This window comes from Paramisgurnus dabryanus, chromosome 8 (genome assembly GCF_030506205.2).
Source record: "Paramisgurnus dabryanus chromosome 8, PD_genome_1.1, whole genome shotgun sequence".
In the NCBI taxonomy this organism is placed as follows: domain Eukaryota; kingdom Metazoa; phylum Chordata; class Actinopteri; order Cypriniformes; family Cobitidae; genus Paramisgurnus; species Paramisgurnus dabryanus.
The window spans coordinates 42675343-42819521 of NC_133344.1; the positions used below are offsets into that span (position 1 = coordinate 42675343).

At 37.6% G+C, this 144179-nt stretch overlaps 4 protein-coding genes across 6 annotated transcripts in view; 1 reads left to right on the plus strand and 3 right to left on the minus strand.

The window, feature by feature from the left end:
* dmac2 (distal membrane arm assembly component 2) overlaps positions 1 to 4093 on the minus strand; it is a 4548-nt gene extending 455 nt beyond the window's left edge. Inside the window, exons 1-6 of the mRNA XM_065280230.2 lie at positions 3971 to 4093; positions 3337 to 3527; positions 2629 to 2709; positions 2388 to 2527; positions 1442 to 1604; positions 1 to 1031 (exon numbers count right to left, since the gene is read on the minus strand). The exon at positions 1 to 1031 is cut by the window's left edge and continues 455 nt beyond it. Coding sequence (XP_065136302.1) covers positions 827 to 1031; positions 1442 to 1604; positions 2388 to 2527; positions 2629 to 2709; positions 3337 to 3527; positions 3971 to 3988 — 798 coding nt within the window. The 5' untranslated portion in view covers positions 3989 to 4093 and the 3' untranslated portion in view covers positions 1 to 826. The remainder of the gene's footprint in view (positions 1032 to 1441; positions 1605 to 2387; positions 2528 to 2628; positions 2710 to 3336; positions 3528 to 3970) is intronic.
* A 12903-nt stretch (positions 4094 to 16996) lies between these two features.
* gjd1b (gap junction protein delta 1b) lies at positions 16997 to 35776 on the minus strand. Its single transcript, XM_065281871.2, has 2 exons — positions 34839 to 35776; positions 16997 to 18125 (listed from the first exon to the last, which is right to left on the minus strand). Exons 1-2 carry the CDS (start codon positions 34907 to 34909, stop codon positions 17282 to 17284), a joined length of 915 nt encoding a protein of 304 aa, XP_065137943.1. The 5' UTR covers positions 34910 to 35776; the 3' UTR covers positions 16997 to 17281.
* A 6804-nt stretch (positions 35777 to 42580) lies between these two features.
* nop53 (NOP53 ribosome biogenesis factor) lies at positions 42581 to 47393 on the minus strand. 2 transcript variants are annotated; one of them, XM_065281873.2, is made up of 12 exons: positions 47179 to 47393; positions 46714 to 46790; positions 46533 to 46620; positions 45829 to 46037; positions 45644 to 45699; positions 45434 to 45529; positions 45238 to 45336; positions 44765 to 44932; positions 43660 to 43835; positions 43063 to 43129; positions 42898 to 42974; positions 42581 to 42747 (listed from the first exon to the last, which is right to left on the minus strand). In XM_065281873.2, the coding sequence occupies exons 1-12, from the start codon at positions 47382 to 47384 to the stop codon at positions 42687 to 42689; spliced, it is 1380 nt and encodes a 459-aa protein (XP_065137945.1). In that variant the 5' UTR covers positions 47385 to 47393; the 3' UTR covers positions 42581 to 42686. The 2 variants fall into 2 exon arrangements, with proteins under 2 accessions (XP_065137945.1, XP_065137944.1); XM_065281872.2 differs by having other exon boundaries at positions 46533 to 46623.
* A 548-nt stretch (positions 47394 to 47941) lies between these two features.
* atm (ATM serine/threonine kinase) lies at positions 47942 to 108204 on the plus strand. 2 transcript variants are annotated; one of them, XM_065281874.2, is made up of 63 exons: positions 47942 to 48036; positions 48233 to 48337; positions 56635 to 56756; positions 56850 to 56995; positions 57113 to 57277; positions 58227 to 58392; positions 58465 to 58703; positions 59034 to 59203; positions 59772 to 59944; positions 60878 to 61252; positions 63086 to 63289; positions 64440 to 64541; positions 65569 to 65803; positions 66943 to 67074; positions 67172 to 67297; positions 67514 to 67606; positions 67759 to 67945; positions 68057 to 68250; positions 70043 to 70125; positions 70231 to 70395; positions 71339 to 71414; positions 75516 to 75646; positions 78271 to 78385; positions 78523 to 78693; positions 78786 to 78961; positions 79881 to 80124; positions 80521 to 80639; positions 81129 to 81255; positions 81340 to 81539; positions 82116 to 82290; positions 82572 to 82736; positions 82994 to 83141; positions 83496 to 83591; positions 83669 to 83840; positions 84415 to 84556; positions 84915 to 85091; positions 85221 to 85398; positions 87194 to 87302; positions 87416 to 87574; positions 88033 to 88141; positions 89506 to 89594; positions 89884 to 89986; positions 90065 to 90213; positions 90807 to 90911; positions 90988 to 91107; positions 91598 to 91832; positions 94281 to 94448; positions 94569 to 94688; positions 94930 to 95147; positions 95685 to 95892; positions 96033 to 96152; positions 96234 to 96374; positions 98672 to 98810; positions 98989 to 99071; positions 99575 to 99715; positions 101142 to 101258; positions 101877 to 102026; positions 102123 to 102288; positions 106191 to 106277; positions 106359 to 106473; positions 107254 to 107317; positions 107398 to 107543; positions 107685 to 108204. In XM_065281874.2, the coding sequence occupies exons 2-63, from the start codon at positions 48266 to 48268 to the stop codon at positions 107866 to 107868; spliced, it is 9306 nt and encodes a 3101-aa protein (XP_065137946.1). In that variant the 5' UTR covers positions 47942 to 48036; positions 48233 to 48265; the 3' UTR covers positions 107869 to 108204. The 2 variants fall into 2 exon arrangements, with proteins under 2 accessions (XP_065137946.1, XP_073671734.1); XM_073815633.1 differs by having other exon boundaries at positions 47946 to 48036; positions 48263 to 48337.
* The last annotated feature ends 35975 nt before the right edge of the window (positions 108205 to 144179 follow it).

The window sequence follows — 144179 nt, forward strand, 5'->3', positions numbered from 1 at the left end:
TACCACAGTACTTTCTGTACCAGATCAGTTGTTTCACAGAAGCTGGAGTAGAACCTACTTCTTACTCTTCTCTTGAAACAACTTATTCACAACCTTGTTCAAGCATGCAACCTAAACAATATAGTAAGAAACGATAATGTATTTATACATTTACAGTATTTACTGTTGTAAATTGAAACAAATATAAAAGATGTAATGGAAATTAAATTTATTTGTAAGTTTTATATTGTTATTTATATATATAAAAAAACTTAATCCATAATAATAATAATGGGGGTTAAAGCAGCATAGCAAAAAAACCCAAAAATGGTTATTTCATAACACAACTGATTGGGTAAAGCGGCATTGAGTTAAAATAAACCAACAAAGGGTCGGTGCTATAGTAACCCAAGATTGGGTTATCTATTGGGTCATTTATAACCCAGCGTTCCCACTCTTACATCATAATTTAACAAACAAAACAATTTTGATAAATGGAAACAAAAATTTAAAGCAAGAAACAAAAATCCCTGATACTTAATGACTTGGACAAAAAATTGAAAATACCCTGACTTTCAATGTCTGGAAAAGACCTTTAAAAATTCCATGATATTCCAGAAATTCCATGATAACCCAACTGTTTTAAGTGAGCAATGTTTGTTGCATCATATTTGCCTTTGAAAATAATAACATCCACTTTTGCAATGGGTGTAAATATTATTTTGTTCACCTCTTGTATATGTCATGATGACCAATTTTATAATGACAGCAGAGTTATGGGTACAGTAATCTACTGTATGTTTCAACTATCAGCAGTCCCACCATCGTACAGTATCTGTGTGCAAGTTCATGTATGTTTGAGTCCAGTATTAGTGTGTAAAGACGCTTCATTCTGGTCTTCTGGTGGCTCTTGGCTGTCTGTCTGGATTAGGCCCTGCTCATATTCGGCTCCAGTGATCTGGCAGCGCGGCAGCATTTCTTCTAGCAAAATCTGCACCAGGCCTGGACTTTGCAGCTGAGGAAGTCCTGAAATATCCAGATGCTGTAACTTTCTGGTGTTAAAGAAAGGAAAGAGAATCAAATAATATAGCCAAGAGGGTTTCAAAACCATACAATACATTTGCACAAAAAAGTACAAATGTCAAATGGTATTGGATGACAAAACATCAAAACAAGCAGCATTTACTTTTAATAAAGATTTCATTCAAACATGAAATTTACAGTAAAGAGAAAGCATCTGGACACAGAAAATGTGGAAAAACAACAAATGAAATCTCTGCTTGGACAGCACGTTAACTTCATACATCCAATCTAGTCTAAAAGATTAAAAGTTAAGTAATTACAAAAAAAACGGCTGAAGTGACGTGAAAAAAAGGTTTTATAGTTTGGTTGTAGGTACTCTTGCAAATTCATGGCAATTTCTGAGATCAACATGTGGTGTGTCGTGGGTGAAAGTGGTCACCTGAGATTTTGTAAAGCAGCGAGTCCTCCCACTGTGATACGGGAACAATGAGACAGGTCTAACTCCAATAGAGTCTCACCAAACACATGCAAACGGGCGAGAAACCAGTCATCCACTTCAGGACATCCACGAAGGCAAAGAGTTTGAAGTTTATTTTGCCTTACTTAGAACAAAAAGAAATGTGTGTGTTAGTAAAATAACAATTAAAGGGTTCAGATGCATAAGTCCCTCTAAGTGTGTCTGACATGCTTTCTTGTAAATGAGCATTTTTATTAGGCTTTTATGTTTAGGTTCAGTTATTTCACTTTAGTAGCAATAAAAAGGTATTAGTTAGTAGATGAAATGCCTTATTTAAGTGTAAGCAAGCTTTTTGTCAAAAATCCACTTCTTTGGACAAGACATGGTTGCAAAATCACTATGGAATTGCATTCGTGTCATACAGTGTTTGAGACCAAAACAATTATATTGTAATTTAAAAAATTAAAATCGCACCTAAAAGTTATCTTAAAATTATTTTAATTATCCACAGTCATTTTGCCCGCTGAAAAATCGATGTGGGGTTTAACAGATTCTGCCAACAAAGTGGCATTTCTTCATTATCTCATTTGACAGAGGTGGCATTTAGCGGCTTTAGCATCTGAGCTCTTCAATAACAATACAATACACTGTTACTCCTCAGTTCATAGTTATTTTTACTACAGTTGCATTACGGGAGAGTATATTACAGTATATGAGCCACCACTTTAAAAAAAAAAAAAAAATGCAGAAAACAGGTCTTGAAATATTAGACTGTAAAACAGAGTAAGAAGATTCAGAAGACTTTTAAATCCCACAATATTCAGGAAACTTCTGTTCCAAATATCCAAGTAAAATCACACAAATAACAACTAGTTGACTGTGTTAGAGAACAAGCAAGCATGGATATAATAAAACACCTGTTGATTACCAAGGTTATCAAGTCCTTCATGGTTTATCAGGGTGCCACTCAGATCCACTTGCTCGATATGCGAGTCCGGTGTGTTTAAAAACTCGTAGCTGAATTTTCCTCGAGAGTCTGGACGAAACCACTCAGACTCACCAGCAAATCTATAGATGTATAACAAAGAGATAATAGTGCATTTTTGCTTTGACTGTTAAAGCAACCAGTAGATTGTAAAAAACTGGATGTATTTGTATAGGACAATTACCTGAAGCTTCCTCTGAGACTAAGAATGTAATAGGCCGCTGCTATATTATCACCAAACTTCTGCTGTGTGTAACCGAAGAACCTTCATGAGAGACCAAAAATAATCAGTTTTTTTCAAATACTAATAAAGATGCACATTCCCAAGCCAATCCAAAATAATACATTGGCTTAGGTTTGTCTTTCAATGTAAATCTATGGAATTACTATCTAATTTATTTTTTTTAAAAACATTAATGGACAGACAATTCCTCAGATAAAAGTCTGTATAAAGTGATATTATGATATTAAAATCAAATAAGTTATTAAGCAGCATTCCCTGCTCTCAAACACTGAAACCACACCCACTCACGGGAAAGTCGCTGTCTATTTTAACTTTAAAATACCTCTACAACCTAAATGGATGCTCTTGATTGTGGCTTCCATGCTTGGTGGCTTCAGTGTGTTTCAAAAATGTGGAAAATGTGAAATGTGGCAAAACGGTGTAACTCCACAATTCAGGACTACATAGTTCACAGTCTTTTTAATGTGTTTCAACATAAACATGTCTAACATTTACATTTTACAATGTGTCCAGAAATAATTCTCTGAATTGACTTTACACTGACTTTATCACCAGAAATAAAATTTTTCTGTTGCATGAACTGTGAAAGATTAGTTGCTTGCCCTAACAACAAACTCCATGCACACTCACTCATACACTAACACTTACCTATTCTTACGTCTGACCACTCGTGATCTCATCCAGCTGCTCCAGCCGACAATGTTTTCAACATCATAAAACGTGTGATTGAGTTTTAAGAGAAACCTGGTGAAGACAGAGGATGGAGCAGCACCTGAACTCAAACCCCTCCTGAAAGCAGCAGTGCAGGTGTGTGCTGAGCATCTCCTTATGGCCTGAGACTATAGAAAAAAAGAGAACATATTACTGTAGAAATACTAGTTATATCATTCCCATCCGACCTACAGTTCACAAGACACAATCTACAATACTACCACCAACTTCATAACATATGTGAGTGTAGTTTTAGGGTATTGAATTATTAATATTTATATACAATGATGCTTGCATACTGTGGTATTTGCATTAAGCCACGTGTAAAAACAAGATAACATCATGACACACGTCATAAAACTACAGTACCAGTGCACCATGTAAAAACCATTTCACCATGGTATTTTTTGAATAATTCATTTTACTTTAGTGCGCTTACAAAACTAGCGTTAATCCCGATCATATAATACACCAGATTTACGCATTACACTGGTCGTTATCATAAAAAAATGTCAAGTGTCATAGATTCATTAATAATCAGAAGTCATATAAGTAATAAGGTTGAGCTCACCAGTAAGGACGCAGCCATGCTTGTTGTTCTTTTACGGCGACTGTGGAGGGACAAAACGCGCTGTACAACTTTCGCGTAAAAATAATGGCCAAGAAATGACGTTTCACGGCTTTTAACTATAACGTTATCTCTATTTTTATTTCTGACTGAAAATGAAATTAGATGATAAAAGGTTTATTCAATGAAAGCAAGGAGTCCATATAATACAATCTACAGAACAAAATAATTAAACAAGTAGAGTTGATTTAAAAATAACACGAATGAAAACAAATGTGCTTTTGGTTATTTATTTTAAGTGGGAGTAAATTCATTTGATCTTTATGAGATCAGTAGCAAACATGAGATCATTTGGCAGACGAGGTTACTTAACACAATTTATTGAATTTTACAGTAGGCTACATTTATAAATTGAAATTCAAGAGTGTAGTATAAGAGGTATTTTTGTATTGGTTGTATATTGTTTTTTTCATTTAATTTTTAATAAAATATAATAATTCTAATTTTAAGCATAAACACCTACAGGGCTGACATGACAGTGAAATATCCTGTGCAAAATAATAATAATAATAATAACAGTACACATGTAGGCCTATTACAAACATTTCAGTAACGATGACTTTATAGACATAGTATGTAAAGATTTTTTTTTCAATTGATACTCAAACATGGTGTACATAAAGTGGCCTTTATTGTTATTCATCAATTCAAACAGCAGGGGGTGTACATTACAAGAATGAAATGAACTGTTATGGTTTTAAGAAAATGTCATGTAGCCTAACATTAATATCAAGTTCAGGGTCACCCTTACGCCTCAGAACCTCAAAATGACAAATGAGATCATGATTTTTCTTTAAGCAAAAGTACGGCCTTTGACAAATGATTGAGAGATGTTAAGATAACCTGCCAAGATAACAAAATGACTCGTATGATAGGGAAGATTATTATTTTTCCATTGTACAGTGCTTAAGATACCAAGTTGTGCATTTCACCTTACTGCAGAGTAGATTTCCATTAAGGTATTATTTCAATTTATAATAAAAATCACCTTTAATGAGCTTTGATGTGCGGTGATAAAGGCACATTATGGTTTACACTGACAGAGAAAATGGTCCAAAAATGTTCCTTAGCTGTCACTGGGGCAGTACCCTTTGCATTTAAATTAGTACATCAGAGGTGATCCTGGACCACAAAACCAGTCATAAGGGTCAATTTTACATCAAAATATACATCAAATATACATCAAGCTGAATAAATTAGCTTTCCAATGATTTATGGTTTGTTAGGACAGAACATTATTTGAAAAAAATGTGGAATCTGAGGGCAAAAAAGCTTATCAAAATACTGACAAAATCTTTTTTAAAGTTGTCCAAATGAAGTCATTAGCATCTGCATCCACTCACAAAATAAAGTTTTGATTTACTGTATGACATTTACAAAATATTTTTATGGAACATGATCTTTAAGTAATATCCTATTGTTGGCATAAAACAAAAAACTATTATTTTGCACTATACAGTGTATTATTGTGCTACTTAAGATAACATACATAATGGTACCAAATGTATACATATCTATACATGAATAAAATGGTTTAATTTACACAAAAATAATTTAGCAGTTTTTGTGACTAATGCACATGAACAACAGACTTTTTGATGGCTTATGTTAAAATGACATTTAAAATATAAGCAACAAAAAGTTCAGAAATTATGTAAAATGTTTGTTTAATGTGCATAATGTACTAAATATTTATATGTTTTTATTGACTTAATACACTGATGTCCTTTAATCTTTTGCCTGGAAAGTATTAATAAATAAAGCATTCTGCCTAATTAAGAAATGAATGCTTCTGTATTAAGAAAATTCTGCCAAAATTAAAGCATTTGTATAAAATCTACATGTGCTTATTCAGAGTCATAATTAATTTATGCACTAATTTGAATATGCATGCAGACGTCCATATCTCTGTGTTATATGCCAGAGATTATTCTACTTTTTGATTTTTACAATGCTGCAGATGTTTTGCCTCAAACTATTTTCAATCTAGCATCACACACATGCACGCATACATTTATAAATGTATATCAGTGCATCACTAATATAGATATATTAGAATGACATCCACTGATACCAATAAATACTGATTTTCTATTAGGTATGTATTAATGTTTTATTTGCATGTATTTGCAAAAACTGAAATCAAACAAACTTATAAATTTTTTTTAAATGCCTAGAAATGCCCATCTATCCCCTCTTTAACTGGGATACAGTAGATGAAACTAGCTGAGATTAAGGTGATGGAGTGGAGGGATGCTGCAAAAAAGGACAGAGGTAAAGGATGGCTATTTAGGCACCTCTTCACGCTGATTGGTTGGATCACAGCCCATGCTCCTCCCAAACTTAGTTAAATTAACTTCATTTCAAAAAATATGAAATATGAAATAATAACATTGTAAAACTTTGACTAGTATCCAGTGTGCAAATTTTTGCCTAACATAGTTCGCCAAATGTTATATCATTATATCTACAGTAAAAATAAACCTGTGATAAACCTGATATGCAAATCTACAAAAACAGTATTTAATTTTTTATCTTTATTACACACCAAAAAATGTCTTAGCTTTGACAATGTACTACCCATTAGGGATCCTCAAAAGGATGCACAGCATAGTTTTTTTCTCAATAATGAAAATGTGACAAAAACCTAAAACGTATCAGTAAAGACTAACATGCAATCTAGCATTACATAATGAACAGAAAATAAATAGAGTGTCTTTTAATACGTGTGTGTGTGTGTGTGTGGGGGGGGGGTTATATGTGGTTTATTGGGTGTATGTTTATAATGTACATAAATAGTGTATGTTTATAATGCAATAAACATGGTTTACGAGGAAACTTCACGTTTTTGTGATGGTTGGGGTTAGGGACTGGGGTAAAGGAATACAATATACAGTTTGTACAATATAAAAAACCATTGCATATAGTCCCCATAAATCACATATGCCTGACTGTGTGTGTGTGTGTGTGTGTGTGTGTGCACAGACAACATTCACCCATGAAGTTTTTGGTTTATTGTTAAAGACAATTTTAACTTTTGTTATGATTATCTGATTGCACTGTTGAAAAATTCCAGTGTTATCTATTCAGTGATTTATTGGTAAACCCACCTGAAGACAAGCTTATGGTTTGCCTTTAGAGAAAGTCCATGCAAACTTTCCATGACGACAGCTAGCTTTAATAGTGTTGAGTTTCAGAGTCATTTAATATCATATTTAAACATTTGAAGATTGCAAATCATATTCAGGCTGCAAAAGAGAAGCAACATCTGCTAATAAGCTAACAACAGAGCAAACGTTTCCTGGCAGTATGGACAGTAGATCTATAATGTAAATACACTTCATTCAATGCTAGTGAAAAACAAAACAATCTGATGCAGTCGGATCTATCTTACACAGACCTGCACTCAGTTCATGTAAGGTCAAGGAAAAACTCGACAAACTCCAGTGAAAAATTGCACTGTGTGGAAGTATTTCATGTATTTGTTAAGTAAACAGTCGTGTTTCTTCTATGGATTTATGTACAGGAAATCTTCTGCGGTTTAGTTTAAAATCATTTTGATCCAGGGCAGATGGACTTATGGAATAATTACAATGGGCGGAAATGTAAAGAGGCCAAAAATAGTTTAATGTCACAAACACAGCTTGAATCTGTCAACAACTGGGAGGTTCGATTGTGTCTTACTTTGTATTTATTCATGTTTACCGCTTGAACATCTCGTCTTTGCTGTATGTTGCTCACTGAATTCATTTTATCTCGGGTAAACCATTTCTTTGTTGGACGATTTAAGTAAATAGTGTCATAGGAATGCAAAATAACAAACCAAGCCAGGATGAAGATCAGTTTAAAAAGTGCAGGCTGCATGTTGAGTAATAACCTAATGCATGTTTGTGTGCAAGGCTGCGAGGAATACTCTTGTCAGGAAAGCCTGTGTTTCCTCTCTGCTGTCACTGTAACTCTGTTGTGGGCTCGGGGACTTTGGAGAGATGGTGACGTGGAAGTGACCCGAGTCTTGGCACTGCTGCCGCACGCTGCGGTTCTGCTCTGCACGCGTGGGTCGAGTTGTGGTCCAAACACGGCCATAGTGCAGTGTCGCGTGACTGTGTGGCTGCCAGGCTGCCAACATGGAGGAGTGCGTGTGTCACGCTAGACTTGTGTTTGATTGCCGTGTGCCGTACCAGTCTGTGCAACTATTACCACATAGCTCACTTACTCAATATGTTGCAAAACCAAGTGGGTCGTCTCTATAGGCAGCATTTTTAGGGATAATTTGAGCGCTCCTGACGCAAATGCTGTTTTCTATGGTAGGCAGTATATAAGATTTCTTATTTTTGGCCAAATAACATCAGAAAACAGCTGATGTGTCCTCAGTAGTAAATGGATCCCAGAATGCATTGCGATGAACCCAATGAACTCATACAAGAAAGATGGAACATGATTCCATAAAAGTATTTCTATAACTTAAGTCTTTCTTTTACTCCCTGCAACTTTCTGTTTTACATCCATTTCTTTGTCTTTCTCAGGCTCTGTCCATCTCAATCTCTTGATCTCTCTCATTCTCCCTGTTTTTATTAATGCCTGCCTGCCACCTATTTACTGCTGCTTCGTGCAGCAATAGTGATGTTCTTAATCCTCCCATAAATACAATTTTAACTAAATTTAACCCTCTGAATACTCTTTTGCATGGGATGCATGTGAGAAGATCAACTTTAAAGACAGTATCAAATTTTTCCTTTGTGGAGAAGACAATCACATCATTATTGTTATTGGAACTTTATCTGGTAAATTTCTTGGAACATAAAACATAATTGTCCATTTTGCATGAGTTTTCAGTTTTCTGATATAGTGTATTGTACAACCCATTCTCACCAAATTTGTTTTATTTATTGTTTTCTGTTTTTTAAACCATTTTCGCTTGGGTTTAGAGTTGGGGAGGGATTGGCGTATCATATGCACCCAAAAGCGGAATTTGGCGTATCTATTGCACGATAATCACACTGCGTGTCATTTGTACACATTTTGGTCACAAGACATTCAGATAAATACAGCCTTAACAACAAATAAATATAACCTTGTAAGTAATTGTTTTTATTTAGATTTTTTTGTTTTACAATTATACATTTTTTGTACATTTTGGGACATGGATTAGACTAATCCTAGACTAAAATCAATGAAAGAGCTGTCCAAACTGAAAACAACTTGCACTGACATATCTTAAAATACATTGTTTTGCCTTAAAATTCACACAAGTAATGTATTTTTAAGGCATGATTGTTAAAACTAGTTATAATACCCAATTAAACTAAGGCCTACTGGCTTAAGATAGTCCCTGTCTGGGAAACCACCCCTTTATGTTTAATTGTAATTCATTAATTGTTTATCATTTTCTCATGAACCCCAGTTGGGGAAATCCTGTTATAAACTAATTCAAATGTGACAAATAGTTAATCATTATTTTTTATTTTTCAAAATAATTGTACGTTCTTTTATGATTTGCTTTCACACCTGTGATATTGGGGCTAGGAGCAGGGTCGGAGTGGGGAGGTTCTTTATTGTTTTTTATAATAATCCTACATTTTTGTACAAACTGTTGAACTCATAAAATGCTTACGAATTTTCACGAAATCAGATTAATCTTAACCCTTTGAAACAATTGATATAGACTTTCAGTCTAAATGCACTCTTATCTGCAAGTTAAAGGATGACTTAACGTCCTTGTTTAATGAGTTAATGTTGTCCATACAGCCTAAACATTTCAGTGCAATTTCCAAGCGATACATAACTCCTTCTTACTCTTTTCGTGTGGTGCTAAACCCTTTTCTCTTTATATGTAACTGAAGACGTTCACAGCCGGTGCGTGCATCCTCGACCCCAGCATGAGAGCCATTCTGCAGACAGGGGTTGTTTTTCTCACTCACAGGTTTTTCAAATAGAGGCCATTAATATCTGAAGGCAGAGTGCATGTGTGCATCATTATGAATATCTCTGCTCCTCATGCATTCTCTATTGACACCCTTGACACAATATTAATCTTTAGGAGGAGAATGCTGGAAATAGTACGCCAGTGAAAAATATGTCATCTAAAGCTATTAGTCTGAGTATGCACTGAAATTTTTCAGTATTTCAGACGTATATAATTATGTACATTTGCGACAATGTGCTGTAATAATGCTAATGTAAGGTGACTATGGTGACATTTACTGCGACTGTTGGAGTTCAGATGACGTATGTGGCTGCAGGTGGGAATGCAAACGTTTATGACACGGATTGTGGGTGGAGCCTGTTGTGGTCTCTTAGGAAGTGACGCTATGCCTCTCTCTCCCATCTGTCGGCACTATAATCCCCATAGCGCTTAGTGATATTACCGCCTGGCTTATCGCCGTGGCAACAGGCCCTCAATCCTAACTCGGCACTGCAGTGAAAAAAGTGGTCACGCACACGGTCACAGTACAAATACTACTCTACAAATCTGACTCATAGGATACACAATGAATCAAATAAGAGACCTGATTTTGGAGAAAAGCCCCTAAAGTGAAGCTTATTCAGCTTATATCGATGCCTTTTAGTTTTCATCATTAATTCATAATAGTTCATTAGCTTTTCAACTCATTTCCAGCATAAATGACCCATTTACAAATTCACAACTGTTATTAGGTATGGCACATTTGAATCACATCATATTTTAAATGTGGTCTCAAGCATTTAGACACAGTATAAATGCATTAATCTGACCTGATCATAGGGGAGACAGGGAATGAAAAGATTCTGTATCATTTCATTTGTTAGTATTACTAAATCCATTGTAATATAAAATATAAGTGCATGGCTAAAAATAACCAAAAATGAATAAGTGTACATTTCATTTTATGCATCAGTTTTTTTAAAGAAATGGAATTTTATTCATTTAAAAATGACTTTCACTGTCTTCACATAATTGATCTTAATTTACATAATAGGCCAAGTTTCTCACCGTACCCCCATGATAGACAAATTACATTAAAGATTTACTCTGGTGTAGACCTTTTTTAAAGCACTAACTTCATTGCATGCCTCTTAACGTTGTGTCTCTCCTCTCTGTAATCTTTTGTTTTCACTGACACCTAAACACAGGGAATCTTTACTAAACATGTCAAAGTGCTTATCAAAGATCCAAACATCTTTTGCATAAACTCACACATTAATTCACAGTATCGCATTACATTTTCCCCATATGTGGTAAGGCAGCTCAAAAAAGTTGAGTTATTGTAACCCATGGGTGGGCACAGTATGGGTATTTTCCAAGTTTATTCAAATCAACATGGTCCTTGTCTGTGTGCGGGTCAACTAAAACGTATGCATTGTACTTAATTGATATGGCCTTTGTGGACAAGTAAAATAAATGTATTTTTGTATCACAGAAATTTTCTGTAATTTTACATTTTTTTTTGTGTTTGTAAGTTAAGTTTCTATGTTTGTTTTATGCTAACTTTCTTTTAACAAAGACACACAAACTAAAAGACACACACAAGTCATTATAAATTCATTCAAAGTGTTTAATTCAGTCATCATACACAGTCCACAAGTCAGAAACATGAAGAAAGCAAAACCTTTAAATAAGGTGAACTGGATACAAAATAGAAATCTGTTTCCCAAACAGCAGATTTAGTTTTGGACATTAGAAACAAGTAAGAATTGTTCATTTTGGGATGAATTCAGCAAATACTATGAAAGAGACTACAGGGCTAAGAGAAATAGTAGTAGATTTCACCATTTTTATACAAGTGTCAGCAAAGTCTACACACCCATGGCCCATTTTAGCAGCACCCTTTTTTTATTTCAGAAGTGTAACATTTTTCACCCTTCGTTTGAACGCATTTGTGCATTGACCTTAGTGCATCATTTTCACACAAAAATAAAAACATATTAAAGAAAATCTGATTAAAAAAGGAACAAAAATCCTAATCAGTGCACACAATCAAGCACATTTTAATTAGATTAAGTATTCAGACTGTTGATATGATGGTGGATTAAAGGGTTGCAGATTGCATAATCTCTAAAGGACGTGACTGCCGCATTCGACCGCAGGTAATGCTGTTACCCTGAACCGCATGTGTGGTAGTTTCATTAAAGATAGTAGCTATAATTGAATGTCTGACATCTTTATGTATAAAAAGGCATTTTTGCCCCTCTTCCATATCTTCCAAATAAATCTGGAGAAGATTAAATCTTATATTTAATAGCATCAGCGTCATTTCCAAAAGGTTAACAAAAGATACATTTCTGTTCATTATTCTTTTAAATAATTCAGGAAATTGTAGTGACAATAGTATTTTATAGAAATATTTTAACTTTTGCTAAAAATAGCAGTTGTAACTGATATCAAATGAGGCTTTTATCCTTTAAACTGATATTATTCTGATTTATAATCTTCAGAGTTTTTAATGCATATTTGAACTATTTCTTTAAAAAACAGCATATATATGTATATGCTTGGCAATGTTGCAGCTCACGTAAGAATAACTACCCATTTTTACATGGCTTTTGAAGTACATTACTCTGATTGGTCAATCGCAACATTGTGCGGTCACAACTATTTTGATCAAGAAATGTAACCCATCAATATTTGATTTAAATAAGCTAACAGTTGCTACAATGTGACTCATCACAGTAACTAAAACTACTGACTGTAGTAAAAATGGCATTGGAGAACAGTAATAACGCCGTAAGCTAAAACATACAAATAGCGTATAGACGGAATGTAAAATAGAAGAAGTCATGTTACCTTGTAGCTAAATAGGCTATGATCCAAAGAAAAAGCGACTTGCAGATTGTACAGATTATTACAGATTGATAGTAATATAAATCAATGTTGTATTATTGTCATAATGTCCATCTTGCTGCTAACTGTGTAATGTAACTTTAAACAAATGTACAGTACATGCAAAAAAAACTCAAGTCAAATATTTTATGCCTATTTGCGAGTCTTGGTTACTAATGTTAATTTTGGTACATCAAACCACTTCACTAGCCAATTTTTACTGAAAATAATGTCATTCCCATATTCCTGTATATAATCATGTAGGTATCACACAGTGTAATGAACTGAAAAATTGTCTGGTTAACAGAATGCTCTCTCCCTCTCCCTCTGTGTATAAACGTTGCTTTTTAGGATTGTTGCCTTTGCACAGATCCTGAGTTATAGCTGCATGTGTTGATGTTATTTGTCCTTTGATGGTGCAGGTACGAAGGATGATTCGCCTGCCCTTTTGCCTTTGCCAAATGCTAATCGAGTGTTTATACGGCCGTCTAAGCAGCTGGGAGTGATTAGAAGCGGCGACTCGTCTTATTCCTGAGAGATTAGTACGGCTTATGCGGCGAGTGTCAAACTCCCTTGGCGGCACACGTGGAGCTGTAATTGGTGATCCCTTTACTCTGATCCCAGACCAGTTTTCCCTGTATGAAGGTGAAGATTAGGATTTGAAAAGCTAAATCTGGCCCTAGATTAAAGTTAGAGGATGGCTTCTTTGCACACGACTTAAAAGACAAGGTTTAACTGTTCATGCCGAACCAAAGGATTGGTCACAGGCCAGGGCTTTGGAAGAAAACGTTGGTTGCCATCAGAGTGTGTGCTTGGCACACAGACTCCTGCGATTGTGAACGCAGTGATTTTTTTTTTTTGGCAGACAGTCAGAGAGCATTCTAGGACATGTGACTAGCATTCAAAAGGGATTAGCATGAGATTACAATGATTTTATTTGAGCTAACAGGACACAAACTTCACCTGGTAATGAGTAGTTAGTATCATGTTTGGTGTCCTTTTGGCAACGCTGAGACAGATATTTGTTTCGATTTTCTTTTGTGTATATATCCTGAATTCCACGAAACACGAGTACCATTATAGTTTAGAAAATGTGGGCAAACCTTGAAATGGCTTTGCAGATACATTGTTCACAGAATAGAAACACTAAAAAGTCAGTTGAAAAGTCATCTTAAAAACAACATCACCTGAGACCATTTTTGCTCATGCATTTGGGTGATTAATTGACATTATTAATGACTTTTTACAATATCAGCAGTAAATATCATCATCTCATATCTGAGACGTTGACCAGTGGCAGTAGATGAACATCATATTGTCAATTATACACACAGGTTTGTTTACCTAAAAACCAATTATGTCCCGAAATATCAAGAAAATTATATATTTAAAAAGACACATTTTATAAGAAAGTTAAAAAAAATCATCTGGCAGTGATAGGGATAATTTGCCTGTAACGTGCATAAAGTCAAATAGGCTATTTGTGCTACCTGTTGCATTGCAGTTTGCCTACATTTGTATTAATATAGTTTTGGCCATTAAAGGCTAAAGGTTTGCTACATTACCCAGTCTTACAATAATAAAAAAAAAACATTTACTTACTTGTCCCTGTCCCTGTCTGTTTCATAACAAAATATAAAATCATAATAAAGCAACAAACATGCTTTTCTAAACCATTAATCCATGCATTTACCATCATTTAACAGCTCATTCACTAAAACCCCAGTTATCAAGTTGCATATTACAGTACTTTGGCGACAAAAGCCACGTTTTTGGCCTCCCAGGCGATTTCGATTAAAATACCCTAATTTTACTCTTTAAATACCCATTTACCCTCATATTACAGCACATTATGAAAGAGTAACACACAAAATACACAAATGGTAATAAATATAAAAGAAGAAAAAAGCTTTGCATAAATCCCATATTGTTCTTTTTTGTCTACTATTCAAACTTTGATATAGATTTGATCAAAAATAGACAGAGGAGGGTGGATTAATGCAAGCACAAGAAGAAGAGCTCACGAGGGAAAGCATCCATCAATCATCTCTGAACTGCACTTGAAAAGCATCTGCATGTACAAGACTTTACACTGATGTTATTTTACCCTACAGATGTTATATGGTTTACTGGTTAAACTGGCTTTTTTCCTATATCGGCATAACAGCACTGGAAATTTCAAAGTGATATAATTTTGTTGTTGTCTTACTTTTGTACACGACTGTGTAAAATCTCTAAACTGTAAAAAGGCCTATTTTTACTGTAGATAAAGGAGACACATTGTGATTTTGTTGCTGTAATTTTCATTACGGTGGAAATATTTTACGACTTCCCAGATGATTTTTCAAAAAAAAAAAAAATCTAAATTGCTCAAGGATGTTAAAATGAAGTGCCAATTTTCTTTATTTATTGAGTTTAACTTCGCTTTACCATCAAGCAACTTGTGCAGCATGTCTGTAGTTTAATCGTAGTATTATTGTACTGTATCATACTATATACTGTTATAAATATTTATTTTGAGTGTAAATGTAGTCATAGAAATCCTAGATGACATCCCAAAAGTATAACAGGGGTGACCAGCAAATACTGCAGTCATTTTACAGTATAGCAAATGTGACACACGGGTCTCATTTGGCCTTATAATCCTGACCTATTTCCATCTCTAATAACGGCCAGCCATTTTAATTTAGTTATTTACGACATCATCTGTGTCTTCACATTGACTTCACTTCTGATTTATAAATGCTACTAAACTACAGTTTATGTCAAAGTGAATGCAAACAGCCGCTGTCCTGCGAAAGTCTTTGTGTACAAGACGTGCCTAAGCCAGGAAACATTGTGCTGCTGATAAAGGACCTCTGAATTTTCCTTCTCACGTCAGGTCTCTCTGTATCTCCGTATCTTGTCTGACAGTGGTTTGTGTTTCTGCAGTATGTCAGCGTAAGCACTGTCCACACTGTTTAATGCACACATGTGCAAAATGCTGTCAGGGCACAGCCAGGTACTTTTGTTTGTGCTTATGTTGTCTATACGAACAATTCTTTCTGTGTGCATTTGTAAGAGATGCTACAACTCACACTGTTTAAACAAAGGCACACAGCTACATCGACTCATCATGGATCTTATTCAACCACCAATGTTCCTCCAGAGTGAGTCTCTTCTTCTGTCCACTCTCCCAATCTCACAAAGTGCAACACGTACTGTAGGTATATATTTTTCTACTGTTTTATCACGAAGGCATGCCGATAAACACGTGACGAGAAGAAAAAGCTAAGTAAATCATCAAAAATGATTCGGTTTCGTACAAACATACACTGAACATCCCGTTTCATTCATTCAACAGGTAGTCTTTGTAAACATGCCTTAATATATACCTTTTTCATAATAAAAGTCTTCTGATAGAAACCTCTGGATTAATCTGAATAAAAGATAAATTGCTGTAACCTTTGACAAACCCTTTCTCTTTACTGTTGGACAGATCTACACTTCCTGATCTACACTTTATAGGATGCTGGCTTGCTCATGTTAACATTATAGTATCTTAACCAAAAGAGTTTTCCTAGTCAACAAAGCTTCACTCAAAGAAGCTTTAGCCATTCACTAGACCAGTATTAAATCAACAACTAGCCATGATCTGCATCGACCAGCAGGTCTTTTCAGCAGAGTTGGCTTGATTTCTCAAAATCTGTAATGATCTTTTAACTAAGTTTTAAATTATATACAATAATCTGAAACAAAACTGTAATGGCACCAACCTTTGCAAAAAAAAAAAAAGAGTAATCGTTAAATGAACAAGAAGGAAATATACACAAACTCACATATAAACCCACATTCATGCACCACATGAGGAAGGGATGCTCAGCACTAAACAGTAGAGGACTTTGTGGAAGGGCACGCGTTGTGTGGAGGTAACAGTCTTTTGTAATCGTTCAAGCGTCTATGATAACAATTTGAAAAAAAGTTGTGTCAATGTGAAGGTGCCATTGCTGTTAAAATGTTTATCCCCCCTCTGTTTGTTTTAGGCCGATTGATGGCCAACAGAGCAAACCTAAACAGTAACCTGGCACCCATTCAACAAGGTTTAGGATAGTAAGAGATCTTTGTGATAATAAGAGATCTCCTGCTTACTACATCCCCCCAGATTGGGTCACTTCCAAAAATGTTTGGGCATCTATCACCTCCCATCTCTGCTCCTCACCCTTCTACTATTCATTGTTTCCAGTTTGACAATTCAGAATAAAAAAAATCCTTCTCTCTGTCCCGTCTCCACTTGATTCTGCACCCATCCAACTTGCAAACTTCCTCAAACACTGTCGTATGGCATAAATTGGGGAGTGGTTTGTTGGAAAGAGGCGTGGCTATGTGAGGGTACTCCCCTTCCAACGAAAACATGGTACTCTAACAGCCTTGTGAACCTCCACTCCCCTCCTGTAACACTTTATTTAGATAAAGGGAGATCAGACGTAGGCAGACTCGCTGGACTGGGTCCGGCCCAGGTTTGGCGGCTGTGACAGGTGAGCCATGTCCTTTTTGCGGATCTCACAGATGGACTTCCTGCGGGCCTGCACGCCTCGAATGGCGGCTTTGATTTTCCTCCAGCCCAGGTGGTTGAGCTCGGCAAGGTTCAACACAACGCAAATGCCACTCACAGCAAACATGAACACCAGGAAGACCGTCTTCTCGGTAGGGCGCGACACGTAGCACTCCACCTCCTTCAGGCAAGGATAGCGGTCACACTCGAAGATGCCGGGAACGCTGAAGCCGTAGAGAAAGTACTGGCCTGCCAAGAAGCCTATCTCAAGTGCGTTGCGAAACACGACCTGGATTATGTAGAAACGAGAGATGCCCTCTTGACGGCGTACCTTGGAGCTCTTGCCGTGGAGGAGACCTCTCGGTGCGTTCGGGATCTCCTTCACTTCCAAGCAGTCGGGTTCATCCTTTCCGCCGCCGCTGTCAGGGTGCTGCACCAGGATACCGTTGATGTTGCGCAGTTTGCGGGCACCTTCGCGACTGTACTCCTTCTCCATTATCGGGTAGAGGAAGGAGTAGCGACGGTCTCGCTGTTTGGCCGACTGGTGCACTGAATAGGTTATAAAGCACAGACTGGGTGTGCAAACAAGAATGATCTGGAAGACCCAGTATCGGATGTGGGAAATGGGAAAGGCCTTGTCATAGCAGGCCTGGTTGCATCCTGGTTGGAGGGTGTTGCAGATAAACATGGTCTGCTCGTCTTCGTACACCGTCTCGCCTACGATGGCCACGATGAGGATACGAAATATAACCACCACCGTCAGTAGAATCCTGAGAAAGAGACGAGAATTATAAAGTATGAAGCAACATGGCGGGTGCACAAAAATAACCTTCCTCTTTTTCCATTGACGTAATTACTCCCTTATTTAGTCAAATGCTAATTAGCAATGCAGATGTTGTTTGCTATTCAAATCAAGATGAGCTTTGCTAATTTAACAGATCTCTGTTTTTACAACTAAGAGCTGTTAATTCTGCTCTCTGGTGCAATATTTATAGCTCATTCTGTGTCATAAACTCATGGTAACCGTTGATACAGTAACCTGTTTCGAGGCGCCTACTCATTCATTTAATGTGTGATCGCCGTTAACCCATTCTCTTCTTTTTCCCTATAGCAAGCGTTCACATTTTACACCTCACTTACTCAGTGCTGCTAGGGCTATTTCTGTACCAGTGCTCGAATGAGAGAGACAAAGAGAGAGACTGCATATGTTTGTGAGAGATTGCAGGAATGAAACAGAAGGAATTTGTGCATCAATGGGTTTTTATACTCGCACTACATATAAGCTTGAGGGCTTTGTAAAATAGTTTTTTTACATATAGTATTTTCTTTGGATAGTTCATAATGTTTTTTATTTTTAAAGAGCTTGTTGTCCATCATTTAAAACCCTGAATGAGAAATAGCCGTCAATAGCAAATGATATAGTGTGGCTATGAGTAACCCACTTCTAGACTAATTGAATTTGGTAAAATTTTGCCAAAATAACTTGTAAGATGTGTGATATTCCATCATGTAAGCAAAGTCAACAGTGATTACAAGGTGTTTGGTTTCATTTATTTATTAAATTTATATTTGGACTATGGTTAGATGTCTATTCAATTTTCACTGACAGACCACATTGTGCCTTGTATATAAGCATCAATAAAAACACAATAATAGCCATATGAATCACTGTTAACTAATGTCGAATGAAAAATATTGTTTTTGACATTCAGCAAATATTCCAAATTAAAAATGCAACATAAATTTAAAACAACTGATTTTAAATGACCATTTAAAAAAATGAAGGGTTTCTACAGAATCTCTTTTATTAGAAAATCTCCCCCTGTCCTAATACAGAAATTAACCCTCCGAGGCAGGCAGTGGCTTTTCCAATCTCATTCAGTTTTAAATCAAAGACAAAGACAGCACTTGAACACGCTAGACAACCCAGACCTCAGAAGACACACAAATACAATCCACAGCCTAAAATATACAGAAGTTTATGAAGTGTTTGGTGGTATGAAACAGATCCATTAACCATCTGCACTCTACAGTTGCTAATCATATATCAGTGATTTATTACAAGACTTTAAACTTGATTGTAATTGATCAAGTGCATCATGCTGCTGTCAGATGTTTAAGTGAAGTGACTGTTGCCCTAGGCAACCAATTTCTTACATAGCTGTGCTAGATCCATCACTCTCATAATGATCTGCAGTCCCTTTATCTTACATATTAAAACAAATTTCAATTAATATATGGAGAGTTCAGATGCAAAGCCCCTCAGGTGCGTCTGACATCTTTTCTTGTAAATTAGCATTTTTTTATCAGGCTCATATGTGTTTAGATTCAGTATTTTTACTAGTGCTGGGAAAAGATGAATCGCAATTAATCGCATACAAAATAAAAGTGCAGTTTTGCCTAATATATTTGTCTGTACTGTATGTAATTCTTATATATATTTAAACACACATGCACGCACGCACGTACACACACGCACACACACACACACACACACACACACACACACACACATATATATACATTTCAGAACATTTTTATTTATATATCCATTTTTATTGTTAATATATAATATAGAATATATAGAAATATAAATAAATATATATACACATGTAAATGCTTCTTAAATACATACATGAATGTGTGTGTATTTATATATATATAATAATTACACACAGCGCACACTCATATATTATGCAAAAAATCACTTTTATTTTGTATGCGATTCATCGCGATTCATCGCGATTAATCTTTTCCCAGCACAAATTTTTACTTTAATGGCAATGAAAAGGTTTTTAGTCAATAAAGAATCCCTTATTTTCCACAAATGGGACTTCAGTCATTTTATAACGAATTTGACTGTCTGTCGCTGCAAAAACCTTTAAGTGCATTAAAAAATTTCCACTTCTGAAAAAGGCTCCAGTCACTCTACACTGTCCTTTATACATAAAGATTAAAAAAATAAAAAATAAAGCTTAAAGGAACAAAAATTCTGTCGATATCCTAACATATTTAGTAAACCTCATTTTAACATTTTCAAGCCTCCTTGCACCTTGACGTACGCGTGCCATCATTTATTCAATTCTTCTTCTGTGCACTTAGAGGACTTTGCAGAAAAAGATGTGTGGTATTTAATGGATTCTGCCAAGAAGCGGTATTTCTGAATGGCCTGAGGCTGGGATTAAGTAGCCTGGTCCAACCAGACTCTCGTACATTAATTTCATTTGTACAGAGAGTCTGGCCACGCTCCATTGCAAAGCGTTACTTCCGTTAAGGAGGGTCCATTGTTGAAGTTTAAAACTATTGGATCTGCCCAGAGTCACTCAGGATCTGCCAAAGCCAATCGCTAACATGTGGTCGTGACGTATATCATGCAACGAAACCAGACGGAAACAACAAGTCAGAATAATCAGACAAACAAAACTTAGCAAACCTGGTTCTTGCTCCGGCTTTAACTTCTGTATATTCGGCAGTTTTGCAACAACAAGCTTTTCTCACGTCTTTCTCCGCTGGCATTACTGAACTAAAACTTAAACTGACGCACGACCTCAACGTCATCATTCTTAGCCACCCCCATCTGTTCGCTGATTGGTCCTGCAGATTTTTGCAGGAGAAAACGAAACTCTATAGAGCAATCCCAGACGTACTGCTGAAGCGAAATGAAAATTAAGCGGAAGCATGTAGGAGGGCGGAGCCAGGCTAGGGATTAAGTGGATTTGAAGCAAAATTGATGAACGTATAATGTGTGCTGAGTATTCGGTTAATATATTTTTTTGCATATGAGCATATTATTTGTTTTTGTGGTATTCATAAGAGTCAGACGGACATTATTGAAACATGATAAGGACCCTAAAGTGATGCAGAGGTGTCTTGTATCACCCTGTAAATGTGTAGCATCTATGCAATGTTGTGTAGCTTGTTTTCTAGATGTTGTATGTTTTGTGGTAAGGTGTCACGTCAACTAACAGTTTGATGCGATTGAAGCTTTCAGTTCTGATGATTAAATCTAAATGGAATTATGTGTTATGTTCCTGCAGCTGTGAGGTCACCTTTAATCTGTGCCCATTCAAAAGCTGTATTCTGTATGTCCAGCTCCATTATGAGCAAACAGCTGGACAGTAAAAAAAACATGCACCCTTGAATCAAGACAGAATTACTGAACATAAAGAATTACTGTAATTAATGTTGGATGGATCAATAAATAATATTGATACATTTTGGTATCAGGCTTTTAAGGATTGAATCTTACATAATATCTAATTGACATATTAATAGATAACATTATACATTTATAAAACATGAAAATATTAAACATGAAAACACATATTGTAAGCTTCACAAAAATAAAAAACTAATACTTTTTTTTCCTGTGGTGACTTAAGCATGATATAATACAAGCATCAGTTACAGCATTCATTCAAACAGAGATTGTTGTAATTGCTAGAGATCAGAAGAGAGAGAGAGAGAGAGAGAGAAAAAAACTTTATCTGGAGTTATTTCACTTCACTAAATAATAACAACATTTATGAAAGTAAAAAAAAAAACTTTTGTGGTGTTTCATAGCATACAGCACTTTACAATAGGGATTTTCTATTAGTTAAGAGGACTTAATGCACAATGAACTAACATAAACAATACATGATTATATTCATATTGCACTAATGATTAATAAATGCCATAAAGTGTATTGTTTATTGTTAATGTTACAAAATGCATTTACCAATGTTCACGAATGAGACCATATTGTTATTGATAAATGGAAATCTGATTATTTACTATTATGTAATGTTAATAATGCCTTTTTAATGTCAGATAATGTCTATAATTACTCTTTTATCCCCAGAAACCAAATTTCTTGAGGGAGTTAACATTAACAACATTAACATTAACATTAGTCAAGCTGTGAACGGTTTATTTCGTTGTCTTTGCACAATATAAAACTATGAAAGCGTATTAAAAGTATATTAACTAAAAAGATATATTTAAAAAAGTTTAAAATCAAGAGTAATGAGAGAGAAAAGGCTTTAAATGATTAGATGATGTAATCCTTACAGTTAGCCGCTATGTGAGTTTTCTCTGCCTGGACATGAAATCCAAGCCCGCCCAAGATGAAAATGTTTTTTATCTCTAAGGTGACTTTGGTGATGTATGTAATGAGGATGGATGTTTAGTGCTTTTGAAAGCACAGTGTAGTTAAGAGCACATTATCTCAATACGCTTATCATCGTAGGCAGCAAGACTAAAGAAAGCCAATGGGAAAAGAAGAAAAGGAAAAACAGTGCAGGGAATTGCACATTGCATTCTGTAAGCATGCACACAATGCTTACAGATAATAGAAGATTTTCTTGAATAAAAACCTGCCAATGTAGAAAAACCCATCAGAGGATGAATTATGTAATAGCTTGCACACACGAAACCCACAACCTTTAATCTGTACTAGAGCCAATGGTTGGATTCTTGCATTAAGAGTTCTTTAGCTTCAGATTATCTATTCCCAAACCTCAACCTACTCCTTCCCCATCATCTCATTCTTCACAGTTTTCATTTCTTTAACATCTGGTTTAACCATATCTGCACAATCCCTCTGCTTAAGATTTTGTTTTACATATTTCTAAAAGGGTGCTTGTAAGTATCACAATACTGAGGTGTTATATGCCTGTGTGGCTTTGGTGCCCATCCTCAAGTCTATGCACTGTCAGTAAAAATGAACAAACTAATGGCCACAACCTGTCACTGGGGCAGTACCCTTTCTAAAATAAACCTTTGCACCTAAAATGTTCATATTAGTACACTAAAAAAAGAACTTTTGTCAAATGTACTTAATTCTTTCATGTTGTGCTAACTTAAAAAAAAAATCTTTTTAACAATGTGAACTTAATTTAATCTAGTTCATTCAACAAGAAAATGTGTCTTTTCAGCTTTACCTAAAACTTACTTGTTCAGCCAACATAACAAAGTAACAGATTAATAAAACCAATACAGACTTGCATCTCATTGGCTGAGAATTTTGCAGTGTATTATGGGTAATTATTGTTCTGGCACCCTCTTGCAGAAATGTAGCACCATTAAGGTTTGTTGAGATTACTTAAACTTCTTTTGTAAAATGAACTAAATTATTGTTTGTTGAGATTACTTGTGCATATTTGGCAGAGAGTGCATACCTCAAAAGTACACATTGGTACCAAATGTATCTGTATACCTAAATGGTACATATTTACAAGGTACTGCCCAGTGACAGCTTGGAGCCATTTTTTACCATTTGAGCGAGTGTCATACAAAAGTGTCAATATAAAATCCTCCTTTTATAATGTTGTGACTATGAAAGATAATAGCACACCCTACCACTATAGTGTGAAGTGGATCTGTAACACTTTTCTTGTGGTACAATACTGTTAACACAGCTTGTCGCTTCTATAAAGACAAAATGCATATCTCTTGTGCCTTATTGCTTAAATGTTCCCTTGACTCAGAGCTGTGAATATGGCATAGAAAGCACTTTAACACAGGCTAGGCTTATGTAAAGACATGATAGTTGACATATTACAGGTATAACTCGAGCTTTAAATGACACTGACTGCAAGTGTGTGTGTGTGTGTGTGTGTGTGCGTGCGTGCGTGCGTGCGTGCGTGCGTGCGTGTGTGTGTACCTGGTAACCAATTGTCCCCACAAAGATAGGAATACCAGTGTTTTTGTGACCTTGTGGGGACATTTTGATGTCCCCATGAGGAAACAAGCTTATAAATCTAACAAGATGATGTTTATTGAAAATCTAAGGTACAAGAAAGGTTTTTGTGATGGTTGGGGTTAGGGAATGGGGCAGGTAAGGGGAATAGAATATACAGTTTGTACGGTATAAAATGCATTACGTCTATGGAATGTTCCCACAAAACATGGAAACCAGAATGTGTGTGTGTGTGTGTGTGTGTGTGTGTGTTGTAGTAGAATAAAGATTTGATGATACTCAGCCCATTTTGAGAAAAGATACAGGCTCCACAAGTCCAACCCCAAACCTCCCCCTACCAATGGTACCCGCAGCATCACCTCTCTCTGCCTGTTACTATGGCAACTAACACAGGGCAGACAGCTCAAATGAACAAGGCAAAGGAGAGATAGTGAGAGAGAGAGAGAGTGATTTTGGGTTTTGTATTCAGTTATGAGATAAGAATCTGCTATATTGAGCAGCAGTTCTCTCTATTTAGTGTCTATTTCAATGCAAGCAGTGTGACATTTGACTGCCTCTGATAGCGGCAATTACACGACTGCGTTGATGAAGAGAACACAAAGCAGCAGGAAATGAAGAATAAACAGTTTTTATAAAGCACTCTCCACACGACATGCGGCTCTGATGGTTTTTTAAACTATTTTAGGAAATATGGAGACAGAGATCAGAAATAAAGAAAATAAAGAACTAAAAAAATATATTTTAGATTTTTGTGTCATTTTAGTGTCACTGAAACGGTTTACAACTTTAGCACGTGGCATTTACAAGGCACGCTCACATTATTTCAACCGAACCGCTCATAAGCGTGTTTGACCCCTAAAGCCTGGTTTGTTTGACCTGTTTGATTGCTATACCATGCTCGGGCACAGTTTGTTTAAAGCGTAACTAAACCCCTGGTCAGAGCCTGACTCCGCCCACTGGCAATATTTGAAAAACGCAAGAAAAGTGGGCAGATCCCAACGGAGATAGAGGGGATGAACTAAGCTTGTACCAAGTGTGTGGTGAGATCGTAACAAGGGCGTGGTGAGCTTGAACCTGCTTACGTCACGAGTCATTTTTTGGACCCAACATCCAATAGGAAAATTAAACTGCAGTAGCCACCGTTCAGACATCAGTTGCGCAATCATTCACCTTCATCCGCCTTCGTAAAAACCTTCTGATGCGCGCAGCAGGGTTACGTGAATGTCTGAGCTGCACAAGCGAGAAATCAACTAAGCAATTTGAGCAATTTGAGGCATGTGAGAGGGCTGTGTGTCATCACACCCCAAACGACTCAGAAGAAAAAAGACAAACTTAACATTACCAGTGTTAAGAGAGCACTTCACTTCTCACTTTCTTTAAAACAACCGCATCCTAATGGCTCTGATTGCTCAAAGTACAGACTGCATGCTTCTGGGGGACTTGGGAAAGGAACAATTGCTCTCGGGCATGGTTTGGTTGGGTTATAAGTGTGCACTTAATTCCTGCATTCATTAATTACCTCACCCTTATTAATATTCCATCTCTCTTTCGCTCTCTCTCTCTCTCTCTCTCTCTCTCTCTCTCTCTCTCTACACACACACACGCACGAAAACACACACACACACACACACACACACACACACACACACACACACACACACACACACACACACACACACACACCTTTGTGTATGCATAATGTATTCATGTAAATTACTACCATTAAACTCTGACTGGTGAAATATTTTACAGGTAGCATGCTATTTGTTTTAATAAAGACATTATATACATATCCTGTACATACAGTATGTGATACATTACCACATGTTAACCATAGTAGCAAAATAATTGATGACAGAGCATTGAATAATTGAATATGAAATTAATGAGCGTCTCCTTTACTGTCTCATTAACACCTCGGGTGTAAATTAATTTGAAATCTTTCAAAGGTCAGTCAAATTAATCTTTACTATAATACATGATCTGTAGCTAACATAACAATACTATATTTATTCACCAAAGGCTTTAAACATGGAATTATTTGAAATACTTTGAATTGAATACCACAAGTGGTTTTTCAATAGCTTTCAAACCTTTGTACCTTATAATGCCATTACTGTTTAATGGTTCTGGCAATGTTCTGTAGGGGTTGTCTTAATATGTAACCAAAAATGTCCTGTGCAGTCACGGCAATGTCTAATTTGTGAGACCAATAATATCAAAGTTATTACTATCTGATGCTATCAATGGACTACACTGCCAGAGGCTTCGCATTTCTTTCCACAAACCCAGCAGAGACGCACATATCCTTACATAGAGAGAGATAGAGTGGCTGAGCTCCATATCTTACTTCTCTTAGCAGAAGGACAGAGGGGAAGAGGAGAGAGGAAGGTCCCCACGCATGGTTTTGTGCCAGAACGACCATCCGTTTAGCCAAACTGACATCCAGAACTGTGCCTTATGTACACGAGTCAGCAACAGTAAGATGCCGTGGTGTTTGTATCTGTTTTAGTCTTTGTTTCAGCTTTTACTTTACTTGTGTTCCCAGATAAAGCTTTTAGTGATCTTTTTGATATAGGTGTATCTGGATGTTGTATTAGTGGCACTTTTAGTGTAACCATGCATCTTCTTTCCAGTGTTAGTAGTGCATTGCATAACCTGGATTCTGCTATTAAAGTCCCCATGAAATCATAATTGATTTTTTTTTTTGCTTTTAGTACAGTATAAATATATCTTAGATGTAAATTACAAAGGACCTGAAGACATTTTACAAATTGATGATGTCACTTCCTGCATTGAATGTTGTTGTAAAAATCATGTTTTTTTCAAAACAAATATATACCAAGATGCAAGCGATAACAATTCATATGGAAAGGTCACGACTTAATCAGTTTCATGTTTAATTTAAGCCTAAAGCACCAATCAGTGATTTTAGATTTTACCCTAAAAATAATTGCAAAGATCATTATCTTTTTGTGCATGTACAAATAAAGAAAGGGATCCTGACATGTGCTCCTTTGAACTCATAGTATACTAGAAACCATTAAGCATTATCACTGAAATAATTAAAATGGCCACAACATTGATTTACTGTTAAACTTAATTGAAAAGCAGTGCTAGGAAAACTGATTTCTAAATGAAAGGAGAAGAGTTATTAGCAGGTTTTCTATGATAGAATTTATCATAATTAAGTGTTGGCCCCCGTTCTGATTTTTATTTTTTGCATATTTGTCACACTTTAATGTTTCAGATCATCAAACAAATTAAAATATTAATCAAAGATAACACAAGTGAACACAACATGCAGTTTTTAAATAAAAAAAGTGTTTGCCCCCTAAACCTAATAACTGGTTGGGCCACTCTAAACAGCATCAACTGCAATCAAGTGTTTGTGATAACTTGTAATGAGTCTGTTATAGCGCTGTGAAGGAATTTTGGTTCCGCCTTTTTAAGATTTTGACTAGGCCACTCTTGTGTCTTCATTTTGTTTATCTTCAGCCATTCAGAGGTGGACTTACTGGTGTGTTTTTGATCATTGACCTGCTGCAGAACCCAAGTTTGCTTTAGCTTAAGGTAAAGAACCGATGGCCGGACATTGTCCTTCAGGATTTTTTGGTAGATGGTAGAATTCATGGTTAAATTTATCACAGCAAGTCTTCCAGGTCCTGAAGCAGCAAAACAGCCCCCAGACAATCACACTACCACAAATCACAAATGTTACTGTTGCTATGATGATCTTTTTCTGAAATGCTGTGTTGCTTTAACACCAGACATAATGGGACACACACCTTCCAAAACATTCAACTTTTGTTGTGTCAGTCCAAAGAGTATTTTCCCAGAAGTCTTGGGGATCAAGAAGATGTTTTCTGGCAAGCAGAGATGAGTCTTTATTTTATTTTTGATCAGCAGGGGTTTTTGTCTTGAAACTCTGCCATGCAGGCAACTTTTGTCCAGTCTTTGTCTTATGGTGGAGTCATGAACACTGACCTTAACTGAGGCAAGCGAGGCCTGCAGTTCTTTGCGTGTTGTTGTGGGGTCTTTTGTGACCTCTTGGATGAGTCATGACTACGCTCTTGGGGTAATTTTGGTCAGGCCTGGGCGTGGCTAGAAAAACTGAACTCATCTTTGATAAACGTTTTTTTTTTGGGGGGGGGGGGGGGGGGGGGTGTAAGCACCTTTTTACACAGGGCCGTGTGTTTGGATTTTGTTTTTAAAAACCTTTATTTAAAAAAGACAATACATTTCATTGAAAGTCGTTCTTATTTAGAATTTTTGTCTTGTTTTCAGTACAAATATCTAAAAATTCTTAAACAAGATGCATTTTTGTGAAGAGTAAAATAACCTAAGAAAATAATTTTTGTTTTTAGACAAAAATTTAAGTGAATTTGTTCTTAAAACAAGCTAAATAATCTGCCAATGGGGTGAGACAAAAATTGTAATATAAACACTTAATTCAAGAAAAATTCAGTTTTTGCAGATTTTTTTGTTTTGTTTTAAGCACAATTTCACTTACATTTTATTTATATATTTTTTGTCTAAAAACTTGACACATTTTTATAGGTCATTTTGCCTATCAAGAAAATACATCTTGATTTAAGAATTTTTAGAAATGTGTACTGTTAACAAGTGCATGTTGTGTTCACTTGTGTTATCTTTGGTTAATATTTAACTTGTTTGATTATCTGAAATATTAAAGTGTGACAAACATACAAAAAAACAACACTTTTTCACACCACAAGCAAATCAAACCTTATTATATATTATATATACCTTTGCACATACCCAGTTATTGTCAAAAGAAGCAATAACATCTAAGCAATAACATTTTCCTTTCATTGTGAATAGTGTGTGAAAGCAGTGGGACAAAATTTGGATGCCATAATCCAGATTTAATCTGAAGATCTGGTCAATCCTGTTCCACAACCCAGCCAAAATTACAGGCACCAGCACATGCCAACAAACAGAGATCAGATGCTGTCAGATGACCAGCAATGTCTATAATCTCAATCAATATCCTGTTATACAGAGAATAATGATGGTGTGTCATAACTATCTGGTATATGATCGGTTTTATATGAATATATCAGAATGTTTTATATAAAGGAATAAATGAAAACAAGATGTATTGTGAATTATTCCTTAATGATTCCTTTGCTCCAGTGTACCATTACACTGTAAGCCCGGATAAGTTTAATATACTTAAAAAAATGAAGCAAACTTGTTGCCCTAAAAACTTTAAGTAATGGTTACTTAAACATATAAACTGTTCTAACAACAATTTTAAGTTGAATAGACTTCTTCCAATATTCCTGCACTCTTAACCCAGATTAGTTGACAAAATTTGTGAGGAAACCCTTGCATATAACTTTAGTTTTTATCACTTTATATTACTTTTGATGTTATAAATGGTATTATAACACAGAATTGATGACTGATCTTAAGTCAGTCATTGAATAAACGTGATTCTCCACAGAAAAACACAAAAATTTGTTTTTTGACATGCTTTGTCAGTACTGTGGAGAGAAATAGAATAAAGTGTTCTGAACAGGATTCATGTACGGAAACACTGATCACCTGAACGGTGACTTTACAAAATTATAATTTACAACAAAACAACATCAATAATATAAGAGCTTAAACCTATATGACATTTTATTAACAAATATTTAAGTAGTGAAAGTTCTTATCAGTTTTTATTCTGTGAAAAAGCAGAAAATAATCAAAGTATTCAGGCGCAGAGGATTATGGGTATTCCTCACAACATGAACTAATAATTTTAAGTTCATTCTATTTGAATTTTTTAGTTTAATGGATTTTGTAAGCTTAAAAGTTAAATCAACTAAACTTTTTTAAGCTTTGGCTTCAAAACAGAAAATATTAAGTTATGTTTATTTGATTGTATAAGTAAAGACAATATCAGGGTTAACAGTGTAGCAATTTATGTTTAAATGAATTATAATTAAGACATTAAATTGGGCTTAACTTTTTGTTCTTCTTTTCTTTTTGATATCCATGATTTGAATATGTTATATTTAGTAATAGTATTTGCTGTACCATCATGCCCCGGTAAAACAAAAGAACATTTAGAAAACAGTGATGTTTCACTAAATGTTTCAACAAAATTTTTTCCAGCTTTATTAAGTTTTTGCTTATGTGTGTGTTTATACAGTAACACATAGCACAACAGAAGGCTGACTAGCCACAAAAACATTGCTGGCATGCATCTCTGTGTATCAGTATGTTTGTTTGTTTTGTGTATGTATGTATCTATGTATGATCTCTCTGTGTGGAGAAAGAATCTTATGTTTTAAATCTTATGGCTCGCCATGACCTAATCTATAGATGTGAGCACTGGTTGCACACTTTAGTATTTCAGCAGATGAAGTACGCTGTCAGTATGCAGTATGCCTAATGTCTTGATTTCTCTGTGGTTATGAGTCTCCTGAATATATTTAGACTCAGGGCATGTTTCGTTTTCTATTTGTCATGCACAATGATTTCTAGAGAGTTATGTCTTTGTTTACCTCGTATGTCTTTTTTTGGTTTGTATTTTATACCACATGTAGCAATAGCCAACAATACAGTATCAAACTGAAACACCAAAAATAATTAGGATTTTAAGAAAAGATGATGTTCCATGAAGATATTTATTTCATTCTCTACCATATATATATATATATATATATATATATATATATATATATATATATATATATATATATATATATATATATATATATATATATATATATATATATATATGGTAGATCTTTTCTTCAAAAATTTCTTGGGATTGGAATCCAAAATCTGAACATTGTTTGTACTGCAAGCTCTACCAGCAATAGAAACATGTTTTGCTTTTGTGAGATTATTGTATTCATACTGACTGTTGACTGCCATAAATAAAATCTACATAATCTACAATAAAAAATACAAGCATACTATATGGGCATGTAACTCATGAGGGTGCATAATTGTTTTTTCTTATGTTTGTTATTCCTTTAAAAGCATTAGATTTGAGAAAGAGGAATCTGAATTTTGGATAATGTGATAAATGTATCTCGCTCTTCATCCGAGTCATTACTTGAACTATAGCCTGTCATATCTTTTTTTTGCCGTTTTTCTGTACAAGCGGCGTATATTCTTGCTGTAAACAAAAATAAAAAGTATTGTGTCTATTTTTTGTTTTTAATCTGGATGAAATCTGTATTGATGTTGAGTGACAAACGGATTGATGATTTTGAAATGCATGTCGAAGCACATCAGCTCTGAGGTTTATGCACCAAATCTAATGCATAGCCAAATATCATTCAAGCTAAGATGCCACACGCGCAAGTACAGTAGGAAAGAAAAAAAATGGATGAATAGCAGAGAGAGAAAGGACTGGAAAAAGAAAAACAACCACCGCCAAGAGTATGTGGTTCAGGAAGTCATGGTGTGAGTCACATACAAGTGTGTGTGTGTGTGTGTGTGTTTGAGCGAATAAAGCTGTACTGAATCTGTAAATGATTTTTTACATGTGGAGAAATTATGGAAGAGAATATATTTCTTCAAAGTGTGGGGTTGCTAAGAAGATCTGAATGGTTGCTAGGTGGTCAGTATAATGTCATCGCTTAAATAAACTTTTTGTTTACAACACAATACATGACATCAAAAGGTTGCAATCAAAACTAGTTCTATTAACACTATAACGAGGTTAACATGGTAAACCAGTTTTCAATCGGTAGATTTAGAAAATGGTGTTAAACAGAGGATAAGAGTTATAAATGCACACAGACAGTAGGTGGAAAATTCTGTCACATTTTCTCTCCCACAAAAAAAGAAGATATTTTGACAAATAATGGTAAGCACACAGTTGAGGGTACCATTGATCTCCATAGTGTGATAAACAAATACTATGGAAGTCATTGGGTACCGTCAACTGTGTGCTTACCATTACTTATTCAAAAATCGTACAGAATAAAGAAACTCATGCAGGTTTAGTACATCATGAGGATGAGTGAAAGATGACAGAATTTGTCATTTACGGTTGAAGTATCCATTTAATGGCGTGCAATGTCATGCATTAAAATTCATAAAATCCAATATAGAAAATCAGGAGTTTAAGAAAAGAAATGGTTAAAAACTGTAAATACTATTTGGATTTTTTCCATAACAAACACTAGTAATCATGGAAGCGTTTATTAGATGAGGTATCATTTACATTCATGTGAAACGGCTCACATGAAAATAAACAAACAAACTACCCACACCACCTCGGTAATGCCAAACATAATGAATGAGACAGTCTCTTGAGACCCTGTCAAGCGTATAGTAATTCAACATGGGCTGCCAAACAGCCTGCGTTCGGTGAAGTGTGAACGTGGAGGCAGCGGCTGAATGAGATCCGATCGAGGCAATCATTCATATTCAGCCCAGCGGCACCTTCATTAAAGTCTTGCTTTGTTGCTGGCCAGCCAGATCAGTACCGGGTTTCACAAAACAGAATCACACTGTAAACACCAGACTGCTGCGACTGGAAAATGTAAAGGAGAAAGACAAATTCAAGCATCTGTTGCCATGGAATCTATGCACAATTTGCGTGCTGGCACAGCAATGAAACGCAGGTACTGCAGAAGAAGTCATTTCAGTCTATTAATAGATTTCAAACACTGCTGGATGAAGATAGGATACAGCCATCGTTTACAGTACATATTTGCTTGTGAGCTATATTGCTTGGTGAGTAACCATAAACCTGGATAGCTTTTTGAATGCCTCCATTGCAAACTTAACATCTACTGGCTGACTGCCTTAATTTGCCCTGCTTGACAGTGATTGGCTCCGATATACATTCAGATGACAGGCTGAGATTAATGTATCGTGTTTCTGAGAAAACTGCATCAGAGGCACAGCATTGCTGTATGTTCAAAGAGCGAGCCAGATTCTTCGATGTGTAGCAAAAACAAAACTAAAAACCACACAGCACTTGAAGCTTTAAGACAAATGTGTGTTTTATAAAGATGCTGAGCAAAATCCGAAAGGACATTGTGTCCAAATTAAGAGGGCAAAAGAGAATTGATGGGCTAAACTGGTTGAGAAAATATCATCACGCGAGCATGCCATTTGAGGTCTCACAGGCTTCAGTGGTTCAAAAACTGGATCTGCTAAAGCTTGAGATTGACCAATAGGAGCTCACCCTGCTTGCGGGATTAATTCAAAGCTCGGCCGTAAGGTCACTCTGTCTCTCCACCATAAGCCACCGTTATGAGCAGATAACACTGTGCAGTAATACTGAGGTATGAATATTTATCATTCTCGTGTAGGTTTTTGGAATCCAGTTCCAGCTTTTACATTTGAAACAAGATCTGGTTTCTGTTTCTGGAAGATGCAGTGACAAAAGCATGTTTAACATTTTACCAATGCTAATAACGAGAATTAAAATTGTTTAAGGTTTAATCCACCGCAGACACATTTTCATGTATGTAAGCATAAAAGCACCGTTATACTGGTCAAAGGCCAATTTCTGCTTTCATCAAAAATTATTAACAGCGAAAACAACAGAATTAAGAAAAAATAAATAAATGTAAACATTGTTTCATTTACATCGCTATGAATTTACTAAAGAGTGTTTTTTTGTTGAAAAGCTTCATACAAGTATGTTTAGGTGGTTGCTTTGTTATTGCTATGCCTTTACAAAGCTATTCTGATTCAAGGTTCAAGTAAAAAGAGCAAACCCATCTCTAATATAAATCTTTTACAATATTACTTAAAGCTTTACAAGCTATACATTTCTTTTTTCTGTGCTGCTAACACAATGCTCTTCCACTGAGCTATACAGAAGCACCTGAGCTGTATAGTTAAGTTTAATACTGGGTCAAGACCAAGACCATAGATTGAGTGTCAAGACTAGGTTCACATCCAGCTTTACTTGGGGTTTGGGCATTGTTGTAGTCGAGTCCGAGTCAAGATCAAGACCATAGATTCAGTGTCAAGACCAAGTTCACATCCAGTTTTATCTGGATTCGGTCTTGACTTGGACTCGACACTCAATCTCTGGTCTTGTTCTGGACTACAACACTGGGTTTGGATATTAAAACAGGTGTTTTTAAACCAGACTCATTTTGTTAAAGTCAGAAGATGACATGTTGGGTTGCTAATACAATATTTCAAAAGTGCCACAGAGCCAGAGTGTTAATAACTCTTTGTAAGTCCACTTAGTTTTTCTCTGCACATTGGAAGTCAACCACATTTTCTATGCACTGGATTGAACTGGTATATGAAACACACATACTGCTAAAATAACCTGTAATGCATTTGCCAAATTCCAACATGTATCTAATAGTGTTTGAGTGCACGCACTTTAAAATGCTGGGTTGTTTTAACCCATGGTTGGGTAAACATGGGCAAACATCTGCATGTTTAAATTAACCTTAACTTAAGTATTATGGTGCAAACATAAAAAAACAATAACCAAATATGCATTGAATTATTTCTACCCAAATGCTGGTTTGTTTCAACGCATAGTTGGGTTAACAACAACAACATCCCAGCATAGCGTTATTAATAACCTAACATTTAGGTTTTTCCATATTTGACCCAACAATGGGTTGAAGCAATCCAGCATACTGTAGTATCATTTAAACCAACAGTTCGGCTTGTCTATATTTACCCAACTGTGGGTAACATTTTTAGATTTTTACACACTTCACCTTAAAAACACAGTTAAGACCAACTGTACAAATTTCAAACTAAGCAAAGGTTCATGGTTAGTGATCATTACTTTGAGAGAACCAAAACACTGCATTGATTTTGCATTACGTACCTTCCTATCATCGTGGAGTGCTGCTGCACAGCGGCCTCCAGGAGGCGCTCTAGTATGGTCCACTCTCCCATGATTGGATGCTGAATGCATTCACGGGTCACTGGACACCGTCTTGGTTGCTCACGATCCTTCGCGTTAACCTTAGCAGAAACTATACAGTTTCCGTGGCTTTGGAGGAAATCAGAAGAAACATAGATGCTCTGGTCCTACAAATCTTTCCGCTGATGGCTCAAGAGTTCACGTGAACCCATGGTTCCTCCTCAGCTCTTTTACTGTCTGTATAGGTTTGTGTTCTTTACCTCCTTTGGTCTGAAATTCAGATAGCAGATTCTAGGCAGGAGTGCTTGTCCCCAAATGCCCTGGTATCCTCAGATGCTTCAACTACCTGGACTATCTCTCCTCGTTTATGGCACTGTTTTCTGGCTGCACGGTTTTCTAAAAAAACATCCCGTGACAAATAGCACCTAGTCCTTTTGCTTACCATTAAACACACACACTCACATACGCACACACACAGCGGTCGTCCTCTGATCTCTCGTAATCCACCAGGCACGTTTTCTAGGCAATACTGGTTGCACAGCCTCACTCACTCACACAAACGCTCTCCACAAACTGATTTAACCGAGCACCGCCAGTTGCACATCACAAACACGCACACATCTGGACAGATCTGCACACTTTCTACCTGATTTCCACACTGTTGCTTCCTTACGTTTCTTTCTAGCCTAGGTAAGCAGACATCAGCCCCTGCAGCCCTGACTCTCCTCCATCATCTCAGCCTGCATTATCTCCCCCTTTCTGCTTTCTCTTTCCCAGCTCTCGCTCTGCCTTCTCCTGACCCGGCTGTCACTATGAGCTTACGTCTTGTCACACTCTCGTTTTTGCGTTCCTCTCTCTCTCTCCCTCCCTCACCTCCCCTCCCGCTTTCTCTGTGAAGTCACTCTCTCTCTCTCCCTCTCTCAATGTGCTTCAATCACTGCACACATCTCTGCTTTAATTTCTGAATTAACCCTCTTCATTCACCTCTCTTTTTCTCTCTGTCTCTCTCTCTCTCGGGAACCTGGTCTGTGCGTGTGTCCAGAGGATTAGTGGGAGAAATCATCACACTACCCCTCCTCCATGAAAACACCACACATGTAAGAAAAGACCTCCTTTCATTTGCAATCCCATTTCAATTTTTCATCCAATTTTGATACAATTCTTATGGATGAGGAAACAGAGGTGTTCAACAAAACAGCTCTATTCAACAGAACACATTTACACCACCTGTACACAACAGCAGCAGCTTTACACAGCAGATCACCTTTACAAAATAGACATAGCAGTTTTTCATCAGCTTTACACAACAGCAGCTTTACACCATTCTTACACAACAAGGTAGCCTTAAACAACAGAGCAACTTTACACAAAAGAGCAATTTTAAACAAGAGAGCAGCTTTAAACAAGAGAGCAGCTTTCCATCAGCTTTACACAACAGAGCAGCTTTATACAAAATAGGAGCTTTTTCTTATACAACAATGTAGCCTTAAACAATGGAGCATCTTTACACAAAAGAGCAGCTTTCCATTAGCTTTAAACAACAGCAGCTTAGCACCAATCTTACACAACAAGGTAACCTTAAACAAGAGAGCAGCTTTACAAAATAGAACATCTTTACAAAACAGAGAAGCCTTAAACAAGATAACAGCTTTACACAACAGAGCAACTTTAAAGAAGAGAGCAGCTTTCCGTCAGCTTTACACAAAAGAGCAGCGTACACCATCCTTACACAACAAGGTAGGCTTAAACAAGAGAGCAGCTTTAAACAAAAACAGCTTTACAAAACAGAGAAGCCTTAAACAATATAGCAGCTTTACACAACAGAGCAACTTTACACAACAGAGCAGCCTTAAACAAGAGAGCAGCTTTACACAAGAGAGCAGCTTTACACAACAGAGCAGCTTTACACAACAGAGCAGCTTTAAACAAAAGAGCAGCTTTCCGCTCAGTTTTACACAACAGAGCAGCTTTACACAACAGAGCAACTTTAAACAAGAGAGCAGCTTTACAAAATAGAACTGCTTTACAAAACAGAGAAGCCTTAAACAAGAAAACAGCTTTACACAACAAAGCAGCTTTAAACAAGAAAGCAGCTCTCCGTCAGCTTTACACAAAAGAGCAGCTTACACCATCCTTACACAAGGTAGCCTTAAACAAGAGAGCAGCTTTAAACAACAGAACAACTTTACAAAACAGAGAAGCCTTAAACAAGATAGCAGCTTTACACTACAGAGCAACTTTACACAACAGAGCAGCCTTAAACAAGAGAGCAGCTTTACACAACAGAGCAACTTTAAACAAAAGAGCAGTTTTCCGTTCAGTTTACCCAACAGAGCAGCTTCACACAAAAGAGCAGCTTTTTCTTATACAACAATGTAGCCTTAAACAATGGAGCATCTTTACACAAAAGAGCTGCTTTCCATCATCTTTACACAACACAAGCATTACACCATTCTTTCACAACAAAGTAGCCTTAAATAAGAGAGCAGCTCTTCAAAATAGAGAAGCCTTAAACAAGATAGCCGCTTTACACAACAGAGCAGCTTTAAACAAGAAAGCAGCTTTACACAACATAGCAGCTTTAAACAAGAGAGCAGCTTTCCATCAGCTTTACACAACAGCAGCTTTACAGCATTATTCCACAACAAGGTAACCTTAAACAAGAGAACCGCTTTACACAACAGAGCAGCTTTAAACAAGAGAGCAGCTTTACACAACAGAGCAGCTTTAAACAAGAGAGGAGCTTTCCATCAGCTTTACACAACAGCAGCTTTATACCATTCTTTCACAACACGGTAGCCTTAAACAAGAGAGCAACTTTACACAACAGAACAGATTTACACCATCCTACACAACAGGGCACCCTTAAAAAATAGAGCAGCTTTTTACACAACCAAACTGTTAAATAACAGAGAAACTAGTTAACAGAGAAATGGAGCCCATTTACACTACACTATATTTACACAACATAACATGTTTACACCACAAAATTGTATTTTTATAGCAGAGCATGCTTTAAACAACAGGACACCATCTTTACACAATAGAATTGACACTAAATTTAAATTAAAGCATATAATACATCTTTATATTAACGTACACCACCATCCTTACAAGAGAGGGTAGACTAAAAAAAGTAAATTTATACCTTTAAATGTATACTTCTACACAAAATCAGCTTTGCAATACTTACAATATGATTTTAATAAAACTTTGGAACTTTACAACATGATTTTAGGAAAAAATGCACCACACAACGGAGCAGCTGTAAATTACAGAGTATACTTAAGTTTTACACCACTTTTACATAACAGAGCAGCTTTACACAATATACAGTGAAGTGAACATCAAGCATTTCCATACTCACAATGTGACCTCTGCATTTAACCCGTCCCAGTGAGTAGTGAACATACACAACTGGAGCAATGAGCAGCTATCACTGCAGTGCCCGGGAGCAATGGGGGACAGGTGCCTTGCTTAAGGGCACCACAGTCACAACCTGCCGACCGTGAGACTGAAACCAGCACAATAACTCTTCCATATACTAGTTTTGGGTGTATGTATTTGATAGTGGGTTCTTTGTGTTATTCATTTGCTTCAGCACATTCAGAGCAGATGATATGGGGGCAGTGATTGTCCAGATGTATAACAGTTGCACAGATGTTAGGATTTAAAGTTCTCTCAGACACAACCTTCATTTGTAGCTTTTCATTCAATTATTTCAACATTTATTTTTGGTTCTTTGTATACTCTGTAGACGTATCATTTTGGTTGCAAAATGCATTCAAGCGCAACAGCGACCACTCACTGTTTCAGTGGCCTCGGGTCTGGAAGCATTTTTCCCATTCATTTTCTCCATAGGCATTTTACAATGAGTTCTTAACCCTGAACAAAACCTAACCTGCTCACAACATTACAACTGTCCATTCAAAGCAAAGCAGAGTTGATTTCACTCATTCTACAAAAAAAAAAAAAACGCATGCTAATATACCTTTACATGTTCACACAGTCGTATTTTTCAATTGTTCAATGTAATTAAAATGGCCCTTGTCAATACCTATTAAAATGCATTTATAAATGTATTATTACAGCCTCACAACACAAGATTCATTTACAGCATGTGGTCCATTATTTACAGAGGTTAAAAGCTTAGTATAAACTCATTGAACTGAGGTGAGTTCATAATAAAAACAGGATTACTGGAGGGACGTTACAGCAGGCGGGCGAGATCAGAGATGATAACCAGGGTGGGCGTCTCTTTAGGTAAGATTACATTACCACCCGTGATTGCAGGATAATCTGCTTTGCCTGCACACTGTTACCAGTGCAAAAGTAAGGAGAAAATAGTCCTTATCCGTGGCCGGGGGTTACATCAAAACAGCAGTTTTTCATCTTTATTTCAATTAGTTTTTATCTCACAAATTAGTATGGTATTGCATTTTTAATTAAGTTACATTTCTTCGCATTTTACAGTGCATTCATAAAAAATAAACAATAAATTGCATCTAATATTGCTTGCAATACATTCATCACATTTGAAAAGGAAAGTCAACCCACTTACATTTGAATTGTGGGATACAGTACTTCAAAATGATGTAGCAAACTACAGTTTAAAATGTTTATCACCATTTACTCTTTCACATTATTTTATAGTATAGGTAATAAACCGCACGGTACTGTGCAGTTGGTAAAATATTGAATTGCCAGACATCATAGCCAGAGCTTTTATGTGGAAATAAATATTTACCTTGAAATGACATGGAATGTTATTAGGCTTCTGCGAATGTATCTTAATCATTGATGAATAATTGAATATTGATCACTGGGTAATCAGAAGGCATTTTTCTTTTACAGGAGACTGCTGACAATTGGCTTAGCTTAGCTAAGGGTTTTGTCAATTCTGTTAATATAGCAATCAAACAATTCCAGTGTGACATTTGCTGTCAAACTTGAAATATAATTTCTCAGAGAATGTATTTTTTACCAATAGACTAAACCATCCGTTTATATTATCCTACACGACACAGTCCAGACAGACATCAGTAAAATATCAGTCTATATGCTTAAATGAAGGAAACATATGTTATGGATGTAACAAAAAAAGGACACATATTTTTGGGAGAACATATTTTGTTAGGAATTCTCTGAATTAAAATGCACCAGAAGCAATAATAGAATGGAGAAGAGACGGCTCTTCAAAGATGATTTAATATTTATTTATATTTCATTTTGTATCTGCACTTATGAAGAAAAATCATTGTTATGGCTGTGACATTTCTCCGTTATAGATGTGACATTCTGAAATTTGAAATGAACTATGAAAAAAAATCCTTTAAAACTTTAAAAACTGAGACTTAAGTATTGATCTGAGCCTGTAAATCATGACTTCAAAACCACGACTCACCACTCTGAAGTGTCTGGGAGTACGGGTTCCAGGCAACTTATAAGAGAGGGTGGAAAGTTGGAAAAACACGGGTTACATGTCTCTCTTATTTAACACACCTGATTAAAATCATCAGCTCATTAGTAGAGATCTCCATTAACTGAACTGAGTCTGTCAGATAAGACAGACATACAAAATGTGCAGAGCAGTGAGCCTCCAGAAACAGAGTTGAGAACCACACCACTGGTATGTATAGACGGGTTGCACGGCGACGTCACTAACTGGTTGCGCGCGCAACCGAGGGGCAGAAAGAAGAGAAGTGCATTGTGTTGTATGCTCGTAGCGGTGTCTGTAAGTCAAAATGCCAAGGAATTGTTGCGTGGAAAATAGTACCAACAGAGTCAGTGCTGGGTGCCTGATGTTAACATACCAGTAGATGCGACTATTACGTTACTAGCATTATAATTATAAAATTATAATTTATACATGTATCACAGTAAAACTGCAAAAATAAAGACAGAAAAACAGATCCAACTAAAATCAAGTCTTATTTATATACAAACAATAAAGAACGCTTCAATAATTAAGGTTGTTGCAGTAGCAGATCAGCTCACCAATCGGGCTTTCTGCCCCCTGGATGCGCGCGCACCCTGCAATGTTTGTAAACTTGCAACCCCTCTATACGCCGACCCAGAGCAACCAAACATGCCTAATGGGTGAGTATGCTAGCTGCCCTTACGAAAATTAACTATGGTTTTATTGTATGGGTAAAAGTGTAGTAACCATGGTTTTTTGGTGTATTGATTACTATCAGCAAAACCATGGTTTTACTAACTAAACTATTTTGTGGTTACCATGGTTTTACTACAGTGACCATGTTTTTTGGTTTGAACTGTAGTAAAATCATGGTTAATTTTCGTAAGTGCAAGCACAATCCCCAGACAACAATCAACAACCGGATCAACTCTATGCGAACGCGATGTGTTGCACTGCGTGAGGCATTGGTTTCAGACCCCCCCCCAATACAGTAAACTGCACATTTTAGAGTTGCCTTTTATTGTGGCTAGCCTAAGGACCAGCTGTGCAATAATCATGCTGCCTAAACAGCATTTTGGTATGCCACATGTGTGAGGTGCATGGACTATCTCGACAAATAAGTGCTCACTAACACAGATTTACACATACACATATTTAAGAGAAATAGGCCTTTTGTGTATCTTTGAGGTCAGTTAATGAAAAATGGGGGTAAATGCAAAAGTGTTGAGTTTATAATTTTGTTCAGTGTGTATATTTAATAATTTTCCACTTTCCTGATGTTTTCATTTTTTCCTGTCTTTCTTGTACAGCTGCTTTGAAGCAGTGAAAAAAAGTAATAAAAATAAATGTGAGCCATTAGTGAGCCATTTGACACAATTACTGTCAAAACAATATCATCATGGGATTAATGAAACATCATAGATAGGCAAATTATACATGCAGTGTCATTTGAAGGAAGAAAATATTTATTTCCACATAAAAGCTCTGGCTATGTTGTCTGGCAATAGATAAAAGTGTACTGCGCAGTACAGTGCGGTTTATTACCTATACTATAAAACAATTTGAGAGTAAACCGTGATAAACATTTCAAACTGTAGTTTGCTACATCATATTTCATACCCACATTTACTGTACTGTGACAATAAACTTAATTAAAACACATTACATACATTTTGTAAAATCTGATTAAATTTAAGTGTGATAATCACAACTTGCTTTTGATTTGTTTTATTGACAATTTAATGCCAAGATGAGCATGTAGCATTGTAGAAATTTGAATTCCCATGCTTTACATTGCCACTTCTGTTGTGAAAGCAGACATTCATACTGGGGCACCACATAAGGATCAGCATCACATAAGGACTAATGAAAAGTTTATATAAATAAACAGCAAAGACAATGATTTCCATATCACAATGTTTTATTTTCTTAAAATCAACTCATAAAAAAGAATTTCAATAGTTGATGTTTTTACATTTAAATATTAGGCATTAATCGACTTCTACAATTTTAGCAAGACTGTTTGGCTGGCAGAGACCTGGAATCCAAACCAAAACCAACTCTGCCGCTTTTGAGTAACAGCAATAAATCAGAATACACAAGAGTTGATGTCTAATGCTATTGTGTGTTTTGGTTCTCCTGGTTCAAACTTTCTGTCTCCTATTCCAATAGTGATATATTGCATAATGAATCGGCAAGACAAATAAAAGTCCCATGAGAAAGTCAATAAAAGACTGCATCTGGATTTTTACAAACACACAATAAAGGCAAGAGGTTATTCAAATGGTTTGGAATCAGTTTTTTTATTATTTTGATGTGATCAAAATATAATTTAACCCATAGTTTGTTCCACTGTAGGATGCTTCCACGAGTATTGCAACCATGTCCGTTCACTCGACCGCCTTGAAGGCTCTTTTTTCTGTGTACTTCACCTTGAGCCTCCTATGAAACCTGAAATGAAAATATTAGAGAAATATAAAAGACTGACAGAACTTAAGAATAAACAAACCATTAAACAGTTTACAACAAAACATGCAGAAAGCATTACATAATGGAAGGCCCAAGAAATCGTAGATCAAGAGTATAAAATATTTTACGTACTTGACCCTCTCTCTGGGTTCAATCAGGTTTCTCTTCTGAAGGCTCTTAAATCTGTCTTTGAGGATGCTGCCCTCTGGCTGCAACAGAAAGACACGCACATATATATATATAAACAAACTACAACTCTATAGCAGCATAACACAAACATAACTTAAACAAACAAACCTTTAGACTGCGGAGAGAGCTGGCAAGCTCATCACTCAACTGCACATCCAGATCAGGAACCTGGAACCTACAAAAATAAAACACAATTTCAATTATGCCACACAACATTAGGTTACAGGATTAGTATTTGGTGTTTTTGGAACTAGTAATATAAGGACACCCTTATTACTTATACTATAAAAAATAAATGCATTTTATTTGATAGATTTTGATGCACTCTTTTGGTGCAGGTGATTTTATTTAGGCTATTTGAGTATCCAACAAACCCATAATAAACAATCATTGTATTGTTGGTCATATAGCATACATGCATGTATTTTAAAAATTAAGAAATGTATCAAATATTCCAATCATTTGTAAAAAAATATTTTTTGTAACAGACAAGATTGTAACTATTGTTTGAAATCTTGTGTTAGGCAGGTTCAACATAGGAAGCCACTTTGTTAGTAACCTGTTATGCAGTAAGCTACACTATACAGCTACATAAAAATGGGTAGCTTGCTTCAGCATAACATTTCTGAAGTGCTTGGCAAAGTTTAACAATAACTTTGCTAACATTTAGGTTTTTGAGCAAGTAAAAGATTGACAGAAACTGACTTGAGTCTGCCCAGTCGGCGTGGCATGCTTTTCTGCGCCTCCTGCCGGGCCTTGCGTTGAACCTGTCTCATCTTTGTCTTCTGTTCCTGTTTTTTCAGGTTGGCATGGATAGATCGGAGCTGGAACAGCTGCTGTTGCCTGTCAATCGCCTGGCGCTCTGCCTTTTTCTTTAACTCCTGTTAAAATGAATTAAAAGACTAAATGTGAATCAAGACTCTTATGCTGGTGGTTTGTTGGAATTTAATTATTTTCAATCCAGATTTTTTCTTATCGATTCAGTTTTTTATGACCAGCTGTTCTTGAAGCGGAGGCTTCAGAAATCTGACAAACTTCCTCAGCCCAAATACACAATAGGTATTTTTCGGACGTCGTGTTGATTCATCCCATGTCTTATCACACACGCAGGCAGTTACAAGCAGATCACAAGGCAGCAATCAGTTTCACAACTAATATTTGCATATCTAACATAATGTCAGTGAGACTGAAGGAACACTTATTTTGAGATCTGTTTAAAATAGGGTGACCCTTAGTGACCAAAACGGCCTTTTAAACCGTTGTCCCACATATTCGGGAAATGTACCACATTTTTAGCAGTGTTGGTTTTTAATTGTCATGTAAAGAAAACAAACACATGGGTTCTTTAAATTTCTTGAAAATGTGGCGTAGTTCTCTGTGAGAGCGATTCAAAAGCAGATTCCTTTGTATGATTTCTCACATTGCTTTCAAAGTACTTTGATGGTTCTTGCAGTGACGCATGAAGACAAACACACCCAAATATAACAACCATTTTTTAGGCCTGGCTATTATCCAATGGTTGAGAAACAAGCAGAGAGCACTACTGTTAAGAGGCTGCTACAGCCGTCAATTAAACTGTGGAGCGCATGTCTCTCTCTCCATTCCTGCAAGAAACGCACAAACCTTTCTCTATTAGTCTGCAGTCGGCTACCTTGTCAGAAAACTTATCACAAAAAATACTGCAAATCGGAACTTTGCAGGCATCTGTAAATGGGCGATGTGAATACATATTACATATACTGATAAAGTCAGTAATAAACAAGAATCAATAACATCGGATCTTTATGAATTAAGTTTTTGAGATTTGGACCTTGATCCTTTCTGCTTTCTGTCTTTTCCTTTGTCTTTCGGTTTTCTTTTCCTGAGTTGCAGATGGCCCAAGCGCTGCATCTTCAGTAACCTCCTCCGACTGCTCCTGTCCCGTCTCATCCTCTTCCTCTTCGATCAATCCCTCCACCTGCTCCTTAAAGGTGCTCTCCTACACAAACACAAACCCTCAGTTGTAACAAGGCTGTACCACAAGTTTTTACCCAGGTAGTACACATTTCCTTCAAGGTAAAATCAACATTAAGGTTTAAATTTCTTAACGTCAGGTAACAACATTTAAATATAATAAGTTTCATGCAATAACATTAATGCACAATTAAATATTATAAACAGACAACGAACACTTGCATTTGTATTGTCTAACATTAATATAGAAGATTAATACATGCTTTAACCAAGGTTAACGAACTAGGTATCACTGCATCTATAGGACTAGTATTAGTGTTGGGATTGTACCTCAGTTGCAGTTTCTTCATTCACAGCCAACTGTCGCTGCAACCTTTCCTCCGCCTTTACCTTCTTGACCTCCACCTCATGGGCTTCACGGAGCAGATCCTACACACACATACATGCCCATTTAGTAATAGCGCTTACTTTTAACATGATGTTCATAGAAATGTATACGCCAATGTTTACATGTAATGCATTTTACCTGATGAGAAAAGAAATCTGGATTGTATGAACCTCCGGGAGCGATAACCTCAATCGCCGGAAGAATTGAAGGCTTCTCATTCAGTTTACTTGGTCTCTGAAAGAGAAATAAAACAATGACAATTAATGAATACATCCACTTTCTAAATGATTTGGTAAAGAAACAAAAACAATCACAGTTGACGACATCCTAAAATTTCAGCGTTCTTACCTTTACAAGCTTCTTTTTAGTCTGTTCGAGGTAGAAGGGATCAGCGGTCTCTGGTGCTGTTGGACATAAACACACACATATCAAAATCATCACTCGCATGAGAAATACAGCTTTGGGTTGAGCAAATAGGATGTGTAGATTTACAGATTTGAATACATATCACTATTAAAATGAGCTCTACTTACGGCCAGCGCTCCAAAGGTCATAGAAATCTCTTTCTGGATTGTTATTGGCCACAGGTTTTTCTTTAACAGGCCCTCCAGCGGCCGCCGCAGCCCTTCGAAGTTGAAGAAGTTTTTCCCGGCGTGACACGATGCCAATGGCTGCCAATTTAGCTGCTTTCTCTGCTGTGCGTCGCTGCTTTTTAGCATTGGGCTGCTGGAAGGCTAATATGCTGATAACAAAAAAATACAAGGAAAGTGTGTTGACAATTTCACTTGTGTACAGTTAAACTAATAACACAAAAAAGTTGCCTATTCAGACAAATTTTGTATACAGACTGAAATAAAGTTAATTAAATTTCTATTATCAGGTCAGGTGGGTTGTATCTGGAATGAAAGCACTGTGAATCAGTGATATTTTGATCCTGGTATCCTCATTTTGTATGCTTTTTCATGTGCAACACGATCTTACACTCAGATATTGACATAAATAGGACGGTGAGTAATAATGCCAACAAATGAGATAATATACATAAAAAAAAACAAATGCCCTCAGATCCTGGAGTGCCGTTCACACAACAGCCATCCAAGTCCCATTAAGATATCTTCACATTCCCAAAGAAATACTGGGAGCGCAAGGATGAGATCATCAACGGGCAGGAGAAATATAACATTATGTAGGCTAGGAGATGCAGGATATAGAAAAGACAGGTAACTTATGCACTTACTTTTTTGGTGCAGGTATGCGAGTGTCAGGCTGAAGAATCAAATCTATCCGCAGTGGCTTTGATTTTCTAGATGTTGGAACTGTTGTCTCTACTGACAAAGAAGTTGATAGTTAAAGATAATAATGTAAAAGAGACAAAAAGAGAATATTCAGAGAAGATTAATCGTGTTTTTTCAACTCACCTGGTTGAGCACTTTTCTCATTTTCACCAGTGTCTACAAAGAAGAGGCTTTCGTCTGTTTTTTCCGATATCAATCCCCTATGGATAAATGTTAAGAAGTTAAGCACCCAATGTTTGCTTTGAAACAAACTTTCATATAACTTAAATGGTGGAGACGACTGTGGTCTTGTTTCAAGACTTGTGGTAAGGTTGTTAAGGCAAGTAAAAATTGTGTTAACTATTACCATTGTAAAGACACATCAGCACTGTAGTAAGTGTACTAATGTCATAGTTAGCAAGCACAAAGTTAACTTAGTTACAGTAACATGGACTATTTACCACCACGTGATCATCAACGACTCTTTAACCCCATAAAGTGAATACACACCAAGTCTACTTTAATAGACAACGAATTGACTGACTGTTTTGTATTATTCATAAATAAAACTAAATAATACATTGTTAGAGTGCACATCTGAGAACTCACCCTGTGGCTCTCTCCTGAAGCCGAACATCATCCAGAAACTCCTCCACATCGTGAATATCACTGAATTTGTTCCAGCTCTTTTTCTTGTTTTTATTCACGCGTTTTCTCCGTTTGATATCCGCGTTGTTTCCATCTTGATCCGATTTAAAGGACAAAAAACCTGGCTGAGAAGCTGCCACGCGCTTATTTCTCCTGGCGGCCGCCATGATGAAATGAAAGAGGTGGAGCCTAAGTGAGGAGACGCCGTGTTTGTAAATTGTGAGTCATGAATATTAATTAGGCCGTGTTACTTTTCTCTTTAAAAGTAGTTGTAAAATCACTGCCACAAATTTAGATTAGATACATACATTTGTATAAATATGAATCGATTCACACAAAAGTTTCGTACATACAAGTGGACATTTTTGCGGAGCACTATTTATAAAAGGTTTTGGCTAGAAGGAATACAGCAAACGACAAAATCTCGCGAGATGTGTGTTTTAGGGGAACGGAATAGGATTAATTCAGCGCTTATTCGACGAGATTTCATGAGATGTCTGCGTTTGCTGTATCCCTTCTTGCCACAACCCTAAAATTAGGTACGAAAATTCCTCACAAATTAGTCTGACCTGTCCTTTGCTACAAAAAATGAATAACGTTAACTAGTCTCGGTGTTATTTACTGTCTTACTGAAATAGACAGTAAAGTCTTGAAATATGATAATTATTCTTCAGTTCGCCGTCCGTTAGATGGCAGTACTGGATTTTGACCTGAGCCGCGCGAGTGATGAAGAGCAGAAGGCGGGTCTGTGAATGGGTCGGTGTGACACGCGTGAACACAGGGAGAATTGAAAGTGAAGAGGATAAAAAATAAACTACTGTAAGCAAACAAACAACCAACAGTGCTGCAGCTTCATAAACAAACCTTCTAAAATTATATCGGCATAATTTACATTATGTGTGACGATTATGAGTTGTACGTTTTATATTGTTTCTTTGGTAAACAGAACTTCAGGATGGGCAATAGCATGTCAAGCAGATAACTGTACATAACCGTACATGTTTCCAATATACAGCTTATGGATTTTATTGATTCCCTCTGAAAGACAATGAGTCTGGTGCTGCATGAACTGTTAGTGTGCTGTCGTGGACTAGAAAATGAGAAAGCCACAGAGAGAAAGGTGTGTGAGACATCTTATACTTAATCATACTGTATATTCTTTTTTTATACATTTCTCACATGTCATTGACATAAACAAATATTATTATAAACCTATAAATGGTCAATGATTAATAGTAATTTAAAGAATGTGGGTGACAGATGGGTCAGATTTCCAACATGAATTTGAATGAATTGCTTTAAAATTTCATTTTAATATTTGGAATTTAATTGAGGTAGCAAACATGATGCAGAGTTGTGTTTCCATATACATTTAATGCCTAGAATTAAAAGTAATATTAAACCCACAAAGAAATCTGATTTTAAATACATTTATTTATGGCAACATATCAGTTTTTCTGTGTGGGTTAACATTACATTTTAATAAGACATAACTGTAGGTTACTTGCGTAACCCCGGTTCTCTGATAGCATTAAGTGAGGTGTCTCACTATGGGATACGCCCCTTCCGCGTATTCTCAGAAGCCCTTATTACATTACGCCAGCCCCTATTGGCTGGCAGGCATGACGCTTGTGCCCTGGGAGTGGCTCCTACCTCAGTATAAGATGAGCCGCACAACGTCATTTCCTTATTCAAACAAGCACACCTCTTCCTCGCTTCGCACAGCAAGGAGGGTGATCTGGTGAGACACCTCACTTAATGCTATCAGAGAACCGGGGTTACGCAAGTAACCTATAGTTCTCTTTCAAGCATACGTTTCGGTGTCTCACTATGGGATATCCTAACTCCCGTATTGCCAGATAGCCTGTTCGAACTCTCCTGCCAACCAAATCAATAATAAACATATTTAGGCTGGGCGAGTGAGAATTCATGATCCTACACTCAAAACAGCATGCGCTAGTGTCTGCGCTGTGACATCTAGCTTATAAAATCTTGCAAAAGTGTGGGGTGAGGACCAACTCGCCGCATCACAAATGTCCTGTATTGTGACACCATTAAAAAGAGCCCACGAAGTCGACATTCCTCTGGTCGAGTGTGCACGTAAACCAGACGGAGCTGTAAGCCCCTTACTGGAATATGCCAGTGAAATGGCATCCACAATCCAGTGCGATAACCGCTGTTTCGTTATTGGTTGTCCCGAACGCGGTTTAGCCCAAGAAACAAACAGCTGATCACTCTGTCTGAACCCTTTGGTCCTGCTCACGTACATACGCAGCGCGCGCACCGGGCATAAGGAATTTAATTTCTGCTGTTCTACTGAAGCAAATGGCGGGGGATAAAATGCTCTTAACTCAAGAGGAGCAATAGCATTAATAACTTTAGGCATTAATGCAGGGTTTGGTTTCAACGCAACCCCCACATCCCCCTGCATAAATTGCATACATGCAGAATGCACAGAAAGTGCATGAATCTCACTCACACGCTTCGCTGAGGCCAGAGCCAACAGCAGCGCTGTTTTAAACGATAATACCTTAAGATCAGCTTTGTCTAGCGGTTCGAAAGGGGCTGCCGAAAGGGCATCCAGTACCAGTTCTAAATCCCATGAGGGAGAAAGCGGTCTTGAAACAGGCAAAGCGCGGCGCGCGCCCTTTGTAAAACGGCATACTAGAGGATGCTGTCCAACAGTCTTGCCATCAAATCCTATGTGACATGCTGATATGGCAGCTAAGAACACTTTTATCGTAGAGAATGCCTTCCTCTGATCTATCAAATTCTGGAGAAATGATAGTATTACTGCCACTGAGCACTGAAAGGGAATTTCGTGCTTATCTTCGCACCATCGCTCAAACACACCCCATTTACAGTCATACAAAGATCTAGTAGAGGATGCTCTAGCATTTTGTATGGTCCTGATAACGCTGTCGGGCAAACCTGTTGCATTCAAGTTGAACCACTCACTGGCCAAGCCCATAGTGCCAGGCGTTCTGGGTGTGGATGAAAAATCTCTCCCCCTGCCTGTGACAGCAGATCTCTTCGTATCGGAAGAGACAACGGCTCTTCGTATAGCATATGTATGATCTCCGCCAGCCAACACTTCCCCGGCCAGCGCGGAGCTATTAATATCAGTCTCAACCCTTCCATCCTCACTCTGTCGAGAACAGGGGGCATTAATGCTATCGGAGGAAACGCATAAAGGAGAGTGCGGGGCCATTCGTGCGCTAACGCATCTATCCCCAGAGGTGCGTTCTGATCTTTTATGGAGAAAAACCGAGGGCACTGCGCATTGTCCCAGGATGCGAACAGGTCCACTGTCGCTGTGCCATATCTGTGCCAGATCTGTTCGACCACTTCCCTGTTCAGTTTCCAATCCCCGTACAGAGGATTGCCCCTGGAAAGCAGATCTGCACCCCGGTTCGTTACCCCCGGTACATGCGTCGCTCTCAGAGATAAGAGGTTGGCACTGGCCCATAAAATCAGTCTGCGTGCCAACATGTGTAAGGGGAGTGATCTGAGACCTCCCTGACGGTTTATGTATGCCACCACTGTGGTATTGTCCGTCCTCACGAGGACATGATGCCCCTTTAAAAATGGGAGAAAATGTCTCAGTGACAGAAAGACGGCCAGCATTTCCAGATAATTTGTGTGGAGATTTGATAGATGTCGGCCCCATCTCCCACTCACTGATCTGCCCTCGTGAATGCCCCCCCAACCGGACAGCGACGCGTCCGTCGTTATGACCTTTCTGGACTGAATGACCCCCATTTGCGTCCCTCTGGTCAGAAAGGATGGGTGCCTCCACTGGCGCAGTGCCAACACCGCTTCTGACGTAACCCTCACTCTCCTCCGAGAGTGTCGTAAGGGGTCTAGTCTTAGTGAGGCAACCCAGCGCTGGAATTCCCTCATAAATAGTCTGCCTAACGGAATGACTATTAATGACAAGGCCATCAGTCCTAATAATCTTGGCATGTACGAAAGGGGACATTGTTTTCCCTCCGAAACATGGCCAGACATTGAATGAATTTTCCCACTCTCTCCTCTGACAGCCGTGCCCTGAACGCGACTGAGTCCAGTAACAGACCCAGATACGTTATTGACTGTGTGGGAATTAAAACACTCTTTTCGGTGTTCAATTTCAAGCCCAGTTTCTGTAGATGCTCCACCAGCATCCGTGTGTGTTCTCTCGCGCTCTGTTCCGATTGAGCCGCTACCAGCCTGTCGTCTATGTACGTAACGAGACGAATGCCTTTCTCTCTTAGCGGGGTTAAAGCCGCTTCTGTACATTTGACAAACACTCTTGGGCTGAGAGAGAGTCCGAAGGGGAGAACCAAGTACTCGTATGCCACCCCCTGGAATGCAAACCTTAGGAATTTCCTGTGGGGTGGATATATATTTATGTGAAAATACGCGTCCTTCAGGTCGATGGACGTGAACCAATCGCCTGGGCGCAACAGTTTCAGGAGTGTGGAATGAGTGAGCATTCTGAACTTGTACCGCCTTAGGTATTTGTTTAATGCCCTCAGATCTAATATGGGTCGGAGAGCTCACGTCCCTTTCTTCGGGACTAGAAAATACCTCGAGTAAAATCCACTGTGGCTTTGCTCTCTCGGGACCACTCGTATCGCTCTTTTCTCCAAAAGAGAAATAATTTCCTCCTGTAGAACGTGTTCTAAATTTCCCCGTACCCGAGAATGAATTATTCCCTTGAACCGCGGGGGGCAGGAGGCAAACTGCAGTCTGTACCCGAACTGTATTGTCCTCAATACCTAGCGGGACTGTGTACATTCTCGCCAGTGGCTCATTTGTGATGTACTGGCGCCCTCTTGTGGCCGAATTGGGGAAGAGTTCATGATCTGTATTGCGCATGCGTGAACACTTTGCGTTTGGACAGAGTTTAGCTCTTTCGCCCCCCTTAGGGGTCTGGTGACACCCCAAGGTGGTGTAATATGTTCTGCTGATATGTTTTGCAACATTTTTTGGGACATTTTGTTTTGCAACATTTTTTGGGGCATTCTGTTTTGCAACATTGTTTGGGGTAACAGTGAAAACTTTATTGAACTTTGACAGTGTAAAGTGCTTGTGACTAGTGGGTGGGTATGCACCACTACAGCATCTCTCTTTCTCTTCACTGCTGACTGTCCCCTGACCCGAACGGTCTCTGCTGTCCCCGCAGAACATACGGGAATCCCTGAACTCATTCCCTCTTGAACACTGAGTGAAAGAAGGTCGAGAGCTCGCGTACAGGGGGGCGTTTGCGGGCTCTCTCTTCTCCGAAAAACTGTCAAACCGCCTTCTTCCTCCTCACCATCTGAGTGGGGTGAGGAGCTGGTGGGTCAGTCTGTGCTGTAGAGGGCGGACCGGTCTTGCGATGCCAGACGGGCTTTTGTTCGCGAACTGCAGTCTGACCCGGCACATTCATCTGCGTAGGTCTCTGCCGCCTGGGGATGCGAAAACTGGGGGGTGGGCGAGCCGCCGTCTGTGCATAAGTCGGGCGAGGCGGTGGCGGAGGCGCGCTCTGTGTCTTTCTAGGCAGACAGAGCTGCAAAGCGTCATCGTCTCTCTTCTTTTCCTCGCATCTCTTTTGCATCCGAGTCAGAGCGGAACCAAAAATGCCGAAAGACACCGAAGACACCGAAACGTATGCTTGAAAGAGAACAGTTTATCATACACACAACATAAAATGTGTTTTTCAGAAACATAATACAATATCAAAAATGATGATTTAAAATAAAAACTTGTATTTAAAGGGCACCTAGTATGGCCTTTTTACAAGATGTAATATAAGTCTCAGGTGTGTCCAGAATGTGTCTGTGAAGTTTCAGCTCAAAATACACCACAGATCATTTATTATATTATGTCCAGTGTTTGGAATAACGCCGTTTAAAAGAACGGCGTTACGTAACGACGTTCATTTTTCAGTAACGGGCTAATCTAATTAATTACTTTTCACGCCGTTACAACGCCGTTAATGTTACCGGACGTTAAATGCGGTGCGTTACTATGCACTGACTTAATAAACTGTGTGATCCAAACGCAACCCTGGCTCACACAGCTAGTGAGGAGGTAGGTTAATAACGAGATAAGCGATTATGATTGGCTAAGGCAGAGTAATGTGTTTCATGGTAGCCAATCAGAGCCAGTGTTGTTATACACATGCCAGCGCACGCGCATGCGGCGACACACACACAGGGCGAATTCCAATCGAAAGTGATGATCACTATGCCCTATTCCCTTCGAAGATCAAATCTCTTGATGTATAAACTCTAGATAAAGTTGCGCAATGTTGTCTCATAGTGTGGCTAATTAAAATACACTTGGTGATAAAATACAACGTCTTTTTCTGTTTATTTGGATTTTACATCCCCTTCGCGAAGTGCCATTCAAGGGCGCACAAACGGCATTTGGAATTTACCCAAACATACGCAACAGCTAAACAGAGATTCGCGGCAGCAGAAGAGATGGCGAGTCAGGAGGAGCAATCCTATGAAAAGTTGGCATTTTCAAGGTGGAGATATAAGCACTACTTCAAATTCATTGTGGTCAAAGCAAGAACATGCATGTAATGTGTACATTATGTCCGGGAGCGAAGACTTTGTCGACATCCGTTGTAAGCAACTCTAATTTAATGAATCATATTGTTAAACTGTTTACTTTTTTAATGAATAAAACGAAATACAGCAGCCTTTGCCTTCCAGACTATTTATCTCAGTTTGATTTATTTAATTTGCTACAGTTGTTGCATAATACTTTGGGCTCTATTTTAACGATCTGAAACGCAAGTGCGAAGCGCAACGCGCAAGTGAGTTTGTGGGCGGATCTTGGGCGCTGTTGCTATTTTCCCGGCGGGAGAAATAACTCTTGCGCCGGTCGCAAATCAATAAGGGGTTGGTCTGAAGTAGGTTCATTATTCATAGGTGTGGTTTGGGCGTAACGTCAAATAAACCAATCAGAACGTCATCCAACATTCCCTTTAAACGCAAGGGCGCAAGTTCCATGGCGGGTTGCTATTATTATGACGGATTTACCAGGCGCACGCCAGGAGCGGTTCACAGCCGAGGAGACCGACGTCCTTGTACGGGGGAATCCCACGCTTGCCAGCATAAATCGGGCACGCCGTGTAACGGGAGGTGGATCTGCCTCAGGACTTGACGCCAGCAGAGGACATCGCTGCGTCCACCCTCACCGCTGAAAGGGTTAGGGGGCTTTGAAATCGGACCCAAGAAACGCAAGCAAGGTCCAACCCCAAAATACTCTTACAAATCAAGTTCATATACATTAAGGTTTCTTATGAAAACATTTTAACTATTATTTACATAAAATAAACGTAATACAGCCACACAACAAAGTTATGAAAATATTTTAATCGTTATTTGCATGAGAATAAATAAAAACTATCACCACAATGCTCACCACTATGATTCCCCTTATCTCGTGTATTAATATTTTTAAGTGTAACAATTTATGATTTGCAAAAATAACTGTTGCATCTGTGTAGATTAGATAAGCAAAGTGTATGCGCGTTGTGCACGCTATACATTATGGTCAAGCATGCGCCCTTAAAATAGCATAATGAACAACGCGCAACGCGCCACTGACTTTAGACTAGTTTTTTTTGGTTAGTAGCGCAATTGTTTTTTGAAACTGCAAAATAGCATAAGAGATGGAAAAACCCCGCTGTGCGCCGGCGCAAAATACGAATGATACATGCGTCACTGACAAAGTCAATTGCGCTGGGTGCAAGATAGGGCCCTTAATATTATTTAACTGTTTACTTTTGAAGAAAATACCTGAAGTACAGAATGTCTACCAGACCAGTTGTCTGACATTGGGAGTTTGATTTATTTTAATTAAGAATACGACTACAGAGCAAACACACTTTTTGTTGTTTAAAAGTTAACTTTTTGTGAACAAAACACTTGGAAGTACAGGTTGTTTACTTGACCAGTTGTCTCAGGTTGAGAGAGTTTGATTTAATTTAGTTTGCTGAAGTTAAATGCACTTTATATGGTGTAACTGTTTACTTATCTTACAAAGATAATACTTGAAGTGTAGGATAAAACTCTTGCTGTCTGTTGATGTGCAATAAATATGGAAAGTTATGTATGTTCTACTCATTTCAACTGACATGTGAAAACTACTAAAAAATACAAATTCTTTGACATATAGCAACTTTTTTTTTTAACCGTAACGCAAATAGTTACTTTCCCTGGTAACGAGTTACTTTTATTATAGAGTAATTCAGTTACTAACTCAGTTACTTTTTGGAACAAGTAGTGAGTAACTATAACTAATTACTTTTTTTAAGTAACGTTCCCAACACTGATTATGTCCAAAATGACCCTATTTGGGTGGGAGCAAGAACGTGCTGTTTTAATGTCTGTACCTTTAAATGCAAATGAGCTAAAGCTCCTCACTTCCTTACAAACAGATAGTGAGTGCTTACAGTTCAAATAGATCTGATGAATACAGTCGGAGACTAATACATGTCTAATAAGAATGCTTTGGTTTAACTCTTTCCCCGCCAGCGTCAAAAAAGGTTGCCAGTCAGCGGGAGCATTTTTTATGAATTTCACAAAAGTTTAATCCCTGTCAGAAAATGTTCTTCTTTAAATATATACAATATATCAAAAAATCCTTCATTTGTTCTCTTTTTATCACCTCTCAAATATGGGTAGGCTTCTTTAATAATACCAAATTTTTAACAATAAGCTTAGAAAATTGGATTTTTGTAAAGGATTTTTGATAGAGATCAGATTCAGAGCGATCCTCAAAACATACACGGAGTTTAAACTGTTTGCCCTAAGGGGATACTTCCGGGTTTTATAAGTTGGGTAAGAGCGCAAAAATAGATTGCTGGAAAAACTTGTCATTGGCAGAGACTCATCAATGGTGGGGAAAGAGTTAATAGGGATTAAAAAACAAGGAGCGGGCGGATTTTTTCATCATAGGATGGTTGTGTTCACACAATGCCAACACACATTATGTCCAAACACCTTGTAAAAGTGGATTTTGCATAATAGTTGCCCTTTAACTTATATCCTGTAAGGTCCAAATATCCAAAACCTTGTTACACCTTGAAGGTCTCTAGGTCACTAAATTTACTTAATCACAAATTAAATGCAAGCTAATTTTGTTGTACTGATTATAAAATAATAATAACTATTCAAACATTTGACAGTCTTTTTACTGAAAAATATAGTTTAGTAAAAGTAAAAAAATGTTGTGGCTCTTTTTCAGCCCTACAAAAATGTGTTTCAGTTCAGAAATTTAAATCATGTTATTCCTAGGCATTGTATGTATGAAAATCCTTTTTTATTGTTTATAATATATAAAGCAAAATAAAATAAAATAATATCTATAGATAGTTAGTTACAAAACAACCAGTTTCTTGTTATACTTTTATGTATCATGAACTTTCAGAAAGAAGCGGATCGTTTTAGGAGACTCATTCGCGCGCGGGACACACACGAGGAACTTGATCGTACGTCAGGATGCAAAGTGTCCAAGGGTTCCAAGAATCTCACCTGGGATGCTGTTTTCCGGTCTGTTATCTTCCTTTCTATTCATGTCCACTGTAGACATATTTCACTATAAATGTCCCAGAATAAATCATTTATTCTGTCTGTACTGTACAGGTTTCTGCAGCGGTATTTTCAAAAAGAGACAGAGCTCCTACAGTCAGCAAAATCCAATGTTTCTGCCATCACGCAGGCAAACCGACAGAAAAAAATGCAGGAGATCAGCAGCCTGATGAAATATTTCATCAAATGTGCCAATCAACGTAATGTTCAAGCTTTGACTATTAAGATGTTATTAAAAAAAAAAGTTATATATCGGTCTATCTCTTGTTTATTTCCCAAACATTTGGTGGGTTAGGTAAATCCTTTGTGTTTTTCAGGTGGTCCGAAGTTAAAGTGTGGCGAGCTGATGTCTCATGTGGTGGAGGTGCTTCAGAGTCCTTTCAGCTGTGCTGCATACGGCGAGGACTACAGCACTATTCTCCTTAAGAGCATCTTGTCTGTTAGAAAATACTGGTGTGAGATGAGCCTGCAGCAGTGGCACAGTGAGTAATGCAACGGTGCATCACCAAGGTCATGGGTTAAGGGCGATTTATAGTCGTGCGTAGGTCCTACACCGTAGCTACGTTCCGTAGCCTTTGCGTAGCTCTGCGTAGCCTGACGCGCACTACACAAAATTTCTAACAGCGCGTCGGCTCTACGCTGATCGCAAGCAATGTGATTGGTCCACCAGAACCCCTCCCGTCAGGTAAAAATACTGCGTCATAGGTATTTCCGTTTGAGACGGTGAAAACAAAGATGAGCCAAGTTGAGGAGTGATTTAACTCAAACTGCAACATAAGTTGCTTTTTATTTACTTCCATCATTGCTGGTCTTCTCAAAATTATACACAACAAGTTGCTATTTCTTCTTCGTTTGTGGGTTAACTTGCTTAGCTTCTTCTTCTGTGACGACTTCTGCTGCTACTGTGGTTACACGCGTGATTACTGCCAACCAGCGGTTTCGCATGTGTTTGCACGTCGACGCGGACGGTGACGCAAAAGTATAAATGAAAACCGACGTGGAACCTACGCCGCCGCGGCTACGCCGTAGGACCTACGCACGACTATAAATCGCCCTTTACATTCCCAGGCACATGCTGACAAAATATAAAGAGGTTTCAGAAAGCCAAGAAAGACCAATTCTTAAGTATATAATGCTATGCTATTCATACATTTATTATTTTAAATACTCTTATAGGTTAGCATAAAGAACGGTTATAATTTACATTTAACATCTATAGGATTATAACAGTCCGATTACTGTCTTATAAGAAAAAGTTTCACATCCTGTGAAAAATGTGCCATAATACAATGTCATCTATAATGTTCCTGTCTTTCTATTTTATGTTTTTTTTCTGCTTTGCAACAGTAAAGGTCAATGTTTGTCATTTTATAAATACAAATTGGTCTTTTTCTAGAGTTGTTCATAATTTTTTTCATATTTCTGGTGCAGGTCTGTTAGATTTGTACTGCGGGCTCTTCAATAAGGGTTCCAAGTATATCAACAGGGTCCAGGTGAGTCGGATAATCTACACTGTGGTTCGTGGTTGTTGTTTTCAAACGGATGGACTGTCCCACACTCTCTTCAACTTCTTTCTGAAGGCTCTGAGCAATGCCAGGTTGTCACCTGCCTGTTTACATGCTGTTATTCACAAACAAGCCTATATCTAACTTGTGACATCCTTCCCCAGGACAGAAAAGCAGCTGATGGTGCTGGCGAATCTGGTATCTGCTGCCAACGTGTTTCTGTGTTCAGTGCTTCTGTCATGCAGGAAAAGAGTTTGTGGTCTGGGTGAAGAAGTCCTGTCATCTTTGCTGTATGTTTACACTCAGATGAGACCCAGTTCAGGGCTGAAAGAAGAGTTGGTCAAGTTTTTCTACATCCAGCTTTGTGTTCATCACCCCAAAGGAGTCAAGACTCCTGAAACAGGTACAATGCACCAGGATTTTATTAATGTGAATAAATGTCCTATATCTATATGTATATCTGGGTGGTTGCTGTAAAAATCTGTTCAGTAAATATTTGCCATTTGATAGATGACTTTGGCTATTAAACAATTCAAATTTGATAAAAATAGCGTCTAGCGCTACATAAAGACTACATTGGCCGTTTCTGTCTCTTTGCATAAAGACAAGAGTACAGGACAGGTATTCAAAACATATGACAGTAACAATGAACAGGCATATTCCACAGACCAGTGTCGTCATTCCTAATAGTGGCATCTTAATAAGGTTTAACCAAAATGCTCTCCCTGCACAGGTGCCCATGCTGAGAACTGGGTCAAATGGCAGGGTCAGCTGTGCGCCCTGTATGAAGCCCTTATTGGCGAGATCGGTCAGATCGGCAGCAGAGGAAAATACGCTACAGGATCTCGTCATATAGCTGTCAAAGAAAACCTCATTGAGATGACTGCTGATGTCTGCCACCAGGTAATTCATGTTGCTGCTTGGTAATGCGTAATACAAAGAAAAGCTCTTCATGTCATGACTGTGATTATTATAATATGTGACATAATACGCCATACATACAGTACTGTTTCTTCAGGAAAAAGTCAGTATTTAGTGTGAACTTAAAACACATCTTCAACTCTTTTGAAGAGACTGAAGTCATTAGATTATAGATTATGATTTCATTTTATTTGGCTTTAAGAGAGCCTACAGGTTCCTGCTATTGCTCAATTGTCAAATAGTTGACACTTTAGCTTATAAGTTTACTCTTTTTATATATATATAGATATAATATATATATTGTAATCATATTTCATGTCTTTTCTGGTTGTATTTTGATAAAGAGACTGAAAAATATTTGCATATGGTCACTATACCATTGCAAAAACAATTGTGGCATGATGGCCTAGGACGTTTATACAGTACTGTACACCACAATGCCTGTCAGGTTAACACTGTTACTGTGTTCACATTTAGAAAAGATGATTTTTTACTTGAATCAGCTCATTCCTTAATACCTATATTATTTATGAATGTGTGTTTCCTGTAGTTGTTTAGTCATGGCACCCATGTCCAGGAAGTAACATCATCTCTGTATCGAGATACTCAGCGAGACAGTCCTCAGAGCTGCAAGCGCAGACGAATCGAGCAGCCGTTGGCAAATTGGGAGGTGATACGCTCCAAACTGCAGTCCCACCACAGCGACTTCGATATGATACCCTGGTATGGTTTACTTAAGCATAAAAAAATATAAAATATTTTAAATACTCCAAAAAGAAGCCATTCTGAAATACCAGTTTTTGGACGAAATCTGATAGAAAAAAAAATGCTTATTAACAAGAAATCGTGACAGACGCACTGATCTCTTAATTTGTAATAAGAACTTTTCAAATGGTGAATTTGTTTTCATTTCACTTAACTGGTGTTACTTCATAGTTAAAATCATACAATGGTCTGTTGCTTCATTTATCAATAACTTTTTTGTGAATTAAATGACTAAGACTTGCTTTCAATATTGTTAGCTCATAAATAAATAAAGGAATACATTTCTTTATTTTTATAGAAACTGTAATGTTTAGTGCATTCAACCATGTAATTGAAAATTAAAATATGGGAAATATTTGTATTTATGGAAAATGTCCAACAAAACCAGAGTTTGGTTTCTAAGCCAACTAACTTACAAATTTTATCAAATTTTAGTCCAGTTCCCATTCATGAGATTCACATTTGCAGCACATATTTTTTGGTGAAAAATACATATTGAAAACACCTTATAGACATATAAACAAAACAATAAACTTGATTTTCACTACATAGGAGCTTAAAAATCATATGATGGAAATGTTATGGTTAATGCAACAACATTGTTTGTCCTGCTAAGTTTAACTTATCATTATTATAATAGCAAGAGTCGCAAGATGAGGAAAAAGGACGAAATTAGGCCAATCACACAGGATTTTGGAAACTTGTTGAACAAATTAAAACTTTACTGCGATTTCGCCGATATTCCTTGTTTTGACATCACTAACAAAATCTAATTGTAAACACATTCAATGTATACTGGGCACCTTGTTTTTTAGAGTTTTGCAGCCTGTTTTATTTGTGAATAGTGACTAATAATGAAGCAGTATTGAAACTGATTGTGTCAACCAACAGGTTACAGGTCACAGCCACCCTGATATCCAGATACCCCTCTATCTTGCCAGTTGATGAGCTCGTGCCTCTGCTGGGGTTACTTTGCCAGCTTCAGGGTGAACAGCAGCGAAGAGGTGATAGGGGACCATATGTCCTGCGCTGTCTGAGAGAGGTTGCGCTCTGCCATGCCAAAAACTCAGGAAACTCCTCATCTCAATCTGCTGAACTGGGCCGTCTGTGGGGCAAAGTTTGGGCTCTGGCTTTGCGAGGAGTCAGCTCAGCACAGACTGGCACTCTCTGTCTGGAACTGTTGCGTACCATGGTGCAAGAATCCCTGGTCCCTGTTGATAGAGAATTCTGGAAAATCTTCTCTGCTGCCGTCTGCAAACCTTCCCTGTGAGTTTCTTTCATTACACAAGCATATTTAAATGTACACTATTATTTACATTTACATTTAAGCATTTGCTTAAATGTTAACATCTTATTTGCGTTTACATTTCTTACATTATTTGCATTTAAGCATTAGCCAGACTCTATAGGGCGGTTTCCTGGACAGGGATTAGCTTAAAGGTGCTCTAAGCGAATTGAAGCGTTTTAGACCATAAAACATTTTTTGTTACATACCGGAAACATCTCCTCACTATCTGCTTGCTGCCTGTCCGCTGATCAAACTGTAAAAAAACGCGATCTCTGTAGACAGCCCAGGCTTCACAAACGGCAATATCAACATACTGGCCAAACCTAGCATCACAAAACAAAACAAAGTATTCCAGCCAATAAACGACAAAAAGGATTTGGGGGTGGGGGTTGGGCGCGTTCATGAAAGCACGGAAGGGAGGGGGAGGGGGAGGAGTTAGCTGGATTTAGGAGGTTTTGTTTTCGTTGGAGGCAGCCAGGTGTGCTGTTTGTCCATCAGTATATGGTAAACAAGAAAAGTGGGATGTGAAAACGAAGGGTCAAATAATTGACATTTGGACTTCTGTACATTTTCATGTGTATACACACATTTGAACTTTTACATTTGGCATTTCCGTTTACATTTAGGCATTAAGCAGATGGTTTTATAGAAATTTTTAAAAGTGAGGAAGCAAAGCATGAAGGATTGTCATCTAATTTATATATGTAGAAATAACATAATAAATAATATAGAACATATATGTAAATATTATAAATCAAATAATGTATTATTATATACATAATTATAGAATGTTATAAAAGCAAACGTGATGAAATTGTAGGACAAAAGGTTTCGTTGAATCATGTCTTGTTTGTAAAAACATCTGTATGCACAAATTTGTGTGTATGCATAGTAAAAAAGACTGAAAGTATATGTTTTTAAAAAGTATATCCATAATTCTTATTTTTTTACTTTTGGCTTTTCTCGTCTTTCTCTATCTACAAGAAAATATTTTTAATATTTCAAGCATTTTTGTTTAGAACCAAGATATTTTGTCTTAATTGTGCAGCCCTTTCAAAAAATCTATTTATATGCATTGCATGTGTGGATATGTGTGGATATCTATCTATTATAGGCAGATTATATAAACAATATCCACCTTTAGTATAGATGGTTTCAACAGTTACAACATAAACACCTGGCTTTCGTGGTCATCACGTAACTTCCGGTAAACTCTGCAAAGAATAAATAACAACAAAGTCATTTTAAAGTAGTTTATTTATAAAACAAGCAAAATAAACAACACATAGATTACATAGGAACCCAAAACATTTGTTATTTTCGACGAGGTATTTGTTTAAAAGTTCAGTTTCAGCAACTAATCAGACCATTAAACAAACAGAAACCGGAAGTAAAGTTCGGACCAGACGCTTATCGCATCACCGCACGTGCTCCCGATGAAGCAGTCTATAGAGACAGAATTTTATAGAATTATTTGTGTTTAAACTACATTTTCTAGCAGGTGTTACAACAAAACCTCTGTTTGTTACAATGAACCCCACCTACCTTTATGGGGTAATACGTTTGCATTCCTGTCACTTTTCGATATAATTTTACGATAACGGTATGTCCCAAAAAAACACATTTTAAGTGTTAATTTGTAGCAGAGATGTATGTTGATTGGCTAAAAAAATATTAATCTAACTTAAATATTTTTTAGTAATAGAGCCAAAGCCAAAAGCATTACTTTGTGCCCCGCTCTCCCCTATACAGTATTTCTTTCATGGTTAGAAATTGCCAATGCAGTTAATTTCTTTTCTGTTTTTCCTCAGTGTTGGTGCTATCTGCCTTGCTCAGGCTTTGGTGAATTGCTCTGTTCCTAAGAGCATTCACAGCAGTGATATGACCAGTGGAGTGTTGATGGAGACGGGTGGAGAGATGCCCACTCTGAGAGACTCCATCATCAGCTGGCTGCTCATGAATGAACAGAGCGAGGAGATGGAGGAGAACTGCAAACCTCATCTTATTATCACCAGGTCTAACATCTCTATATCAAACATATTTGAAGATGTGTCTGCAGTAGTCTGGCTCCAGTCACTGAGGCTGTGGTGCTTTTAAATCATCTGTGCTTTGAACATGTCAGCTTCTGGCTCAAACAATGGCATGAGTTTTGGCTCCAAGTCATCCATTTTATAAAATCTTTTTAAATGCAATTTAACAAAAAATAGGCTGTTTACACTTGGCATTAACATGCGTTTTCGTCGATCGGATCACAAGTTGACGACGTTAATGCCAGGTGTAAAAGGTGTTCAGAACGTTTTGAGCTAGTCCACTTTCGACCACTTTCAACCACATCCAGAGGTAGTCGAAACCACTTTCGATCGGATCGCTTTGGAGTTGCGGAACGCACATGTGGTTGAATGTGTTCGAACAGCCACACGCGACCGCCTTCTCTCCGCTCATTTATCTAATCTGAGGTATTAAACACAAGTTTTACATCTTTTTTGACTTCTGGCATGAACATACAGTAAACAGCGCTATTTTTAGCCTTTCATTGATAAATCTATAGCGGAGGATCTCCGTAGTTTTGTTTTGAAAGCGTGTGAAAGTGGCGCGATCCTGTTTCATCAATTGCGCTGAAAATTCAGAGAAAGCTTTTACATACACACATACAAAACTCTGTGCAGCATGTTTACTTGCTAAAAAAGCAGTGGACTCCGACATAATATTAGTTTGCGTGCATATCAACTCATAATTACTCCCGCTCGCGTTTGAATGACAGCAGAGAGACTCGCCCTCCGTCTCACAGACCACCCCCTCACAGTATTCAGCACAGAAGTGGTCGAAAGTGGACAAAAGAGGCGGATTTAAATACCAGGTGTAAACGTAATGTGTCTCTCTCGTCCACTTCTGATCCGATCGATGAAAACACATCTTAATACCAAGTGTAAACAGCCCCAAAGGCTAGGGTTTGGTTGGGTTGGGTTAGGTTAGGTTTAGGACTTAGGTTAACCAAATTTAATTTTAATTTCACAATTAGTAATGAATATTTTTTCACAAATTAATGCATTTAAATCAAAAGGTTTAAGACACAGAGAAATTTCAGTTAAGTGACCCTAAACTGGTTCTGATATATGTGGATTTCTGCATGTGCTTTATGGTATTAATGTATTTTGGTCTTTGTAGGGATTTTCCACTGAACCTCATTCCTAGAATTTTGGTGTGTTTAACACTTAAAGACAGCAGAGCCGGCTTGAATTTTCTGATGGGCGGTCTGGTCTCAGAGAGGTGAGTATGATACAAAATTGTTTTAATGTCTCTTCTAGAATTGTTTGATCACATTGACAAATTTACATACACTTAGTAAGGTCATTTGACAACAATGTAGCACACATTTTCAAATTGTGGGTTGCACAGTGAGATAAGGTGGGTCGCACAAAATCACTTGGCTATTGAACTATTTAGACCAGTAATGACTATCTAAGACAAATGCAGTTAAACTTATATTTCATTCATACAATGACAAAATAAAATTATGACTACTATCTTCTAAAATAGAACAAATGTGTGTGTTTCCATATATCCATTTAAAAATATTGTTGGGGATCATGAGACCCATTTAACTGTGTACCTAACATGTACCTAAAACATTTGTCATGGGATCTGATGTACTGATAAACACTACAAACATGGCAACATGTAAAGTGTAATATGCAGAATGCTAGCATTTTATTCAGACAAAAGCCAGTGTCAGATCTTGTACATTAATATTTCATTGCAAGTATTTAGCTATTTGGATTGTGCTGTAGATAGACACTACCATAATACTGTTAAATGCTTGCTTCGGATTGGTTGGCAGTTTTCTATAACAGTGTGACTACCTGTGCTATTTGAACTACAGGACCATTGAAGTAATTAACCTCCTATGGTTTGCACCATAATACTTTATTCTGTGTAACTGGGACCTGTTGTACACAAACATGGACAAATACACTGCTTCCAACATAAAAAATGTTTGGTTATTATATTTATTGGTTCTTCCTAACCCCAAAATAGCTGGAAGAAATAAAATAAAAAAACTACAAACCAAATCTCGGGTATTAGGAGGTTAAGGTAGTCAACATAAGCATAGGCTACATAAACATTTTGGGAATCAAAAAGAGGTATGTCTTGAGGTGTTGTACTCAGAAATAATTGACTCCAGACAATTAAAAGTTTTACATATTCCTCTTGGACATTACTTCAATAGTTCAATGGTCTGTCTTGGTCTGCCAATTGATCTTGTTTAACATTAAGGTTTTTGTTTCCCAAACAGCTTCTCACTTCAGAGTTCTTCCTTCACAGAGGAGAAAGAGAGTTTAGGGGAAGTGGAGAGTCTGTATCTACAGTTCAGTTTTGACGACACATCTTCCTGCTCTCCAGTGAAAGCTCAGAGAGAAAGTATATGTTTAGACAAACCACAGTTCACTGTTATTCAAACTCTCAGGACCAAACTGGATACGAGTCTACTGTCTGTGGCCGAGCAGCTCTTTAACTGTTATTCTCCTGATGTAAGTCGTTTAAAGCTGCAATCTGTCACTTTTCCATCTATAGTATAATATTACCATTCTCTGTTTGAAGATTGAACATTGCATGTTACTTTTTATGCTTATCTTTATGTGAGTTAAAGTCACTTGAACTAGAGGTCTTCACAAGTCCACTTAGATCCAAAAACCAGAGGTCCGACCCAGGCGGGTTCGGGTCTAAAGCCGCCTTTCCACTGCACACGACATACGGAAACGACAGTCGGAGTTCTCCCCCTAGTGGCTGTCGTAATGAAGTTTCAGTTTAATCGTATATGGGAGGGAAGCTCATTCCAGCGCAAGAGGCTTCATTCTAATATTTTTACCATGGTGGAATAAATAAATGAATGCAAATGAATGAAACAATAAACAGCTATGCATATATCACAAAGATTGCCAATATTTTTTTGAGAGAACATATAAAGACAAGATAAAAATAATTACATACACAAATTAAATTAATAATGTATTTATTATCAGTAATCAATAGTGTTTTTTTAAGGATTCAAGTGTAACTAATAAAGTTAAACCAAAAGGATTAATCATTTTCACCTCACACACAGTTTGTGATTGCAATACAATGAAATACATCACTTCCGGTCGGCATATCGCATGCTGTTTAGTCGCACAAGTTCAAATTTTTTAACGCATCCAACCGTCAAAACGGATCCGATATTTACGCATCCGCAGATGGTCGGCACCTCACGCATCCGCTTTGCGACTCTCCATAGGAAATGAATGACTTCCGGCTTATCGGCCGTCGTTTGTCGTGTGCAGTGGAAAGGCGGCTTAACAGTTTCAGCAAAAGGAAACTGAATGGAGCATCTCTTTTATCATAAACCTTTTCGACGCGTCTGCAGCAGGAACGTATTTTGACATGATGCACATAGGTTTATGACAAGCAGGCAATACGTCCTCGGTAATAAATGCGAAATTGCCCTGATGTCGGTTCTGTGTTATAAATGCAGCTCCATCTGAAAGCAGCTGATGGCGATTTACTACTAATCAAGGATCCGGCTTTACTGATGAAACACGCATGAGAATCCCCCGATATATATTGCCCAGCCCTAGATATGATCTGTTTCTGAAAGTGCTAATCTTAAAGTAAGGTTTCTTTAACTTTACAGGGTTCAAACCCTCCTCATGAGTGTGTGGTACGCTGTGCCTTGTTGCTGACTGGAGTTCTGGCTGCTTACATGTCTATTGGGCTTCTTACAGAAGAACAAGCCTGTCATTCTTCTCTCTTCCTCAAAGCCAAGGTCACATTTGTTTTATAATTGTAGTTTGATAGACTGTTTTAAATGTGTGTAACCACATGGAGTAATGATTTACCTGCTGGATTTATTTTCTTTTTAGGCATTGGTTCATGAATTCAGTCATTACATATCGACAGCAAAGAACAAACTTGGAGAGAGTGACACAATCGCAACAATACAGTCTGTTATGCAGCTGTATTCAAATGGTATAAGCAGAGGAGAAAAGGTGAGACACATCACTTTTTAAATGACTTGAAACGTAGGAGGAGATTTTTTCTTTATTTTCAAAAATAAACCAATAGAATTAAATCAGGACCAAATGATACATTTTTATCAAGCATTTTGTTTATTATTACATTCCTTTGTTGTTAAATGTAATTAGTTAAATATTAAAGATCCTAAAGATCGTATTTTTTGGTAATTGTGTATGTTTTCTTTCTAGGAGGACAACATATACAGTATCTCTCGCAATGTATTTATGAAGACTTTGCCAGCGAGGTTGTTGAATGACTTGGGTGATATATCCAAACAGCTGGTAAAACCCGTTGCACTGAGAAAAACTTCCTCAAATTACCATGATTTTGCCATAGTTTATTGAACGTGGTGGAAAATAAATACCAGTTTATCCAGCCTTTTGTTTATGTCATGCTAAGAAAGCCAACCAATGCACATTTTTTACATCTTTAGCTGAGTAACTCGGGTAAAAAAGAAAGCACGGTTATGGAGAACGAGACAATGGATGAAGACATGGATGTGAGCAGAATTCAGACTGACAATCATGAAGAGATTGATCTGTTTGAAGATGGAGATGGCCCACATCACAGCATCACCAGACCCAGCCAACCTAGTGAAGAAACTGCTGATATTAGCACAGGTACTCTGTACTCTACTCTCTGCTCTATTCACATGAAGTATCCTACTTAACTCTTTTTTTCTAAATTTCTGTAAGATTTAAATCATACATTTGTCTTCTTTGTGTTCACAGGTGCCTTGAGTGCCTTATCTGAGCAGCATTTGACTAACCAGGATGTAGCTTTCCTGTCTGTGCTTGGATTCCTGTCGCTGTGTGCATCCTCAGATCTTAATGGTGGCTTCTCTTTCAAACCTCTGGACATGCAACGCAAGCTGCTCAAACTGCTCGATCTCACAGACTTCTCTCAACCACTGCACCTCAACATGGTGATTATATTAACATATGTTATCTGTTTGTAAATGTATTTGTTTGTTGGAAGGAAAATATTTTGAAAATATCAAGTTGGTAATTAGTAAAAAGAACTGTATTTTTCGCTCCGGAGTATAAGTCGCATTAGTTTTGAAGAGGAAAAAAAAAATATAAGTCACACTGGATACATCGCATCTATAATAGAAAATGATTTCACAAAATCCAAGTCGAAGAACAGGCATTTTATCTGGAACTCAGCTAAACAATAGCACAGAACGGCAAGCTGAATTTGTGTCCATACATGTTAAAGTAACATAAACAGTTATTTACACGATACACAATAGCATACAGAACATACCTGGGAGACTGAATAGGCTAAATTAACACGACAAATCAAATAAAGTTCAAAAAGGTCCCGATGTCATTCCGCATCACTGAATCCATTGAATTACATGAATACAGGAGCAGCATGGAGCGGACTTTCGCGGCTGTAGACCGTAATGGTTTCTCTTGGTTCATATGAAATAATTTTGATGTATAAGTCGCACTTGACTAGAAGTTCCAGTACCCGCCAAACAATGAAAAAAGTGTGACTTATAGTCCAGAAAATACGGTATGTTTCATTTCATTCCACAATCCATTCTGCCCAATGACCATCATTCTGACAGGAAGTTGTCATCAGATCGATCATCCTACAGAAAGATGCAAACTCCTCACCTTTCGGTTTTCACCCTTTGAGATCAAAATATATAATTTACGAGATTCGCGTGGATCCAATGAGAAAATATTTTGGGTGTGGGGTGTGTGGAACAAATGTGTTGTTTGTTCCACACAGCAGAGCTGAAGATAGACAGTGATCTTTCAAGGGTAAATATAGGATCGTGTTTGATAATTGTGCTCACGTCTTGTATCTTCTGCAGCACCTAAAAAGTTGACGCAGCAGTTTTTGTTATCAAAAGTGCATTTTGAGACTTTCACGCTCTGCGCTGAACAAATTGTTCCTAATCGCTGTGCCCTGTGTTTTTGCGCCCTCTTACGCTCTTTGAAGACCACTCTTGCCGCTGCATTCTGGATCATCTGTAGGGGGTTAGTTGTGCAGGCAGGGAGTCAAGCCAGTAATGCATTGCAATAGTCCAGTCTGGACAGCCCAAGAGCCTGGACTTGCTTATGTAAGATGCTTAGATAGGAAAGGTCTAATTTTTCTAATGTTGTAGAGGATGAATCTACAAGAGCGGGTGGTGCTGGCTAGTGCTGTACAAAAAATTGCATGTGATTGTCATGCACATCTCTTCAGTAAAGCAGCATTTACTACAAAGCCATAGATCACAGACAGTCAGGGCAATTTCACATTAATTATTCGCCTGCAATATGTATGCGATATGGCCCAGCTTGTTAAGGAACTACGGCTCTGTGTAGTAAATGCTGCTCCATCTGAAAGCAGGTGATAGCAAATTACTACTAATCAAGGAACCGGCTTTACTTTTATACACTTAGGCGCATTTTACGCAGCTTAGGCCAGGGTTCCCCAAATCTTACCCTGAAGAGCCGGAGCACTACAGATTTTGGGTCCAACCCTAATCAAACTTACCCACCTGTGATTTTCTAGTGATCATGAAGACCTTAATTAGCTTGCTCAGGTGTGTTTGATTAGGGTTGGAGCTAAACTCTGCGGAGATCCGGCCCTCCAGGGTAAGATTTGGGAAACCCTGGCTTAGGCTCTATTCATGTATGCGGTTTGAATCTGTTGTTACACTTTCACTGCTGTCGGTCTTTCTAGTCATTTGTAAATCTTTGTTCCTCTGTTTGTAGTATCTTTCCTTATTGAAGAAACTTCCAGCAGAGGTCACATCTCTGGCCACTGAAGAATGGGATGCTCTTCTCAGACCTCTGCCGTAAGGGAACTTGTCCCTATATTTACTGAATTACTAAATAACTGTTGGTTTTATAAACGATACAACTCAACACAACAGTTTGAAATGTTTTTCATTTCTTTGCAGAGATGTCTGTTCCCTGTATCGGCAAGACCAGGAAGTGTGTGCTGCCATACTGTATGCTTTAATACCAGCCATCAGCTGTCTGGGCCGCACAGCGTCTGAGAGCGAGTCGGATAATGAGATGGCACATGTCCGTGGAGCTCTGCTCAAGGTCATTTCAGGTTTCTGGTAAGGAGCAGCACACCTTCTCCATGATGACCTCTCATTGTATACTCACCCTCGATGTATATGTTATTTGTTTTAATTTTAAAGGGGGTCTTGTAATCCTTTTTCAGTATGTATTTTGTGTGTAATGTTGCTGTTTGAGCATAAAAAAATCTATATCTACTCCAAAGGGAATATTCAAATTTTTCCAGAATTACAATGAAAGGCTTGTTGTTGCAGCCTATTTGAGTAAAACAATATCAAGAATTTGATAAAGGGCATAATAGACCCCTTGTAGTTCCAGAGGGATCAATACATTTAAATATAAATCAATTTCTTAATCCTGTAAATTTGCTTTAAAAGACATTTTGGAAAGAGCTGGGATCGTGTGGATCCCTTTTTGGTTTTAACCAAATTATTTCTCTAACAAAAGAGTTACAGTACCATGTTGTTTTAGTATATTATGACAATAATGACAATAATTAACATATGGTAGTCAGTGTACAATGAAAATGTAATAAAATAAATATATATATATATATTTTAATAACATTTCTTAAAAGGATAGTTCGGCCAAAAATGATATTAAACCCATGATTTACTCACCCTGAAGCTGTCCTATGTCCATAATATTTCAGACATACACATTAGCAGTTACTTCAGAAAATGTCTTATATCCTCCTGCTGCTAAAAAGTAAAGTTACAGGGTCCACCTCCTTCAAGTACAAAAAATGTGCATATATCCTTCCCCCCAAAAAAATCCAAACGGCTACAGGATGATAAACAAAGGTCTTCTGAGGGTAATCCGCGCAGTGTTTTTCTAAATATCCATATCTGAAACTTTAAACGGAAATAACTAGCTTCTGGTAGCACCGGAATCATGTGTTCAATATCATTTTTGGCCGAACTATCCCTGTAAAGATTTCAAAATAACTTTTATGGATAATTTGGCACTTTCTCTTTGCAGTATCTTGGGTAAATCTGGCAAATGCTCTTCATCTGTGAGGGCTGCACTGGGGAAGTGTTTACTGGCTTTGCTGGAGGTAAGAACAAAATACAAAAATCGCATATAAAAAAATAACATTTTACCGTTACATCAAAGGCTTGTAGTAGCATGAAAAAATTTAATAAACATTACTGGGAGTTTGATTAAGCGAAACTAGGAATAAAATACTTTTAGAGGGCAGTCCCACTACATTTTTTGTTCTATTGCTTTCCATTTATACCAAGTGGAAACCATAGACTGTAAAAAAACATCTGGACATTGTTTCCTTGACGTCACCTATAGGTTTGTGAAGAGCTTTTTTGAAGCCTAAAGAAGGCGGTATCTGCCGTCACCATCATGACCTCGCGTCACCGCGCATCACTTGTGGATAACTGAAAATGGGTAAAGAGGCGGGATGGGGCTGAAGCTGAGGTGGCTGGTTGCTAAAACCATACCTGCCTAGCTCAACTCTAGTGACAGCAGTGGCAGTTCAGCCATCACAAAAGTGGCCACGCCCTTAAAGGATAAGTCCATTTTATAAAAAAAATCCAGATAATTTACTCACCACCATATCATCCAAAATGTTGATGTCTTTCTTTGTTCAGTTTTTTGAGGAAAACATTGCAGGATTTTTCTCATTTTAAAGGGGACATTCCACAAGACGTTTTTAATATATTAAATAAATCTTTGATGTCCCCAGAGTACATATGTGAAGTTTTAGCTCAAAATACCATATAGGTAATTTATTGTGGCATGTTAAAATAGGCACTTTATGGGTCTGAGCAAAAATGCACCGCTTTTGTGTGTATCCCTTTAAATCCAAACGAGCTGCTCAGGTGGGCGGAGTCTCAAGCGCTCGCGCTGTAGACAAGAGAGGGAGATTTTATCACGAAAGAAATTAGTAAGCGATGTTAAGCATTATATATTTAAAGTTTAAAAAGTCAATCATCTGTTTTATGCATACTAAATACATGTTTATCAGCAGATGGGGAACATTGTGGAATAAAAAATAAAGACTTTTAGGTGTCAGGCTGCCAGTGTTTTAAACAGGCACAATGATTTTCAGCATGTTACAATAAAATCCACTTCCACAAGCACTCAGAAGTTTACTTGTTGACCAAACCACACGAGCACATTTAAATGATCTGTAATAAAACAACACGTTTAATGCTTAAACTTTAGAGAAACTGATCAAATGACATGTTTAAGTTTATTGTGTACACATATTGAACACATTCGCGTTTCTGTCAGTTTCTCACTCTCTATCTTGTAACTCCTCGTATTCATTTGAAACTTCAGAGAAACATTAAACTTGTTGTTCTCTCACTCTGTCTCGTGCAGTGCATTAATCCTCATGTTCATTTATATAAACTTCAGAGAAACATATTAAACAACATACTTGAAAGTGAACCGTCACGTTGCTCTCTCTCTCTCTCTCTCTCTCGTTCGTTCGCTCACTCGCTCTCTCTCTCACTCTCTCTCTCTTGCACTAAGATAATGTTAATCATTTAGAACGTTAATTCAATCTTTAGAAAGATTATTAAAACTACAATTTATAAGATTATAGGCTCCTGTTTGTGTTTGAGGGAATACAAACGCGTCGCGCTGTCAGTCATTCTTTTTCTCTGTCTATCGCACTCGTGAGGCCATTCATGGTTGGATAGTGCAGTTGAAGGGGAGGTATCATTATAATAAGATCCCCTACCTACGCGGGGGAGCGAAATCCGAATGACCTATATATTCACATGCTTGCAGAGAGAGACTTACTAAAACAAAGTTACAGGGTTGCTATTTTTCATGTTTCTGGGATGGTAGAAGCACTGGGGACCCGATTATAACACTTAAACATGGAAAAAGTCAACAAACAGTTAACAGTTTAAATGCAACTTCAAAGGACTCTAAATGATCCCAAACGAGTCATAAGGGTCTTATCCAGTGAAATGATTGTCATTTTTGGCAAGAAAAATAAAAAATATGCACTTTTAAAACCACAACTTCTCATCTTCCTCCGGCTGTGTGACGTGCCAGCTCGACCTTACATAATTGCGTAATGACGTCGAAAGTTCACGTGTTACATACATTTTCCAACGATATTAAACAATCAACTGACACAAAGACATTAATTAGTATCAATCCACAGACAACAACGTCGGAACGGTCCTCTTTCTACACACTTGTAAACACTGGGGCGTAGTTTCGCATACTTCATCCGTGACCTCTTGAGGTGATGACACAATTACGTGAGGTCGTGCTGGCTCGACACAGGACCGGAGGAAGACGAGAAGTTGTGGTTTAAAAGTGCATTTTCGCTAATAAAGACCCTTATGCCTTGTTTGGCAGTGGATTAAAACTGTTAAGTGTTGGGGTCCATTAACTCTTTCACCGCCAGCGTTTTTAAAAAAAGTTGCCAGCCAGCGCCAGCGTTTTTCATGATTTTCACCAAAGTTTAAGGCCTTCCAGAAAATGTTCTTCTTTAAATAAATAAACAAACAATATACCAAATGAAAGAACAGACCCTCTGCTTTCAAACAAAAAAACCCGTTTCATCCTACCTTTAGTGGTTCTTTTGCAATCAGCTTTTGAATATGGGTAGGTTTTTGCAAAAACACCATATTTTGAGCAAAAAGCAAAAATAATTCCATATTTGTGACGGACTTTTCATAGAGATCCCATTCAGAGCGATCTTTAGAACAGACACGGACATGCAGCAGCTTGCCATAGGGTAATACTTCCGGTTTTAAAAAGTTGCGGAAGGGCGCCACCTGGTGGATAATAGCGGTATTGCGGAAAGACGGAAAATCTCGTCATTGGCGGGGAAGCGTTTTCTCTTAATTGACGAGATATCTCGTCAATGGCGGGGAAAGAGTTAAAGTCCATTAAAATTAGAAAAATCCTGGAATGTTTTCCTCAAAAAACATAATTTCTCCTTGACTAAACAAAGAAAGACATCAACATTTTGAATGACATGGTGGTGAGTAAATTATGTGGATTCTTTTTAAGAAAATGGACTAATCCTTTAATTATGCAGAACATAAAGGCTTAATATAATTTAAATGTATGTACCCCCATCACAGTTGTCATGAAGGTCAAAATTAAATTTTTGTTCCAGACTGTAAACACATTATTTTCTACTCTAATTTTTAACATGGGTGTCTATGGGGATCTACTCCCTTTTAGAGCCAATCTAGCGGCAAGTCGGTGAATTGCAGTTTAAGTCACTATCCGTATTGGCTTGATCAGAGAAATCGGAAAGTTGCCCATCGGTGAAACTGCAAGCAAGAAGATACTGTATTTTTCATTTAGCTGCATACCGAAGTTCAGATCTGGTGCACTCTGACCTGCGAATTTGTATCACATGAAGAGATGAGACCAGTAGAAAATCCGTATGTCATGGCATGACATTTTGCTATTGAAAAGCAAAGATGGACCAATGCACTCCCCACCCATATTCGCAGCAACGTCCGAAAAATGTTTGCATGTTCATAGTGTGACCGCATCTTTATTTTTAAGCATGTTATGTCACATTTATATCACATGTCACAGTTTTATCATTGTTAGCCTGTGTGTTTATTTTCCTGATGCTATAGAGACAGAGCGCAATGCGTCATAACCTGAAATCCATGCCCACTGGGGGGAAAACAATCCAACCATTGACTTTGTATTGCGAGAGGCTGCCTCCTTGACATTTCTGGCTTATAACAAAAAAAAATAATGCCGGAAAGCTGCTATGTGACAGGATGTACAGCTAGCAAACCAAAAAACCCAGAAATAAGTTTTTATAAGCTGTCGACCCCAAAAAACGAGCGTTTAAAGACAAAAGTGGATACAGGCAACTTTTCATAGTACTACTATTAGAACTACGTCCATTGGAGGGAAACTTAGTCGGTGATCCATTTTTTCTCCTTAAAGGCTGGGGTTTACGATAGCTTATAAAAACGTATTTCTGTGTTTTTTTGGCTTGTTAGCTGTACACCTTGTACACACAGCAGCTTTCAGGCATTATTATTTTTTTGTTATAAGCCAGAAATGACAAGGAGGCGGCCTCTCGCAATACAAAGTCAATAGAGACGGTTGGATTGTTTTCCCCCAGGTGGGCGTGGTTTTCAAATTAGCATAACTGCACTCTGTCTCTATATATACGTTTTTATTTCTTTATAAGGCGGACCCTTGCTGTAGGTGGGCGGTCCTAACGCTCAGGGAGGAGGAGCTACCTGTGTCTGTGGTTCTCTCATCTCATCTTGCAGATCCTCATCATCATGTCTGCATGCTGGCAGCACTGTCTGTGGAGAGGTGGGTTAAACAGACACATTGATGTTACAGTGGTAATACTGAAAGTAATTTTTTATTTAGTTTTAGCCATATTTAAGTCATCTGCATTGTTTAATAAAACTTTTAAAAGCATAATTAAACATGCAATACAGACACAGGTTAGTTCAACGAATCGTTGTATGACAAAAATAATATCAAAGTACCACAAGAGTGATTTAAAAGCATGCAGAGCAGTGTGCCGTGCTTCAAATGGATAAAAATATTACGATTATTTCTGATCGCCCCCTCCAAATCATTTTTTTTATTTTATATAAGTTATCATCTTGTTTTTATCAGTGATGTCCTTGATGGAAAATTATGATGAAATTATTTGTCAGTTAAAGGTGCCAAAGAATGCATTGAATTTTGATATTTACATAGAAGGTATGTAACTGTATTGAGTGCAAAAATGATCCAGAAACGATTTGACATTTACATTTACAACCCTATGATTTGTCATTTGAATGAAATGGTATATTTTTGCCCTATTTAAGAACCATGAATAATAATGTTGAGCTCTGATTTAATTGCTCTGAGGCTCATGTCAGTAGCTCACATTAGTAAGCAGACTTCATATGTTTGAGCCTGTATACGAAAATACAGATTTTGAGGAAAAACTAATTGTTTGGAGATTGGTAATGGGCGTTTCTGAGTGTTAAGTTATTTTTTTCAGTATAGACCTGCAAAACATAACTCAGTGATTCTTGGGAACTTGGATAAAACAGGTTTAAATTTTAAAAAAAAGTTAGTTAAATTCAAAATCTGAAGGTATATCATTATAGACCAAGGTCTTGGCTGTTCAGCAATTTACTGGTGCAACCTCCCCTGTTCGTATTTTTTTCATAAAATAGGCGTTTTTCCAGTTATTACTCATACAACATTTACTTTAAGCCTAAATAGAAAAAGTAATTTTTTTTTTATTTAATAAACATATTTTTGTATTAATAGAGACTATTAATTTAATAACAGCACTGAAGAAACATATTGTAAGCATATTCATTTAAAACAAATAAAACTCTGTCTGACGGTGGTGACACTTATCTGATGGTGGTGACATTGCCCTCATTATTCAAAAATGTACACCACTCAAGTCAATGGCTTCTTGCTTAAACTTTATGTAAATATTTTGTCCGAAAAATAACAATCCTGAGCACTGTGATGAACAAATATCAAATCATAACTTCCTAAAATACATAAAACCTTATAGAAAAGACAGAAAACCTGACGGTGGTGACAAAAACCTAATATAGATAAAAAAAATAGATGAGTTGTTCACATTAGCCATCTTGTTTCCCCTCTGTTGCTAGCTACTTCAGACCTCTTCTTAAAAATGATACATTTATTTCATAATCTAATCTAATATTTTTTATACAAAGATGACGGTGTTGACATGTTATGGTTGTCACAGTAGCAGTGTCCAAAAATGTGAACAAGTTTAAGAGAAAAGAACAAACATACAGGAGCTTGAGTGATCTTGAAGCATGCAGTAGAGCTGAAGGTTTGAAAATGGGGTCCTCAGGAATGCAGTTGACCCTGTAGTTGTCTGATTTTATTGCTTTTTATAAATATCTGACGGTGGTGACGAATATGTGGGACACATTTTGAGCAATCAAAAATAATGTATTGTATAACAAATATTGTTCAAAACTCACTGTTTGTAGTTTTTAATACATATTACAATGTACCCTTTCATGTGGTAAATATATTATTTAATTCAATTATTACTTTTGGCTTTTTTAATCAAGTTGAAATTATTATCTCTTAACCGAGAACAGCTGATTTTGTAGGCAATGGGCCAGCATATAATCATTAAATTAATAAAAAATAAAAATAAACCTATTAAAGAACCTTACATATGTGCAAAGGACCCCCTGATTATAACATTGATTTTTTTTCTTCATGAAAATGTTATTTATTTCCAACAGAATTAGCACTTTTCTTAGTGGGACATGTTTTTGCCAAAGTTTCAAGAATCAGTGAACTGTAATGTCAATAGTAGAATTTCACCCTAAACATTAGCATATAGCATTAATTAGCATGTAGCGCTAACTCAGCAGTCAAAAATTTGTTTTTAGCATTTTAACAACTTAATTAATTTAATGTGTAACTAAATGCTGGGTTCGTACACCTTGACTGTATGCACGGTCGGTGTTATGTTGAGGTCTGTTTTCCGGCAGTCTTTTGCATGCACAAGGTTTACATAAGGAGGAGAAAACAAACGCGTTTGAGGCTCACGATTAGTGTCGGCCGGTGACCTTGCATGTATTTTGTGAATACTTTGTGTGTATTTTGTGAACTCTTTTATCATTAATGGTTTTTACGCGTGTGCAGCAGAAACTTATTTAAACACGTGATGCACACAGGATCTCTCAAGGCGCAGAACACATATTTTGAAAAAAGGAACCACATATATGATAGTCCGAATACTTATTTTGAATTTGTGCCCCTCGGTTGAGCAGTCATGAGCCACTGCTTACAATATGTTTACATTGATATGGCACCTTTAAATTAACACTGTGCTCCACTGTAGAGTCTTAATCTTCAAAAATGATTATATATCCTAGTTCAATTAATTGGACTTGATTATCTGTCACTTGAAATTCTAGATTGTTCCTCATAAAAAGAGAGGATGGTGAAGGGAAGATAATGCTTCCTCTGAAGCATCAGCAGACAGCCTTTGAGAACATTTACCTTAAGGCTCAGGAGAGAATGAGAGGACAGGTAAACACTTAATTCACGTTAATTTAAATATACCTGCTAGTTAACTTTAAGACATTGAAGACAAGCAGAAGTTTTGCATGGACAAACACATTTTTTTAAGAAACTGTCTGTTTTGTTTTACTATCATCACACCACAGAGAAACTGTTCTCCTGAAGACGAGTCTGATGAGATCTTTAATTGTCGAGCAACCTTATTAAAAAGCATCTCATTGGTGATGTCCTGCAGCCCTGTGTGTGAAAAGCAAGCCCTATTTGCTCTTTTTCAATCCCACAAAGAGAACGGAATTGAGGAACAGCTTATCAAAAAGGTAAAGCGATGGACAGAAATATAAAGCCAAAACACTGTTCGTATGTTGTTGTTTAGATTTAGGTGAAATTGGAATGTTTTTCTGGTTTGCAGGTACTGAGATGTGTGTCTCAGGCACTCGGGTACAGGGACTCTGAAAGTTTAATTAATTCACACCAGCATTACCTGGTAGCTGAGTGGCTGAACCAGAAACAAGCCGACTCGCGATATACGCTACAGACCTTTCCCTACGCACTGATGGGCTACAGAGATCTTGGAGAGTTTTACAGGTACAGTATTTGGCATTTACCCCTCTAAATTACTTCTGAGTGAATCTCATGAAAATTTCTCAAATGTTACCCAAGATCAAATCAAACTAATGAATACATTATATTTGTCACTGTCCACCTGTAACCTTGAATCTCCATTTTTTTTTTTTGCATAAATCATTGATATTGATTCCCTTTGGGTCTGCCTTTGGTTTTTGCAAACATTTAACAAATGAAAAATATTGAAAAGAGCTTGCGAGGAAACCTCAAAGCTCCTTGAAACTAGTTCCTGAAACTGTCTATAAAACAACAAAACTCCACCCCACCTCTATGGTGGAGTGCCACATACATTTTGGAGGGTCTCAGTCATAAACATGGTTTCTACGTGTTTGTAATGCAAGAGTAAATAAAGAACTGATTGTTTAAATATAAACAAATAAATATAACGGTTAATGTTAAATGTATTTGAGCAGCAAAGAGATGTTTATTAGTCTATTGTTTGTCATCAACATTTGGATTTTTGGGGTTTTGGGTTTGTAACTTTAAATAATTCTACATCATTTTTATACAGAATGAACTTTGACATTTAATTGTCAATTACTCTATAAATGGCTAACCTTAAAATATAAAAATTTATAATTTACTCAACTAGACCACAAATTACAAATTTCCAAAAAGCAAATACTGTACATCCATCATTGAAGTAATCCAAGTTACTCCAATGGGTCAACTAATGTAGCGATATTAAGGTGTAGAAAACCCTAAGCTACAGGACACGTAACAAACAGTTTTTGTCAGATAATGTAAAAGTTTATCTCTAAACTTCTATTCTGTATTTTCAGGATATAAAGCTGTCTGGAAGGAACCATTGTTGTGAATATCTTTGTTTTGATATGAATGAAGAAATCTCATCTGTCAGTGGTTTGCTTCTTGATTTTAGGTCATCCTACCATGTGCTGATCCCACACCTGGTCTTCTTGAATGACTTTGAGGAGGTGAGATCTATTGGTGATCATCTTGGCCAGGATTGGAAGCAACTGCTGGCTAACTGCTTCCCCAGGATCATGGTGAACATACTGCCCCACTTTGCCCTCGCTGGTCAAGAAGCTCAGGTGGCCCAGCAGAGAGAGAAAGCACACAGGGTGTACGATTTACTGAAAGATAGCAACTGCCTTGGAAAACAGGTGAGGGTTCAATTTGGAGTGAAATTGAGATATACTTAATATCTTACTTACTTTTTCATTTAGCTGACGCTTTTATCCAAAGCGACTTGCAATTGCTATACTGTATATGTCAGAGGTCACACGCCTCTGGAGCAACTAGGGGTTAAGTGTCTTGCTCAAGGACACAATGGTGTATCACAGTGGATTCGAACCCGGGTCTCTCACACCAAAAGCATGTGTCTTATTCACTGCACCATCACCACCATCTTAGCAAAGTTTTTCTAATGCTTTTCTAAAAATAATTTCTTATGCTGTTCTGTTTGTTGCCACTAATGGTACAAAGATGAAAAAGAAGTAGGACTTTATATGCGCACAAAATTCTTTATGACGTTTTCTTATTTTCTTTATTTTTTTTAGCAAATTGACAGTCTGATTTGTAATAACCTGGCTGACATCGTGGTGGAGCTGTTAATGACGCTGCATGAGACAGCAGGAGAGTCAACGGGAAATAATGAAGATTTACACAAATTTACTGGGTATTCAATCTTATTGTACCTTTTAAGATGAATAAAACATAATCACAGAAGACATAGTTGAAAATAGAGATACCCAAAGTTCCTTTATTTTGTTTACTAAAATAAATCTGCAGTTGATGTAAAGTTTAAAGTTTATTATTACGTTTATTACGCACCACAAGAATTTTGTTTGTATAAGTATGTTATCAGATTAAGTATTTTTAAGTTTTGCATTTTGATCATCATATTAAAATATATTCATTCGATATGAGACTTTAACAAATGTAATGCTGCCTGTGAAATTCAAGCTCAAGTCTCATAACATGACATTATAGGAGCATCAATTTTGATTTAAATAATTGATTTTACATTTTCAATTTTTGACATGACCTTATTAAGTCATAATTTAAGATATCAAGGTAACATTTTTACAGAATTGTCTTTACGATGATTTTATGTAGAGAACAGTTAATAACAACAGAGTCACGAATGTACTTTTTTCCAAATTAGAGAGCTGGATCCTGCGCCAAACCCCCCGTTCTTCAGCTCGTATGTGATCAGAGCCACACTGGATTACCTGAGCAAGTGTCACAGTGCTAGCCATAAATCTCTGGTCACCATCCTGTCCAAAACACCAGTGAGTCTTTAAATCAAATGCTCATGTTCATCCTCACCTGACATATTTTAATTTCTACCTGTGTTTGTTTTGTAAATGTGTTAGATGTCCATTCAGAAGATTCTTATAGCGATATGCCAGAAAGCAGCAGATACAACCAACGCTTACGAGAGACATCGAATCCTTATGATGTACCATCTGTTTGTCAGCATGATGCTGAGGGAGGTGAAGGACGGGCTTGGTGGAGCCTGGGCATTTGTGCTTCGTGATATCATCTATACACTGATTCACAATATTAACAGCAGGTTTGCTAACATGAACAAATGTTTACAACTTTTAAGACTGTATAATAATTGAATTGTTACCCGAAAATAGTCCCCTGCTATTGAAAGTGACCAAGGGGACTACTTTTAGGTGCTGCGTAATACCATTGCGCCTCCTGCAGCCATGTTATAGCAGCAAAGTCCTTGATTATTACGATACCTAGCCATATCTGCCTAAAAAAATCACAACTTTTAATTTTCTGTCGGTCTTAGTACACAATATAACTACAAAAGAGTTAAGTTTTAAATATGAAAAATATTGAAACTCTTTGGTTATTTTTGAGCGCAATGCTAATGGTCTAATCAAATTCAATGGATTATGCTAAGCTATGCTAAAAGTGGAAGCACCAGACCCAGAGGTCGGCTGAATGGATTCCAAAACTGTATTTTCGGTATTATAACGGTATTATAATAATTTGTATTTTTCAAAAAGGTGGAGTGTCCCTTTAAAGCATCCAGGCTGATGTAGCCTGGACATTAAAAATGTATGGTGGCAAACACTCAGATTAAAATGACTAAAGCTGATTCATGACAGATGTGTCTTTTATTCCTTCGTAGATCATTTCATCAGGAAGAGGTGTCCACCCGTAGTCTGTCCCTGTGCTGTGACCTGCTTTCATTGGTCTGTCAGACAGCTGTTGAATACTGTGATGATGCGCTGGAGAGCCATCTGCAGGTCATTGTGGGTACTCTCACAGCACAGGTCACTGAACAATCTGCCATATCTCAACAGGTACGAGTTTATGTTATTCTTACTGCCTGTAAACCTTGTCCATTTATATTCTCGAGTGAAAACACTTTGATAGGATGAAACCTGACATTACTGTAGTAATTTATTCTGTTTTTACTTCCTATGAAAAATAAGTCCACATTAAAAGCTCATTAAAATGAGTGAAATTGTTGTGTCACTAAGAAAATAATGTTGATGTATTGTAAGCATACCATACATTGCACAAATGTAGTTTGTGTTGGTATGAAACATCAGTGCTGTTGTTCCGTACACGTGGCTTTTAGGTCCTTCGCCTGCTGCGGTTCCTGGTGATGGAGAACCCAGAGAACAGGATGCTGAGGAAGTCCATACCCCTGCTGGAGCCTTTTCCCGACCGGCCCGCCTTCAGAGAGCTCAGAGCCGCCCAACATGCCCTCAAATACAACTCAGGAGCATTCACCCTCAGACAGGTCAGTATCTGCAGGAAGTAATCCTCGAGGGCTGAAAACCTAGTGTATGAAAATTGTCGTTCCTCAAGGGAACACATTCAGATCTCAGTGTTTATACTGTAATCTATAAAATGCTAGTATTGTTACTGAGTTAAAATGATCATTCACCCCAGCAATCTCCCACCTCTAAAAATCCTTTAAAAAAATCTTTATTCAGTAATTAAAAGAATTAAGTAGAAAAGCCAACTGCATTTTCCTGAATTTTGTTGTCATTTCAGGAAATTGAGCATTTTCTGTCGGTTACTTCGTGTGATTCGTTGCCATTGACACGTCTGGAGGGATTGAAAGATTTGAAGAGACTTCTTCACAGCCATAAACAGCAGATCGGCCAGCTACTGAAAGAGTGCCACAGTCAAAATCACATTTGTGAGCAACTTTTTATACGTACATACTTAGAAGTTCACTCACAACACCACACATAAATAGATATGTTAAAGTGTGATGAGCTATTATAAAATACAACATTTTATAATACTGGTGTATTGGTACACTACGTCAAAAAGGCATATCAATTTCTTAATCTTTATGTTGCAAAAAAGTTTCTGTTTAAGTTTCTGTTATTTATTTAACTACCCAAAAGCCTCTGAAAACCTTGCTAACTTTATTTAGATTGTTCTCAGGCACAATACTGTACTAGCTGTGTATTATGACCCTGGTGTCTACTTTGTGACATGAAGTTTATATAAAATATGTTGACATCTGATGTGTGTGTTTGTGTAGCTGATCCTACAAGCTCTGTTCTGCTTAAGCTGGTTCTGAACCTTCTTCAGCTCTGCAAAATTGCCACCAACCACCCTGGAGGAAAAGACATTTTGGGTAATTTACTTTACTGGTAAATGTTCAACCAAAATAATTTTGTTTTTATTAAGACACTATACATGTTGTATGTTCAGAGGCTGTTGGGAGGTGCTTAGGAGAACTTGGACCTGCTGACTTGTCAACCATTGCATTGCATCATGGGAAGGATCAGCTGTATGCTAAAGCAGCCGATTTGTTTCCTGAAGTTCCTCTCCAGTGGATCTTTATTATTTTGAACTGCATGGACAATGCACTCACACATCACAGGTACAACAAAAATCTTTGCATTTAATTTAGCATTGTTGTCACTGAATTTTCTGTATTAGTAAATATTTTCGATTACATTAGTAAAATGGGTTGCGGACCTTATTTTTCTTGACTTTGAAACTTCTCAACAGCAAGGATCTTTTTGCATATAAGCGCTACTTGTATGAACTCCTTAGCAATTGAATATTCTGTATGTAAGCGATAATGTACACGGTTGTTATTGCAGAATAAATCTTAGAGATTTCTGGCTTATTACATGGCTACTTGCCATGTGAGTAAATGTTGATTTATTATTTATCGGCTCATTTATAACAAATGGAAACATTGCACAAAGAAAAAAGATGCAAAGTTCAAAAATGACAAATTTGGTTTAATGATAAAAAATATAATCTACATTATTAATAACGCAAATTTGTATTGAATTTATTTGTAAGTGCTAAACTGCAACTGTCAATATGACTTGTAGTACCTGGATGAGGCTCTGTTATCAGTTTCAGGCACTGACCAATCAGAATCAAGCATTCCAGAGCACTGTTTAATAATATGTATAACATCTCTCCCTTGTTTATTTCAGTATCGCCGTACGTCAGGCTGCTGGTGTGTGTCTGAAGAACGTCCTGGCCACTGAATATGGTATTGAATTCGGGGAACTGTATAAAAGTAAAAGGGACCCAATGCTGGCATACCTTAACCCTTTCCGCTCTGCCAAGAGACGGGCAAGTCTTTACACTTCTTTCAAACGTTTACTTACTCATTCTTAATTTATTTCTTATTCTCTGTATCTTTTCCATGTAATTGTGTAAGTATAGAATGAATGTAAACTCATGTGGCATAACACAAATGTAACTAGAGAAATTATGTTGTGACTAGAAGCATCTAAATGAAATAAAATTTTTATATTTCATTATCTGCAGCTTGGTTCTCCTTTAACTAGAACTTGCAAAATCTTAGTGGTATTTTATCAAGAAGGTTCTTAAGATTTTACCCTGAGATCAATTTTAAAGTATATGTAAGAAGTTAACATCTATTCTGATCTCTATTGTAATGAAATGAGTCCTCTGTTCTTTTATACAGGAGCCCACTGTGACTGTGGAGGTGACTTCAGAGTCCAGAGACAGACTAAACAATCCTGACCTGTGGTCTGTACAACCTGGTGGACACAGGAACTGGTTGAAGAGTCTTTGCATGGCTCTGTTAGACAGTGGAGGGGTTCAAAATGAAGCTCTGCTTCTCACCAGACCTTTATGTGAGGTACATCTAATAAACTGGAGCCCTGCATTCACACACAGTTGTGTTGTTTGATGTTTCATTTTTAATCAAAGGGATGGATTAAATGCAGAGGTCACATTTCAAGCAAACATGTCACTTTCACTTTAACAGGTGAAAACAGATTTTTGCCAGAGGATGTTGCCACTGTTTGTTCATGATATTCTTATGAGAGATGCGGATGGTTCCTGGAGGCAACTCTTATCCACAAATATCCAGAGTTTCTTTAGTCAGTTCTGCAAACCCTCTACACCCACCAGCCGCCCCACCACTCCCATGCTCTCAGATTCAGGTAATTAAATGTGTTAAGAGTGGCACTAAAAGTGAATTTGTTACCATTGTAAAAAAATATTTTATTTTAATGGCAAGTATATTATCTGATCCCATGGTTATTAACAGGGAAAACAAGATTCTGCATATGGTGTTTAAATGCTGTTCGACAACTTATTTTTTGTTAAAAATTTACACACCGGTTCAGGGTTTCCCGCAAAAAAAGTGTTAGTTAAGGTGGTAGGGTTGGGCAGGTGGGTGTGACAATCAAAGGGGCATGATGAAAATTAAAATATTTTTATTTAAAACACTCAAATAAAACTTCATTTTGAAGAAACTATGACAGAAAATGAACACATACTAGATTATTAATAAATTAAATATTTTTACCTCTAACGGGAATAGCTGCGTGATGAAGTGAAACTAAAGGGTTAATAAACACAAACTAAAGCAGATGTTGTAGAAAGTCAGGCGAACGATGATAGATGGCGCAAAAATTGTAAAAGCGGATTATTTCCCACTATTAATTACATTATCTTAAAGGATTGTAACAACTGTAGCATGTAAATAATGCACATAAATAAAGTGAGCAAGAGCGCTCAACAATTATATCTAATCAACAGGCACGTGAAACCTAGCTAGCAGTTTGCTCAAACAACAAAATCACCGGCTAACTTACTTTAAATTTGCAAGAACTATAGACGAATACAATAACAGGCTTAAATAACCCCAAAATATAAGTTCACTTACAGTGCTCACGGACACGCGTTTTATCAACTGGCCATCCTCCAGACATTACAGACCACGTCTTTCTCATTTCGTCCGTGTGTCCGCGTCTGTGCTATTCTCTGAGATGCACTTCACGGCCTTTTGTTCAGCTAATTTTTTTTGGACGACCTGCTTAAGGCGCTAGGGTTTCCCAGCTTAGGCGGGCTGCCGGTTACTGAGCCATGTTGCTGAGCTGGAAGACCTTTATCAAAGATTCATGTTTTATAAGTCCATTTATTTAATGCTAGCATTCCCCAAAAATATGTTTTCTGTTTGTAATGATATTTGCAACAGTATTTTAAATATTAGTAGTTATCTGAATACAGAGTGTGTGATTGGATTGGAGCAGCAGAAATTTCCGCTCCGGGATCAAATCATTCTATAATTACTTCGCTCCAGCTCCACACCGGGTTTATAGTTTCCCTATCTTCGCTCCTTCCCTGCTACCTCCTGACTTACTCCTTGCTTCATGTTTGCTTTACGGACAAAATTTGTGCCAAATTAACACTCTGAAAATGCATTCAGTGTTAAATAAATATGCTATTCTGGGAGATAAACATCAACTTGCTTTATTGGAACAGTAACAGTAGCCCAAGCCAATATTTTTCATGAGTCCACTATTTTAGCGATTATAACGTTATCTAAATAACAGTCATTGGCCCGGTTTCATAGACGTAGGTTAAGCCTAGCACAACACTTTTTTATCCAGACTAGTCCCAGCAGGGCTCATCTGCTAAAATACATATTTCCGGGGCTAAATAACACATTAATGGAGTAGCTTCAACCCGCGGACATGAGATACGGCCCACCAACAATGTTAAAGTAGCCCAATTCTGCGGATTTGGCAACCTTGGGTATCCGCATCGGCAAGTACTAAATATGAAGTATCGGGATTGGACTCCTACTGTAGTGAGACCAATGGACTTTTTGGTATTCATTCCAGTTTACAGTGTAACTAAACTCATTTTTTTGGTCACAAGCTCAGGTGCTTTATGTCAATATGAGATTCTTTGTTTTTTAACAGATATTATGTTTAATGTTTTTAACAGGGAACACAGATATTGGAAACCAGGTTGCAGTAGATAAGCCCTCTCTTCGTAGCATGCTGGCAGTCATAGACTACCTGAGACAGCAGGGTCGACCTGTCACGCAAAAAAGGTTGGATTTTTTCACCATTATAGTCTCTGTGGATATAGCTTAACAGTTTTATAATTATTTCAATGCTCTAGATGCAGTAATTGGAATATTGAATGTAGACTGTGTTTTGACAGTAATGAATATGGGACAGTGTGTGATTCAAACTTCTGGCTGGATCTGAATTATCTGGAGGTGGCTGGAGTCGCCCAGTTGTGTTCTGCTCATTTTACTGCTCTCCTGTACTCTGAAATCTACGTAGATAAGATCAGATCTGACATGGAGCAGAGCCGAAGGTATTGCCAAAAAGGTTTTGCTTGTATGATTATATACAGTACACACTCTTTATCCCTCAAATTGCGCAAATTGAAAATGGGCCCAATGGCAAATTCAAATTCAATGTCATCAATTATTCCTTCCATACAAGTGATATGCATTACCCTACCAACATCCATTGATGTGAATGACATTGTGAGTGGAAAAAAACTACTTAAATAAAATATTTGATACTTTTTTCTATAATCGAAGTTTAAAAACAGCGTACCACACTACCTTTATTTAAGTGACTTCAGAAAAATGCCTTGTGCTGTGTTTTTTATATTGCTAGGAAACCACCAATGCAGGTGTCCTGTCAATAACATATTTAAGCATGAGTGCTCTTTTGCAGTCATATTAGCAGAAAATGTAAAACGAGGGTGCTTGCTCTGATCTATATGTGTCTAGTGTAAACTCTGCTCATGTATTATTGTATCAGGTCTCAGTCTCGAGCATCGAGGAGAATCACATTTGAAGAGGGCAGTCAGACTTTGTCCATTGGTGCTGTGAATATAAAGAGTTTAGAAGACTCTGGCATCAGTCTACAGGTGAGTGATGCAGTATAATAATGTGTAGATATTAGCTATTGTTTCAGTATTGGAGCTGTCACTCATCCGTAATGTATTCTGGACAATAAGCCTACTTTATTCATTACATGAATGACTCTAATTGCAAATCTTATGAGATTAGTTGTAATAATAATAATTGTGATTATAATTGATTGGTCTATAGTTCCTGAAAAGCACTGTGGGATCATCACTGAGACATACCGTATTTTCCGGACTATAAGCGCATCATTCAAAAATGAGTCATAAAGATGAAATAACATATATAAGTCACAGTAGACTATACGTCGCGTTTATTTAGAAAATTATTTCACAAAATCCAAGCCGAAGAACAGAAATTTAATCTGGAAAGGCAAGTTCAAGTAACCAATAGCAGACAAAACAGCAGGCTGAATAGATGTCTGTACGTTAAAGTAATATTATCAGTTATTTAAACGATAAACCATAGCATACAGAACTTACCTGGAAGGTTGAATAGGCTAAATTAACTGAATAAGGCAACTAGCGTGAAGTTCGCATACTCGTCATTCTACATTACAGAATCCATTGAATTACAAAAATAAAGAAGCAGCATATGGTGGACTCTCGCGGCTGTAGACGGTAATGTTGTCTCTAAATGTCATAATTAATTCATACTGACTTACAATGCGCACATGACTATAAGACGCAGCACCAACCAAGTTATGAAAAAAAACGCGGCTTATAGACCGAAAAATACAGTACGGTATTCATTATTTTTGATGCACAATAATATTTTGTTACTGTTTACATGTCTAGATTTGAGTTTTAAATGGCATATTATGATTTTGTAATAATTTTATTATTTTATTATTTGTGTTGTTAAAATGTGCTGTTTTATAATTGTACCTTTTCTTTAACTCTTTCCCTGCCATTGACGAGTTATCTGCTTTAGGTAATCCGCAATCTGCTTTACCAACCTTATAAAACACTATAGCACATACACATCCAAAAGCAGGAAGTTTTGATCATTGTTCTAAATCGGATCTCTAACAAAAGTCCTTTACAGAAAATCATTACTTATTATACATATTACCTTAGCTTTGTGTTCAAAGTTTTTTATTTTTTTTACTTTGAAGAAACCTACCCATTTGAGAGTTGATAAAAAAAGAATAAATGAAGATAAGATGAAATTTTTTTCAAAGCAAGAGGGTCTGTTCTTTCGTTTGATATATTGCATGTTTATACAGTATATTTAAAGAAGAACATTTTCTGGAAGGCATTAAACATTTGTGAAAATCATAAACAATGCTGGCAGGGAAAGAGTTAAATTGAATTAATAAATTAACATTCATTAAATTTATGCCATCTCTTTTGATTTGTCTCAGGATCTTCTGATTGAAGTGTACAGGTGTATTGGAGAACCTGACAGTCTGTATGGTTGTGGAGAGGGCAAGTTAATCAGTCCTCTTACTAGGTGAGACTTTTCATTAGAGGTCATTGTAATATGAATTCAATTTACAGTAAATATATATACCCAGCCTCAGGCCATTCAGAAATACAGGCTTTGTTGGCCGAATTCATTAAGAGTCTGATAAAAAATACAGGACACATGTCAGACAGGGTTTTGCATCTGAGCTGTTTATTTGTTTGACAGAAATGTCGTACACCCCTACCATAAACCTAGAATATGACTGGTTGATAGGAATGTTATTTAGGATTAAACCTAAATAAACCACTAAATAAACTATATTTTGTGTCTCCAGGATTCGAACTTATGAGCATGAGGCCATGTGGGAAAAGGCTTTGGCTTCATATGACCTTCACTCCAACCTTCCAGAGGTCACACGACAGATCGGCATAGTGGAGGTACATACAGTATAATCTATGATATCCTGAATGCTTATTGATGAATCTGTCATCATTAATGAGGCGATGTTTTCTCAGGGTCTGCAGAACTTTGGTTTGTGTAGTATTTTGAGCACATATCTCCATGGGCTGGAGAAGGAAGGTGTGGAGTGGAGTCCTGAACTTCGAGAGCTACGCTTTCAGGCCGCCTGGAGAAATACACAGTGGGACTGCGATCTGCCTGAAAGGTGCGTGGGTTTGTCTCCATCTATACAGTAGGGCTGTAACGATTCAATCGCGGTCCCCAATACAGATGCAAATCGATTCTGAATCGCAAGGCTGCGATTCTTTGTTTCATGCACAGCTTGTGTGTGTACTATGGCATTTTGTCAGTATGAAGTCCTTATCAGTCTAAAATCATTATGAGTCGGAGTTTATAACGTGCATTTAAAAAAGCAACACTCGTTAAACAAAATCATTCAAAATAAAAAAATTTTATCATGAAAATACCTGAAACAATTTGAAGAACAGCGATATACAGTAAATATTCCTGTAGACATTTCCTGGAATAGTGTTTGTAATGCTACTTCTTCTGTGGCACAAAGGGAGTTTCTGCACGAGAGCGCCCCCTGGCGTTCGGATGTGCCGGGATTTCACCGTAATTAATTCAAATTCATTCATTGAGAAAACGCGCATTTGCACGGTTAATCGTTACACACCTACAATACATGAGAATTCTGTAATGAGCTTCAGTTATAATCAGACTTTGACATATTGGTTATGTGCCATGGTCCAGGAAAAAAGGTAATATGTTTGTTTAATGATGTTTTAATGTTTTCAGAAATGAGAAACTAAAGCCTGGTATCAATGAGTCCCTGTTCAGTGCACTTCAGGTTCTGCGGGACAAAGAATTATCATTGTTTGAGCAAACCCTTAACTATGCCAGGTAACCAGAATTCACTTTCCTCTTTAACTTAACACTATAGATCCTGCACATCTGAATTGTTTGTGTGTTTTAACAGAGGTCATGAGGTGGAGGAGTTGTGTCGTGGCAGTTTGGAGGCTGTGTCTTCACTTTATCCTGCTCTCTGTAACCTGCAGAGAATTTCTGAACTCCAGAGTGTCCAGGATCTTTTCACAAGGTTTTATTACACTAGATCGTGTCACAGTTTTTCCTTCTATGATTATGCATCACAGTTCCTGAATTTTACATGAAGCTTTTCTCAAAGCAATCAATCACCCAATCAAGTTTTCATATTTTCTGAATACTATTGAACTGTTTCTGTGTCTGTACAGTGAAGAGGTTCAAGGTTGCAAAAAAAAAAAAACGTTTAAAATTTGCCCTTTGAGACTTTGGCCTGGATTTCACAAACGTTCTCTTGTCATTTTAGTCTAGCATCGTCTTGAGCTTTCACCCTTCTATGCTTTTTAAACAGTATTGAAGGAGTTTACATCTGTGCTGGACTCTTACTGGTTCTTTTCTTTATTATCTGGTTCATTTAATATTTTTTTAATTAATTCAATGATATTTTCATAAAAACAAATGTATTATGTTGGCACATTTATATTTTTTCCCTTAACATTCAGATTTATAAGTGACCATTAACGATGATTGATTTGTGCTCTTGACAGGCCAATAACTGACTCCAGTCTGAATGAGGTCTACAGGAAATGGCACCAACACTCAGATCTTTTGACCGACAGTGATTTTACCTTAGTGGAGCCTGTTTTAGCCCTGCGCTCCTCCATACAGGAAGCCCTGATTTCCTCAGCGACAGACCTTGACCAGAAGAACTACCTGATATCAGCCTATTCCTCACACCTGATGGAGCTCTGCAAGCTGGCTCGCTCTGCAGGCAACACACAGGTTTGTATGTGCGGTACACTTATGTGCTTAAAAAGTGTGAATGAAAATGTTGTCAATAATTACTCAGCCTCTTGTTGTTCCACACCGGTAAGACCTGCGTTTATCTTCAGAACACAAATGAGACATTTTTGATTAAATTCAAGAGCCTTTTGAGTCAGCAACACAACTTACAACTTTTAAGGCCCAGAAAGGCAGTAAAGACATAAAATAGTCCAAAATACAGTGGTTTCATATTTATTTCACAAAGTTAAAAGAATAGTTTTTGTGCTCATAAAGTCTCCAGTGCATTAATAACAAAGCAGCACATGCATGTGTTTTAAACATTTATTGTGTTTTATTTTTGACAATGGGCTGTTTAATTATTCGAAAATAATGTACATCCAATTACCCATGTATGTACGTTATTTTAGAAAAATTTATATATTCAATATATTTTTCAATACACTGTAGAAAATTGTGAGTAAAAAAGGAATGTAATAATTTACAAAACTCATAAACTTCTATTTTATTCACAATAGAATATAGATAACACATCAAATGTTGAAAGTAAGACATTTTGAAATGTCATGCAAAATATTGGCTCATTTTGGATTTCATGAGAGCTAGCAATAAGAGGCCAGAAAATTTTAATGTACATTTAAATACGACAGCTACAAACAGCTGAAGGACCCATTTGCAGCTTATTAGGTCAATTGGCAACATAATAAAAAGAGCCTGTCAGATTGGCAGTGTCTGTCAGAGGTCAAGATGGGCAGAGAATCACCAATACCCCCAATGCTGCGGCGAAAAATAGTTTTTTGAGTTTCTCAGAGAAAAATTGCAAAGAGTTTGAAGTTATCATCATCTACAGTGCATAATATCATCCAAAGATTCAGAGAATCTGGAACAATCTCTGTGCGTAAGGGTCAAGGCTGGAAAACCATACTTGATGCCCGTGATCTTCGGGCCCTTAGACGGCACTGCATCACATACAGGAATGCTACTGTAATGGAAATCATAACATGGGCTCAGGAATACGTCCAGAAAACATTGTCGGTGAACACAATCCACTGTGCCATTCACCGTTGCCGGCTAAAACTCTATAGGTCAAACAAGAAGCCATATTACAACATGATCCAGAAGCACAGGTGTTTTCTCTGGGCCAAGACTCATTTAAAATGGACTTTAACAAAGTGAAAAACTGTTCTGTGGTCCAACAAATAAAAATTTGAAGTTCTTTTTGGAAAACTGGGACGCCATTTCATCCGGACTAAAGAGGACAATGACATCCCAAGTTGTTATTAGCGCTCAGTTCAGAAACCTGCATCTCTGATGGTTTGGGGTTGCATGAGTGCGTGTGGCATGGGCAGCTTACACATCTGGAAAGGCACCATCAATGCTGAAAGGTTTATCCAAGTTTATGCTCCCATTCAGACGTCGTCTCTTTCAGGGAAGACCTTGCATTTACCAACATGACAATGCCAGACCACATACTGCATCAATTACAACGTCAAGACTGCGTAGAAAGAAGGATCTGAGTACTGAAATGGACAGCCTGCAGTCCAGATCTGTCACCCATAGAAAACATTCGGCGCATCATAAAGAGGAAGATGCGACAAAGAAGACCTAAGACAGCCGAGCAACTAGAAGCCTGTTTTAGACAAGAATGGGACAACATTCCTATTCCTAAACATTGGTCCTCCTCCAGCTGTTCCTTATATGTACATTTAACTTTTCCGGACTCTTATTGCTACCTGTCCCAACTTTTTTTTTATGTGTAGCTCTCATGAAATAAAAAATGAGCCAATATATGGCATGACATTTCAAAATGTCTCGCTTTCAACATTTGATATGTTATCAATATTCTATTGTGAATAAAATATAAGTTTATGAGATTTGTAAATTATTTCATTTCTTTTATTCTCACAATTTCTACAGTGATTTGGGTTTGTATATAAAGAACGAGTACATTTTCTTAAACTTTTGACCGATACTGTATATCTATGACTGATTCATGACACCAGTGTTTAACAAAGTATGATGTAACAAAGTTTAACAAGTGCTGCTTTTGTGTATATGTGCCGGAGACTGACTTTACGAGCCCAAAAATATTCTCCTCGCTTCAAGTTTGAACCACTATAGTCACAAACAGGTGTGGAATGACAGGAGGGTAATTAACAAAAAATTCATACTGAAATAAACAAACACTTGTAAGTCTTGTTTATGGCAAATGTTATGTTTAGGTTTATCTAATCTTGTAAGCTTTACCACTTCATAGACATAGATAAGAGGCTGTGTGACTGACTTGTAAAACACTGACATGTGCTGTTAGCTTTGAAGGAGTCTTTTTAAAAGCAACATCCATGTTCCAGAACACTTCTGGTTATGTCTTATCACACCAAACCCGGTGATTTAAAACATGTTATATTTCATATTCATTCTTGATCTCACAAGTGTTTGTTCTTCCAGCTGGCAGAACGAGCAGTTTTTCAGATGAAGCAGCGAAGCGTGGCAATGGCTGGTGCCGTGTGTTCGTGGGCCTGGCAGCTGGAGGAGGCACAGGTGTTCTGGGTGAAGAGGGAACAGGGATTGGCTCTGGGGCTACTCAAACAGATGATCCACAAACTAGAGGATCTGGTGAGCGGGGTTAAGATGGACTCTGTACAGTATAGTCCATTTCAGTTTGGTTCATTTTAGTTTGTAACAAATGGCAAAAGTACTCGAGTGCGTGCTGAATAAATGTGTTTATGTGAGCAGGTGTGTGTGAATCCTGCTTTGGTCCCGGTGTATTCCGAATGTTTGAGACTGTGTGGAAGTTGGCTGTCTGAATCCTGTCTGGAAAGCCCTGCTGTTATACTGGACAAATATCTGGAAATGGTAAAATTCTGCAAGGGATTGATGGGAAATAAAGGGATTTCCAGAACAAACAGCAAATGCTATGTGACACTGTGTCAGCTGCCATAATATTACTGTAACATATCATATTTTTCAACATAATGACCATTATCATCCCGTTCATTCAAGTGTGTTTAGTATCTTATGACATCACTGTAACATGATATCACCACACTGCTGTTTTGTACACGTTGGATGTCTGTAAACTGTCAATGCTGGACAGGCTGTTGAGGTGATCAAGGAGCATCATGGCGGTTCAGACGCTGAACTCCAGAGCCAGAAAACCCAGGCTTTCTTCTCGCTGGCCCGTTTTTCTGATGCACAGTACCAGAGCATTGAGAACTACATGAAGTCATCAGAGTTTGAGAATAAGCAGGCGCTCCTGGAAAAGGCTAAAGAGGAAGTGGACCTCATGCGAGAGAGGAGGGTCAGCAATAACAGGTTAGCATTAGAGAATGCATTTGTCAGATGCTTTTAACCTAAGAGACATACTCTACCGCTCAGTATGCTTGTTCCCTGGGGATCAAACCCATGACCTTTTTACTCACATGTTGTCGTTTTTATAATTTAATTTGTAATTGATTATTTTTTCATCAATTCAGTCAACCACGAACCACCAGGGATTAGGTTTACAAGCACGAGCAGAGGGAGAGTGAGAGACAGCGAGATGACAGAGAAAAAACTAGCGTGTCTGTCTAACAAAAGCTTTTGTTAATAAATGTTTTATTTTTGGTTTAATATAGTATAATATAATAAAGTGTGTTTGTCATTGTAGGATGTTACTTATTCTAGGAAGTTTTTATTACATACTGCCATCGCTCTTCATCGTTCCTCTCCTCATCTGTAAATAATCTTTCGCCCTCCGTGCATAAGCATACAGCAGAAGTACCCAGAATCGCCACTGTGATAATAATTTTGGTTGCCGAACATTCGGTGCATCCCTACAATTTTAAATGTTAGGTTTTTTTTCATGTGCAGATACACTGTGAAAGTTCAGAGGGAACTTGAGCTGGATGTCAAGGCAATGGCCAACCTGCAGGCTGACCGCAACCGTTTCCTCCTCAAAGCTGTGGAGAACTACATTCAGTGCCTGGAGCTTGGAGAGGAGCACGACACCTGGGTCTTTAGACTGGCTTCCCTCTGGCTGGAGAACGCTGATGTCAAAGCAGTCAATGACTTGATGAAGGTAAGACAACATCTATAAATCCAAAAATTGATTGGTTGATTTCTTCGTGCAACTGAAGCGGCCAACACATAATGAGGTTTCACTTGTGGGTAATTATTTATTTTATGTCGTAACTGGTGGTTTGTGTGTGTTTGTGTTAGAGTGGTGTAAAGAAAATTCCATCATACAAGTTCCTGCCTCTGATGTACCAGCTAGCTGCTCGTATGGGCACAAAAGTCTCCAGTTCACAGGACGTGGGCTTTCATCATGTTCTGAATGAGGTAACCTTGAGCTCATGGTTTTGTTTTTTTATTTAAATTTGATGAGTTTGGACTCGCAGCTAAAGTACATACCATCTTCAGCTGATCTGTCAGTCATCCCTTGACCATCCCCACCACACTCTCTTCATCATCTTGGCCCTGGTCAACGGCAACAAAGATGAGAGTTTTTCGCGTAGCCGTTCATCCAAGAGCAGTGCGCGCCAACCTTCACCTCTGGATTTGGTATGTAATGTATATACAACCCTATACATTTATAAGTAAGGGATAATCCACGGCCAGCCATGCATTAAAGGGTTTTAATGCACGACGTAGAGGCGAAGAACCACCCGACGCGTAGCGAAGTGCATTAAAACCCTTTTAATGCATGGCTAGCCGTGGATTATCCCGCTTATACCTTGGTTATTTGCCATGTTAAAGCTGTAATTAATGTTTACAGTGTAATTTTAACCGACAGGTAAAAAATGACGGTCATCTTCTTAAGTTAAGGCTCGCACTCCGTCCGCTTTAAATAAAGTAGTGCCATTGTATTGCATTTATTTAAATGAATTATCATATTTATTTAAATTCATTAAATAATTTATGAATGACAGCCAACACTGACAGTGACAAGGCAATCTTTATTTGAACTAATCATTTATTTAAATGAATTATGTAAAGTGTGAAATAAAACCGACGTCTCTAACCACGATTACTATATAAGGACACATTACATTTATTGAAATGGATTAAATTAAATGAAAACAAAAATCAAACAGTTGGAAATCTCTCTCGCTCTCTCTGCAAGTGTAACTGTGTTACTATGGTTACCAATGTTTATAGTAGTGGATTAATTTCTAACTTTAATCAAACTGACTGGAACTACCTGTGCGTTAAACGGTTTTAATGCACACCTTCCAGCCAATCAGAATCGAGTATTTAAACAGACCATGGTATAAATTAAAAATAGTTCACACAAAAAACATTTCTGTCATTCACTTCTGCTATTTCTCTGTATGTGAGCTCATTGCATCCAATGTATGTGCATAGCGCATGTCATTTACCCGGTTTAAGAGTGAAAAAAGAGACTCTACCTCGTGAGATTTCCACAGATTTGAATACACGCTTTCCAATCTGTTGTTGACCTGCACTCTTGTGAACATGCACACACAAAAAATATTCACCATTCGCTGCCATTGTAAGAATAAAAACGTAGCCACTTTAAAAAATATCAGTTTTTGTTCTGCAAAACACTAAAAACCCACAAGGGAATGAAAGACACTACAGTAAATAATTAATACATTTTCATTTTTGGGTACTGAGGCTACATTTACACGACAATGAGTGCGTTTACATGCACAGAATAAGCGGATAAGTATTAAAAATCTGCTTATTATAGAAAACTTTTTTCATGCGTTTACATGCAAATCAATAAGCCGGCTATGCAGTCAACTGCGATTACATGGGACTTGGAGAATTATCAGTTTTCTCGCAGGCAGTGACGTCACCACCTATAGTACATAATAGTCGATCAAAAAGCCGACGGCATATCTGTCTTAAGCTGTACTGTTGTATCTCTTCTCATGTCTGCAGAACCTGTAAATGTAACATAAGCTTCTACTTTAACAGTTTCTCTCCCAACTGCTGTAGTAGAGCGGAGACTTTTATGCATTACTTTGCACTTACTTCCGCGTGTGACGTTTATCTTTCATACACGGAGACATGCGCACATGGACAAAACCGTGAGAAAGCCGGTTAAGGTGTTTACATGCCACGCAAAATCGACGTAATGAGCAAAAAACTACCTGTGCCGATCGGTTTTTGCTGACGCCGTTTATGGGCTTTCCCCGATTAAAGAAAACCGTTTTACGCGTTTACATAACCCCACGTGTTATCAGTTTATTAAGAATAATCGGCGTAAGACTGTGCATGTAAACGCACTCAATGATGTAACACACAACTTAAACATTTTTCTTTGGCATTTTTGAAAAATGTCACATAGACATGACAACACTGTCAAAAAGATCCACATTTACACAAATCCGTGAAGACTATTAACTATTAACGCTGTATTATGCATCGCAGGCCAGTAGATGGCGATGTTACTTTGTAAAGAAACACTTTACACAATTACTCATTCTTCTATAGAGCGAAAAATACAAACAATTAAGATGGCTAAAGCATGAAGCAGTTTTTTTTTAGACGGACAAAGAGTGGACTATAACGTAGCAAGTACACTTTGTTGGAGAAGCGTTAATAAAGTATCTTTAGCAGCACAAACAAGATCATGTAGGCCGCCATTGTAGTTTTGCCTACACTCGCGTGTGTCTATAGACCGGTATTAACACATAGTTTACATGGACAAAACAATGCTTCGTTTTCAAAAACCTGTTATCAAAAGTTAGCGTTTTCAAGACCCTTAAAACGCTGTTGGGGTGTAAACAAACAGCCAAACCTTTCATAACTTTTAAAGAAATTTAACATAGTTGAGGGAGTATTTGAAACCTTGAGCCTTAAGGTTTGTTAAATGTGTTGTAATGCAGGAGCGTGCTGATGTAGCTCGAAAGATCATTGACGTGGTTCGTAAAAAGAGGGCCAAGATGATCAAAGGCATTGAGACACTCTGCGATGCCTACATCACTTTGGCTTACATGGACGCCAGTCGCCATAAAACTGAAAAGAGTGAGTAAATGTCTTCAGTCAAGCATTTCTGTGTTATGTTCTTTTGGTTTCCATTCTAGTTTGAGCTTTATACTCGTATTCTTTTAAATGTGTCATTATAGTCAATGTAATAAAGTTATACATGTTTTAAATGTTACATACATGTTTGGGTAATTAGAGTGTTGTGTGTTTTGTACAGAAGCCATACCCATCCCACCTGAACAACCTATTATGCAAATTAAAAACCTTGATGATGTCATCATTCCCACCATGGAGATCAGGGTAAAAAGTTTAATTTCCTTTATGTGCAGAGATGACACGTAAGCCATTTTTATTTGCAGAATACAGTGTCCTTAAGAAGTATCAAGACACTCAAACCACACGTAGGAAAAAAACTAAATAGCTTTTAATTAAAAGAATTCAAACACAAGCACACTGACATACATTGCAATAGCATCACGGTGACCAAAATGTTATTCCTGATCTGTGATTTTTCCTTATCCCGTCCTCAGTTATCCCCTGTCATTAGCTATCTGCCGTTTACATAGTAAATATTCATCTTATTAACTTAATTACTTAAAGCACAAAATGTCTGCTCATTTGCTCATGTAGCTGTTTATTTAGTTTACAGCTACTAGTGTTGTGTTTACATACTTTGTCAAGTGCAGCTCCTTTTTTTGTGTTCTAAAGAAATAAAAGGAAGTCATATAGGATTTAAACAGCAATTGGAGAAGTGATGGCATAAGTTTCATTACTTCAATGAAAATCTAACTTGTATTATTTAGGTGGATCCATCAGGCAAATACGAAGATCTTGTCACTGTCAGTTCATTCAAACCTCACTTTTACCTGGCTGGAGGTGTGAACCTACCAAAGATAATCGACTGTGTGGGCTCAGATGGCAAGAGCAGGAGACAGCTAGTCAAGGTCAGGTCAACAGGTTAAGATGAAAACTGTTTGGTTTTTACAGTTTTGGGGTTTTATTCTTTATATTACTTGCCTGCCATAATTGTTTATTTGGTAATTATTAATTATAAAAGGGTTCAGTGCCCACATACTGGAAAATAATTTCAAATTCTAAGGCGATTTATTAATGTTTGTGATATGCCATGATTTTATTCTCTGTGAACCTTTATTATGCATAGACTTTTTTATTTTACAGTTTACCAATTCAACAGTGGGTCTTCTCGAAATGTGGCAAAGTCTGATGGGTCAAAATGTAAAAAAGCTATGCTAATATCTGGTCAAATGTCTCTTGGCCATATTCATCCTACTAAGTTGCTTTTGAAAGCCATCTTTAAATTTTTTGTTTAATCTTTGACCACTCGTCTTGACAGAATTGTTGTGGTTACACTAAATTTGTTGGCTTTTTGACATAAACTTGTTTTGTTAGCACAGTCTACAGGTTTTAATGGCGTTAGAGTCAAGTAGGTATGGTGTTCTTCAGGTTAAAGGCCTCATGTCTTTTAGCATCTACTTATTTCATCACATTAACCTGTATTTACCACATTGGGCTAATTATTCATCAAAGTTAGATAGCTCTTTCAGGGTGTCATGGAGGGGTGCATTGTCCACAGCTCACCTGATGGTCACGGGGTCCCTCAGGGCTTAGTGCTTGGACCACTCCTCTTTTCCATCTACACAACATCCTTGGGACCTATCATTCAGGCCTATCATAAAAAACTAACTTTCTCTCTCTCCCAACAGGTAATCTGTAACTTGCTATAAGCATTTGTTGTACTATTGACCTCTTAAGATAAATTGCTTTATTGCTTTCTAATTTTTGTAAGTCGCTTCAGATAAAAGCATCTGCTAAAAGCCTAAATGTAAATGTCTTTGGTGGTTTTTGTTGACCATCCTGATCAAATTTATCTCCACAACAGGTGATAGTTTACCTTTTCCTCTCAAGTGAAACATTGACATTGCTGTGCCATGCACCTTTTACATAGACAATTGTTTGCACAGCTGATCCTGCAACTTGTAACTGCTTTGAAAAGCTTCAAGTGACTTTTCTGACTTGTTGATGAAGTAACCACCTTTTTACATCCATGCAGAGCTGCTTCATCTTTCCCATAATTGTATTTAACCAGCCCAGAAAGATACAATCATTGTCTCTCACAGACCTTTGTCTCTGGTGTTGATCCAGCAGATTTGATTATATTTCCAGAAGATCCATTATAAACTTAAACAAGAACAAAACATAAATGCATAAATGTTTTTTTGTGACAAAGATGCACGTCTTCCAGTCATACCATCACAGAAAAAATAAGTACAATTTCCTGACTGTTGTGATTTACAAGTACACAGCTGTAAATTGAAACCCTTGTAAATGTTATACATTTTTTTGACACAGGGTCAGGATGATCTGAGGCAGGACGCTGTGATGCAGCAGGTGTTTCATATGTGCTCCACACTCCTGCAACGTAACGCAGAAACGCGCAAGAGAAAACTCAACATCCGCCGCTACAAAGTACAAACCCTCCCCATGCAGAACACAACTATGAACTCTGTACTTTCTTAACATTAGTGATGAATGTTATGTGGTAAAATCACTACAGTCCAAACAGATATAATTTCAGTAATGTCTTAAAGAGAAACTGTATGAAGTCATGGTAAAGAAGAGTTTTAGAAACCTTCTTCTAAATACCTCTGGTATATTAACAATTTATAACATGACTTTGATAAGTGTGAGCCTTTTTAAACATAGCTTTGTTTGAGTGGTGGAAATGACAACTTCTGACTACTTTGACCGATGGGGTACAGACCATAATGGTGGCGTTACTTTCTTTCTGGGGTGGGGTCGGTGGGTGTGCAGGTTCTTAAGTAACGGAATAAGCGGGTGGCGGTCGTCTAAATATGGTCGCACACTGTAGTACAGAGTCGCGTCTAGGACAACTGACACCACACACTGGATGCGTCAGCTCAATTTCGTATGGAAATTCGTAAAGTGAAATTTGAATGTTATCTTCCTGGGGGGGCTTATGTATGGGAAACACTGGTTTGTTGAATGATTTGAGTTGTACAAAGTTTAATTTGATACCCATCTTTACTTGGACCTATATGACACTGAGCCATGTGTTTGGACCAGGTGGTGCCATTTTCCCAGCGCAGTGGTGTTTTGGAGTGGTGTTCTGGTACTGTACCCATTGGAGAGTTCCTGGTAGACCCACAGAAGGGGGCACACAAGCGCTTCCGACCACAGGACTGGACCAACATGGCGTGTCGTAAGAAAATGATGGTACTACTTCCTATAGACATATATTGTTGCCCTTACATGCTTGCTGTATTTAAAAAAATAAATGATGGCATTTAATGTTTTAACTATTGTGTGTAGGATGCTCAAAGACTGGAATTTGATGCCAAACTTGAGGCTTTCACAGAGGTGTGCCAGCATTTCCGGCCAGTGTTTCGATACTTTTGCATGGAGCGTTTCCTGGACCCAGCCGTGTGGCTGGAGAGACGACTAGCATATACTCGCAGTGTGGCCACCTCCTCTATTGGTACACAAACTTACAATCATAGAATCACAAGGTTTCTGCCTGATTTTTAACAGGTGTACATCTTGTGACAAAACAATGAGACTGTTCAGTTTTAGATATGTCAGGGCTAGTTGTTTTCAGTTAAGACCGCTCAAACATGCATTTTAGTCTGGGACTAAGCTTAAGTCTATCTCAAACCCACTAGCGCCACCAACAGTCAAAATTTTCACTTATGTTTTTGCTTATAACTTCGGATTCACAAGTCCTAGAAACAGAATTTTTGTATGTAGTATCTAAAGACACTCAAGGCAAAAGTTATTAAAACAATTTCATTAGAGCACGAAAAAAGATTTGAGGCTGTATCTTCGCCAAACGTATGCGTATTAATATGACACTTGGTACTTGTGATGCCAGTTAGGAACTGAGGGTGCATGCACAGTTTAGTCGCAGCCCCACCTAGTGGTCAGACAAATGTTTTACATGCCTATAACTTTGGCTGCGGTTGACATATTTTAATGGGACTTGTCAGGGCTCAACGCAAAGATTTTTTTATACTGGCCCAGTCGGGCCAGTGGTTCAGGTTTTCACTTGCCCTGCCAAAATTTTAACTGGCCCCAATAAAAAAAGGCAGTGTCACATATTTAAAAATAATAATTCAAAAGTCAAATCTATTACATATACAGACATACAAACTATTACATACAAACAGACATGTTTCAACGGAAAAAGGCTCCCAACTTTTCGGCTTTACATGTAAACTGACCGCAAACTGTGCAAAATATTGCATTGTTTCTTTTGTCGTGTTTTACCCAAGTAAATGTATGCTTCCAAGATGTTAAATAATATATATTGATGAAAATATATTTTGGTGACTGAGGGTGATGCACTGGCCCGATCGGGCAAGTGACAGTACTTTTTACTGGCCCGAACATGTCTCACGCTTGCCCCGGGCCACCGGGCAGCAGACATGGGGACTTGTGACTTGGTGACTTGGACTCGAGTCGATAAATAAAAATAAAAAAATAAAATACTTGAGACTTGACTCGGACTTGGAAGTTAAAGACTCAGGAATTGAGACATGATGACTTGAATGAATTGAGTGTTAATCACATCATGTTTTCAGTTTGAATATAAAATATATAAATTATTTAAAAAAAGAAAGTTGACCCAGCTGGAGCTCAGGCTGAGAATGGCGTTGTCATGACTGAATCACGACATTATCATCAGTCATGCCCTCTCGTACGCACACGCACACCACGCCCACTTAGATCAGATATCAACATGTCAGCCGGAGGGGTACCGAAGGTCATGCTTTCTGCAAAAGACGAACAGTGCGTTGCAAGACATGCAACATTAAAATCACGGGCAGCCAGACGACAACCTCAAAGCGGTACAAGACTTCCCAACTTTTTCTAAGTTTGCCACCTGAACACACACACACACACACAGAGAAAAATGACTTGATTCTACAATGTTAGGGGCGGTTCACATGTCGCGTCTTTTGCGCGCTCAAGTTCGTTATTTCAAATGTAGGCGCGCGAACGGAAGAGATGCGCACGCGGTGCGACGCGCTCGTTTTTTCTGGGCGCATGTTTAAGAGAGAGAGAGAGAGAGGAGAAATGTAACAAAGTTTAATGTTGTACCTAAACTGTGTTTGAGAGAGAGGAAGGTTTTCAGAGAGGAGTCAGTTGGATGTTAAGCTGTTCTTTGTTTTATGGACTCAATGTGGAAAATTTCAAACATTTCAAACTCGGTTGGTAGGGATGCTAAACAATTAATCGTGATTAATCGTTAGCAGAATAAAAGTTTTTGTTTACATCACATATGTGTGTAAACTGTGTATAATAAATATGTATATACATAAATATGAACACATTCATGTATAATTTTAAGATTTTTTTTATATATATTAAGTATTTATATTTATATATAATATAAATTATACATAAATATACAAATGTATATACACATGTAAACATTTCTAAAAAATATACATGCATGTTTGTACATTTATTTATACAAATTTATTATACACAGTTCACACACATATATGATGTAAACAAAAACTTTTATTCTGCTAACGATTAATCACGATTAATTGTTTAGCATCCCTAGTTGGCAGAGAAGTGAAAAATAAATAATTTATGAAGTAACAATTTTGTTTCATTCCATGATGTATTATGTATATAATGAGTATTTACAATGCAAATCCAAATTATTGTAATTTACTGATAGTCATATATTGTCCTTTCACTTTATTAAGATCAGATTCTGCAAGTAAAATTAAAATAATAAGGTGACTTGACTTGGACTTGACTTGACCTACTACAGGACTTGACTTGACTTGACATAGCCTGTGACTCGACTTGACTTGACTTGCCCAAGAAAAAAAATACTTGGGACTTACTTGAGACTTGAAGGTTCAGACTTGAGACTTACTTGAGACTTGCACATGTGTGACTTGGTCCCATCTCTGCCGGGCAGTCCGTTATGTTGAGCCCTGCTTGTTTTCTTGGAGCCCCGAATCGTTACCAAGTTCAATGATACCAAACATGCCAGGTTTCGCCTTACGCTTAGTCCAGCACTGCGAAATATCGCTTAAAAACAATTGTAAATATCTTTGTGAGTGTTATTCTGACTCAAAACCACTTTTTTCCTCGTATATAGCTTTTGGACTATATGCTATGCTATATGAGAAAACGTAAAAAATTTCCATCGGAAATGGCTGAAAATTGTGGAAACTGAAATGTTATTTATTTTTTTGCGTTTCAAGACATATGGTTATAATTCCTCAACAAAATTAGAATTTCTTACCTGGTTTGATATGCGAATATATGGGCAGAGTCTTACCGTGGGTTCACACCAGCCGCGTTTAAGGCGTCAAATTCGCGTCTAGTTTGCCGCTTTAACATTTTGAATTTACTCGCTTCATTTGTGCGTGAAATTCTAGTCATTGAGACATTCACACGGAAATTTGCGTCAGGGGAGGGGCTTCTGCAACTCCGCGCGCTTCCTGTAATCACGTCACTAATATAGCAAGCTCCTGATTGGTTAACGCGTTTTTCTGCCAAAGTTAAAAAAAATTTAACTCGCGAATGAGGTGGAATTGAGAAAACACAGAATAATTGATGGACAACACCAGAATACAGCGGCAAATATTAAACTTTACGAGCAAGCGTAGTAATAATGTAACATATAGAAGAGGGTGCTAAGTTAAAGGTGACATAGAATGATTGAACGGGGTATTTATCCTTGTTCTGTGATGTGACATGTAGACAAAACATTTTTAGTTTGGGTCTGTAATGCCTTAGAAGCTTCTTAAAAACCTCTCTCAGATAGATCTATTAGGGTGGGGGATTTTAAACAAACGGTTTTGCACCTATTTGGCTCCCCCTACTAGCTTAACTTGCAATCTCATTACTGATTGGCTGACTTTGCTATGTAGCCAATTATTTTAAAATGAAGGGGCATTTAGATGCCTGTGATGTCATAAGCATCAGTTTTTTCAGATTGGGCTGTTTTCTGGCTGACATTTCTAAAAGAGGATTTCTATGAGACTGAGATGTTTGGCATGTTTAGCACTTTTTGTATGTTTGTGAATGCGGGTAGACTACCATTATTCAACAAAGACAAGGTAAAATTTTTTTTTCATTCTCTGTCCCTTTTAAAACAATGTTAGCTGACTCCCCAGGGGGTGGTCTTGTTTCATTTATGGCTCGGAGTATAATCATTGGTGGGTGCCATTTCACTCCCTATAAAAAAACAGAGTAGCCTAGCAACCATTTAGCAACACCTATATCTCTACATCATGTTTCACTCATGACTTACAGTAAAATCATTGTCGGATGCTTATTCACTCCCTTGCAACCAGAGTAGGCTTGCACATAAAAAATAATGTGATCTGTACTGTTTTTTTCTGACAGTTGGTTACATCGTTGGCTTGGGTGATCGACACATTCAAAACATTCTCATTGATGAACAGACCGCAGAATTGGTCCACATAGACCTTGGTATGTGCACAAAGAAATGCACAGAAATGTTTTGATCTCTTAATCTATTTATACCTTAACTTGCATCATCTTTCCACACAGGTGTTGCATTCGAGCAGGGTAAAATCTTACCCACCCCTGAGACTGTTCCTTTCAGACTTTCTCGAGACATCGTGGATGGGATGGGCATCAGTGGGGTGGAGGGCGTCTTCAGGAGGTAAACTTGTAGTAAATTAACCACTTGAGTCATCTTTAAACCAAACTCAGACCTATTTATATGGACCAAAATTTCGTCATTTTATGGCGTATTTTTAAAGATATATATTTTCAAAGAGTGAAAAAATGACTACATTTTGTTAAATGACACTAAATATCTATTAAAAAATATAAAAGTTTTTGTTTCCTGAAGAGGTGGGGAGACGATGAGCACTGAGCATCACGGCTGTGTGAAAAAGTGATGATTGGCAGCCAGCTAACATTGTATACATTCAGTTTACACAGTACAGTTTGCTCAGTGTAAAAGTTGATACACTTTAACTATGATTAAACTAATGTCATTTACTTATTTATTTTGCTTATTATTAGAAATAATCTACTCTAGAAGGACTAACCACCATAGAAATTATGGTAACCACACAGTTGACGGAACTTCCATAGCGGGAAAAACAAATTCTATGGAAGTCAATGGGTACTGTCAACTGTGTGCTTAAAAACATTTATCAAATATCTTCTTTTGCATTCAACAGAATAAAAAACACATACATATTTACAACAACGTGAGGGTAAATGAAGATTAAATTTGCATTTTTGGGTGAACTATCCCTTTAACATTTTCAGCCTTTTGTATTAAATATGCATTTAAAAATGAAATCCCACTAATGTAAACGTAGCCCGAGTGTGAAACTGCCCTAAAATGAGACTTCGGATGCATCTGTGGCATTTAAAATGAAATGTATGTCCACATGGAAGGAACTGAACTGTTATCGTTTCCATTCAGATGTTGCGAGAAGACGATGGAAGTCATGAGGAGCTCTCAGGAAGCCCTGTTAACCATTGTGGAGGTAGACAGAAATAAACACACACCTCTTACCTGCCATTCATCAGTAAATGAGTGGGCTTTTAAACTTGTCTCTGTGCACAGGTGTTGCTGTATGACCCTCTGTTCGACTGGACCATGAACCCTCTAAAGGCTTTTTACCTGCAGCAACACGATGAGCAGGCAGAGCTTAATGCCACACTTAACACCACGCCAGGCGGAGATGAGCTTGACGGACACCGCAAGGCCAGGTCTGGCACAAGCTTTATTTCAAAGCAACTTAGAGTTATACATTTATTTATCAGTATCTGCATGATCATGATCTGATTTGATTCTCACTGATGAAGTCTGTGCATGTGGCTAATACAGTATTATTGTGTTTAATGTTTCAGCAGTGACAGTCAGAGCTTTAATAAAGTGGCCGAGCGAGTGTTACTCAGACTGCAGGAGAAGCTGAAGGGTGTTGAGGAGGGAACAGTTCTCAGTGTCGGAGGGCAGGTTAACCTCCTCATCCAACAGGCTATGGACCCTAAAAACCTCAGTCGGCTTTTCTCCGGTTGGCAGGCCTGGGTCTGATACACCTGCTTACACACCTCATACGTATAAAATGTCATCTAAAATAACCAAGTGAATGTGAGAAGTAACCAATAGCAGGTGGACATGTCTTGTTCGGTTTAACATGAATATTTGTTTACTCTGACTGTCCACCTTGAAAATACTTGCACTATTAGCCTATATTAAAATAAAATACTTATAGATATACTGTATGTTAACTGTAGTATTTAGTATTGAGCATGGTAATGGCTTGTAGAACAAATGTGTAAAAAACATATTTTGCAAAATCCTTTTTTGACCTTGCAACAAAATGAAAATGTTATAATTTTTGTTCAAATAAATCCACATTTACCCACACACCTTTGAATACTGTGCATTCAATAGAAATGACTAAGTTCGAGTTGAATAAAATGATTATATCCTTGTTTGAATAAATAAAGTAAATCTATTTTGTTGGGATCAAGGCTTTGAACCGGTTCGCGGAACAGAAACAAAACTAGAAACTTTTCAAAAATATAATATACTTAAGTGATTTTTAACAATTTAACCACAAAATGGCGCTAAAGTGAGCAATTTTCTGTACCCATAGACGCACATGCAGTTGAATGTGTCCGGTCCAACTCCAATCAAACGTGATTATCCCTTTGCCCTTCAAAGCTGCATCTTCTTCCCGAAGCGTCGTTTGGAATTCATCCTCCGTCTGTGTGTGTGCGCGTGTTTAAGTGCACTCAACAAATGTAGGCATGTCAGAATTACCGTTATGCCGCTTACATAATGTAGCCTTTTTTTAATGTTTGATGACAAGTTAGAGACTTAAGGAAAATTATGTAGACTAATAATTTAAGTTTAATGTCCTAATGATCAGCCTATTTATTTATATGTCCCACAGCTGACATGGAACGTTATTAACCGGTTCGCATTTTGTCAACCGACTTCAGATAGCACGACACGACGCATCCGATCAGGGGGTCGTAATGGGGGGGGAGGTAAAGGGTACCCAGGGCCCGAGGCAGGGGGGCCTAAGAAGTCAGTTTTATATACAAACATATACATGTACTAACGTATAGCATTTATGTACAAATAAAAACATTCTTGTTTCAAACTTAACTTGTAGTTAGGCACTGGTTTGGTATAAAAAAAGTAATTTTCATTCTGTGCAGGGCCCCACCACCCCTCTCGAATCGAATCCATGTCTATGGAATGACCCGCAAACAATGTTTCTGGGTAAATAATGGAGTGAGAAGCAGGCGGAGCTGGGAGCTCAACACACTGACCCTCCAGGCAGCTGCGCAGCTTGTCTCCTCTTCTGCTGTAGTTCTCCCCAGAGTCAGAAGTTTACATGAAAATACTGTTTATTTCCCCCCATTTTACAGCATTGTTATGCAAATTAGCTTGTGCACACTCTTACATTACGTACAGGATTGTTCTCAGTTTAATGCACATCTTAATGATTGAAAATGACTTATTTTAAAACGTAATTCAAAGACTGTATGTGTAGTTTGGCGGTTACTGTACCCTGTGATTTTATAGTCAGCATTCTATTTTAAACAGACAAATAATCATCAATTAACTTGTACTTTGCCTACACTTTAAAAAAGGTATTGTTGCTATTTAATATCAGCATTTGAACCTCTTGCTCAACTCATCCGAGACGACAGCGCAATTAAGGGAATTGTAATTGGAGGCGAGGAACATAAGCTGTCGTTATATGCTGATGATGTCCTACTCTTTTTAACAGAACCGAAGACAACAATCCCATATTTAAAAAAGCTCATTCTAAAATTTGGCTACTACTCTGGATATAAAGTGAATATGGATATAGACGTTTATGGCCAAATTTCAAAACAAACCAAAACTAAAAGCGGGTTTAAATGGCCCGAGAATGGGTTTAAATATTTGGGCAGCTTCATTCCCTCCTCTCTGAATCAACTATACAATACAAACTATAAAAAAGTGATTAAAAATATTAGTGAAGATATAAATCACTGGACAGCTCTTCCTCTCTCTCTGATTGGCCGTATTGAATCTATCCGTATGAATGTCCTGCCAAGATTACTCTATTTGTTTCAGATGTTACCTATTGAAGTGCCAAAATTGACCTTTGATTTGCTGAATAAAATAGTTTCAAAATTTATTAAGGAAAACGGCCAAGAATAAGACTTAAAATAATACAGTCACCAAAAACAAGTGGGGGGCTGGGACTCCCAAACTTTAAGTTTTACTTTTGGGCAGCTCAATTGAGGCCACTAATTTCATGGATGAGTGAAGATACACAAACCCGGTGGGTCAACATTGAAAATAGCCTCTGCTCCATCCCCCTAAAAATGTTACCCTTTTCCAGTGTTTCTTTAAAAAATAGCTCTATGGGTGAATGGACCAAAGTCACAAAAATTTGGAGAAGCATACAAACCTAATTTAGTATGTCCGAAAAATTGGAGCAAGCAAGTATTGGATATCTCAATGACTTTCCACCATCTCGTACAGATGTGGGTTTCAAAAAGTGGTCTCAATATGGACTTAATTATCTTCACCAATTATTTTACAATGACACAATCATTTGACCAGATTAGAAAAGAATTTACACTCCCAAGGTCTGAATTTTTTTAGATACTTACAATTGAGACATTTTCTTACAACACATAAGGCCTAGAAATCGTGAAAAAACCCTCTCCAGTAGAATTGCTTTTCAAAGAAATACAAAATGGACATGCAATCAAAAAAATCATTTCTAGAATATATCTATTATTTTTATCAAAGAACCCAAATAATACATTACATATAAAGGAGAAATGGGAGGCAGAAATGAATGAAACAGTTCCTCTGGAAACTTGAGAGGAGGTCTGCAGTGAGGTACACCTTGTGACCAACTCTAATAATTGGAGGGAATTCAAATGGAAGATAATAACTAGATTTTTCCGAACTCCACAGATAATTTCAAAATGGAATCCTTCGTGCTCAGACAAGTGCTGGAGAAACTGTGGCCAGCATGTTGGCAACCACACCCATATTTTATGGTCATGTCCAAAATTAAGTTCTCTAATTTTCCCTTTTTTATTGTCTTTTTTTTCTTTTTCGACTATTCATTCATTTCTATATTCACACAATATTAAATTATATTCACATTGAAGCTATTTTTAACATGATTGGTAGTTGTGATTGGGACATTTTGGTTGTAGGGCATAGGGCTATGGACTTTATAAACAGTGTCCCAAAAGTTGTAATTATATTTCAATTATAATTATATTTTAAACAATGCATACCTTGCTTAGATGCCCCAGCAGTGTCAATAGCAGGCCTAGGTACAGTGGGAATGCCATCCTCTGCACCCTGCAAAATGGCAGAATGAGTGCTCCTCAAATGGCGCATCATGGATGGTGTATTGTTGCGGTAGGCTAGATACCGACCACAATACACACATCTCACTTTATTTGGGGTTTCTAAATGGAAATGCTCCCACACCACAGATGTACCGCATCTCTTCTGGGGAGCCTCCATTTTATCTATCTATCCAAATATATCTATCTATATGAATCTATCTATGTATCTATAATCTATGTATTTATATATGTATCTATAATCTATCTATATATGTATCTATCTATTAATCTAGCTGTTTATATATTTTTATATATTTATATCTATTTATCTATTAATGTGTCACTATATGTATACTCTGTCTGTCTCTAGCCTATCAGTCAATGTGTTGTGTAAATTTAAATGTAAGCCTGATCTGTGATTTATCAACCCATTCTCACCAAAAAGCGTACAAATGACACGCAGTGTGATTATCGTGCAATAGATACGCCAAATTCCGATTTTGCGTGCATATGATACGCCAGTCCTTCCCATTCACTTATATGGCGAATCGTTTCGTGACGTTTTATTTATTGTTTTCTCATTTGTTTTCTGTTTTTTTTTTACCATTTTCGCTTGGGTTTAGGGTTAGAACAACTTTTTGTTATATAAAAATGACATCCTAACCCAAACCCCAACTCTAACCCCAACTCCAAGCGACCATGGCTTAAATACAGAGAAAAACTTCGAGAAACCTGTATATTAAATAACCTGCTTAAACAAATGTGAAATCTGGCTTATCATATGCACGCAAAATCGGAATTTGGCGTATCTATTGCACGATAATCACACTGCGTGTCATTTGTACGCATCTTGGTGAGAACGGGTAGGATTTATAAAAGGAACATTGATTTGGTGGTGTGAGTACGCTTGGTTTTATAAATCTAAATATTTTTTTGCGTATGCTATTTTTGGCTTTTGTGGGTACGTAGACTGTTAGTAAGGATCCTACGCACAGTTTTATAAATGAGGCCCCAGGGCTAAAGGTTTCTGCTGGACATTTGTGATCAAATTTAAAATAGAGTACTGGACATAACATGTAGTGCTTTCAAGCAAAATGTATTCATGTAAGTTTCAATTTAAAAATGAGTCCTGGACATACAATGTCAATGTCAATTTATTTATATAGCACTACTAAACACAACACCAGTTGACAAGTGTGCTTTACATAAATACAACAATAAAAAATACATTAAAACACAATACCTACAATACATTACATCCTTTAGGCGTATGCCAAATCAAAAAAATTTTTAACCTAGATTTAAAAACCGACAAGGATGGAGCAGATCTAATAGTAAAAGGTAATGCATTCCACAATCTTGGCCCCGCATTTGAAAACGCGTGATCACCCCTACTTTTCAACTTCGATTTCGGTATAAATAATAATTTCTGGTTTGAAGACCGTAGAGACATAGGTGGACAGTGTTCTTTCAATAGATCCGAAAGATAAGTAGGTGCCAACCCATTTAAAGATTTAAAAACCAAAAGAAGAATTTTAAAATCTACACGATATCGTACAGGCAGCCAGTGCAACTGATGTAACACTGGAGTGATATGGTCCCGTTTTCTAGTACCTGTTACCAATAAGCAAAAAATACAGCAGATGCCAACAGTGTCTTTGGGTTTTGAAAGAAGCAAACAAATCTTTAGATCTGATAGAGTTTGTGGGCAGCTTTTTTTTCACTTTTACTTTTCCAAAGCCAGTAGGTTGTTCACTTTATTACTGTTCCTATGTCTCCTGAAGCAGTCTTCATAGCTGATGTGGGCTTAAGGTTTTTGCCGGACATTTGAGATCAAATTTAAGAAAGATTCCTGGACATAAAATTAGCAAATAATACAGCAGATGCAAACAGTGTCTTTGGGTTTTGAAAGAAGCAAACAAATCTTCTTTAGATCTGATAGTTTCTATGTATATGTGGGTTTTACTCTGACTTTACCAGCCAGCCAACAGTTTGTAGATAGGCAGCAATAGACAGAACCAGATTTTGGCAGTCTGGCTTCAACACATCCTCTGTAGTCTAGGGGTTAGAGCACTAGTTCTCAAATAATGGAGACCCAGGTTCAATTCCCACAAGGCTCAAGTGGCCTTCTCCATTGACAAGTAGTCAATTATTTATCTCTGATAGAGTTTGTGGGCAGCTTCTAGCCTGCAAATTCACTTTTACTTTTCCAAAACCAGTACGTTGTTCATTTTATTACTGTTCCTATGACTCCTGAAGCAGTCTTCATAGCTGATGTGGGCTTAAGGTTTTTGCTGGACATTTGAGATCACATTTAAGAAAGATTCCTGGACATAAAATAAGCAAATAATACAGCAGATGCCAACAGTGTCTTTGGGTTTTGAAAGAAGCAAACAAATGATCTTTAGATCTGTTAGTTTCTATGTATTTGTGGGTTTGACTCTGACTGTACCAGCCAGTCAACAGTTTGAACATAGGCAGCAATACACAGAACCAGATTTTGGCAGCAGTGTCTTCAACACATCCTCTGTAGTCTAGGGGTTAAAGCACTAGTTCTCAAATATGGGAGACCCAGGTTCAATTCCAACCAGGCTCAAGTGGCCTTCTCCATTGACAAGTAGTCACTTCTTTATCTCTGATAGAGTTTGTGGGCAGCTTCTAGCCTTTAAATTCACTTTTACTTTTCCAAAGCCAGTAGGTTGTTCATTTTATTACTGTTCCTATGTCTCCTGAAGCAGTCTTCATAGCTGATGTGGGCTTAAGGTTTTTCCTGGACTTTGAGATCAAATTTAAGAAAGATTCCTGGACATAACATTTAGAGCTTCCAAGCAAAATGTATTCATGTAAGTTTAAATTTAAGAAAGAGTCCTGGACATCCATTTAGCAAATAATACAGCAGATGCCAACAGTGTCTTTGGGTTTTGAAAGAAGCAAACAAATCTTCTTTAGATCTGATAGTTTTCATGTATTTGTGGGTTTGACTCTGACTGTACCAGCCAGCAAACAGTTTGTACATAGGCAGCAATACACAGAACCAGATTTTGGCAGCCTGGCTTCAACACATCCTATGTAGTCTAGGGTTAAGAGCACTAGTTCTCCCATATGGGAGATCCAGGTTCAATTCCCACAAGGCTCAAGTGGTCTTCTCCATTGACAAGTAGTCACTTCTTTATCTCTGATAGATTTTGTGGGCAGCTTCTAGCCTGCAAATTCACTTTTAATTTTCCAAAGCCAGTAGGTTGTTCATTTATCACTGTTCCTATGTCTTCTGAAGCAGTCTTCATATCTGATGTGGGCTTAAGGTTTCTGCTGGACATTTGAGATCAAATTTAAGATAGAGTACTGGACATAACATTTAGAGCTTTCAAGCAAAATGTATTCATGTAAGTTTAAATTTAAGAAAGAGTCCTGGACATCCATTAAGCAAATAATACAGCATATGCCAACAGTGTCTTTGGGTTTTGAAGGAAACAAACAAATATTCTTTAGATCTGATAGTTTTCATGTATTTGTGGGTTTGACTCTGACTTTACCAGCCAGCCAACAGTTTGTACATAGGCAGCAATACACCGAACCAGATTTAGGCAGCCTGGCTTCAACACGTCCTCTGTAGTCTAGGGGTTAGAGCACTAGTTCTCCCATATGGGAGACCCAGGTTCAAATCCAACAAGGCTCAAGTGGCTTTCTCCATTGACAAGTAGTCACTTCTTTATCTCTGATAGAGTTTGTGGGCAGCTTCTAGCTTGCAAATTCACTTTTACTTTTCCAAAGCCAGTAGGTTGTTAATTTAATCACTAGTCCTATGTCTCCTAAAGCAGTCTTCATAGCTGATGTGGGCTTAAGGTTTCTGCTGGACATTTTAGATCAAATTTAAGAAAGATTCCTGGACATAAAATTAGCAAATAATACAGCAGATGCAAACAGTGTCTTTGGGTTTTGAAAGAAGCAAACAAATCTTCTTTAGATCTGATAGTTTCTATGTATTTGTGGGTTTTACTCTGACTGTACCAGCCATGCAACAGTTTGAACATAGGCATGAGAAACCCAGGTTAAATTCCAACAAGGCTCAAGTGGCCTTCTCCATTGACAAGTAGTCACTTCTTTATCTCTGATAGAGTTTGTGGGCAGCTTCTATCTTGCAAATTCACATTTAATTTTCCAAAGCCAGTAGGTTTTTCATTTTATCTCTGATTATCACTGTTCCTATGTCTCCTGAAGCAGTCTTCATAGCTTTTGTGGGCTTAAGGTTTCTGCTGGACTTTTGAGATCAACTTTAAGATAGAGTACTGGACATAACATTTAGAGCTTTCAAGCAAAATGTGTTCATGTAAGTTTAAATTTAAGGAAAAATCCTGGACATAAAATTAGCAAATAATACAGAATATGCCAACAGTGTCTTTGGGTTTTGAAGGAAGCAAACCAATATTCTTTAGATCTGATAGTTTTCATGTATTTGTGGGTTGGACTCTGACTTTACCAGCCTGCCAAGAGTTTGTACATAGGCAGCAATACACAGAACCAGATTTTGGCAGCCTGGTATTAACACATCTGTGTAGTCTAGGGGTTAGAGCACTAGTTCTCCCATATGGGAGACCCAGGTTCAATTCCAACAAGGCTCAAGTGGCTTTCACCATTGACAAGTAGTCACTTCTTTATCTCTGATAGAGCCTGCACTTTCACTTTTAATTTTCCAAAGCCAGTAGGTTGTTCATTTTAGTACTGTTCCTATGTCTCCTGAAGCAGTCTTCATAGCTGATGTGGGTTAAGTTTTTGCTGGACATTTTAGATCAAATTTAAGAAACATTCCTGGACATAAAATTAGCAAATAATACAGCAGATGCAAACAGTGTCTTTGGGTTTTGAAAGAAGCCAACAAATCTTCTTTAGATTTGATAGTTTCTATGTATTTGTGGGTTTTACTCTGACTGTACCAGCCATCCAACAGTTTGAACATAGGCATGAGAAACCCAGGTTAAATTCCAACAAGGCTCAAGTGGCCTTCTCCATTAACTAGTAGTCACTTCTTTTTCTCTGATAGAGTTTGTGGGCAGCTTCTATCTTGCAAATACACTTTTAATTTTCCAAAGCCAGTAGGTTTTTCATTTTATCTCTGATTATCACTGTTCCTATGTCTCCTGAAGCAGTCTTCATAGCTTTTGTGGGCTTAAGGTTTCTGCTGGACTTTTGAGATCAACTTTAAGATAGAGTACTGGACATAACATTTAGAGCTTTCAAGCAAAATGTGTTCATGTAAGTTTAAATTTAAGAAAAAATCCTGGACATAAAATTAGCAAATAATACAGAATATGCCAACAGTGTCTTTGGGTTTTGAAGGAAGCAAACCAATATTCTTTAGATCTGATAGTTTTCATGTATTTGTGGGTTGGACTCTGACTTTACCAGCCAGCCAAGAGTTTGTACATAGGCAGCAATACACAGAACCAGATTTTGGCAGCCTGGTATCAACACATCCGCTGTAGTCTAGGGGTTAGAGCACTAGTTCTCCCATATGGGAGACCCAGGTTCAATTCCAACAAGGCTCAAGTGGCCTTCACCATTGACAAGTAGTCACTTCTTTATCTCTGATAGAGCCTGCACTTTCACTTTTAATTTTCCAAAGCCAGTAGGTTGTTCATTTTAGTACTGTTCCTATGTCTCCTGAAGCAGTCTTCATAGCTGATGTGGGCTTAAGTTTTTGCTGGACATTTTAGATCAAATTTAAGAAACATTCCTGGACATAAAATTAGCAAATAATACAGCAGATGCAAACAGTGTCTTTGGGTTTTGAAAGAAGCAAACAAATCTTCTTTAGATCTGATAGTTTCTATGTATTTGTGGGTTTTACTCTGACTGTACCAGCTATCCAACAGTTTGAACATAGGCATGAGAAACCCAGGTTAAATTCCAAAAAGGCTCAAGTGGCCTTCTCCATTGATCTGTGATTTATCAACCCATTCTCACCAAAAAGCATACAAATGACACGCAGTGTGATTATCGTGCAATAGATACGCCAAATTCCGATTTTGCGTGCATATGATACGCCAGTCCTTCCCATTCACTTATATGGCGAATCGTTTCGTGACGTTTTATTTATTGTTTTCTCATTTGTTTTCTGTTTTTTTTACCATTTTCGCTTGGGTTTAGGGTTAGAACAACTTTTTGTTATATAAAAATGACATCCTAACCCAAACCCCAACTCTAACCCCAACTCCAAGCGACCATGGCTTAAATACAGAGAAAAACTTCGAGAAACCTGTATATTAAATAACCTGCTTAAACAAATGTGAAATCTGGCGTATCATATGCACGCAAAATCGGAATTTGGCGTATCTATTGCACGATAATCACACTGCGTGTCATTTGTACGCATCTTGGTGAGAACGGGTAGGATTTATAAAAGGAACATTGATTTGGTGGTGTGAGTACGCTTGGTTTTATAAATCTAAATATTTTTTTGCGTATGCTATTTTTGGCTTTTGTGGGTACGTAGACTGTTAGTAAGGATCCTACGCACAGTTTTATAAATGAGGCCCCAGGGCTAAAGGTTTCTGCTGGACATTTGTGATCAAATTTAAAATAGAGTATTGGACATAACATGTAGTGCTTTCAAGCAAAATGTATTCATGTAAGTTTCAATTTAAGAATGAGTCCTGGACATACAATGTCAATGTCAATTTATTTATATAGCACTACTAAACACAACACCAGTTGACAAGTGTGCTTTACATAAATACAACAATAAAAAATACATTAAAACACAATACCTACAATACATTACATCCCTTAGGCGTATGCCAAATCAAAAAGATTTTTAACCTAGATTTAAAAACCGACAAGGATGGAGCAGATCTAATAGTAAAAGGTAATGCATTCCACAATCTTGGCCCCGCATTTGAAAACGCGTGATCACCCCTACTTTTCAACTTCGATTTCGGTATAAATAATAATTTCTGGTTTGAAGACCGTAGAGACATAGGTGTACAGTGTTCTTTCAATAGATCCGAAAGATAAGTAGGTGCCAACCCATTTAAAGATTTAAAAACCAAAAGAAGAATTTTAAAATCTACACGATATCGTACAGGCAGCCAGTGCAACTGATGTAACACTGGAGTGATATGGTCCCGTTTTCTAGTACCTGTTACCAATAAGCAAAAAATACAGCAGATGCCAACAGTGTCTTTGGGTTTTGAAAGAAGCAAACAAATCTTTAGATCTGATAGAGTTTGTGGGCAGCTTCTAGCCTGAAAATTCACTTTTACTTTTCCAAAGCCAGTAGGTTGTTCACTTTATTACTGTTCCTATGTCTCCTGAAACAGTCTTCATAGCTGATGTGGGCTTAAGGTTTTTGCCGGACATTTGAGATCAAATTTAAGAAAGATTCCTGGACATAAAATTAGCAAATAATACAGCAGATGCAAACAGTGTCTTTGGGTTTTGAAAGAAGCAAACAAATCTACTTTAGATCTGATAGTTTCTATGTATTTGTGGGTTTGACTCTGACTGAACCAGGCAGCCAACAGTTTGAACATAGGCAGCAATACACAGAACCAGATTTTGACAGCCTTGCTTCAACACATCCTCTGTAGTCTAGGGATTAGAGCACCAGTTCTCAAATAATGGAGACCCAGGTTCAATTCCCACAAGGCTCAAGTAGCCTTCTCCATTGACAAGTAGTCAATTATTTATCTCTGATAGAGTTTGTGGGCAGCTTCTAGCCTGCAAATTCACTTTTACTTTTCCAAAACCAGTACGTTGTTCATTTTATTACTGTTCCTATGACTCCTGAAGCAGTCTTCATAGCTGATGTGGGCTTAAGGTTTTTGCTGGACATTTGAGATCACATTTAAGAAAGATTCCTGGACATAAAATAAGCAAATAATACAGCAGATGCCAACAGTGTCTTTGGGTTTTGAAAGAAGCAAACAAATGATCTTTAGATCTGATAGTTTCTATGTATTTGTGGGTTTGACTCTGACTGTACCAGCCAGTCAACAGTTTGAACATAGGCAGCAATACACAGAACCAGATTTTGGCAGCAGTGTCTTCAACACATCCTCTGTAGTCTAGGGGTTAAAGCACTAGTTCTCAAATATGGGAGACCCAGGTTCAATTCCAATTAAAACTGCAAGCAGTGATGGAAGGGCCCTCGCACACCTGACACCGCCACGCCGTGGCATGAGAAGAATTAAAGGGAACAGTAGTAAATAGGCATGTAAACATAGGTGAACCATTTAAAAGTGTAGTATAATGTGCCACATTTCCTGTTGCTAATTACAAATGACAGCGAGGTAGCATCGTGTAAGATAGCATGAGAGAGAGAGCGAGTGTGTGTGTGTATGAGTGACTACATGTAAATATTGGCACATAGATGTGTTCTGTCCAGGACTCTTATCAATCATGTGAAGTTTGGGACAAATCTGACATTGCATTATCATTGTAAACATGTTACTTCCTGTTACCAGCTGGTGGCGCTATGACCGTAACTGACTATTGGCATCATAAGTGACTATCAGTGATGGGAGTAACGCGTTACTGTAACTCCACTATTTTTTTAAATCAAGTAACGCAATTACAATTACTGAAATTTAAATGAGTTCGTTACGCGCGTTACTCTATTTTGTAAAAAATAGACAAGACATATCTGACGTCGCAGGACTGTAGTTGGCGGCGCAATGATTCATTACACTTCATCATAGCTGACAGTGCATATAGAATGAACATGAAAAATCTAAACGGGACAACATACCTTTGTTTAAAAATTGTGCGCAAGTCATAATCCATCCGGTCTCATGTTTGTAAATTATCTTCACCAAGCAATCGCAGTATGACATCAACTTGCATTTGTAGTCCACAAAGGTAATAAATCTAAGAAATGATCATATATTCTTAGATGTTTACATCGGCTTCATGGAAGAGAACGATCCGCGATTGTTGTTTCCACTAAAATATTCACACTGCGGTGTACACCCGTGTTAAAACTCCATAGTATGTGTGAGCTCGCTTTTAGTTTTAGTTTCAGTCTCTCCGTATCCGAACAAAAAATCCACTCGCTCTGTGTCCATCTGACAAAACAATCCACTCGCTCTGTGTCCGTCCGACAAAACAATCCACGTAGCCTACTCCGTTTTCTGAATAAATATCTTCCTTTAATCCTGTGTGTCATTTAAATCCAACAGAAAACAAACAATATATGACCAAAGAGCGCAGTCCCTGTGGCAAGCTTCACAAGCTGTGTTCCAATTCAAGTGCTGCACCCTACTAAGCATGCAATAAAAGGTGAGCACTTGCCCATTCAAGGCGCTCAGAAGTTCGCGAAGAGAACTGAAATGAGACGGTCTAACCTTCGGAGGACCCATAATTTGCCTCATCTGCTGCACACGCATCGTGCCTGTCAGCAGGACACAGCGGAGACGTTTCTAACTTATTAAAATAAATATGAAATCAGAAAAATTATAATTTATTTTAGAAAATTTGACATGTTGACACAGTTGTCTCCAAATTTTTAAAGAGACACTACACAATTTTAACACATTTTATATTTTTGTAAACATGCAGAATATTTGTCTAAATGGTCTAAATGATATACATAAATAAACTAAGTTTAAATATTACAGTTTTTTTCGATTGCTAAACGACAGTGGGCACAACTGGAGTCCCATGTGCAAAACTCTAACTACAGTCTGCACAGCAGGAGTTCATGTGGACCAAACTCTAGTTCGTTTTTCATTGGTTAAACACAGTTTTCAAAACTTTACACACTTATCCCATGACTTTAACCACAACCTGCACAACACTGTGGATTTACAGCACTTTGTTCAAATGCTAACACACTGCTGTCAAAACTGTGAACCACACATTCAAAACAGAATTGATTTCAGCCTTGTGCCTTTCAAACACTGCTGATTGCAATTTCATATAAATATAAATTCCAATTTCATTTATATATTTCATTTATATATAATATTACTTTTTATATAAATATGATAGGTAGAGCTTAGAAAGACAAATTTTGGAAATGGAACAAGGAAGACGGGTTTGTGGTGGGAGAAGGGTGGCAGGTAGTGGTCTGATGCTAGAGAAAGGCAGGATTAGCTCCTCAATTATTTGTTTGAATTACAGTATGTACTTTTAGTTTCTACCTTTTTTCCTCATTACTATAATTCCATAAACTACTACAGACTATTGAAGCAAACTGCAAATTTTCATTTACCTTAAAGAATTGTTCTGGTCAAAAAATTTCAATAAATCATGTGATAAATCAATCAATAAATATATCATTATTTGAAGAAAATATTACTTTGTATGAAGTCACTGAAATTGTTCAAACTGTAAAGATAAAAAGTTAGTAATTTTTTCTGTATTGGTGTTTGATGTTAGTGTTTTTCCTCTTAGTGTGTTGTGAGTGACAGTGTGTGTTATCTCAGTGAGGGTTGTCTTTAGTGTTTGGCTGCACTGAGCTGTTTTGAGTCATGTGTTAAGAGTTGTGGTCAGGTGACTTTTGGTATTGCAGGTTGTAGTTAGAGTTTTGCACATGTAGCTCCATTTGTGCCCACTGACGTTTAGCAATCGAAAAAAACTGTAAGATAATTTCTAACAAAAATATTCAAAGGTTGAATCTAAAGCAAAATAGGCTCCTACAGTATGTGATATATTAGAGTCTTATGTGTAAAATAGCCCATCCATATCATTTTACTGTTTGACTGTTCAGTACTGTTCATATTTACATTTAAAAAGCAGACATAAAAGTAACTTAAAAGTTACTTTTCTAAGTAACTAATTACTTTTGATATACAGTAACCGGTAGAGTAATTCAGTTACTTTTAAAAGAAGTAATTAGTAACTGTAACTAATTACAAATTTTTTAGTAACTTGCCCAACACTGGTGACTATTGACATGTAGATGTGTTGTGGGATTTTTATGTTGTTTTATTAATCAGTATGTTATGTTATAATCCATATGTGCCATTATGCTTTCTGTGCTGAGATATGTGAGTAAATGTCTGTGTGTAAAGTTGAAAGGCTGTTCCAGTTGGGGGTAGGAACAAAGCCCTGAAGAGAAAACACGCAGAACAGATGGTTTCAATAAACAAGTTGTTTGCTTTATAACTATGTTATATTTAGAGAAAGTGAAAATTAGTATGTTTAACTAATGAATGCATTTAACCAATTCATGAACAATGGAGTACTGTTGTGTTGTTGAATAATTATGTTTTACATATTTACTGCCTACATTTCATGCTGATTGCTAAAAGTGTTAAAGTTACAAAGATGTCCAAATAAGGACTGTGGAAATTGATTTTGTTCGGTAACACTTTATTTCGATAGTCCACTTTAGACATTTTACTAATTATAAGTAACTTTGCAACTACTTATCAACTACTTATCAACTACCAATCTTTAGATAATTAGTAAACTGTCTGCTTAATATCTACTAACACTTGATTGCGATGATATCTCAACAGACATTCAACTGTCTAGAAGTATCTTTGCATGTGCATGTCAACTTATTCCACTAACCCAAACCTCTTCCCTAACCCTAACCCTTACAGTCTACTAATACTCTAATGACAGTTAGTTGACGTATAGTTGCAAATTATTGAAAGTTAGTTGATATGTAGTTGCAAAGTTTTTTATAGTTAGTAGAATGTCTAAAGTGGACTATCAAAATAAAGTGTAACCTTTTGTTCCATTTTTATATTTCTTTAATTGATCATTTTATTCTATAAACATTGTGTGTTTCATATATGCACTGAGCTATTATGTAGAAATGAGGTGTTTATGTTTGAGAGTGGAGAGTTACCAGTTTTTGTGTGTGTGCTGTAAGGAGGATTAGCGAGGAATTTACGCATGGTATAGATCAAGATAAGAGAGAGGCCTGAGGGGGAAAGCAAACAGGCAACTATTTCATTAACTAATGCTTTAATGTTCACAGGATAAAATGTGCAATGTATTTCTTACTTAATCAGTATTAATCATTGAATAATTGATGTAATAAATATAAGATGTTGTCTTTGATAAATTTGTATTAACCAATGAAATGAAGGTTGCATACAGAATAACTTAATGGGGGGCAGGGCAGCTCAACCTTGAAGAAACAGAATCTCCTGTGTGTATGTATGTGTGTGTGTGTGTGTGTGTGTGTGTGTGTGTGTGTGTGTGTGTGTGTGTGTGTGTGTGTGTGTGTGTGTGTGTGTGTGTGTGTGTGTGTGTGTGTGTGTTTCTTTCCTAACAGATGGTTTTTAATAATGATTAAAGTGTTTCCTTAGAAGTAGTATTGCAGTAAAAGATTTAATATGTGTTTATCTATCTAAAGAAGTTAATGTGTGCCCTATTCATATAACCAATTTTACAAATAATGAAATGATGTCATGATATTGAAATATGTTTTACATAATAATCACTTTCATCTTACAGCTTATGTTTTTTATAAATGAATGTTTTATTAATGATTTGTTTTTAAGAAAGCATTATAACATGCTATGTGAATTGGAGGAGTACTAGGGAGGAACGGCAGGGCTCCCAGGGATGAGAGGAGAACAGTTTGTTCTTCTTTGTCTATGTGTGTCCATCTTTGCCTACAGGCTAAAATTGGGTGTGGTGATGGAGTCAGATGGACGAGGGGAATGGCCTTTGTGGGTGGAGATTTTCTGAAGAAAGATCGACGTCACATATTTTATAAATATGCATGTTACTTCCTGAGCTGGTTGTTCGCTACTTGAGAGGACCCAGCGCTGTTAAACTTTTTCATATCTGATCAATAAATATTTGAACTTAGAGATTTGTATCTTGTGCCTTTCCTCTAAATTATGAACATGCAAATGGACGCCTTAAAGTCCAACAATTGGTGACCGCCGACGTTTTGTGGAGGGAAAGGAGAGAGTGAGAGGAAGGAGGGTTTCACATTGAAGAAACCAGAGTAAGGGAGGGCTCCATTTCAACACAAAAGACCGGTCTTCTAAAATAAAGGTAAGCAGAAACCTGTTATATCAAATTCTGCTATTGGACATATACCAAATTACTTGTGTTGATAAGGAGATCCGAACTGAATTACAAATTTACATTTTTGTAAATTGATCAGAGTGAAAAACTTTTATTTTTATAGATATTAAGAGATTTATTAAAATTGGGTTTGAGGCCCTTAATGTACTAGACATTATAAAGAAATAAGTTTGGGTTAGAGGCCCTTAATGTACTAGACATTATAAAGTAATAAGTTTGGGTTTGAGGCCCTCGGGTTAAAGTCCCGTAAAGGTAAATTGTGGTTGGAGTCCATTAATGTATTAGACATTATAAAGTACCAAGTGGGTTAAAGTCCCTCGGATGCAAATTCCGTAAATTCTAATTTTAATCCGGATATTATTTAATCGCTTTCAACTTTCGCTAAAAAGACGGGTCAGTAGTCGCGCGGGTGAAACCCCTGAAAACTACTGGTGTATATATTCTTTTGCTAGATTAGAGTGACGTTTTGTGGTTTTTTGAAATTCTGCATGCTTGTAAATTGTGTGAAAATGGCTAAATTTCAGAAAGAGTGTGATGACTATGTGTGTTCACCGGTGTATGTGCCATGGCTAAAAATACTTCAATTAATGATGGCCCAAACTGATCCTAAAGATGTTAAGAAAAGACAGAAAGAGGTTGCATTAGTTAGGGGAAGTTGACAGTGGTGCAGCTGCAAAGCCAAAGGAAGTTAAACAAGGAAACAGTCAGCCAGACTCAAGTGTGACACCTACGGCTCCTCCTCCAGCTCCACCCCCAGTGAAATCGATCTACCCCTCCTTGCACACACCTCCTCCTTATGAGAAAGCCAAAGCCCCAATGAAACAGCCTGTTTTTCAAATCAATAGCGGTGAATTGAATGTAGATGTAGATTTTATTTGTGTGAAAATGTAGTGTGTCTGTGATATATTGAGTCTGTTAAAACCATAAATGGGATTAAGCAAAATCTAGCAGAAAGACAGAGGCGAAGCTTTGAAAGAAAAACAACAAATTACAGAAAAGAGTAGAGACCAAGTTATTAAATGTGGAAATGAAGATGAACAATTGAAAAAGGACAGAAAATTGTTAAAAGGTGAATGACACAGATAAATTGTATAAAGGACAAAAAGATTTAACAAAATGAAGAGGAGTCTTCATCTGATGGTGGAAGGTGGTCACAAGATAAATTTCATTTTAAATTGAAAGGCAATATTTTGCAGTGGGTTAAGTTAAACCTTGAAAGGCTGAAAGCTCTCATCCTTTGACATTCAAGAAAGTGACTAAAAAGCTGGCAAGAAACAGACAATGAAAAACTGTGTGTGACATCAAAGTGTTGGAGTTGCAAAGAGAGGAGTAACTCATAAACTGGACTGAAAGCACATTCTATTTGAATGGGACTATACTTGAACTCAAGCGGTGAAGGGGGCACTGCATATGGTCAGTGACATTTACAAGGATGAAACACCAAAAAGACTGAGTAGAATCCAGAAAGACTCACAAAGATAATAATGTTCTTGGAGGCAAGAGAAACTGGACAATATTTCACTGGACACTGAACTTTTTCATCTTCATACGAGCCTTTGAGTGAAAAAGGGGAAAGAGTAAACAGCCGTTCAATGTTTGGTAAAGACCTTGTTACTATAGGGACACAGACAATCTTTATGAGAAAATCAGCTAGACACATTTAAAGGCTGATCAAGAACTTTGTTGTTAGGTGTGACTACCTGTTCTGAAATCAAATCAGACTCCTATTAATCTGACAGGAAGAAATGCATAATTGAATTTGGTATCTACAGAGGAAGTCAGAATTCCACTGATGGTACTGAGCTAAAAAGCAAATATATATGGCATAGAACAGCTATGGCAGAAAGGAAATTAAAATAGATAAAAGAAATAAATTGAAAAAGAAAAAAGAACACCATAGAACACTATAAAAGGTAAACAAGAAAAGCTGTGACAATAGAAAAATAACTGATTATTGTAACAAACTTTGTATTTAAGGAAATTGCCAGCCCAGACATCATATATGTGCATGAAGGTGTTCACATGGCAGATCTAATCACTGAGGGTGAGCCAAATGATTGGATACCATTGACTGATATACAAATTATTATTATTGTAATTAATTGTAATTGTTATACCATTGACTGAAAAAGCAAATAAATTGAGAGATGGTTTGTTCGCGGTACCACTGACAACTCCCCCACCGTTAATCACACTGTTTACAGATGGTTGTTGTTTCAGAGCAGCAGATGACACATTCAAGGCAGGCTTTGCTGTGGTTGAGCAAGTTGAGGGTGATTTTGTAACACGACTGAGTGGTAGATTGAAAGGTAAACGGTCAGCACAGAGAGCTGAAATGACAGCTGTTATCAAAGCCTTGCACTACACTGGTGAAGAGAGGGTGATTGTTTATAGTGAATCTGCATATGTGATTGGTGCAGTATATATGGAACTGCCATATGGCAGATAGGTGGGTTTGAAACCAGGAAAGGCCGGCCTATAGTAAATGCTAGCAAAGCCTGACACATAATACAGGCTGTGAAGGTACATAATGAAGTGGCTGTAGTCAACTGCCTAATAAACCACTTATATCCCCAACCATGGTTTCCCAAGACAAAGTTAGATCTGACAAACTGACAAACACGCAATGGAATTGACATATAGTTTCGGGGCTGCTTATCACCCCAATGTTAGAGCAAAGATGAAATACTGAACCTGACTTTGACATTAAAATTTGACTTGACAAAATCTGTGCACAGACAAAAATAACATGGCTTGACGTATTGCCAATTGCATTAATGCCTATTCACTTTTCTGTTAACAGGATCACTGGTTTGACACCCTTTGAATTGCTTACAGGTCGACAGTTTCCAGGTCCAAGGCATGCCCTGGTGCAGGATCCCATCCTGCCTCTAACACATGACGTTTCATCTGACAAACTAACTGCTATGATTGAACATTTTTTCTGACAGGCTACCACACAACGAAATTGTGAGAACGACCCAGCTGTTACAAATGATGATTGGGTTTCTAACAGACACAGGTGTGGACCTGAGGACTCAGGTCCAAGAGAGGGAAAGTGTTGAAAGTGAAAGTGAATCAGCTGGAATACAGAGAGGACAAACAGGAAGTGGTAACACATCAGTGGTAACACTCACACAACACCAACAACAAAGTCAATAAACACACTGTAAAATTGTGCATAAAAAAGGTGACATTTTTTCTAGCCCAGCAACAGAACCCCTAGCACACTGTGTGATTGCAGATTGTGCCTATGGAGCAGGTATAGCCGTACAGTTCAAAGCGAAGTACGGTACACAAAAGGTTGTAAGACAGAACAAACACACAGGTGAATGTGCAGTTACCCATGAGGACGACGGCAGATTGATTTTTCATTTAATAACAAAACAAAATTGTACTGATTTACCAACATATGAGAATTTTTCCTACAGCCTCAGACGTATGAGAGAGTGGTGTGAGAAAGAAAACATAACAAGTGTATCCACTCCCCGGCTGGGGTGTGGCTTAGATACAGTTTTTCTGAATTGCTAAAACACTAAACCCCAATCTCTGAACCAAATTCATAGTGGCCTAAACCCATTTGTCAAATCATGCACTCTTTTTGCAAAATTCTAAACACAAACTTCTCACTAAAACACACATTTCACACTGCAATGCACTTGTTTTATAAATGCTAAACACAGGCAGGCAAAAGTTGAACACAACTAAAACACCGTTATCATCGAGTAAACACAACAACTCAAAATTCTACACACTTTTATCTAATGGTATTTTTTTACCAATTGTGTGAATTGGAAACAGTCTGAGAGGCAGATGAAGAGTATGAGGAAGAAAAGGACACCAGAGACCATGCAATTGGCAAAATTTGCAGTTGGATTGCTGAATTTTTACAAAATTCAAGTGCTGCTTACAGTAATATTGAAAACTTACTATTACTTGCAGTACTTACAGTAAAGTATTCATTATATTCACTGAACTAAACTTGTGATTACAGTAATAGAGATTTTTAACAGAAGTGTGTTGTTATGTACAATAAACATGTATTTTTCTGTAAGCAGATCTCCTGGATGTTGTGTTTTCCATTTTTTAAGGTAGTGTCTAATGGATGCTTGTAGTGTTTTATATTATAGACTTATGTGTGTATGATTTGAAAGCTTAGTTTGATTTTGAGTATAAGTGAAATGGTTTTGAAGCAATTGTTTGATTTTGCCAGGAGAGTCAGGGGTTCTGTGAATTTTGTTTAAAATTGGGATTTGTGTTTAAGGTTTTGAGAAAATGAGTGATGGTTTCAAAAAATGTGTTTTAGCAATTCAGAAAAACTGTAAATTGGATTTCCACAAAGTGCTGGAAATCCTGACAGAAGTGTTTAGAGACCTGAATATCACAATTGCCATATATTCATTATAACCTGGGTAACTACATACCATATTGACCTTTGAATTTTGACCTTTGAATTTCTTAAGTTTCTTATACAATTCTACAGTATTAATTTCATATTTCATTTTTCTTCTCCTTTTTGAATTTACGATTGTTATTTGAGTATTAGCCAATAGGCATAAGTGTATTTTTCCACAGAGATGAAGCTATATGGAAATTGGAAGGTTCTGTGGGCCCTAGGAGTTATAACTGCAATTATAGTCACCATAATATTTGGCATAAACAATTGAGATCCCTGTGTAACAGACTGATAGTGTCTGCAATAGAGAAAAAAGAGAATAGTCCACCCCCATATAGCATGCCCCTATTAGGCCTACAGAACCTGGACGAGGAGGAAGAAGAAAATGTGTGACCTCTTTCAGAGGTCAAGAGAGGGAATTGTGGGATTTTTATGTTGTTTTATTAATCAGTATGTTAAGTTATAATCCATATGTGCCATTATGCTTTCTGTGCTGAGATATGTGAGTAAATGTCTGTGTGTAAAGTTGAAAGGCTGTTCCAGTTGGGGGTAGGAACAAAGCCCTGAAGAGAAAACACGCAGAACAGATGGTTTCAATAAACAAGTTGTTTGCTTTATAACTATGTTATATTTAGAGAAAGTGAAAATTTGTATGTTTAACTAATGAATGCATTTAACCAATTCATGAACAATGGAGTACTGTTGTGTTGTTGAATAATTATGTTTTACATATTTACTGCCTACATTTCATGCTGATTGCTAAAAGTGTTAAAGTTACAAAGATGTCCAAATAAGGACTGTGGAAATTGATTTTGTTCCATTTTTATATTTCTTTAATTGATCATTTTATTCTATAAACATTGTGTGTTTCATATATGCACTGAGCTATTATGTAGAAATGAGGTGTTTATGTTTGAGAGTGGAGAGTTACCAGTTTTTGTGTGTGTGCTGTAAGGAGGATTAGCGAGGAATTTACGAACAGTTTGTTCTTCTTTGTCTATGTGTGTCCATCTTTGCCTACAGGCTAAAATTGGGTGTGGTGATGGAGTCAGATGGACGAGGGGAATGGCCTTTGTGGGTGGAGATTTTCTGAAGAAAGATCGACGTCACATATTTTATAAATATGCATGTTACTTCCTGAGCTGGTTGTTCGCTACTTGAGAGGACCCAGCGCTGTTAAACTTTTTCATATCTGATCAATAAATATTTGAACTTAGAGATTTGTATCTTGTGCCTTTCCTCTAAATTATGAACATGCAAATGGACGCCTTAAAGTCCAACAATTGGTGACCGCCGACGTTTTGTGGAGGGAAAGGAGAGAGTGAGAGGAAGGAGGGTTTCACATTGAAGAAACCAGAGTAAGGGAGGGCTCCATTTCAACACAAAAGACCGGTCTTCTAAAATAAAGGTAAGCAGAAACCTGTTATATCAAATTCTGCTATTGGACATATACCAAATTACTTGTGTTGATAAGGAGATCCGAACTGAATTACAAATTTACATTTTTGTAAATTGATCAGAGTGAAAAACTTTTATTTTTATAGATATTAAGAGATTTATTAAAATTGGGTTTGAGGCCCTTAATGTACTAGACATTATAAAGTAATAAGTTTGGGTTAGAGGCCCTTAATGTACTAGACATTATAAAGTAATAAGTTTGGGTTTGAGGCCCTCGGGTTAAAGTCCCGTAAAGGTAAATTGTGGTTGGAGTCCATTAATGTATTAGACATTATAAAGTACCAAGTGGGTTAAAGTCCCTCGGATGCAAATTCCGTAAATTCTAATTTTAATCCGGATATTATTTAATCGTTTTCAACTTTCGCTAAAAAGACGGGTCAGTAGTCGCGCGGGTGAAACCCCTGAAAACTACTGGTGTATATATTCTTTTGCTAGATTAGAGTGACGTTTTGTGGTTTTTTGAAATTCTGCATGCTTGTAAATTGTGTGAAAATGGCTAAATTTCAGAAAGAGTGTGATGACTATGTGTGTTCACCGGTGTATGTGCCATGGCTAAAAATACTTCAATTAATGATGGCCCAAACTGATCCTAAAGATGTTAAGAAAAGACAGAAAGAGGTTGCATTAGTTAGGGGAAGTTGACAGTGGTGCAGCTGCAAAGCCAAAGGAAGTTAAACAAGGAAACAGTCAGCCAGACTCAAGTGTGACACCTACGGCTCCTCCTCCAGCCATTTTTATATTTCTTTAATTGATCATTTTATTCTATAAACATTGTGTGTTTCATATATGCACTGAGCTATTATGTAGAAATGAGGTGTTTATGTTTGAGAGTGGAGAGTTACCAGTTTTTGTGTGTGTGCTGTAAGGAGGATTAGCGAGGAATTTACGCATGGTATAGATCAAGATAAGAGAGAGGCCTGAGGGGGAAAGCAAACAGGCAACTATTTCATTAACTAATGCTTTAATGTTCACAGGATAAAATGTGCAATGTATTTCTTACTTAATCAGTATTAATCATTGAATAATTGATGTAATAAATATAAGATGTTGTCTTTGATAAATTTGTATTAACCAATGAAATGAAGGTTGCATACAGAATAACTTAATGGGGGCAGGGCAGCTCAACCTTGAAGAAACAGAATCTCCTGTGTGTATGTATGTGTGTGTGTGTGTGTGTGTGTGTGTGTGTGTGTGTGTGTGTGTGTGTGTGTGTGTGTGTGTGTGTGTGTGTGTGTGTGTGTGTGTGTGTGTGTGTGTGTGTTTTCTTTCCTAACAGATGGTTTTTAATAATGATTAAAGTGTTTCCTTAGAAGTAGTATTGCAGTAAAAGATTTAATATGTGTTTATCTATCTAAAGAAGTTAATGTGTGCCCTATTCATATAACCAATTTTACAAATAATGAAATGATGTCATGATATTGAAATATGTTTTACATAATAATCACTTTCATCTTACAGCTTATGTTTTTTATAAATGAATGTTTTATTAATGATTTGTTTTTAAGAAAGCATTATAACATGCTATGTGAATTGGAGGAGTACTAGGGAGGAACGGCAGGGCTCCCAGGGATGAGAGGAGAACAGTTTGTTCTTCTTTGTCTATGTGTGTCCATCTTTGCCTACAGGCTAAAATTGGGTGTGGTGATGGAGTCAGATGGACGAGGGGAATGGCCTTTGTGGGTGGAGATTTTCTGAAGAAAGATCGACGTCACATATTTTATAAATATGCATGTTACTTCCTGAGCTGGTTGTTCGCTACTTGAGAGGACCCAGCGCTGTTAAACTTTTTCATATCTGATCAATAAATATTTGAACTTAGAGATTTGTATCTTGTGCCTTTCCTCTAAATTATGAACATGCAAATGGACGCCTTAAAGTCCAACAGTGTTCAGTCCAGGACTCTTATTAATCATGTGAAGTTAGGGAAAGATCGGACATTGCATAATCAGTGTACACATGTCACTTCCTGTTGTCAGCTGGTGGCGCTATAACCATAAGTGACTATTGACATGTAGATGTGTTCAGTCCAGGACTCTTATTAATCATGTGAAGTTAGGGAAAGATCGGACATTGCATAATCAGTGTAAACATGTCACTTCCTGTTGCCAGCTGGTGGCGCTATAACCATAAGTGACTATTGACATGTAGATGTGTTCACTCCAGGAGTCTTATTAATCATGTGAAGTTTGGGACAGATCAGACATTGGATAATCATTGTAAACATGTCACTTCCTGTTGCCAGCTGGTGGCGCTATAACCATAAGTGACTAATGACATGTAGATGTGTTCACTCCAGGACTCTTATTAATCATGTGAAGTTTGGGACAGATCAGACATTGGATAATCATTGTAAACATGTCACTTCCTGTTGCCAGCTGGTGGCGCTATAACCATAAGTGACTATTGACATGTAGATGTGTTCAGTCCAGGACTCTTATTAATCATGTGAAGTTTGGGACAGATCAGACATTGGATAATCATTGTAAACATGTCACTTCCTGTTGCCAGCTGGTGGCGCTATAACCATAAGTGACTATTGACATGTAGATGTGTTCAGGTCATGACTCTTAGCAATCATGTGAAGTTTGGGACAGATCGGACACTGTATGCCTGAGTTCCAGCAACCTGTTTCATAGCGAAACATCAAACTTTTGCTGGCCGAAACAGACACAAATTTTAATATAGAATCAAATCCTTCGCAATTTAGCATCACAAAGGCCTTAAGATGACACTCGCCAAATATGATGATGATCCGACGAAAACTGTAGGAGGAGTTAGTTAAAGTATGACTGCTGGAAATGAGAAAAACTGAGCCAAAATCTGAGAAATAATTCAAAATAGCTGACTTCCTGTTTGGTTTAGGGCGTTGCTCCAAGAGACTTTTTTGTAGGGCTTGTAATAATACATGAGCATACCGAAATTCGTACATGTAAGTTAAACACAGTCCAAGGGCTGCTTCATTCAATATTTGAAAGTGGCGCTAAAACATGTTCCTTCAGGTTGCCAGCTGGTGGCACTATGGCTATAAATGAAAATTGTTATGTAGATGTGTTCAGGTCAGGACTCTTAGCCATCATGTGAAATTTGGGACAGATCGGACACTGTATGCATGAGTTCCAGCAACTTCCTGTTTCATTGGAAAACATCAAACTTTGTCGGGCCAGAACCGACACAAATTTTAACGTAGAGTCAAATCCTTTGCAATTTAGCATCACAAAGGCCTTAAGATGACACTCACCAAATATGAAGATGATCCGACGAAAACTGTAGGAGGAGTTAGTTAAAGTATGACGCCTGGAAATGACAAAAACTGCGCCCAAATCACAAAAATAACTCAGAATAGCTGACTTCCTGTTTGGTTTACGGCTTCGCTCCAAGAGACTTTTTTGTAGGTCTTGTCATGCTACAGACGCGTACCGAATTTCGTAATTGTACGTCAAACACAGTCCGAGGGCTGCTTCGTTGAAAATTTGTAGGTGGCGCTATAGAGCCATTTTCTCACGCCTAATTCTAAAGCATACACCACATGTAAATTTTCATCACTCTTGACATCTGTGCAAAATTTCATGAGTTTTCGAGTATGTTTAGGCCCTCTAAAGTCCCGCTGAAGTCGGAGAAAAAGAAAAAAAATAATAATAATAACTCCTTGAAGAACAATAGGGTCCTCACACCCCGGTGTGCTCGGGCCCTAACCAGGCTCAAGTGGCCTTCTCCATTGACAAGTAGTCACTTCTTTATCTCTGATAGAGTTTGTGGGAAGCTTCTAGCCTTTAAGTTCACTTTTACTTTTCCAAAGCCAGTAGGTTGTTCATTTTATTACTGTTCCTATGTCTCCTGAAGCAGTCTTCATAGCTGATGTGGGCTTAAGGTTTTTCCTGGACTTTGAGATCAAATTTAAGAAAGATTCCTGGACATAACATTTAGAGCTTCCAAGCAAAATGTATTCATGTAAGTTTAAATTTAAGAAAGAGTCCTGGACATCCATTTAGCAAATAATGCAGCATATGCCAACAGTGTCTTTGGGTTTTGAAGGAAGCAAACAAATATTCTTTAGATCTGATAGATTTCATGTATTTGTGGGTTTGACTCTGACTTTACCAGCCAGCCAACAGTTTATACATAGGCAGCAATACACCGAACCAGATTTTGGCAGCCTGGCTTCAACACATCCTCTGTAGTCTAAGGGCTAGAGCACTAGTTCTCCCATATGGGAAACCCAGGTTCAATTCCAACAAGGCTCAAGTCACCTTCTCCATTGACATCTAGTCACTTCTTTAACTCTGACTGAGTTTGTGGGCAGCTTCTAGCCTGCAAATTCACTTTTAATTTTCCAAAGCCAGTAGGTTGTTCATTTTAGTACTGTTTCTATGTCTCCTGAAGCAGTCTTCATAGCTGATGTGGGCTTAAGGTTTTTGCTGGACATTTAAGATCAAATTTAAGAAAGATTCCTGGACATAAAATTAGCAAATAATACAGCAGATACAAACAGTGTCTTTGGGTTTTGAAGGAAGCAAACAAATATTCTTTAGATCTGATAGATTTCATGTATTTGTGGGTTTGACTCTGACTTTACCAGCCAGCCAACAGTTTATACATAGGCAGCAATACACCGAACCAGATTTTGGCAGCCTGGCTTCAACACATCCTCTGTAGTCTAAGGGCTAGAGCACTAGTTCTCCCATATGGGAAACCCAGATTCAATTCCAACAAGGCTCAAGTCGCCTTCTCCATTGACATCTAGTCACTTCTTTATCTCTGATTGAGTTTGTGGGCAGCTTCTAGCCTGCAAATTCACTTTTAATTTTCCAAAGCCAGTAGGTTGTTCATTTTAGTACTGTTTCTATGTCTCCTGAAGCAGTCTTCATAGCTGATGTGGGCTTAAGGTTTTTGCTGGACATTTAAGATCAAATTTAAGAAAGATTCCTGGACATAACATTAGCAAATAATACAGCAGATACAAACAGTGTCTTTGGGTTTTGAAAGAAGCAAACAAATCTTCTTTAGATCTGATAGTTTCTATGTATTTGTGGGTTTTACTCTGACTGTACCAGCCATCCAACAGTTTGTACATAGGCATGAGAAACCCAGGTTAAATTCCAACAAGGCTCAAGTGGCCTTCTCCATTGACAAATAGTCACTTCTTTTTCTCTGATAGAGTTTGTGGGCAGCTTCTATCTTGCAAATACACTTTAATTTTCCAAAGCCAGTAGGTTTTTCATTTTATCACTGTTCCTATGTCTCCTGAAGCAGTCTTCATAGCTTTTGTGGGCTTAAGGGTTTTGCTGGACATTTAAGATCAAATGTAAGAAAAAATTCCTGGACATAAAATTAGCAAATAATACAGCAGATGCCAACAGTGTCTTTGGGTTTTGAAGGAAGCAAACAAATATTCTTTAGATCTGATAGTTTTCATGTATTTGTGGGTTTGACTCTGACTTTACCAGCCAGCCAACAGTTTGTACATAGGCAGCAATACACAGAACCAGACTTTGGCACCCTGGCTTCAACACATCCTCTGTAGTCTAGGGGTTAGAGCACTAGTTCTCCCATATGGGAGACCCAGGTTCAATTTCAACAAGGTTCAAGTGGCCTTCTCCATTGACAATTAGTCACTTCTTTATCTCTGATAGAGTTTGTGGGCAGCTTCTAGCCTGCAAATTCACTTTTACTTTTCCAAAGCCAGTAGGTTGTTAATTTAATCACTGGTCCTATGTCTCCTAAAGCAGTCTTCATAGCTGATGTGGGCTTAAGGTTTCTGCTGGACATTTGAGATCAAATTTAAGATAGAGTACTGGACATAACATTTAGAGCTTTCAAGGAAAATGTATTCATGTAAGTTTAAATTTAAGAAAGAGTCCTGGACATCCATTTAGCAAATAATACAACATATGCCAACAGTGTCTTTGGGTTTTGAAGGAAGCAAACAAATATTCTTTAGATCTGATAGTTTTCATGTATTTGTGGGTTTGACTCTGACTTTACCAGCCAGCCAACAGTTTGTACATAGGCAGCAATACACAGATCCAGATTTTGGCAGCCTGTCATCAACATATCCTCTGTAGTCTAGGGGTTAGAGCACTTTTTCTCCCATATGGGAGACCCTGGTTCAATTCCAACAAGGCACAAGTGGCCTTCTCCATTGACAAGAAGTCACTTCTTTATCTCTGATAGAGTTTGTGGGCAGCTTCTAGCCTGCAAATTCACTTTTAATTTTCCAAAGCCAGTAGGTTGTTCATTTTAGTACTGTTCCTATGTCTCCTGAAGCAGTCTTCATAGCTGATGTGGGCTTAAAGTTTTTGCTGGACATTTTAGATCAAATTTAAGAAAGATTCCTGGACATAAAATTAGCAAATAATACAGCAGATGCAAACAGTGTCTTTGGGTTTTGAAAGAAGCCAACAAATATTCTTTAGATCTGATAGTTTTCATGTATTTGTGGGTTTTACTCTGACTTTACCAGCCAGCCAACAGTTTGTACATAGGCAGCAATAGACAGAACCAGATTTTGGCAGCCTGGCTTCAACACATCTGCTGTAGTCTAGGGGTTAGAGCACTAATTCTCCCATATGGGAGACCCAGGTTAATTCCAACAAGGCTCAAGTGGCCTTCTCCATTGACAATTAGTCACTTCTTTATCTCTGATAGAGTTTGTGGGCAGCTTCTAGCCTGCAAATTCACTTTTAATTTTCCAAAGCCAGTAGGTTGTTCATTTTAGTACTGTTCCTATGTCTCCTGAAGCAGTCTTCATAGCTAATGTGGGCTTAAGGTTTTTGCTGGACATTTTAGATCAAATTTAAGAAAGATTCCTGGACATAAAATTAGCAAATAATACAGCAGATGCGAACAGTGTCTTTGGGTTTTGAAGGAAGCAAACAAATATTCTTTAGATCTGATAGTTTCTATGTATTTGTGGGGTTGACTCTGACTTTACCAGCCAGCCAACAGTTTGTACATAGGCATGAGAAACCCAGGTTAAATTCCAACAAGGCTGAAGTGGCCTTCTCCATTGACAAGTAGACACTTTTTTATCTCTGATAGAGTTTGTGGGCAGCTTCTAGCCTGCAAATTCACTTTTAATTTTCCAAAGCCAGTAGGTTGTTCATTTTAGTACTGTTCCTATGTCTCCTGAAGCAGTCTTCATAGCTAATGTGGGCTTAAGGTTTTTGCTGGACATTTTAGATCAAATTGAAGAAAGATTCCTGGACATAAAATTAGCAAATAATACAGCAGATACGAACAGTGTCTTTGGGTTTTGAAGGAAGCAAACAAATATTCTTTAGATCTGATAGTTTCTATGTATTTGTGGGGTTGACTCTGACTTTACCAGCCAGCCAACAGTTTGAACATAGGCATGAGAAACCCAGGTTAAATTCCAACAAGGCTCAAGTGGCCTTCTCCATTGACAAGTAGACACTTCTTTATCTCTGATAGACTTTGTGGGCAGCTTCTATCTTGCAAATTCACTTTTAATTTTCCAAAGCCAGTAGGTTGTTCATTTTAGTACTGTTCCTATGTCTCCTGAAGCAGTCTTCATAGCTAATGTGGGCTTAAGGTTTTTGCTGGACATTTTAGATCAAATTGAAGAAAGATTCCTGGACATAAAATTAGCAAATAATACAGCAGATGCCAACAGTGTCTTTGGGTTTTGAAGGAAGCAAACAAATATTCTTTAGATCTGATAGTTTTTATGTATTTGTGGGTTTGACTCTGACTGTACCAGCCAGCCAACAGTTTATACATAGGCAGCAGTAGACAGAACCAGATTTTGGCAGCCTGTCTTCAAGACATCTGCTGTAGTCTAGTGGTTAGAGCACTAGTTCTCCCATATGGGAGACCCAGGTTCAACTCCAACAAGGCTCAAGTGGCCTTCCCCATGGACAAGTAGGCACTTCTTTATCTCCGATAGAGTTTGTGGGCAGCTTCTAGCCTGCAAATTCACTTTTAATTTTCCAAAGCCAGTAGGTTGTTCATTTTAGTACTGTTCCTATGTCTCCTGAAGCAGTCTTCATAGCTGATGTGGGCTTAAAGTTTTTGCTGGACATTTTAGATCAAATTTAAGAAAGATTCCTGGACATAAAATTAGCAAATAATACAGCAGATGCAAACAGTGTCTTTGGGTTTTGAAAGAAGCCAACAAATCTTCTTTAGATCTGAGAGTTTCTATGTATTTGTGGGTTTTACTCTGACTTTACCAGCCAGCCAACAGTTTGTAGATAGGCAGCAATAGACAGAACTAGATTTTGGCAGCCTGGCTTCAACACATCCGCTGTAGTTTAGGGGTTAGAGCACTAGTTATCCCATATGGGAGACCCAGGTTCAATTCCAACAAGGCTCAAGTGGCCTTCTCCATTGACAATTAGTCACTTCTTTATCTCCGATAGAGTTTGTGGGCAGCTTCTAGCCTGCAAATTCACTTTTAAATTTCCAAAGCCAGTAGGTCGTTCATTTTAGTACTGTTCCTATGTCTCCTGAAGCAGTCTTCATAGCTAATGTGGGCTTAAGGTTTTTGCTGGACATTTTAGATCAAATTGAAGAAAGATTCCTGGACATAAAATTAGCAAATAATACAGCAGATGCCAACAGTGTCTTTGGGTTTTGAAGGAAGCAAACAAATATTCTTTAGATCTGATAGTTTTCATGTATTTGTGGGTTTGACTCTGACTTTACCAGCCAGCCAACAGTTTGTACATAGGCAGCAATAGACAGAACCAGATTTTGGAAGCCTTGCTTCAACACATCTGCTGTAGTCTAGTGGTTAGAGCACTAGTTCTCCCATATGGGAGACCCAGGTTCAATACCAACAAGGTTCAAGTGGCCTTCCCCATTGACAAGTAGTCACTTCTTTATCTCTGATAGAGTTTGTGGGCAGCTTGTATCTTGCAAATTCACTTTTAATTTTCCAAAGCCAGTAGGTTGTTCATTTTATCACTGTTCCTATGTCTCCTGAAGCAGTCTTCATAGCTTATGTGGGCTTAAGGGTTTTGCTGGACATTTAAGATCAAATGTAAGACAAATTCCTGGACATAAAATTAGCAAATAATACAGCAGATGCGAACAGTGTCTTTGGGTTTTGAAGGAAGCAAACAAATATTCTTTAGATCTGATAGTTTCTATGTATTTGTGGGGTTGACTCTGACTTTACCAGCCAGCCAACAGTTTGAACATAGGCATGAGAAACCCAGGTTAAATTCCAACAAGGCTCAAGTGGCCTTCTCCATTGACAAGTAGTCACTTCTTTATTTCAGATAGAGTTTGTGGGCAGCTTCTCTCTTGCAAATTCACTTTTAATTTTCCAAAGCCAGTAGGTTGTTCATTTTATCACTGTTCTTATGTCTCCTGAAGCAGTCTTCATAGCTTATGTGGGCTTAAGGGTTTTGCTGGACATTTAAGATCAAATGTAAGAAAAATTCCTGGACATAAAATTAGCAAATAATACAGCAGATGCGAACAGTGTATTTGGGTTTTGAAGGAAGCAAACAAATATTCTTTAGATCTGATATTTTTTCATGTATTTGTGGGTTTGACTCTGACTTTACCAGCCAGCCAACAGTTTGTACATAGGCAGCAGTAGACAGAACCAGATTTTGGCAGCCTGGATTCCACACATCTGTTGTAGTCTAGTGGTTAGAGCACTAGTTCTCCCATATGGAGACCCAGGTTCAATTCCAACAAGGCTCAAGTGGCCTTCCCCATTGACAAGTAGTCACTTCTTTATCTCTGATAGAGTTTGTGGGCAGCTTCTAGCCTGCAAATTCACTTTTAATTTTCCAAAGCCAGTAGGTTGTTCATTTTAGTACTGTTCCTATGTCTCCTGAAGCAGTCTTCATAGCTGATGTGGGCTTAAGGTTTTTGCTGGACATTTTAGATCAAATTTAAGAAAGATTCCTGGACATAAAATTAGCAAATAATACAGCAGATGCAAACAGTGTCTTTGGGTTTTGAAAGAAGCAAACAAATCTTCTTTAGATCTGATAGTTTCTATGTATTTGTGGGTTTTACTCTGACTTTACCAGCCTGCCAACAGTTTGTAGATAGGCAGCAATAGACAGAACCAGATTTTGGCAGCCTGGCTTCAACACATCTGTTGTATTCTAGGGGTTAGAGCACTAATTCTCCCATATGGGAGACCCAGGTTCAATTCCAACAAGGCTCAAGTTGCCTTCTCCATTGACAATTAGTCACTTCTTTATCTCCGATAGAGTTTGTGGGCAGCTTCTAGCCTGCAAATTCACTTTTAATTTTCCAAAGCCAGTAGGTTGTTCATTTTAGTACTGTTCCTATGTCTCCTGAAGCAGTCTTCATAGCTGATGTGGGCTTAAAGTTTTTGCTGGACATTTTAGATCAAATTTAAGAAAGATTCCTGGACATAAAATTAGCAAATAATACAGCAGATGCAAACAGTGTCTTTGGGTTTTGAAAGAAGCCAACAAATCTTCTTTAGATCTGAGAGTTTCTATGTATTTGTGGGTTTTACTCTGACTTTACCAGCCAGCCAACAGTTTGTAGATAGGCAGCAATAGACAGAACTAGATTTTGGCAGCCTGGCTTCAACACATCCGCTGTAGTTTAGGGGTTAGAGCACTAGTTATCCCATATGGGAGACCCAGGTTCAATTCCAACAAGGCTCAAGTGGCCTTCTCCATTGACAATTAGTCACTTCTTTATCTCCGATAGAGTTTGTGGGCAGCTTCTAGCCTGCAAATTCACTTTTAATTTTCCAAAGCCAGTAGGTCGTTCATTTTAGTACTGTTCCTATGTCTCCTGAAGCAGTCTTCATATCTGATGTGGGCTTAAGGTTTTTGCTGGACATTTTAGAACAAATTTAAGAAAGATTCCTGGACATAAAATTAGCAAATAATACAGCAGATGCAAACAGTGTCTTTGGGTTTTGAAAGAAGCAAACAAATCTTCTTTAGATCGGATAGTTTTCATGTATTTGTGGGTTTGACTCTGACTTTACCAGCCAGCCAACAGTTTGTAGATAGGCAGCAATAGACAGAACCAGATTTTGGCAGCCTGGCTTCAACACATCCGCTGTAGTCTAGGGGTTAGAGCACTAGTTCTCCCATATGGGAAACCCAGGTTCAATTCCAACAAGGCTCAAGTGGCCTTCCCCATTGACAAGTAGTAACTTCTTTATCTCTGATAGAGTTTGTGGGCAGCTTCTAGCCTGCAAATTCACTTTTAATTTTCCAAAGCCAGTAGGTTGTTCATTTTAGTACTGTTCCTATGTCTCCTGAAGCAGTCTTCATAGCTGATGTGGGCTTAAGGTTTTTGCTGGACATTTTAGATCAAATTTAAGAAAGATTCCTGGACATAAAATTAGCAAATATCACAGCAGATGCAAACAGTGTCTTTGGGTTTTGAAAGAAGCAAACAAATCTTCTTTAGATCTGATATTTTTTCATGTATTTGTGGGTTTGACTCTGACTTTACCAGCCAGCCAACAGTTTGTAGATAGGCAGCAATAGACAGAACCAGATTTTGGCAGCCTGGCTTCAACACATCCGCTGTAGTCTAGGGGTTAGAGCACTAGTTCTCCCATATGGGAGACCCAGGTTCAATTCCAACAAGGCTCAAGTGGCCTTCTCCATTGACAATTAGTCACTTCTTTATCTCCGATAGAGTTTGTGGGCAGCTTCTATCCTGCAAATTCACTTTTAATTTTCCAAAGCCAGTAGGTTGTTCATTTTAGTACTGTTCCTATGTCTCCTGAAGCAGTCTTCATAGCTGATGTGGGCTTAAGGTTTTTGCTGGACATTTTAGAACAAATTTAAGAAAGATTCCTGGACATAAAATTAGCAAATAATAAAGCAGATGCAAACAGTGTCTTTGGGTTTTGAAAGAAGCAAACAAATCTTCTTTAGATCGGATAGTTTTCATGTATTTGTGGGTTTGACTCTGACTTTACCAGCCAGCCAACAGTTTGTAGATAGGCAGCAATAGACAGAACCAGATTTTGGCAGCCTGGCTTCAACACATCCGCTGTAGTCTAGGGGTTAGAGCACTAGTTCTCCCATATGGGAAACCCAGGTTCAATTCCAACAAGGCTCAAGTGGCCTTCCCCATTGACAAGTAGTAACTTCTTTATCTCTGATAGAGTTTGTGGGCAGCTTCTAGCCTGCAAATTCACTTTTAATTTTCCAAAGCCAGTAGGTTGTTCATTTTAGTACTGTTCCTATGTCTCCTGAAGCAGTCTTCATAGCTGATGTGGGCTTAAGGTTTTTGCTGGACATTTTAGATCAAATTTAAGAAAGATTCCTGGACATAAAATTAGCAAATATCACAGCAGATGCAAACAGTGTCTTTGGGTTTTGAAAGAAGCAAACAAATCTTCTTTAGATCTGATAGTTTCTATGTATTTGTGGGTTTTACTCTGACTTTACCAGCCAGCCAACAGTTTGTAGATTGGCAGCAATAGACAGAACCAGATTTTGGCAGCCTGGCTTCGACACATCCGCTGTAGTCTGGGGTTAGAGCACTAGTTCTCCCATATGGGAGACCCAGGTTCAATTCCAACAAGGCTCAAGTGGCTTTCACCATTGACAATTAGTCACTTCTTTATCTCCGATACAGTTTGTGTGCAGCTTCTAGCCTGCAAATTTACTTTTAATTTTCCAAAGCCAGTAGGTTGTTCATTTTAGTACTGTTCCTATGTCTCCTGAAGCAGTCTTCATAGCTAATGTGGGCTTAAGGTTTTTGCTGGACATTTTAGATCAAATTGAAGAAAGATTCCTGGACATAAAATTAGCAAATAATACAGCAGATGCGAACAGTGTCTTTGGGTTTTGAAGGAAGCAAACAAATATTCTTTAGATCTGATAGTTTCTATGTATTTGTGGGTTTGACTCTGACTTTACCAGCCAGCCAACAGTTTGAACATAGGCATGAGAAACCCAGGTTAAATTCCAACAAGGCTCAAGTGGCCTTCTCCATTGACAAGTAGTCACTTCTTTATTTCTGATAGAGTTTGTGGGCAGCTTCTCTCTTGCAAATTCACTTTTAATTTTCCAAAGCCAGTAGGTTGTTCATTTTATCACTGTTCTTATGTCTCCTGAAGCAGTCTTCATAGCTTATGTGGGCTTAAGGGTTTTGCTGGACATTTAAGATCAAATGTAAGAAAAATTCCTGGACATAAAATTAGCAAATAATACAGCAGATGCGAACAGTGTCTTTGGGTTTTGAAGGAAGCAAACAAATATTCTTTAGATCTGATATTTTTTCATGTATTTGTGGGTTTGACTCTGACTTTACCAGCCAGCCAACAGTTTGTACATAGGCAGCAGTAGACAGAACCAGATTTTGGCAGCCTGGCTTCCACACATCTGTTGTAGTCTAGTAGCCTAGAAATCTAGACGCACCCTAGCGGCCGCAAAATATATTTGCTGCCAGGGTTTAGTCTAGGCACTCACAATACACTTAACAGCTCCAAAAACCAAAATTTGGTCAGGCCAATCACATCGTGTGTAGCGTCTGTGGGGCGGGCTTAACATGATGACGACAGAGCTGCGACGGTTCCTACTTGAAAACTTCGTTCTTCGTTGCTCTGATTGGTCATAGCGCTATCCTATTGCGTGCAGAGGCATTTTGAGGGACAACCTTATATCCCGCCCCTTGCATTGAGCCGTTTGTGTGAAGAGTTGCCAGACCTTACATCTTGATGTAGGTCTGGCTAACCAGGCTAGTAGTCTAGTGGTTAGAGCACTAGTTTTCCCATATGGAGACCCAGGTTCAATTCCAACAAGGCTCAAGTGGCCTTCCCCATTGACAAGTAGTCACTTCTTTATCTCTGATAGAGTTTGTGGGCAGCTTCTAGCCTGCAAATTCACTTTTAAATTTCCAAAGCCAGTAGGTTGTTCATTTTAGTACTGTTCCTATGTCTCCTGAAGCAGTCTTCATAGCTGATGTGGGCTTAAGGTTTTTGCTGGACATTTTAGATCAAATTTAAGAAAGATTCCTGGACATAAAATTAGCAAATAATACAGCAGATGCAAACAGTGTCTTTGGGTTTTGAAAGAAGCAAACAAATCTTCTTTAGATCTGATAGTTTCTATGTATTTGTGGGTTTTACTCTGACTTTACCAGCCTGCCAACAGTTTGTAGATAGGCAGCAATAGACAGAACCAGATTTTGGCAGCCTGGCTTCAACACATCTGTTGTAT

Excerpts from the sequence above, each read along its gene's own strand:
- gjd1b (XM_065281871.2), bottom strand. The coding sequence starts at position 34,909 with ATGGGAGAGTGGACCATACTAGAGCGCCTCCTGGAGGCCGCTGTGCAG. Across the intron at positions 18,126-34,838 it reads CACTCCACGATGATAGGAAG|GATTCTACTGACGGTGGTGG; the intron begins GTACGTAATGCA and ends TCTCTTTCTCAG.
- atm (XM_065281874.2), top strand. The coding sequence starts at position 48,266 with ATGAGTCTGGTGCTGCATGAACTGTTAGTGTGCTGTCGTGGACTAGAA. Across the intron at positions 56,996-57,112 it reads CATCAAATGTGCCAATCAAC|GTGGTCCGAAGTTAAAGTGT; the intron begins GTAATGTTCAAG and ends TGTGTTTTTCAG. Across the intron at positions 75,647-78,270 it reads GCAGCACTGTCTGTGGAGAG|ATTGTTCCTCATAAAAAGAG; the intron begins GTGGGTTAAACA and ends TTGAAATTCTAG.
- nop53 (XM_065281872.2), bottom strand. The coding sequence starts at position 47,384 with ATGGCGGCCGCCAGGAGAAATAAGCGCGTGGCAGCTTCTCAGCCAGGT. Across the intron at positions 46,624-46,713 it reads TGAGAAAAGTGCTCAACCAG|TAGAGACAACAGTTCCAACA; the intron begins GTGAGTTGAAAA and ends CTTCTTTGTCAG. Across the intron at positions 46,038-46,532 it reads CGCATACCTGCACCAAAAAA|CATATTAGCCTTCCAGCAGC; the intron begins GTAAGTGCATAA and ends TTTTGTTATCAG.